The sequence below is a fragment of the Pholcus phalangioides genome, unplaced genomic scaffold, assembly GCF_987345545.1.
Source record: "Pholcus phalangioides strain wild (caught in Gottingen) unplaced genomic scaffold, Ppha-v1.0 ptg000011l_1, whole genome shotgun sequence".
NCBI lineage: Eukaryota > Metazoa > Arthropoda > Arachnida > Araneae > Pholcidae > Pholcus > Pholcus phalangioides.
Window position 1 is genome coordinate 17,321,294 of NW_028301604.1, and position 143,057 is coordinate 17,464,350.

General features: G+C 34.2%; 2 protein-coding genes across 4 annotated transcripts; one reads left to right on the top strand and one right to left on the bottom strand.

The window, feature by feature from the left end:
• Positions 1-8,574: 8,574 nt before the first annotated feature.
• put (activin A receptor type 2 punt) lies at positions 8,575-37,774 on the bottom strand. Its single transcript, XM_089239178.1, has 10 exons — positions 37,314-37,774; positions 28,768-28,953; positions 21,018-21,182; positions 19,774-20,093; positions 19,296-19,463; positions 18,969-19,208; positions 17,660-17,798; positions 16,939-17,069; positions 14,078-14,225; positions 8,575-12,044 (listed from the first exon to the last, which is right to left on the bottom strand). Exons 1-10 carry the CDS (start codon positions 37,420-37,422, stop codon positions 11,947-11,949), a joined length of 1,704 nt encoding a protein of 567 aa, XP_089095304.1. The 5' UTR covers positions 37,423-37,774; the 3' UTR covers positions 8,575-11,946.
• Positions 37,775-40,807: 3,033 nt separating this feature from the next.
• LOC149080152 (eukaryotic translation initiation factor 2-alpha kinase 3-like) lies at positions 40,808-101,717 on the top strand. Of its 3 annotated transcripts, none has more exons than XM_089239179.1 (19): positions 40,808-41,065; positions 48,777-48,903; positions 56,001-56,198; positions 60,165-60,292; positions 61,370-61,595; positions 64,974-65,103; positions 66,082-66,177; positions 66,423-66,509; positions 67,097-67,214; positions 68,492-68,621; positions 70,408-70,481; positions 74,224-74,346; positions 76,882-77,025; positions 80,576-80,885; positions 84,680-84,829; positions 86,209-86,391; positions 89,604-89,705; positions 99,232-99,294; positions 101,425-101,717. In XM_089239179.1, exons 1-19 carry the CDS (start codon positions 40,929-40,931, stop codon positions 101,581-101,583), a joined length of 2,685 nt encoding a protein of 894 aa, XP_089095305.1. In that variant the 5' UTR covers positions 40,808-40,928; the 3' UTR covers positions 101,584-101,717. The 3 variants fall into 3 exon arrangements, with proteins under 3 accessions (XP_089095305.1, XP_089095306.1, XP_089095307.1); XM_089239180.1 differs by having other exon boundaries at positions 40,815-41,065; positions 76,882-77,022; positions 101,425-101,703; XM_089239181.1 differs by having other exon boundaries at positions 40,815-41,065; positions 67,100-67,214; positions 101,425-101,703.
• Positions 101,718-143,057: the final 41,340 nt, after the last annotated feature.

A 143,057-nucleotide genomic window follows, 5' to 3' on the forward strand; every position in this document is an offset into this window, starting at 1 on the left:
TTCATAAAGGGTGGTTGATGTCGTAAGCATTATTCAAACCCCCTCCCCCTTGTCATCAAAAGTCAGCAAATCGGAAACCCCTCATCGATGATGATGTAATACTTGAACGCCCCCATAAAGAGTGAGTCACAAAGTCCCCCCCCCCCTAAAGTAATATAACCTGTGCTTGTTACATTCCAGTGATAGTAAAAATTTCTATAACAACAAAAAATACTGCCACACTAAGTTCTCACAAATTATTTAGTCATACTTGGGATGTTGAGTGTATAAGTTTCATGAAAAAATGAGATAAAGTTGTTCCATTCTCCTATGATTATGAAAAGTTTAAAAAATAAGCTACAAATATAATAATTTGTTAAGGATTTCCCCATGCGAAAGGCTAAGCCTACGATAGACACTGAATTTTCATGAAAGTTCTCTCAAGCATTGAGGAAGATGCAAGAACTTAGCAGTATTTTTTAAATTATTTTGAATAACACTTATATATATCACACAATTTATAAAAAACATTAAAATTCCCTCTATCAACGTAGTCTTCAAAATCATGAGCGATTCTAATTTATAAAGCATCAAGATTTTTTGTATGGGAAACATAATTTCTTTTATTCCATATCAGAACTTGACACATCCAGCATCAGGTTACTATAGTGACTAAAAAATTGGTATTTGCACCTATAATTTGAAGCCTGAAAACAACACAATTCTGTAAATTATGTCGGTGATCCCTTTACACTGATAGGTGTGCTATGTCCCAGAAAAGTTTAAATAATATTAGTTTGGACTTTTTTTTAAATAGTATGCTTTTGTTATTAAAAAATTTGGCGCCTCAATTTTTCAAACTTCATATTACTGCTTCTAGGAGCTAAGATAAAGTGAATTTGAGCTTTATGTGGTGAGAAAGAGTTCTATATTTATTTGTCTCGTCAGCCACTGTGCTTACGTTTTGCAAAATTTTTGAGGTCTCTGCATTTACATTGATGCTGTGCATATGTTAGATTTTTTCCTAAAAAACAATTTCTAAGAAATTGACTACAGGCATTACCTATAATATTCAAATAACAACTAATTGACTTGCAAATTAAATTATTCAGAATTGGTTGTGAGCGGGCAACAAGCATTTTCTAACAAATATTTGCTAATAGAATACAAGAAAACAGTAATTACTTGGAAGTCAGATATTATCCTGGAAAGGTGCAGTGAATATAAGCTGAGGCAGCACTTATGTTAAGCTCACAAATACACACACACACATACATATATATATTCTTTCTTATAGTGCAGTGTATATTCCAAGAAATACTGTAGTTCTATAATTTTTGAAAAATAAAATAAAGTGTAAAAATATCTCATTTTAAATACGATAGTAAGTAGAAAATAAAAGCTCTCTCACATGACATTAAAATATGCGCAGTATAAAAATTTTTAGAATTCCTAAAATGACTTTTTGAATATAATATGTATGAGAGTAAGTTTTACATATTTCTTTTTGTAGATAATTAAAATTTCAATGTTGACAACAACTGGTAAGCAGCTGAAATAAAACCTTTTAAAAGCTGGATTTAAATTAGAAAAAAATATTTACTCAATATTCAAAAACAAGTTCATAAGATAAAAATGAGTAGATTTAAATAAATTATCTTGAGATACACAGGATATTGCAAATTCATCACCATTGTTATGAATATTTTTTTTAATTTGAACCGAAAAATATAAATTTCAAAAAGTTTAAATATTTATTGCCTACAAAACAGAATATTTTCTGTTCCTGGACACATAGTTGGATTCACAAAGTTTTGATATCAAATAAGATATGTAGGTTATTTTTTTTTATCATTCAAAGTGAGATATGGAATAAAATCTCAATTCAACCAGATAATGATGGGAAGAGAGGATCATGAATAACAAAAAAACTACAGTTAAAATGCCAGGGTTGGGGGGAGATGTATCGTAAGAGTAGTCATGAAATAGTTCAAATGAAGTTGAAAAAGGAAAACATGTAAGGTAATCTTTGTGAAAACATTTGTGACTAATTGTACCAGTTGTTGCACCAGAACGGTCATTATAACAAGTGTCAACTATATAGTATTACCCTCAATCTTACATCATCTGAACAATAATTTCAAGATCGACAGACTCTTTCACCTGACAAGTTTTGACATTTTCATACCCCCCAGTTAATCCACTTTTTGGATAATCAACATTCTGCTGTAATAAAAATCTAAACTCAGAAGTTTATGTGAAACAATTAGTTAGAATCAATAAAATATTTTGCATATCTCTTATATTTTTGGCAGGAAATATGAAGTTCCACAGTTTTATCCACAAAATAAACTGGCAGTATACATAAATATTAAATTTCAACTTGCAATACAGCGATAACCACTTGTTGTACCAACTCATAGAGTAAGCATTTCAGGCATAAAATGAGTACTTTTTTATATTTATTATAATTAAAAAAAAATATCTTGCTAACCAACATAGAAAATTAATCTTTGTTTTTGAATGTACTGCAATAAAGTTTTACATTTTCTAGTGAAACTTAGTAAGCAAAACTATGTGTCTAGGAAGATGAGCTTAGAGCTGTATTTTTGACAATTCCGAAATCGCATCAGATCAGTGTTATGGTGGAAAAAACTTAGGAATATAATAATCACTCCATACACGTGCCCAACTCCATTATATGTTTTGTTTAAGATTTTACTGTCATATACAAATGATGCAGTTACAGTTTTCTTTCTCACGAGAAAATCTAGTTTTGGATAAAATCATAATTTTTGGGTCATTCATCAAAAATCCACACAACATACAGATACATTTGTTAAAGAAAATACGCAACTGGATATACTGAAGACTTCTTGTCTATTATTTTCCTCTTATTAGAGATTACTTGGCATTTTCACAGAAAAAATTCAGTGAAGAAAAGTTACAAGATCACGGGTGAAACCATATAAATAATAACTGAATGAAAACTTAAAACCAATTGATGGCTTGTGGTCTGTTTTGGTGTTGCCATGATTTATATTGAACATCTTTACACAAAATAAAATACATACATGTCACCCATACACACACCAAATAATTAACACAACTGAATTTTATTGACAAAAAGCTATTACTAAACTCTCTTGAAAAAATTTAATTTTGCTTGTGTTTTACACCATAATTTTTCATCTAGAACTAAAGGACATTCTTATGCCTCAGTGCAGGGCGTGAATGATGATGCTAACTACTTACATATACTGACTGACCTACCCATCTTCACAAGCAATTCATTACTTGTGCTCTGATTGGATATGTTTTTCTTTTCGTACCCATACTACTTATCTGAAAAGGGATTTCAAACACTCGAGATATGGAATGAATTTGAAATATCCTCCAATTATGACACTGGGCACACAAATAGATTTATACACATTTTTTCAAATAAATTTTAAATTGCAGAATCATGAGCATCATTATACAAGACACAACTATAAAATTATCAATGAATGTCCATTAATTCTTTTTAGATTTCTCTTAACTTAATAAAAAATAAAATGCTTTGGTATCAGGTAAGCTATAACTATTTTGTACTTGCCCATCATGTGACATGAAGTGTCCATTTTTTTTTTTGAGTGATGATTGGTCCTCCTATCCATAAAATTTGTGAGCATTGGACTAATATATTCCATAAACACACATAAGTACAAAAAAAACTATAACAATAATTCTAACTACATAACTGCACCATGGTGTAAGTCAATACCTAGATAATAACTTGCTGATACATCTGTACAATGATGAAAATGCTTTATATTAACATGATGAAACAATGTAATAAAATATTTATAAAACTTTCCTTATGCAAAATTAATATAGATACAAAAAGAGTTACACAATGGGCCTACTGAAACAATAAGATACATTTTTTGACGTATCTAACCTGCTACCTTCACATTTTTCATGTGTGTAAATGTATATTTTTTTTAATATACTTATGCAAGAATAACAATGATTTTGAAACTGAATTCAAAGAATGTAAAAAAAAAAAACTTGAGTAACCACTTCTGATAGTGTAAAAAAAATAAGTTATTTTGAGAAGCACAACAAAGTTTGTAATAATGATAACCCTCCTCCCCAAAAAAAGATCAGAATGAAAATAATTTCTGCTAACATTACATAAATAATATCACATCCAAAATAGAGAAATGGAAGATAGTTGAAAAAAAGAAGTTAAATTCTTTTCAAAACAATAGAGGCACTTCTGAAGTAGTATAGTGTTCGTGGCTTACGAATCCTCCAAAATCTGACAGGTACTAGTTAAGTGATGAGACCAATGCAAATGGCTTCATGGAAGTACTGAACTCATAGAAAAGAAACTATAGAAATAATCAAAAAATTAAATATGTAAATTTAGTATAATTTGATAGATGTAGAATATACATCACATACATTTTCAACTGACCAGAATGACGAAATACATGATGCGATGAGTATGCCTTTTTAAGCAAATGTGATCTGTAGCTCCATTCATCAAGTGCTGTAAAATTTGATTCATAACTTAATTCCATGTATTTAAAAACAGTACAACTGGATACTTAGCCACTACACAAATGTTCAATCATACAACATCTCTATACTAGTTTCAAATTATGGACGAGCATCATAAATTTAGGCAGTATGTTCAAATGGATGAAAGAGATGCTGCAAAATGATTGTGTGAAAATGTGGAAAACCAAACATGATAATCAGAATTAACATCTTTTGATGGGACAGAAAAAAGCAGTCAAATTCGCACATGGTCAGACAAAATTAGTGAAGAAGGAACAAGAATTAAAGCAAACTTGTTTAGTGAGATTAAGCTCAGAAACCCATACCAGTTTCAAACCTTCAAAATACATTAAAATTTCTAAAAACAGTTTTATTTTTTATAAATTCCATGCCTTTTGTGGAAAGCACATAGAAAAATCATGCAACTTCAGGTTAATTTTAAGATCTAGACTTGAGAAAAATGTTACTAACATAGAGCCAAGGGAAATACGAAAGATAGATGAAGATTCAAACAATTTCTGCTATATTCAATTATGTAAAATGCAAATTTATATAAATAAAATATCAGTAAATAATTCAATTACACAATATTCCACCAGTGTAACATTCAATTCAAAAATTTAAGTGAAATTATATTGCTATATCTTAAGTTTTTTCAGAAAGTTTTTATGATTCTCACTAATAGAATACGCGTGGCATTTTTATAAAATTTTTATTTCTTTGCAATTTTAAAAAAAAATTACTAAAATGAATTTCAATGTTTTTCATGTGATTTCTTACTTTCCTACAAATAAAATTTTTTCCAACCTTTTATTTACTGACCACTTTGAGGCAATACTTCATTTAAATGCTAGTAACACTTGAAGGTAAGAACAGTTCTTGATGGTAATCAATAGATGTAAAAAAGGAACACCTGTGAGTTGCCCAGAAATAGGATTACTCAGTTTTTCTTTGTACTATGTAATTTTATTCTCCCCACTTAACCGGTAAAAGACATTTCAACTAAGTTATTTAAAGCTTCTGGAAACATTTGTTATACTGTGTTTTTAATTTAATCATAATTCTTATTTTTCTATTTCCACATTTACTTTCACTACTAACTCCTCCGCTTGCAGACTTTAGACTCATCTAAAATATTAGTAAAAATACCTGTAAAAAAACAAATTGGATCTTCATTTGCACATAGGAATTAGGGAAAAGAGATGAGTGAATATCACTGTTCTTTTATTATTGATCAACACCCCCCCCCCCCTCAAGAGCTTAGGCCTATAATATGTGATGACGCATTCACAACCAAAATAATGAGATAAATGAAAAATCTCCTTTCTTAACCTTACTCTAGGGTTGCAAAAAAACAATTTTAAAAGCAATTATTCCAAATGGCTAAAGATGAGTTGACTCGTCCTTTCAAGGGAGAAGCCATCAACACATTATCATTTTTATATAATTTTCTTTTACAAACCAGTTTCACTTTGAAATTCAATCAATAATAATTTGAACTTATATTTGCCATAATTATTTCATGCTGAAATGCTATGACACCATTCATTGTCAAGTTCACTCAGAATTCAAAAAGTTGAACAGATTTTTCAAAGCTATTCAATTTGACAAAAAAAATTATGATCTATGAACACACGGGGGGAAAAACTTAGTTTTATGAGAACTTGGCGACCAAAGTTAGTAAACTGTCATAATTGAATTTTCACTTCCTTTTGAATGACTTTCAATTCATATACAACACACGTCTTTGATCCTATTTCAATATTGTACACAAATAACCTTGGTTTGAAAATTACACCATTTCTAACATGTGATTGTAATGTTCTGTATTATATTTAATTCTCATATAAAAACCTAGTTATTAATTGGGTAATTTTTTTAGATCTATGTGCAATATTAAAATATATTCTTATTTTTAATTAAAGAAATAAGCTGGGAGCAAAGGAATAGAGATACGCACAGTACAATGTTGGCAGAATTGATTGAAAACTAAACATTTTCAGTAAATTAACATTTTTAAGCTTCTGAAACGCCTCGAAAAAATTTATGCAACCAACCACTTGAATAAAAATGATTGATATAACACAATATCTCTATTATATGCTACATATATAAAATTTTTAGACAAAAAAAACTGGGAATTCACTTACAAAATATCAAATAGGCAAATGGCAGAGGAGAGTATATAGTACTGTTAAAACTGAAAAATGCACCAGGAATAGATAAGGAAGTGTGAATAAAACACACAGAGGCAGTATCATGCTATGTGTACGTAACATGATACTTCTGTACATACATATAATTTTTTTTATAAATATGTTGAATCTAAAATTTGAAATAAGATAAGAAAAATATTGACAAGTTGTAATAACAACTATTAATTTTGCCATCATGTGTAATAGTAAATTTTTCAACAAAAGAAATCTATATATATATAATTAAGCTTCTCTTCTCATATATATATATATATATATATAGATAATTTCATTTCAGAATTATCAGCTCCTCGATATTCTATTAGCCTTAATCTTGATGTTATGCTTACCATACTATAGCATTTAATGCCTCCCCAAATTCTTTTACTTAACAATTACACCTCAGTGTGAGAGAAATTGACAATAGATAAATGTTTTAATTTTATTCTACAAAAAAAATTTAACTGAAATTATGATCATTGATCATTTTTGTTGCACCATGGTCATTTTATGCACACGAGGGCTAATTAGATCGGGAACTACAATTTATTGCTGATTCTGAACGGCAGGCTTGTTTTTTATACTCATCGAGAGGTTGGTGCGCTAACCTGTCGATGGGGGACTCCTTGTTCTGCGGTTTTGTTGCCGTTTTTTTTGTTGTACCCCTGTGTCAGGAAAGTTTTCTGACAAAGACGAACCGGGTATCGAACTCGGGACACCTGTAAACATCCTTTGGCACTTTAGGCGAGTATCTCATCGATCTGGGCTACCGCGCGCGCCTACTGAAATTATTTTGAAAACCTTTTCAAGCATTTTTTTTATAAAAACAAAAAAGTTTGATTTCTCAGGGAAAAAATTGAATTATATTTTGGAAATTTGACTAATATTTCAAAATTATGTTCTATGTTTGAATTCTTCAAAATATTGAAATTTTTCAGTCATTTTTCTGGTGTTACTTTTTTCAAGTTCGCATTTCTTTTATTTAAATCAAAAGATGTATTGAATATGTATATTCTTTTCAAAAGCATTAATAGCTTTAAATAAAAAGGTTTCACACCATCTCTCGACAAAGGGTATAATATAATGCTATACTGATATTTTATTTAGCTATGAAATCTATCAATTGTACTATGACAATGCCATAATTATGCAATAAAAAGTAGATTGTGCCATGCAAACTGTCAACATGTTATTAATGATTCAATAAAATTCATAAAATTCTCTGTATGCTTGATTTACATTACACAGCATTATGCACTGATTTGCTTAACAACTTTTTAATTAAGTGAACCTCTTTATGACAGTTTTAAATTATTTATGATCAGTTTTTTAGCACCAAACTGCCATTTTATATGCACAAGCTTTTAACCTGTAGTTTAAAGCTGATTTCGAACAGCTATACTTTTACACTATGTCCTGGAATTTGAATCCAGACCTGTCAAACCAGATGTTGGTGAGCTAACCATTAGACCGAAAGGTGGCTTCCTTTCAAATGTTGTAATATTACTGGATATAATGCATACAATTTTTTTACAACAAACTAATGAAACTCAACTAAAAAATAATGGGAATTTCATTGAAAAGAAAATGTGATTTTCTTATATAATGCAAACCATTTTATCATATAGCCAGTTAATTTATTGAAATTCCATGTTGCATAAGCACCTTCTAACCCTTTCACTACTGATGGTACTTTACTGCATTACACAAAAGTGAAATGTAATAAAACACTATTTTTACAAAATGTTTCCTAAAAAATGCAAAAGAACAAATTATGGCTTTTTTTGTGGTAAAATAAACATGTGTTATACAACATATTTAAGAATTGGTATTTTTTATTTTTATTGTTAGTGTGCATAATGCTGAAAAAACTTTCACAAGTGCCAGGTTAATTAACTTGTTCTGTACTAAGTAGTTTTTTTAAGCTATAATTTATATAATTATGTCATTCTTTCATAATGCAGCAGTGAAGGAGTTGATAGGATTTTTGGTACCCTTGATTTACAGTTGAACCTCGATTTAATGAATCTGAAGAAACCAACAATTTCTTATTCATTAACTCTTTACCGGCCATAACCGTCATAGATGGCTCTACAAGCAAACGGCCAAAATGGAGGGTATGGGTATATAAGAGATTAGTGTGAAGGGCAGGGAGAGATGATTGACAACTCTTGCCAGGGGCGGGAACAAGGAAGACAAATGTAGATGCCCCATCAATTAGATTTCAAAAGCTCCATGATAAAGCTCACTGTTGTTTGTAACAATACAATATAGGAACTGGATGGTAAGGAAGTATGGGGATTAGGCGAGTAAAAGTTTGGACGAGTCCATTTCAGAAAGCAAAAATAGGTTATTTTCACGGATCTCCAGGTATCCGTCAAGAGTCAGTGAATGTTAAATCAGGGTCAAATTTATCAAGAGCATAAGTGCACTCCAAAGGGCAAATTTTAAAAGCAACTTATTTCTGACCACAATTGTGTGAAAAAATAAATATAGAAACTTAAAGTCAGGATGTATGGGAAAAATTGTACGACACAAGTTTAATACTTCTAACATTTTCATCAAATTTGTCATTTTTTGGCTAAACAAAAAAACGTTCCTCTTTAGATGACGGTCATTCTTTGCTTGTCATGACAAAGCACAAACTTAAAGTAACTTTATATTTTTTTACTGTAATCTAAAAAAACGTCTGGCCAATGAAACACGCTTATTTGAAATGGCTTTATTGCCTATTTTACTCAAAAAAAAGAACACATTTATACTAGCCCCCTTTTTTTTGTCTCCAAAAAAAGAGCTGAAACCATAATCCAAAAAAAAGCGTTAAATAAAAATTGTTATATACATGGGTTTGACCTTTATTTTCACCAGAATTTCAGAAGAAAAAAAATTTTAATCGAGGAATTTGTTGAATCTCTGAGTTTGTTATATCGGGGTCCAACTGTATTTAATAAAAACATTTTTTTCCTTAAAGATAGTTTATTCTATTGCAAATATTAAGTTTGAAAAAGCCAATAAAAATTATCTTGATTTTATTTTCTGCCAGCTAAATGAAATCTGCTTATGGGGGGGGGGGGGGGGAGGCAATTTTAAAAGATTGAACTCCAAATAATTTAAACGTATGCATTAATGCTGCAAAGAAAAGGTTGGGCAATAATGATCAATGTGGCTTTTTTTTACACATTTTTACACAATCATTTGACCATTTTTGTCACAATTTCAAGATAATTTTACTGAATTAAGAACAAAAATACATATATTTATTTTTCACAGCTAGAATTTTTTAGTTTTTTAAAAAATATGAATTTTTATCAACCATAAAATGGAAATTTTGTAATTAAAATTTCATGCAAGAACATATTTTACCCAAGAAAATTCAAACTTGAATATATATACACACTAATAATTCAAATTTTAATGCATGTATAATCAGTTCATTGTAAAAATGTGATTTTGTTATGGTGGTCACTACACAAAAAATATCTTTGGTTTTGCTAACAGTAAATTAATTAGTCTAAGTACATTAAACCAGATATACATGAAATTCACTTTAATAATAGATACCTTTACCAGACATAATTCTAAAACAATGTAGGAGCAAATAATAATGATTGATGTTATATTTTCTGAATTCTTTATCAATTCACCATATTGTGACAGAAAGAATAAGATAATGGAACAGCATATATTATGGCTTTCACATTTCAGAGCAATGTTTAATACATCTGACTATTGCATTCATCCATATAGAATTTCTTTAATTAAATCGCATATATGTTTCAAAACATGCCAAGAAATCTGTACATATACACAACAAAAATAAACATTTGGCAAGCAATATTTACATACTTTTTAATCCCTGTTTTTTAACATTCATTACTGTAGAAATAAGTTTGATGAAATCTATAAATTCATAAAACATTATGTGGCCACATGTTATAAAAGAAATAATATACACAAAATATAATTTGTCGCTAATGGAAATGAACATTACCCACTTGAAAAATTATTAGAAATTAACACTAGGATAAATCAAGACATCACAGTTCAGCATATACTACACTTAGGTAATGAAATTTTTAAACTCATATCAAACACATCTCAGGAAAATGATTGATTTCGTTTAAAAAATCGTGTTACTTAAATTTGTGTTTAAAGGCTTGTACAAACATACTGAAAAAAATCATTATTATTTTTAGAGAGAACACTATGTTCGAAATCAACTTTTGGCACTTAGACAGCAACAATATTTGCCTGCACATACATTATGCAATAACTAATCTTATATTGCGTTAAAATGTTCTTTTCTACTCACTTAATGCTAAAAATATTCAAATTATTGCCCAATAATTCCACATATGAAGAGTAACATCAACGGGCCACAGGGAGTCAAAATCTACATTCACATGAGTAAAAAAAAAAAATACAATATTGACATTATTTCAGGTACTGGCAGCGTTTTACCACTGAGGCCTTATTAATAATAGGAACATTGGTGAGGTTATAAAATAACGAATTATTAAAATCTTGTTTAACTAAACAGAACATAAGAGTACAACAAACATGCCCACAGACAAGGGAAAAACACCTTAGTAAAAACCCGTATTTCAAATGAGACTTAAAACTCTACTTAATTGATAAAATTCCACAGCAGCTGAGCATACCACAATAAACAAAGTAGAATAGACTATTAGATGCTTGCAGTTTTTACCCACCTTTGAAAATGAAGATAAAACACAAATCAACTGAGAAGCCTAAAAACTCTAATAGAACACAATATGGACAGGCTAGCTTTCTGGAAAGTTACAAACAGTCCAGCCTGCCTCCCACACTTCTTTTTATGGTTTCCATGTTTGAGAATCCATGCACACTTGCAATTCCATGATGCTACAGTAAAGCAAGGGCAATAAATAAAGCTCACTGCAGAGGCTATTCTTTGTCTTTTCAGCACAATCCACTACACATATATGAACAGAAGTAATGTGTTACAAAGTACAGCTATCTGCAGTTATGTTATGAACGTTGTACTAGCAAGAAAAAGGCACAAGGAATTCTTGACCGGAGCAAATCTGCCGAGATGCAAGTTATGCACTTCAAGGAATGGACATCTTGACAGTACACTTTCATACAATGCTACTGCAAATCAAGCAAATATATAATCTTTGTACTTAATTTCAAGCATGATGATTCATCTAATTAGTTATTTAGAATTTCAATCCTTCAGTCAGATGCTCGATTCCTTTGGTAGCAATGTTGTATGCAATTTGGGCTTCATTGTGATGTCTGGCATTTTTCCTGAGGTAGCAATAACGGTACTGACATCTGAAAATAGCATTTAAAATTATGCAAATATTTAGCCATATGATTTAATTCAAGGACATAAAAAAAAGCTTACCTTAAATAATATGATGAAAAAGCATATTTTCCTTCAAAGACATACCATGTTTTAATGTGTACAAGGAACCTCTTTTTGCAAAAGATTGGGTCCCAAAGACAGGACAGGTTTCTCATACATAGATAATATTAATTATATAGATATTGGCACATTACTCAATTCCTTGCAATTTACAATGAGAGTGATTCTGATGATGATAATGGACTAGTTCATGTATCTAATTGTGATGTATCAGTTGAGTGATAAGAAATTTAATGGTTTCTATAATGAATAAAAGAATTATATATATTTTTTAATACCTTAAAATACACATATTTTAATGAAAACACATCTTTGATAAAAAAAAAAAATTCCAAATTTTAAGTTCAAAAAATTTAGGGGGTCCTTATATACCTTAAAATACGATAATTTTGAGATTGTTTCAGTTGTTATTTTTGAAATAGATCTACAATATAATTGCAAGGGTGCAAGTGCCCCTCATCCATTTTGGAGCAAAAATTTTGAAAATGGCAGAACTAAAAACTAACTATATCTGCAATATAAGGAGTAATTTTTCTGCGGAATGTGAAACGTTTTGCAAAAAATGGTAGGAACGAATAATTCTAAATAAATTTCCTTCACAAATTAAAGTCTATTTAAATTTTTCTTGAAGTATCTTATCTGTCACTACTAAAACATGCATTACCGAAATTACAAAAATTATTACTCTTTTGAAATTAAACACCATGCATACAGAAAACCTAGGCAGCAAGAATCTCTGTTGCTTGAACACCAAAATCGTATTCATCCTTCTATAGCAAAAAAAAGTGCAGCATATAATAAGCGTTTTCGTGAAAAAAAGTTAGCTTCTCACAGAATTTAAAGAAATGATTAAATTTAAAAGCGAAATGCAAAAAACAAGAAAAATATAAACACCTTATTTATAAACATTTCCTCAACATAATAGCATGTTAATACATGTAGATTAAAAATGTTTTTTCTGCTGTTTTCTCAGCCTGAAGCCTATTACAATATTTTCTATATGAATCACGAATCGCTTTCAGAAGTGCAACATCTCAATGACAATTTTTTTTCGAATTTTTCATGTCCTTGCAAATAAGATTTTGTGTCTTATTCCATTAAAGCATTGGATGAACAGATTTTTAACTGTTCAAACAGACTTTTATTAACACTGAAATCTCTTTCACTGTCTGCATTACCATGTGCGAAAGATAAAAAGCCTTCACCAAAACTGGCAAAATTTCCAGCGGGAACATTCTCCCTGGAACATTCTATTGCCTCTAGGGGGGAGTTAACGCCCACGTTGGGAATCACTGCTCTATAGCATTGTTTCCTAAACTTTTTATTCTATTGCCCCCTTCATCAGAATTTTTTTCTCTAATCGCCTCCAACTCAAGTGAACCCATAGGATCCTCTGTGAAATCCATAGCTTCTACTGCCCCCGGACATTTCCATCACCCACCAGAGAGTGATATAGCCCACTTTGGGATACACTGTTCTATAGCTATGGTGCCTATATTTATCACCCCACATCTTGGAGCAGTGCCCTTATATATATGGGCTAAGATCTTTGGTGGGTTCCACTATAGTGAATTTATACCGTGAAAAAAATAAAAAATTATGAGAATTATCTAGGGTTCCAGGGGTAAAGCCTTGTCGACCCCAACCTTGTGGCAGCCGTGCCTATATTATCTTATTAAGGTTTCCTGGCAGGTACCCAGATAAATTAGAGTACAGAGGCATCTCTGGCTTATAGTTGCTTTGTCATTGTTCCTAATTTTGGTTGTGTATGTAGGTTGTAAGGACATTTATAATTTGTTTTTTTCCTCAATAACATTTCTTATGTAAATTTTCTTTCAACTAGTTTTTTAAATAATTTTTTTTGCAGCCACCTTATTGGGCAGTTTGTGTATTGTGTCCTTGGATTTTAGATTTGTAAAGGAAAAGGATTATGATTCACCTGCAATTTTATTCATTTGAATTGTAGAGAAAGGTGGCTGAGTCTTGTACAGAAAATTTATTCTTTCCTGAACACAACTTGCGGATAATCTTGCTTCTGCATCTTGATCCCAACATTCCTCAATAGTATCACAAAGTGTGTCCATACCCTGTGAATACACAATAAAAAAAATCAACTTTGTATTAAAAACAAAATTAAGTTTTTATTTCAAATTTGGGATTTTATAATAAATTGGTTAAAAAGTTATTACTTAAAATAATTTCCTTTATAAAATAAGAATGGCCTGAGACTAACATACAGAAGAAACAAGAAAGTCTTGGTTGTATTAATCCAACCAATGATAAAAACATTGTTTCCCAAACCACACAAAGTTTTGACAATCAGTTCATCACATAAATTTCAATTCATTTACATAACAATGAATATAAATCCAGCATTTTGTCATTGGAGTGAGAGATCCAGAGTATTTGCATATAAAATTTTTGTTTTAATAGAAGTACAAAAGATATGGCAATAGACCAGGGCTGGACAAATCGCCAAAAATCTAGATGTCAGAACAATTTTTTTAGGCACCAAAAACAAATTTTACCCAAAGGAAAGGGTCCAAAATAATGCTACTTCTGACTTTTTCAGGGCATAGTGATCCTCATTCATGTTGAGCATTTATAGCAGATATGCTGCTATAAATTCCAAACATTTTGGGTTGCTTTCAGTTTGCAATTTAGTAACTACACAAAGAAAATGTTATGCACAGATACCAATTTTTCAAATGCCATGGCTACCTGGCACCTAGGATTTGTCCAGCTCTACTATACACTGTACATCATAGTTTCCCAAACGTTTTGGTCCATTGCCTTCTCCCCCCAATTCAAGAGAGCCAACCCATAGGATCCTATACCAAACCTATAGCCTCTAACTACCCCTGGACAATTCCATCACCTTTTAGGGATCAATATTGTCCACTTTCAGAAACACTGCACTACATCAAGTCTTTTATAATCTATATACATCTTTTTTTTTTTTAAATTAACATGATCCTCACGTATTCCCAAGGGATCAGCACGATCCGTCCAGGGAATTTGTTAGTGTTAGTAAACATCCATGCCCGAACCGGGATTTGAACCCAGACCTACACAGTGAGAGGCTAGCTCCCTAACCACTCAACTGCAGGCGGCTTTCTCAACATCTTTTGACATCTTAAAATTCTGTTTACAGTACTGTACTACAATATGACTTGTTGGCCTATGTTCTCCATGAAATTTTTTTAATTTGGCCTGCAATATTTGAAAGGTGGGAGACCCCTGGAATAGAATGATATCACTGGGAAACTTGAAATTCTTTTAAATTGGAGTAATTCTTAGTCTCAAAACAAAAAACCTGTAAAAATCATCAGTAATTGTCTAAAGAAACAGGGTTAAGGTCACCAAAGCTGAGCAGTATAAATTTATAAATAACAGACAGGGAAGACCCAAATAATGGTGCAACAATGAGGAGGAGAGAAGCTTAGCTGGGGTCGTTATTCTTCAGGGGTACCCCCTCCCCTGTATCAGTAATGACAGAAGAGGAAGGGAAGTTTTTCCCCTTCAAGAAACATGATTCCTCCACAAGAAATGTGCTTCTCTTTCCTTCAGTCACTGCACAACACATGTGCTGAAATAGGGAGTGATACGACGATGACACCGCAAATTAACTGTCAACACCTCCCACTTCTATATAGTCATCAACAGTATAATATCAGGAACATGTGATGACACGAGAGAGAAATCCAATATAAACAAAAATATCAATTACTAACAGCAATTCTTATGAATTCTTTTAGTAATTGATATTATTCCTCTCAGGAACTTCATTTCCCTGAAGAGTCCATGGGGCAATGAGTCAAAGTGAAGAACTGTGACTCAATGTGTTATTGGTTTTTTTAAATAAAAGATTGAACAGTGAATTAATTCAATATTCAATTTTAATTAACGTGGAGGAAATCAATACAGTAGAAGCCGCTTATCAAAATCACGGATAATGCTATAATTCAGGTATCGTCATCACTTTGGCAAAGTACGGAACGAACCAATATATATATATATACACATGGTAAAAATTTTGTAAATAGTTATCAAGACTTATGTTTATGTCAGGGCTTGACAAATCAGAAAAAAATTTAGGCGCAGGCAATTTTTTCCCAACAAAATTGGTTCAAAATATGGTAAAAACCCTCTTTTACGGCTAAATAATAATCCCCCCCGGTATAATAAAAGTATGCATTTCAAATCCCAGATGAACAGTCACCCCTCTTTTATGGACAAAAAAATTTTCCTACTGGTGTTGGCAAAAGAAAGGTTCACTGCAGTGTATTTTTTATTTATCCAGGACTTACGAACTCTTTTACATGCAGGCATAATTTCCGATAATTTTGTGCTGTCGTTTGACCTCAATAAAGTTATTATACATAAAAATACTAGGCACAAATTCTAATTTTTTTAGCCGCTATGGCAACCTGGCACCTGGGATTTGTCCAGCCCTACAATAGACACGTTTTACAAAAACTTACCAGGTGAATGATATAAATAATAAATGTGTTTGAGCGTTCTCTTATAATTTTACATTAAAACATATGTAGTGGCAATAACTTTGCTCTGCGAAAAAAATCTAAAATTTTTAATGAAATCAAATAAGCTTTTACAGTCTGGCTAATTAATGCATTATATTTCCATTATACGCATATATTTGCATGAAATTTTTTTTTAATCTAATGATAGTGTTGATGACTTTTATAAGCATGTGTTAATAATCATAATACATGTGGTTATGGCTTTGGCAATCACCAATTTATGATTATTTTGGTATTGAAAAAAAAACCCTCTTACTGGATGTTTTCTCCAATGTTCTTTGAATTTTGGTCTAACTTTCTTTTGCGCCACCACTTCTTGCATATCTTCCAAAGTTGGATGTTGTCCAACACTATCTTCAAATGGTAACATATATTCTTCAATGGGACCTGAGATGAAATATCAGAAAAATTTTGAAATTTTTTCTACATAACCATTATAGAATCACCATTGGTTTGTTATTTAATTATATCAGGATTAACTTTTATCTAAAAAACGCACGATTACATTCGCCTCACCCAAAAAGACATAGAATAAACATCCCATCATCAAACGCTACAATAATTCACTAATCAACTCTACATAACGAACACTTAGGAAAAATAAAAAGCGTTTGGAGAAAGCAATGAAAAAAAAATTAAATAGGTCGCAGCTATTTTTTTTTTTTTTTTTGACAAGATATCTTTGCCTCTTTAAAAGCTCCTTATTTTAGCATTAAAAAGCCCAGATATTTTGTAACACTGATTTCTAATTAGAACACTTTTTTGTATACCCCTTAGTTTGCACCTGCTGAAAATCAGAAGAAAATCTACCCAAATTTTAAAAAGATATAACATTTTGAAGGAGGGTTTAGTGATTTCTGCTGTGCTGCTTAAGGGGTTAAACAAGCCATGGAGGGCCAAAAAATTAGCTTTCAAAACCACCAATAGATTTATCATGGAAAATTGATGTGATTAAAATATAAATTTTAAATACCTACCATCCTGAACAGAGCACCTTGTTAAAAGTTCCCACAGCACCAAACCACATGCATACATATCAATTCGTAGGAATGAATCTCTGTTGAAATTGATTGCACCTTCCAAAACTTCTGGGGCCATGTAACGCCGTGTTCCAACCTTCATGGAAGTAAAAATAAAATCTTACAAAAAATTGGTAAAACTGAAAAAATCAGTTTGCCCATATCTTACTTCACTGACAAATGACTTAAGGAGATATTCAAATCCATTATTATGGAATATTGCATTGAAATGTGTAGCCGCCAATCACAAAAAATCCCACTTTAGTTAGAGGCTGCGATGTAACATAACATTGAAGCAAGGAAGCTAAACTCAGAGTATATGATATTCGATATACAAATATAAATACAAAAACAATGCCACAACAGGCAAAATGCCCAACGAGATGGCTGATATACATATGTTCATTATTTATGTTGTATAACTGGAACAAAGGTCAAGTTTTCCATAGTCTTGGGTTGTATTTATGCCCCTGAGTGGCTTGGCCTGCACTATTGTTTTCTGATTGGTTGACTGCAGACTTTTCTGTTTGGCCCATTATGCAGCATTGCTCATGCTCTTTTATTCTTGTGGCTACTTATCTTTCTGTGGTTCCAATGTAAACTTGGCCACACGTACAACGGTATTCTGTAGGTCCCTGGTGTTGATAGATGGTTACGATGGTCTTTTGCTGATTGTAGCATGTCACTTGTTTTTCTGGTCAGTTTGAAAATAATCTTTATATAATGTTTTTTCATAATCTTGATGATTTTTGCCTTAATAACTTTGAGGATAAAGTACAGCACAGATTTTCCAATTAATTGTGGCTGCTCATTTTCCATTGGTGATTCCTTGATGGAGAGTAGGGTTTCTCTTGTGTCATCTTTTGTGTACCCATTAGAGCGGAAAACTGATTTTAACTGCTTAATTTCTTCATTTAGATCTTTTTCTTCACACAATCTCATTGCCCTGTCAATCAAGATTTTTAGTACGGCTCGCTTTTGGTGAGGATAATGATTGGAGAGCTTGTGGACATATCTGTTGGTGTGAGTGGCTTGCAATAGATGTTGTGGTCTAGACATTGTCCCTGATACCAAGCCACTCGAGCGCATAAATACAACCTGAGACTCCAAAAAACTTGACTTTTGTTCCAGTTATATCATTTCTCCTGAAGATGCTAACCACTATTGTAGGGGAAACTCTGAGGACAAACTCAAACAGATGACAGTCTTTGAATCCAAATAGTCTATTTTCATCAACATTGATATTATTTACAAAATACAATATTACCTGTCCATGTGCTTCACCCAAAGCCTTTCCTTGGTAAAATATTAGAGCCAGCCCAAAATCTGCAATACATGCTGTCATATCATTTTTTATCAAGACATTTTTGCTTTTGAAGTCTCGATGTGCAATGGCTGGTTTATAACCACCACTTTTTAGATTTGGAATTTCTTCATGGAGATGTGTTAGGCCCTTGGCAATAGAGTCTGCAATTGCCAAAACATGTGTCCAGGTAACAAGATTGGCCTACAAAAAAGTTATAGATTTGTAATTAAGTTCCATGTGAATTCATATGAAATTCTTGAAGAAAAAGAAAATTGAGAGAAAAATAACCTTCAAAAAATCTGATAAGGATCCTTTCTGGTGATAAGAGGTTATTAGCCAATATTCAGACTGCAGATTATCTCCTCTTTTCTCAACTCCAATATATCGAAGAATATTGTCATGCTTCATTTCAGGAAGCCTGTACACTTCTTGTTCAACAGCCCATGAAGTTTTGTCCTAAGAAAAACATACATGGCTATAGCTTCAAAAGAACCACTTCAATCATTAGTAAAAAAGCAAAATATAGCATAAGTTAACATTATTTTCATCTTTGGTGCATTTTAACTACTGTGAATAATCATCATTTCTATTTGAATAAACTAACATAATTTTCAGCCAAATTAGCACAACTGAATTATAGAGTCCGCTATATTTCAATTCACTCAAGTTCCTTAAATCATTTATTATATAATAGTATTATATAATAAGTGGTAAGTAGTATACTATATTGAATACAGATATGCTGATTAAAAAAAGTGAAATTTACCTGAGGTGGAAATATTTTCACTGCAACAGTTTCTTTTCGTATAACTGCCTTCCACACTGCACCAAACCGCCCTTGAGCTTTTATTTCAATTAATTGGATCGGACTTAGTCCAAGCAAAGGTGAAGGAGTAGGAAGTGGTGAGGGATCCACTGTAGGTAATTCGTTGAAATATGACATCTTATGCCTTCTATAAAGCCAATACCCAATGGCAATGATGAATGTCACAATTACAAGTGGCAGAAGAGAAAACAACAGAATATTTCTAACTTGATGGCTTCCTGATGGCATCCTGATTGGAACTGCTGTACTAGGCTTTGCAGCTACATCATAAATTTGCAAGATAGAGGAAAAATGATAATGCAGAATGCTTTTAATGAATAAACAAAGAATACATGTTAGTTTCAAAATATTAGAACATTACAGAAGATCTTGTTCATTAAATGGTCAAGTTGGAAAGCCCAAATTTATAGTATGGCTGTAATTTGCATATTCTAAGGCAAAGGTCTTCAACCTTTCTCCAGTCACGAGCACTGGCTGTACCTGCCATCAATAGAAGAGCACCCTTATGGCCAGTTTAACATACAAATTCATGAAATGGTGATGATTTCAATCCTTGAATGCAATGCCTCCAAGGTGTTTAATTGGAACGTTGATCAAGTGCTCGCGAGCACGAAATCGGGCATGAGCATTAAGTACTCTGGGTACTTCAAGGAGCACAGTGGTGTTTGCAAGCAACGATATGATGCCTGTTGTAAGGGGTTCTTCTTGAGCAAATTAGTAGTAAAAAAATTTTCAAAAGTGGACTGAATGTGAAATTATTTTTTCCTTTCTGTTTCAAAAAATTATAACATCCTGAAACTTGCTTCAAAAAATTAGAACATCTATTCAAATTAACATCAACTTGATTGAATAAGTGTTGGATGTCTTCCCTGGTTGCATATGTTGAACTAAAATAGTTCAATTTAAAATTATGGGTGCTAAAAGGGGACAGTTCTGCAAGTGCAAAATTAAGTGTGCATTTGCTTGAACAGAATGAGCAAGCATGTGATATCATAAGAATTCTTTGTACTTTGGCCCTGACCATTTGACCATGTTAAATGCAAACCCAAATCTTACGGCAGGTATCACTCCTCTGTGACACTTCAGGTTGGATTTGATATTTGAAGTTGAGGGCTTTGACCATGATGCAATCAAAGAAATGAATTGCTTTAATTATTGCTCAAATTGTTCTCCCTCTCTCTTACCTGCAGGTGTTGGAGGAAAATGAGACAAGGGAAAATGAGACATATTCCTGTTACACATATCACCCTCACAACAGCAAAATAGCAGCTGAACATTCGGCTCTCTTTTTTTAGTTTCCATGCATCTATTTTTGTCACTGCAATCATGTGGGCTACCAACCCAACAGCCTGAAATGAAAAAGTGCACATTGTACTACTGAAACTTGATACACTGAAACTTGTACAAGTTGACCATCTACAGTGCAACAACTTTCTAGTCAATTCAAAGGCACACAGTCCTGAAAATATTATAAATTATAAATTAAGTACACACATGCCAACATTGGCATGAAGCTTCCCAGTAGTGATGACTAGGATTGGGGATGTATCGATATATAATAAACCACCAATGTAAGGTCCCATATCGATATTCTGATTTAATGATTTTTGATCGTGGTGATATATCATTAATTCCGGTGTTGAACATTGCAATGCCAATTTAGCTTATGTATGTGAGTGATGCATCAGGGAAATCCGATATCCTTACATCTAGTTGAAATTGGCGATACTGATTTAGCCAATGTGTGTGCGCAATATATTAGGGAAAACTGATATCCTTACACAGAGTTGAAATCCGATTTAGCTAACATGCATGCAAGATTTTTGTTATCTGATATAGACATCAGCAGGTATGGTAGAACCAATTTTGCAAGCGAGTACGCATGTGTGAATGCTGACTTCACTTTCTGTAAGCAAACAAGGAGGAAAGAAGGCTCTACAGGATGTCCATAATAAAAGGCCCTATTTTAAAGTAGCTTAACAGGCAAAACCAGTCATCAGAAAAGTGTGAAATTTTGAGGACGACTTCATGAAATGATGGGAATTTGTGTGTGTGTTTCAGAGGAAAAAAAATAGTTGCACATGTCACCACCAGAGGGCGGTCACCACTTTGAATACATGTAGTAAACATGTAAATTTATGTGATGTTACGCAGCAGTTGTTATAAAACCTAGAAACATGGAAGAGAAAGAAAACCAGTGTCTATAGATGCAGTACAGGTTTTGCTTCAGGTGGAAGAGGACAGAGCTTCAAATTCTCGTGGCAGTATCAGCCGTGTAGCACAGGCGTTGGACAGGCCACATTCAACTGTTCATAAGAACATGCGGAAAATATCCTCCGATATTATCCATACAAACTTTCACTTGTGCAGCAGTTGCTTCCACATGATTATGACTCTCAACTCCGGTTCTCACTGCAGTTTCTAGCTTGCATTGAGGTTGATTCAGAATGGCCTTGGAATATCCTCTAGACAGACAAAGCATATTTTCACTTGGATGGTGCAGTCAATACTCACAACTGCCAAATTTGGGAACCAGAAAATCTGCACCCTATCTTAGAGGTTCTGTTGCATTCACCGAAAGTGATGGTATGGTGTGGATTTTCTGCATCATTTATTTTCGGTCCCTACTTCTACGGGGAGTAATGTTCTACAGGTCCAGTGACATGTTTGATTACCGGGAAGCAATATGCATTGCTGTTACAGAACCAAATTGTCCCAGCTCTGCAAGCACGTCACTGCCTTGTAGACAAAATCTTTATACAAGACAGAGCTTCTCCACATGTTGCAGTGTGTGTTAAGAATGTTCTTAAAACACATTTTACAGAGGATCGTGTCATCAGCCGGCACTTCCCTAATCTATGGCCTCCCTGATCCCCAGACCTTAATCCATGCGATTTTTGGCTTTGGGGACGTTTGAAACGTCTGGTAAGTCATGACAATCCAAGAACTTTACCTGACCCCTTAAAGGCAGCATTTCATGTTGTGCTGAACATTTCCCATGGCATATCACAGGGCTCCTACTTGTTCTAATTTTTGGTATAAAATATCCTACTTTCCAGATTTTGTCCTACTTTCTAGGTTTTATCTTACTTTTCCAACTTTTTTACCAAATCTTGTGAACAAAATTTGTGTAACTTTTTTAACTGAAAAGGGAAGCACATAAAAATATTGCCAAATAATGCAAAGGTAGTAAATTTCAATGAATGATTTTGCCAAAGCAAAGGTTCAGGTTGTTTGGGGGTGGGGCTGTGTTAGAGCCATATGGTTTATTAATTTTTCTTTTGCTCAGCTTGAAGGTTCAAAAATTCATTTTGTGTCAGTCATTCTTAAAAACAAATGGATCTTCATAATTTGCTGTGCATTATCAAAGAGAGTTGACAAACTGGACTGTAGAAGACTCCAAAAAAGAATATAATATATATTGTAAGGAAAGACAGAAAAGAATTATCTGTGGTTGCTAGTACTGTTTCGGCCAAAAACTGTTTTTGTTACCAAGTAATTTCTGTCATTTTGCTTTGGCTCAAGTCAATCTTATAGGATACTGAAATTGTGCTATGAAAAAAAAAATTAATTTAAAATGAAAAAAATTTTGTTTTTTTCCCCATTAGGGTATAATTATGTTGTCTTAAGGTGGTATCCCCCCCCCCCCCATCCTACTCAGGGTTGGCAGGTTTTTGACGATTTAAACTGTCACATCAAAAACCTCAAATATTCCTTTTCAATATAAAAATTCCCATTGAAAATACACACATATCGATTGCACGTAATGTTTAAAGTCACTATATTATACAAAGAATAAATACTTAATATGATTGTAAAATAATTACCTGCTCTCTACAGAATTATTTTGGACAATATGTGTGTATTTTTTCATGTAAAATATACAATTTACATATAGCATAACATAAACGCTGAAGAAGAAACTATGGAACTATTTGATGTGTTCTTCAATTGAAGATCATTCTTGACCTCCCAAAATTTTTTCAACTGCTTATACAGTATACGTGTATCAATATAAACCATCTGCTGTACTCTTTTCATAACAGATAGGTGTTTAAAAAGTTTTTTACACCATACATGTACTGTTGATTTCTCTTATTAAATTTTTCTAGATAATCACTGATACTTAAAACGATACCCTTATTGTGCATAACATTAGAATATAGCTAGCAATAAAAATACTAAATTGGACTAAAATGTCCTTTAATTTAGCAGTGCTGATTGCATATAATATAATTAGGGATACGTAAATTTCACAAAAAAAAATTTTTTAAATCAGAAATTTCGCATTTATTTGCAGAAAAAAAATTCAGATTAGAAATTTCACATTTATTCACAATAATAAATTTCAAATGAAAGATTTCACTTTCGTTCACACACACACAAAAAAAAACAACAACAACAGCTCTAATAAATGAAACGGTTTAAATCAAATTTTGCGTTTAAAAAAAAGTATCTCTATTTTCTATTAATTTAACCTTGTTTTTTAAATGCTTTTTACAGCACCATTTTCCGAAATTCAAAAAAGTTGCATATAAAATCGGTTGTACTTATAACATAACCGGTGGATAAAAATATGGTTGTGAAATCCTTAAAATTTGGCCCATTCACATCTATACATTATCTCTGTTATAACATACTCTGCTTAAAACATACGCTGTGGATATAAAAAACCAAAAAAAAAAGGGGGGGGCGGGTAAACCAAAAAAATAATCCAGATATAACACTGCAAAAAAAAAAAAAAAACCCCAGGAAAATATAGTCAAAAACAGCCTTTTATGGACAACATTCTTTGTATGCGGGTGATATCTTGAACCTAAATTTTTTCAATAAACGCGAAAACACATGGATGGAATAGTTACACTTCCTAATCAACAGATAGCACTGAATATTATAATTGACAAACTTTAATGCCACCTGTCGATAATAAATGTAACTATTTTGGCAATAAAATTTTTGACATTTAATAAAAGAAATCCTGTCTTCCTGTGCAGAACTGTATCGTCTATGCTTTTCAAATTATGGAATTTTTACTTGCTTTTCTAACTTTGTGATCTTTTTATTGGTGGTCTCAATTCAAGTTGAGATTGGTGGAGTACTGGTGGCTAATTCAAGTGTATTACTGATTGGTGAATTCATGAACATCAGTGGGATTATTTTTTCTGATTTTTTTAAGTGTACAATACTGTCAACTTCAAAGGGAAAAACCATTAGCATAAACTCAAAAAAATCATTAACATTTCAAAAAATATCTGCATGTTGTTGTATATCATCTCGTTTTTTAAATAAACTTCCAAAATTTCCAGATATCAATCAAAAACTATATTCATGCTATATTTCAATTATGTGAGGCATAAGCTTATTTTTTCCACGACAATCTCAATAATGCATATATGTCATTGCTACGTAATCTAATTTCAACACCTCCCTATAACATATACGTCGGTTATTACATACTTCTCGAATCACCTAGGGCTATGTTATAACCGAACTCGACTGTATTTACATCTAACACAATGTCAAAGGGGAAAAAAGTGATGCTTGTGGTTTCCCTTTTAAGCACGCTCACAAGTACTGAGCAAAATTATGACTTTCCACTTTAAAAAGTGTAAATTACCCAGATTTCGCGAAAAAGTAATAAAAAAATCAATTTCAGCATTTATTTGACGAAGTTGGCAAATTTCTCATTTATTTTGTAAATTTCATATTTATCACGGTTATTTCATAAATACGAAATTTACGTATCCCTACATATGATGATTAAGAAAAGCTCCTATAACTTATTCTAAGTTTAAAAGTAAGAATGATAACACTGACAAAATGTTTTTAACTGTTTTTGAGGTCAAAAACCTAATCCTGTGATCTCCTACCATACATATTTTGAATAAACAGCTCTTTCGCTTAGGAAATTGACACAGGTAATCAGTAGTTTAGATAACATTAGCAATTTCGCTGTCAAAAAACTAAAATTGCAAATTATAATTAATATTTAGTTTTAATTATTATAATGAATTAGTGTTAAAAAATAAAATGCAATATACAAAAGAGTAGTTCTTCATCATGTCATCAACCCATTGTGCTCAAAATAATATCCAAAAGCATTCATTTAGGCATATAGAAACGTCCTCTCCACTTGTCAATACAAGATTCATCAAAAGATTGGTTATTTGTGGAAATGAATGAGTAGAGTCCATGGTCTCCACCATGCAGCTCTGAAACGTGGTACACTCGGCATGGCGCATCTCCTATGCTGGTAACTGAGCATGCACTCTGGTGGCAGTGAGCATCTGAAGCATTTCGGCAGCTTGCCCTCAGAGTGTGGCGGCTAGGAGGAAGGCCTTTTGAGAACACAGTCCCATCTATTCGTAGAGGCGATCATCAAAACTGGGTCCTGTAGATTGACCACGATGTTCTTCCATCGTATGTTGAGGGCTTGATGTTTGGCCGAATGACATCAGCTATGGCTGGCAGGACCTGGTGAGTGTCTGCGGAAAACGTAGGTTCCTGAATTTTCTTCTTGAGTTCCAGTATCCTTTTTGAGAGCTCCAGCATCCTTTTGAGGGCTTTCTCGAGTTCCAGTATCCTTTTTACCATTCAAGTCCTGTTACCAATTAGTCCCCCTCTGACACCAAATTGTTCCGGATAATTTCTCACAAGTCCTTGAAATAAGCAGAGGAACCAATTTGCAGATTTTTACAGAAAACAGCCATTTACAAGAGCGAACTACAAATACGAATCTCACATTCAAGATCAAGCAACAACTCCTCTGACTGTTTTTATAGATATGACAAAAAATTCTAGAATTCTTCTATAGTTCCGGTTTTGTGGCAACACCATCTGGAGACCTAGATAAATCCAGAAGCTTCGAGCATATGTTGACATTTCTAGTTTGGCAACAGGAGATAATTGTCTTGAGGGGTTCTTCAAAAATTGCGCTACAATATTTTTTGTAACACTATGTATTGCTTGCTTCAACCCACACAAAAAAAGCAGATCGATGCAGGTAAAAGAAAAAAAAAATTAGAGGGTATGTTCCATACAAACGCTGAAACCATCATAAGATTCCAACTGTATTCCTTTTCCTTCATTTCCCTTCGATGGAATAAATGTAATACACACAATTACAGGTACCGAATTCCATAATCACATAGTTTAAATCAAAACCAGAGTCTATCTATCTTAAGACCAAGAATCTAGATGTATGGCCTGAAGCATGACAAAATGTCATTTATGCTAATGGTCAATATTTTGCTGAATAAATGAGTTGTGGTTTATATATAATAATTTTTTCTTTAAAATGGCAGAAAGTTTTACATACCATTGATATATTTCTTTCATTTTAAATGTGTTTATTTTTCACTTTTAAAAAGTACAGTAAACTGGGGTGGCTTTGTGCCAAGGTTCTGACCATGTGCCATTCATGGATCTTAGGATGCAAGCGCTTGCTGGGAGCGTATGGATGAACTACTGGGTTCAAGATTTTTTCATGCTGATTCAAGAGCTGTAGGTGACTCACCGACCACATTCATTGCATTATCTCCTGTCAGCTGTTGTCCGGAGGATTTTTTAGGTTATATTGTGATCTAAACAAAACTTTTAAAGTGTGTGTTTCATATGGGAACTAGGTAAGTTAATATTTCTATGCAGAAGTTACTTCCAATTAGAAATACCTATTTGAACTGTAAACATGTACTGCATTTTGGCAGAAATATGATGCACAAACAAAAAAATGGGGATTCAGGTGGAAACTTTGTGCTGCCTGTTTTTTTTCAGAATTTTTGCCTTTTTTTCACTGGTTTATTATTTTTATTGTTCCAGCAATGGTTCACGAGTACGTGCGGAAGCTGGGTGGTCGACCCTACTGCAATTACTCAAATGAAACATTTAAAGAAGCTATTCGTGTGATAAGAAACAAGCAGATGCTCACCAATTTTTATCATAGTGGGGAGGCATGTGTAAGGGCCATGAAGAATTTTGGCAAATTTTACTCATGGCCTCACCCAATGAAATTTGGTATCTGAGGAGCCAAATCATAATGAAAATGAAAAAACCTTGATCAATTGGCAGTGACAAATTTGTAGTGGATTTGAAGAAATGAATGTTATATTTATACAGTGTTTTTTAAGAAAAGCCTTATACTTTCAAGTTTTGAGTCTTTATTCTTGTTTATGTTTCAGCAAATTAAAATGTTCCAGAAAAATCAAAAATAAATGTTTTCTTTACTTAAAAATGACTATAAACTGGTTTTTAGGTTTCAGAGACCTTCGTTCTGAATTTTATTTAAAAATTCAAAAATGACCTTATTTTTGGCAGAAACTTTTTTCAAAAAGTTCCTAGTAAAGTTAACACCCAGAATTCAATAAAACTGGGTGTGACAATGTGCCAAGACTTGTTTCCGTGTAGTTATAGGCAAGGAAAAGTGATGGCACAGTTGTCACCCCCCCCCTCAAAGGACAAGTTTGAACCAAGCAAAAAAAAAATTCCTAGTCATCATAAATGTTTTTTTAACCCAGAAATCAAAAGCTGAGATGTGAGGCTACCTTTAGTAAAATCCCCAACAGCCTTGATGAAGTATTAAGGAAAATATCATGTAAAACCATTAAAAAGTGACACAATTCACCCCAGTTTATGGTATAGACCAGCGGTTCTCAACCTTTATTGACTTGCACCTTTTTAGTATATAATTTCTATGACAGAGCCCCGTAGGCTGAAAAATATGAAATATATTTTAATTATATCAAATAATTCATATTATTCTCCTCAAGCGGCTGTGGAGCCCCTGGGAAGTGCCCACAGAATCCCAAGGGCTCCGCAGAGTACCGGTTGAGAACCGCTGGTCTAGACATAAAATAAAAGTACTAATTCACAAAAAGAAAAATCTAATATTTTACAGATCTATCACTTTTCAACATAGAGGAAGACAGACTATATCACCTTTTAACTTGATGCTGAAATTCTTGCTATTATTTTGCCAAAGCACATAACAAAGGTTCTCATTCCCATTTTCTCCTGGCTTACACTCTTCTGTTCCATTACAGCCAATGCCATTATTAGCATTACAAGCAGTTTCATCGTAGTATTCACAATGCATTGCACCGGTGGAACTAACATACCCGAAGCCTGGAAATATAATAATTTATTGATTTTTCATTTTTCAATTAGTGAATCTTATGCTACATATGCAATTAATTATGAGAAAAAAAACAGAAGCTAAACATTAAGCAATTACAGTTCCATACTAGAGGTTCCCAAAGCAGAATATGACGAAATGTGTGACGTACGTCGCAGAACAACCAGTGCTGTTGCAGAACAATTTGGAAGAATTTTAAGAAAAATGTAGAAAAACACTATTATGCATATGCAGATTTTTAATGCAGAACATTTTCAGTCAGCTGAAGTCTCGTTGCAGAACAACGCAAAACATTCTGCTTTGAGGCTAGAGGTAATCATTAGATCATACGACAAAAGTGTCAAACAGTGAAATCCGGATTGCTAAAACTAAAGGAAAGAACAACACACAGGAATATAAAGGGATTTTTCTAAACTTGATGCTTTGTTACTTACAACTAGAAGAATCACTACAATAACCAGGGCTTGACAAATTTATACAAATAATCTATGTGCCAGCTTACAGGGATGCAAGTGACCCTCATCTATTTTGGAGCAGAAATCTTAAAAATGGAGCAGGACTAAAAATGAACTATATCTGCAATATAAGGCGTAATTTTTCTGTGAAATGCCAAAATTTTTGCTAAAAATAGTTGGAATGGATAATTCTAAATAAATTTCCTTCACAAATTAAAGTTCATTTAACATTTTTTTAAGTACTTTATGTCACTGCTATAAGGCATGCATTACTGAAATGGCAGATAAAAATTATTAGACTTTTTCAAATTATACACCATGAATACTGAAAGCAAGAATTTCTGCTGCTTGAACACCAAAATTTTATTCATCCTGCTATACCAAAAAAAAAGTGCAGAATAATGGTTTCAGTGAAAAAAAGTTAGCTTCTCACAGAATTTGAAGAAATGATTAAATTTAAAAACGAAATACAAAAAAAGAGAAAAATATAAATACCTTAGGGGCTGTTCAAGTATTACATTATCATTGATGGGGGGGGGGGGGTCCGATTTGCTGACTTTTGATGACAAGGGGGGGGGAGGGGGGTTTGGATAATGCTTACGTCATCAACCACCCTTTATGAAAACATGAGTTGAATTCAGAGGGGCAGAGCTGATGACGAAATTTTGCTGACAAGGGGGGGGGAGGGGGTCAGCATTTTCCTGACTTTTGCTGACGGGGGGGGGGGGGGGGGAGCGGGTCAAAAATGGCTAAAAATTTGCTTACGTAAAACTTGAACTGCCTCTTATTTACTTAAACAATTTCTCTACATAATAGCATGTTAATAATAGCATGTCAGGCTGTTTTCTCAGCCTGAAGCATGTTACAACCTACGCATCACGAGTCACTTTCAGCATCTCAATGACAACTTCTTTCAAATTTTTCATAGCTTACCCTTGAACATAAGATTTTGTGTGTCCTAGCCTATTCCATTAATGCATTGGATGGACAGATTTTTCACTGTTCAAGCAGACTTTTGTTGACAATGAACTCTCTTTCATGGTCTGCGTTACCATGTGCTAGGGATAAAAGAGCCTTCACCAAAACTTTCAACTTTGGGCTGCTTTCAAGATTACAAAGTTCAAAGATGTCTGCCCAATACATATCTATTTATTCTCTGAACTGATGTCACTAATTGCAATTCTTTGCATTTAGTCAGAGATGCCACTGGACTTTAATTTACTTGGGTCCCGGGACCTAGGTTATTTGAAAAATCTGGGTTCTTTTTGAGTGAAAGTGGGTCCCTCTGAAAAAAAAATTTATCTTGAAAAAAATTATGCCCCCCAATAATTCACTGGTATCTCTATGAATTTTCTTCCAACATGCCCCAGGTCTTTGATCACCTGCTTATATTTCGTCGTTTAGACTGAGCGGTGGATCATGTTCTGGGTAAGAGAAGGCATCTGTGAATCAAGTAATTCATTTCTAAAAACATGTTCTATCCAAAGGTTCATTTACTTTTATTTAACCTATGGAATTCCACACATGTAATAAATCTAAAACAAATATACAGTTGATCCCACTTATAACGTTTCTCCCTTTTAGTATGTTTTTCCACTTAGTACAACTTATTTTTGTGGTCCTAACAATAAGTAATTCTCATTGAGATTTCCTGTTTAAAGTGTTTTCCTATTTACAATGTTTTTTATGACGGTTTTTGAAAAACGTTATATGCAGGATCCACTTTAATTAACAGTTGAAGGCACACATTTATATATTTACTAATAATCAATGTATGAATTCCCTTCAGATTGATTTTACATTTCATTAAAAATATCTTGACATTTTCAATATCTTCTGATCAAATTTAAAGCAAATCGATATTCTCTCTCTCTCCTCTGTCAGACACTTATCTTCTGATTCCCTATTCATACTTTGGTTTTCCTGGTAAAATGATTTTATTTTCCTTCCCTGATGTTCCACCATTCTGAACTGTTGCCATTTAACTGCCACATATTTTCACACCTGAATATGGGAGCTACATCAGAGATTTGTGTTGGAGAAACTTAACAGTGTGCTTATGTGTGTGTATCCAGCATTTGGCATGTTTTGTATTCAGTAGGTGGTGCCATCTATCTAGCGCTGCAACTAGATACTTTCTCAAATGGGGCAAATACACATTTTGGCACACCCATGTAATGTAGAAAAGAAGCAGTTATAAAGGGTGAATTTGGTGCCCTCCCCTGTAGTCCAGAGCCCAGGACAATAGGCCCACCTGTACCTCCCTCTCCCAGTTGCAGCCCTGCATCTATCCTCCAAACTGGTAATGCGTGCATTTGAAGTTCAATGTATGCATATTTGTGTTGTAGGTCTGTGTGATCGCCGTGGCACAACCAGAAGTTTTTTTCAAAGAAATAGCCAACTCAAAATTTGAAATGTTTAGAAAATCACATTTTTAGCCGATTACCATTGCTCAATTACAAGTTCCAAACACGGATTTTCACCCTCCAAAAGCAAAATTTAGGGGAGGTTATAAGGGGCCTCTTCCTTTAACAAACTTAGTACAAACTTCTTCCTTTAGCTCAACCCATGAACTACGAAAGCCACAGATGAATAAAATCAATGGTCAAGGTCAAAGATGGCCAAAGTACAATGTATTCATGCGATATCAGTATGTTTTCTCATACTGTCCAAGCAAATGAATATTTAGTTTTGCATTTGCAGAAATGTCCCATTTTTCTACCTGTAATACAAAGATTGAACTATTCTAGCTTCACATATGCAACCAGGAAAGACATACAATGCTTATTTCACCAAGTTTTTCATGAAAATATTCAAACAAAAATTTACAAGAAAATATTTATGTAATAATCCGTTTTAATTCACAGGTATTCTAATTTTTTTAAAAATCGATCTCGCAATGTGGATTTTGGACATTCCAGCAATGATGAAGTTTACTGACAATCATGCGTGCGTACTATGACTTTTGTATGGCACATCTCTTTCTCTGATATAACTGTGTATTCGTACCAAATTTCATTAAAATCTGTCCACTAGTTTTTCAGAAATTTGACATAATGTGCTAATTCTCTTAATTTTGCACAAGAGTGTAGGAGTCACCCGAGCAGCTGCTAAGAAATACATTTTCAAATGGATTGGGACAGTTTTAAAGGACAATTAAATAATTTAATTGTCCTTAATGAAAGGATAATTTACTAAGGACAATCTGGAGTGACCATTTTTTATTCCTTGAAGATTGTCCTTGAGACCACATGGCAGGACAAAGTGGGCAAAAATTCTTCTACGAGACACACAACGTCCGACTAATCAACGTTATGTCATCAAAAGTATACAACCACTACTAAGAATGTAAATTTCTTTTTTGATTCTAGAGGAATGGCAACACTAAGATCGTGCACTCCCAACATAGTTTTTTTTTTTCCTAACTGCACATCCATTTTTGGTGGCGTTCAATTCCTTTGAGGTTTGCGATATTGCATGGACAGAAATGTTTTGCGTAAATTTTATTTAACTATGTAAAGCACTTCCTGTTTTAAAACAGGGGTTGAGGGACACCCCCAAAGGCAATCAGAAACGAAAATACTTTAGTGAAAATAAAAATCTAACGAAAATTCTTTTATGCTATATTTTTTTTTATTCCCGTCAATATAAAATGCTTTCTAAAGGTAAGTAACCAAAATTTCTGTAGAAGAAAGTCTTGTACCCTCTCTAACCCCCCCCCTCAATTTTGATCCTTTGTTCGCCCCTTTACTATTGGTTCTTTAAATATGTATCACAGCAGCAAAAAAAATAAATAAAAATTAGAGAATCTCTATAAAAAAAACCACTTTCCTTTGCATAGTGATGAGTTTTCATTTTCACCTAGTGATATTGCTGTGATTAAATTTATAAAATAATTTATTTTGTAATATACTTTTTACTAACTCTGTTACCCACGGCTTCACTCCCGTCAATTTGGTAATTCAAAAATTCTTCCTTGAGACTCCTTTTAGGGAGTGAATTTTGAGAAATCTCTCTTTAGCGAATCTTAGCATCATAAAATGAAGATACTGACCAAATTTCAAATTTATATTTTCAGCGATTTTCACTCAGCATGATTTCTCTACCCCCTTAAGGGTCGAATTTTGAAAAACCTTTTTAAAGCGAGTCTTTATGTCATGAAATACAACTACTGACCAAATTTCATAAATATAGCTTCACTGGTTTTGGTTAGGCGTGATTTCTCTATATAGCCATTGAACCCTCTCACGACCCCCCTCGGGGTCAAATTTTTTAAAACCCCTTCTGAGTTGGTCTTTACATCATAAAATAAAACTACTGACCAAATTTCATAAATATAGCTTCAGTGGTTTTGCCTCGACATTATTTCTCTGTATAACCTTTGAAACCCATTAGGGGTTGAATTTCTAAAAACCCATTCTTAGTGAGTCTTTACGTTATAAAATAAAACTACCAACAAAATTTCATAAATACTGCTCCAGCTACTGACCAAATTTCATATTCATAACACCAGTGGTTTCGGCTCAGCCATGATGAGTGAATCAGTCAGGACATATATATATATATATATATAGATTGTAATTTATTTTTTGTCTCTTTTTCTCTTGACTGCCTAAACAACTTGGAAACAAGGCTCCGTCTGCACTTTGAAAATTTTTAATTCGCTAAAATGTATGATTTTCCTGATAATGCACTGTTCAATATACAATTCAATCATATAAATTCTTTGTTTGACTGTGCATGTGTCACATGTTTTTTTTTTAATTAAACATTTACAGAAATCTCCTAATCGCAATAAGCATCCACCAACACAAATTGACCGCATCACCATTGCTGCGAAAAAAGTTCCTTCCGAATGGTACTTGTGAGGAGATGAACTAATGCTTCCAAGAATATAAAAACTAATGTTCACAATGGAGACAATGAATTTTGGTCATCTTCTAAAACTTCCATCAAACTCAATTTGAAACTGAAATCATCAGTTTTCGTTGAATCTAATTGGATCAAAATATTGATTCAAATATTTTAAAATATGGTCACTTATCAAAATTTTCTGCATAAAACATGATTTATGACATCTAATCGGTTTTTAAAAAAAGATCAAGTCAATACACAAACTTTTAATAACAATTTCAATCGAATTGATTGACTCAATTAACCCAACTAAAATTTTTAACTCTGATCAACATTTGATTGATTAATCAGACCCCACACAGCCCTAATATACTTAAATAAAAACATATTTCCTAAAGTAGTTTTTAACATCAACCTTCTCCAATACAGTAGAACCTTATCATAACAGAGCATATTATAATGGACTTCCCTTAAATCTGAAAGTTAAAAAAATTGCAATGATAATATATAAAGGATGTTTATTTTCATCTGACAAGCTTAAAACTCTTTTTAAGCATTTTTAAAAAATATTCCAAAAAATATATATTATTTATTCGTTTAAACATATCTCCAAGCAAGTGATTAAACATAATTTTTTTTTGTAATTATGAAAGTGCTGCATAACTCATTCCACTTGCCAGCCAGAAAAATTAAGATTAATGCAGTGTATACATAGGCTACACGTCTTTTTCAATTCAACCTGAATGTTGGCTGAATTAAGGTTATAAAGGTCTATCTACGCGCATTAAGTGATTTATAAGGGCGTTGAAGAACGCAATATGGGATAGTAAAAAGGAAGTTGAATCAAGGTTGGCAGATAACATTGGCTCTAACCCAAAATCATTTTTCAGGTACGTCAATAATGGATGTAAGGGGATGGTTGACCCCTTCTCGATAAGACGTCTAGGATAAAAAGCAATGTAGGTATGAGTTGTGCTTTCAATAACTTTTTTGCGTGTCTTTAACAGTGAAAAGTGATATACAAAGCACCGGTATGGCATGGGGTGTCAAAGTCCTCAACGAAATTCAAGTGGAAGATGTGGAAGTCATAAGACTTTTAAAAAAATGTATGTGCAAGCGAAACACCAGGACCAGATATCTATTCTAGGGTTCTCAGGGAATGTGCTAATAAATTGCTGGGGCCAGTCGCACAGATTTACAGGAGTAGTGTTGCTAAGCGTATCGTCTTAAGGGATTGGGAACTTGCTAATGTGGTTCCGATATTTAAAAAGGGTAGTAGAGAAGCAGTGCCCAATTATCGTCCAGAAATTTGACGAGCTCCCTCTTGAAAATTTTGGAAATTATTATCAAAAGGCAACTGAAGTGGATAAATGAGAATAATGAATTGTTGGATAACAAGCATGGGTTCAGAAAGGGGAAGTCATGTTTAACCAACCTCCTTTATTTCTATGATCACGTGACTAAGGCTTTGGGTAAGGGCGAAAATGTTGATGTTTATCTTGATTTCTAGAAGGCATTCGATCGGGTCCAACATGGTACACTCTTGAAGAGTTTACACGAGATTGGGGACAACTTGCTGGATTGGATAGAATCGTGATTAAGAGATGATCACAACATATTATGGTGAACAGGGAATTTTCTGATTCGACAGGTGTCAAAAGTGGAGTCCCTAAAGGGAGTGTCTGCGGCCCCATACTTTTTCATTTTTATCAATAAACTCGATCGGGGTATCGATGGGATTGTTAGCAAATTTACAGATGACATGTAGTTAATGGGGATACTCCGGAATCAAAGTGATAAGGAATTTCTCCAGACCAACCTAAACAAGATTGTAACGTGGGCAAATGAATGAAGCATGTCTTTTATCATAGACAAGTGTATGGTCGATCATTTTGGTTTGAACAACCCATGTTTCAGTTACAAGTTGAATAGTATCACTATCCCGGATATAACTAGGGTAACTGCTTTGGGAATTCTCATTGATAAACAGCTGGGTTAGGTTTTCCGAATATTGTTCAGTGGTGGTCAAAAAATCGAATAGAATGGTCAGTTCATATGTCAATCAACTGCTTCGACAAGGGGACACCAGTATCGATTGGTAAGGGATAATTCTAGGTTGTTGTCACAGTGAGTTTTTCTGTAATAGGGTTGTAAATAAATGGAACAGCTCACCTTTGGGGGTCGTGTAGTCTAACACAATTGACACATTTAAAAAGAAATATGATAAAAATATTGGGATAACTCGAGAAGCTATCCATACTTACATGAGACAACTGCAATTTTTTAAGGGAGGTATATTTGTATTTTATCATAGTTTTGTTTTTTATTGCTCTTATTGGGTTGCTGTATTTTTGATATAGTTTGGATGTATATTCAACATCTATATTTTTATGGGGTTTTTTCAGCTACCTAGTTGGGCAATTTGTCTGTTGTGGACATTGTATTTAATAGCTCACTAAATTTTAAGTTGGCAAGTTCTCAAAAACATGTCCACACGTCGTGTGGGCACGTTAAGTTTGATTAAGTTCATTTGATTTGAATGTTCATTGGTTAATTTTTATACGAGGCCCACTGGTGCAAGCAAATGGGTCTTACTTAACTGAAAAAATAAGAATCCAGTTTATTTACTTCTCAACTATATCTTTTGACAACTTAACGATACGTAAATAGCCTTTAACATCTACATACACTTTAAAGTGCTTGACAACTTGAAATTTAGTTAACTATTAAATCACTCGATGCCTGTAAACGGGCATTAAGGCAGTTTTATGTCTGATATATAATAAACACTTTTTATATGTAACTACTGTACTTCGTATGAACACCCTCTGGCATCACACTCCTATAAGAATTATTTGTTATAAACTGGACTTTCGAGAACGGGCGACCTTTAGTTCCTATTAGTCCGTTATAATGAGGTTCTACTGTACTTTGTTTATCCACAACATTATGGATCTCCTGAAGAACATCTTTGTGTATCATCAAATTATACGGTGTCGGAAATGGATGCATATTTCATTTCTTTTCAAACTATTACTTACCCCAAAATAATAACACGAATAAAAATACATAAGTGGATCGTTGGAGTTTCGAACACAAGGAAACAGAGCAAATAATGTCGCCACCATAACTGTTCTTGATACATATCATTTTGCTGTCACATCATGCAACACACACTTCTACATGTGATAACTGTAATCATTAGAATGTTTGTTGTTCTGCACTAATCAAAATCTTAACACAGTAATCAAGTCATTTTAGAGAGCACATAGTCAGATCAATTTCAGGACAACAACAAGTCCTGTAAACACATTCTGGCAAATGTTTATAAGATTGACACCAATCATCAAAGAAAAACCATCAATCATTTTATTTCGACGTTCGAGGAACTCGATATTCGACACTTCAACACTATTTAATAACATTTAGCGACAACGCGCGAAAAGCAGCTATGGCGATGTTTTGCTTTGGTCTACGCATTCACAAGATCCCGGATGCGAGTCGAGTTCAGCGTTCGTAGGCTTTGTAATAACTAGTCCTTCATAGACTATAAGCTTTTTGGAAATACGTCATAATCGCCACAGCCATCAACGTTGAGGGTCAAACACATGGCGATCATCATGAAACTCAATGATAAAATTGCTGATTGAACTACGGAAATTCCATCTGGTTTTCAACCAGTTAAATCATATTAAAAATTTTAATCATTCAATTTTATAAATCTGAAGTTTTCTCGAGGAAAATACCAGCTACCTTCGTACTCTGATTCTCAGCAGGAGAGACAAGATGACTTTTCTTTCCAGGTTCGACTCGATGCAATATCTATATATATATATATATATATACAAAAAAAAAGGTTCTTTCTTTTCTAGGGTTTCCCAATCTTGATTGTCCTACCACTCCTCAGAGAAAACTTTTCTCAGCGGCCAGCCATCCACTTTAAACGAATCTGGAAATCAATTATACCAATACAGTCTGACTCCTTGGTCTCTCTAGTTTAATCCTCCAAGCTTATCTGATGTACCAGATGATGTACCAGACAAGACCAAGCTTATCTGTCTCCCTTTCTATCCCTTCCTCCGGAACATCAACGTGGAGATGTTTCCAGTTTCTCGTGTCTCTCTCTCTCTAAGCTCTCTAAGCCACCCACAAAAGATCCCTCGTATCAGGTGGAGATCCAGAGAGGGCGATGGCTCCATCCATCCAAGAGCCGAATAATAATATGGGAAAAGCTTGCTTGTTTAGTAAAACCAACACCACACTAAGGCCGGTATTACACTGTAAAAGTTTGATAAAATCCCTTTTATAAAACTTGAAAAATCTAACCAATAAAATTATTGGTTACATTCTAAAAAATGCAATCGGTGACTTTATTGGCTGCATTTTTCAAGTTTTATAAAAGGACTTTTACCAAACTTTTATAGTGTAATACCAGCCTAAAGATATTTCTAGTGTGGTATTAGTATAACGCGAGACAATTGAACGAACCTACACAATAAGCGACTCCTTTCGACACATCACGCTGGATCCCATGTTGTATTTGTAGCTGCTATCATAACACCCCCCCCCCCAACCCAAGTAGCACAAAGATATAGATCTATATCGTAAAATTTCAGTTTCCAATATAGATCTATATTGGGCCACGATATCGTTCTGGCTAAAAAAGGCATAGTCAGAGATAAATAGATCTATATCGTGAATGTGATATATTCAAATGCTTTAAATTTTGGACGATAGATGACGCCCTTTCAGAAGAAATAAAAGTGTAATTTGCTGTATGTGGGTGGGCTTGATCTCATGTACCCTTCCCATTTCTAACTCCGTATCTTACCAACCCACCCCTATAGCACTGGCTACTGGTTGTTATTATGACATTAATTCACTCAAGTAATGGTTTTGTACTTGTATTTTCAATCATTCTTTTTAATGTATGCACAAAAATTACAAAATAGAAATTGTGAGACATATTTATCATTTTGAAGCAGATAATTGAAAAAATTATATTATAATTAAGGAAATTATATATAATACAAAAAACACAAGAAACAAATTAATGTATTGTGTAGTATATTAATTATTTATTTAAAATTATCAATTTATGCTAATAAAACAAAAAATATACGAAATTTTCTTGATCTGCATTATAACTGCATTATTATTACATAATATCTCTGAGCGTATGTTTATTTACTGTAATGAAAGGGGGGAGGGGAAAAGCATAGTCTCTCTCTCTCTCTCTCTCTCTCCTTGTATTATCTAGCTTTTAATAAAAGCTGACTCCGCCCACTGGCAGTTCATCGATTGGAGAGGAGGGGATGGAAGACATGTTTGACTGTAAAAACAACTTCAACGCTTATTTGGGCTCGTCGATGCTGAAATAAAAGCGTTTTAAGAACACGGGATATTTCGGGGTGACTGAAATAAAGCAGACCAAGTTTAACGAGATATCTCAGGATTGCCACTATAAGAGTTAAATTTATACAATTTTTTTCAATGTTTACTTGCATGTAATTATGTTAAGGTAATGGGGTAAGGTAATTAACCACTTTACGATCAAGGACGTAATATTGCGTCCAAACGCCTTTGGAATAAACTCAAACAAACTCTCTCTGTTTTCTTTCCTCTCTTATCACTGTCAGGCTTTGTTGTAACCCTACAAAGTTGTGTTCAATTTGTTTTTTACCTTCCTTTTATATCTATACAATTATTAGTGACTGTTTCCCCACATATGATGTATCCATCTACTAAATACGTATAAGAGCAAAAGAGAACTGGTTGGATGAGGGTAAAAAGAGAAATCTACTTCGTATAACTACACTCTCTTATCTGCACTTATGTATTTTATACTATTTTTTTTTTCGTTTCGTTTTTTTTCCTTTCAACTTCTTTATCTCTCTCTAACGTGCGGTGAAGTTAGGACAAGGTTACAATATTTTTCTTCCATTGGTCAAATACAAATCATCTGAATTTCTCGCCGAAACCTTGTAAGCGAACCGGTTAAGGTAGATGGATGCTTTCGGAATAGCATACAAAAGTTAAAATCTAGAAGTGTTGACTGAAGAGATCAGCTAAAATTAAGCTGTTCATGCAGACTATCGAGCCATCGACAGTGAATTCAATTTCAATTAATTTGGCAAACACCAATCTAATTTATCGTGACACTAATCAGAACTGATTGAATTAATATTTAGTCATGCCAGAGCTCTGGTTATAAAATTTTTCTAAAATCATATGGGGGGGGGGTGGGAGACATAAATTAAAATGAATTATAGAGAGATAGATGGCTTTTGCTCAGCCTAAAGATCTAGCAGTCTTTACGCGAATGACTATATTTGAAAAAACAAAACAGGACATTCCATTGATGCACAACTCGTGTTAAATAATGAATCCACTATTGAAAAATTTCAAAGTAAAGTTTATTAACTTAGTTGATAAAATGAACATTTTATAAAAATGAGTTGAAATACTATGAAAAAAAGAATTTCATTTCGAAAAATACGGCACGTCTAAATCAACATCACTGTCCAGTGAAGTCAAGTTTTGATGTTTACGCCGTGTATATCAGATAACTTGTTTACATTCCACATATGTTTTTTGAAATTTTACATGTCTAGAAGTGCGTACATTTTTTTTCGAAGTTTTGTGACACTGCCTGTATGGCTATGCAAATACTTCAGTATGTTCGGCATTTCGTGATTTTTTTTCTCGTGTTTGGGTATCAGAAATTACCCGTTCTCGTAGAGTGTACGATCTCTGATAGAGCTGATAATTTGAATGAATCATTGGAGAATCGGTAAATTAAGTTTAATTTATTATCGTGTCATAGTAATCAGTTCAATTGATATTAAAAATTTTCACTTACGTGTATGAGTGCTTTGAAACGGTGCAGTCTTTTCCATTGCTTCTGTGCCCTTAAATTTGGTAGTGGAATTCTCTTATAAGAATGATTAGATCGGGGCTTGTCAAATCGAAAAAAATTATAGTTGCTAGTTGAATTTCAAAAAATTCAAGCATGGATCTCGCTAAAAAAAAAGGAACTGCGCTATATAGTGTAATTCCTTTTTGGTGATGTGTTAGCAATTTTTTTCTTTGGCGAGAAAAACGTCCGAAAGCATGACGAGAAGTTGTTAAGAGTGAAGCAAAGTCATGCTTTCAGACATTCTTCTTGCCAAAAAATTAAAAAATCGTCAGCACATTGGTAAAAAGGGTATTATACTATGGCTGTTAAAATGAAAAATGACAATAAAAAACTAACCACGAAAATAATAACAAGCAAAACAACATTTTTAGACTAAACGAGGGATCCAGATCAAAAATAAAAAATCTAGACTAAATAAGTAATCAAGATTGAAAATATGATATCCTAGACTAGATTGGGGATCAAAATTGAAAATGAAACAACATATTATAAAATGAATAACACGGTTCATGAATAAAAATATGATTCCCCAGTACAAACTCAGTTATAAATAAAAACTAGGACTCTCTTATAAATAATACAATGGCCAGTGCAAAAAAGAATATAAATAGAATGTACAACCTGATAAGGAAGGGAATATTCCAACGAATGAAACTAAGTTCACAACATGCTACCAACAAATGGAAATAATGAATGGACAAAGAAGAAAAAGTTTAAAGGTCCGTTTACACACGTTAAGTGAGATTAACTAGTGAGCTAAATTTTAAGTTGTCAAATGCACACTTCAAAATGTATGCAGACGATAAGAGCCGTTTACTCAGGTTTTTAGTTGACAAGTAGTAAGTGCTTAAGTAATTTAGTGAAATAAAGGCAATTCTATTTTTTCCATTAAGTAGACCTATATGCATGCGCCAGTGGGCAGGGCCTTTCACTTGGAGGGGTCATTTTGCTCTCTCACATGGATGTTTATTTTGATCTCAAGTAACTGTAACACGCATGTGCCAGTTGCACTTGCCTCAATAAAAATTATCCAATGAGCATTACTTAATCACTTATCGTGTGGACACGGTTTTGAACAATTGGTAACATAAAATTTAGTTAACTACTTAATCACTTAATGCGTGTAAATGGGCTTTTAGCTGATTCAAATGCTATGTTATTAACACTATTGACACTTATCCACCTTAAGAGGAAAACAAAAGAAAGATTAAGAGTATAATGAAAAGGAAATCGCAATGTGCAATTGCGAAGAGATAGTTGACCGAAAAAATGCCAATAAAAGAAAATAGCCAATCAGAAATAGAAGCACCACAGACTAGAAAGTAAAATTATCAAAAAAAAAAAATTGCCAAAGAAAAAAAGGAATATACTAGGGGTTACCAGATTTGAAAACAGAAAGGAGAGGACTCCTGTGCGCGCACATTCAATAATGGTATTTTCTCCAGTTTTCACAACTGTACTGACAAAAAAACCATTTTAGTAATTTTCCCAACTGAAACAGAACCGCTAAAAAAAAGAAAAATGGAAATTTGTCTCTTTTTGCTTAAAAGGAATTGTTTTCATGGCCCACCCACATCCTGAATCAGGGCCCCCAGGCTGGGATCTTTTGCAACCCCCCCAGACTAGACTTTCACAGGCCCCTTTATGATGATTTCATAGCATAAATAAACAAAAAATGATGAAAATCGTCCCGGGTTTAGGACTGGATCCCTGTTAGCCCCACTGTTATGGGGGCCATGCTTGTTCCTGCCATCTGATCAGTTTTATTGCAGTACCCTCAGACAGTTTTTTTTCCTTTCTTGTGCGTGCTCCGAAAAAAAAAATTGTTGACAAAAAAGCAACATTGGCCAAAAAAAAAAAGTCTGGTAGAGGCGATTTATGAATCACCACAGAAATCACCATTGAGTGGTTTTTTCCGCATCTTTTTTTTTATTTCGGAATGGAACAGGTTACACCTCCTCCCTCCCCACTTCAGTTTACAGCAATAGATGGTGACAAACAAGGTATTCTCAAAATGCATGTTGCAGTTTTCTTCTTCCAGAGCTGTCTTTCGGACTGTCTTTTTCATGTTATACAATAGCAAGTTGGTCCATTACAATAGCATATTCTGCCCTGCACGGCAGACTCAACTCAACATCGAGTTAAACAGTATCATCAACAACAACATCAACACAACTGACATTGAGTCGGCTATGGTGGAGGCAACTTAGGTTTTTGTATTTATTTTCTTTTATATTTTAAATAATACAATCGTGGCAAAATATGATTTCAGCAAATGATACGTTTCAGCAAAAAAGTAATAAAAATAAAAAGTACAACCTGACAAGGAAGTGTTCCAAAAGAAAACAATGAAGGTTATTGACATGGAATTCCTTTAACAAAACATACTGCAGACAGTCAACAAATGGAAAAAATGGTACTGTGAGGGAAAAAAAAGCTTTAGCTAATTCAAACATGGGATTACTACAAGTGACTATCCGTGACTTTACCTTAAGATGACAAAAGAAAGACCAACAACTAAGGAATATCAAATGACAAACCTACAAGCCGAAAGAGATAGCAGACTGAAAAAAAACCAACAAAAGAAAATAATGACAGGAAAAAGGGCCAAAACAGGCTAGAAAAGAAATCTCCAAAGAAAATAAAAAGAGGATTATACTATTTCTGTTTCGGTCAGAAAACTTCACTAAAAATTATCAGAAGCTTAGCCTTTTTTATATTATTTGAAGACTAGCAGACTGTAGCTGCTACTGTAGTTATTATAGTTGTTCCAGTCAAAAAACTTTACTAAGAATTATGATATGCTTAACTTTTTTGTACAGTGTGACCTGCTTATATCAAAGTCGGAAAAAAAACAGTGAAACTGTTATACCTGAGCTTTGTTATACCCATATCGCCTTGAAAAATGACGCGTTCTCAAGCAAAATAAAACATTTTGCATGCCTAATACGCATTTTTCATTAATCTGTTCTTGAAATGAATAGATTGAAATAATGTATATTTTAATGAAGATTAAGAATTTTGAATTAAAATCTAACATAATTGAATACATCAATAAAAATATGTGTCAATTATTGCTTTTATTTTCCTTGATATTTTTGTGGACTTTGAACATTTAACATTTGAATCAGTTTTGCCAAATGAGCATGCAAAATGTAATGCCTTTTCTTTTAGTGGTAAGAACACAAACACTAGAAAATGTTTTCGTTTCATTTTTTCAAACCATTTAAACAAAAAATAATGAACTTTGAGCAATTCAGAATTTTTTTGATACCTCGCTTTCTTTTTGCATTTTTGGCTTTCAACCTACTGTATAACTACAATTTTTGAAACAATGAGTACCATTTCGCACTTGGACATTCCCAAAATTTATTTGCATGTGATGAAACAACCCCAACTAAGGCAGAATCTAGCTTGAGAATGGCAAATTTGCACTAAAGGTAGTTTTGGAGGTTATAGATTCTTAGGAATAAATAACCTCAATCCTTTCTTTCTAATGAGGTTGTCTGGGAACAAAATAAGATTAACAGAGAAATGTAGAAAAAAAGGAGCAAAATAGGATATTACTACTACCAAATATTATACTATTATTATACCAATTATACTACCCAAAACATCCTACTAGAATGTTAGAATATCTTTCAGGGGAAAAAAGGAGACATCAGTTGCAAAAAGGTAAATTTACAGATAAGAAGATTTGGATACTACAAAGAATTTGTGAAAATTCCTTGTTTGAAAATCAGTCAAAAATTTATTATAAGCATACTTTGCTGAAATTGATGCCCATGATAAGCAATTGGAATAGCATCGATAAGCAATATAAAATTTACAGGACAGGGGAAAACTTCATTGTCTGTAAAAATTTGTAATATCCATGTCTGTTATAAGCGAGTCTGTATTATTTGAAGCAAAATCAATATTATCTGCTTCTAAAACAAATGGATATTGAGGGTTGAATATGTCTGCTCTTTTTCTTAAAAAAATTTAATTTACATTAACCCTAAAATTCAGTTACATATATCACCCATTTAGAAGTGTTGCATTGTACTGCACAGTGGCGGATCATGATTTTGGGAGGCCCCAGGCGCAACCTGATCTGGAGGCCCCCTATCAGGGGCGGATTAAAGGTAGGGGCTGTCACCCCCCCCCCTCCCCGAGAGCAGAAAAATTAAATGGAAAAATGTTCTCTACGTTTTTGACAGAATAACAAACCAAGAAAATAAATTTGCTTAAAAAAGGGGGAAAATTCAGAATTTTTTCCAAAAAAAATCAGAACCGTCTTGAAAAATTGAACACATGGTCACAACCACCGCCCCCACCCACAAATTTGCGTTTATCCACCACTGCACCCTTTTGGCCCTAATAAGAACGAGATGGTTCACTAAAATGAACAATATTATGAAAATCATAACTTTTTTTTATTTTTGCATCACCATAAACCATAAACACAATAATAAGATAAGGAAATATAATGATATTCTCTGGTACTAGATGAAAAATAATCACACTCCCATTAAAAAAAAAAATCACAGTAAAATTCTGCATCATATTTTTAGTAATCTAAGATGTCCGTCCTGGTGCCTTCAGCCACACGGCAAAAATGGAGATCCGTCATAGTTTTAGTAATTTAATATTACTGATTAATAAAGATTTGATAATATCTCAAATATAATATATTTGATTTGATATAAAGATACTGATAATATTTAATAGAAAAACATTTCTTCAATAGAGGGAATGGAGGGAAGAAATTATATCAGAGTAAATATAAGAATTATATTTTTAATGGAAGAAATTAGTTCAGAATGAATTAAATTTAATGAAAGAAATTATTTCAGAATGAGTTTATTCTATTTTATTTTTACTATTATTATATTAATTATTATTATTTTCTCTTTCAGCCACCTCGTTGGGCACTCTGCCTGTTGTGGCCTTTGCCTTTGTATTATTTGTATTCAGAGTGAATAAAAATCTTCTATATTATGCTCCAAGGGCGTAGCCAGGGGGGGGGGGACTTGGGGGTCTGGTCCCCCCCCCCCCGAAATGTGAGAAAATGACCGAAAAAAGGGAAAAAGATGGCCAAATCCTTTGTTCTGTCACTTTGGTCCCCCCCCCCCGAAATGAAAGTGGTCCCCCCCCGAACGAAATTTCTGGCTACGCCCCTGTTATGCTCCCCCCCCCCCCCGTTTCGTTTAATAACGAAAAATGCCACAGTATAACATTGTGGCCCGCGTACTTTATAAAATGTTTCAATATGGCCTGTTATGCCTCAAAGGTTGAAGACCCCTGCAGTAGACTCTCGCTAATCCGGTACGTATTAGACCACGGTGTGCCAGATTTTACCGAAATTGCTGGATTAACTTTGAAGAAACCCATTGAAATAATATATGAAATTTCGTGCAAAGACATAGTCAGGACTTGATCAGCAGTTAAGAAATATTAGAACGTGTTAAGGAGTTAGGGCATCAGGAGAAAAGTGACACCACACCACCTAAATATCCTGGACTACTGGACGTGCTGGATTAGAGCACGACCGAATTCTCGAGAGACTACTGTAGTTGAATTGAAATGCTCAAATAAAAATTTATCAGATAATTTATATATTTTTAGTTTTGCTTACCGTTATTTTTGGAGATTCTGCAATCTAAATCCTAAAGGAAATCTTGAGGATCGGCATGAAAAATTTTTTCATTACAATAACACACATTACAATTACATTAACAATAAACACTTTTCGGTCTGACACAAAGATGTTGTCTACCCAAGCCTCCTTGACCAATCCAAAAATGTAGCTCTTTTTTTAGAAAGAAGGAAAAGAAACCCCCTTGATTTTTTTCAGCTGGGGAGGGAGTGTTTAAAAGAGAAACAGAAAAATCACGTGATTCAGAATGCATGTCATTCAGCATTCATTTCAAACCCCAAATTTTTTTTTATTCATATGGTCGTATGGTTCCAGTCATAGATTGCAAATGTATATGTTGTTTGAACCAGCTTATAGTATTTCATTCAAACAAGTGGGAGGCAAAATCACAATAAGAGCTCTACTACATTCATTTTAATTAGTACGAGTGTCTCTTCCTGTCGATGTCGCCGCTTGCCGATAGCCATCTTGCCATCCATTATACTGTATACAAAAGCTTACACCAAAGCTGTCGTATTATCGGCGCCCATAAAAGCATTTAATATCACATTAGCACATCTGTTTATGCCTTCACTCCAATTTTCATTTCGGACAGACATTAGGACCTGCTGTTCTCACCCCTCCTCCTGCTTGTGCCCTTAGGGAAATACTGTTTGAAAATGACCCTCCCTGAATGATCGCTTTACAATGTCTCTTCATTCTTTGTCGGGGAAGAACTGGCCCTTGAGAGCTGCGTCTTGTAAATTGTTCTTTTCTTTCAGTTCCCATTTTTCTTCCCTTTATACGTACAGTATACATAAAAAAAAAAAAAATTGCGGTTAAAAAAAAAATAGGGAGAGCAGATACTGTACTTAGTTCAAGAGATTTGTTGATGCGCATGTAAATTCATATGTAGGATGAAGCACACAACTATTTGGAGGCCCCCCCCGCTCTGCCGAGGCCTCATGCGCCTGTGCGGTAATCCGCCACTGGTACTGCATTGAATTTTTTTTGTAATGTAATAAAACTGCTGTTAAAAAATGTTCCCTAAAAAATGTATAAAACAAATTATGGCATTCTTTGTGGTAAAATAAAAATATTATTATGTATTATTCAACATACAGTGAAATCTTGGTATAACAATAATCTAAGAACCATGGAAAAATATCATTGTAGAGAGATTATCGTTATATTGAGGCAGCAGTTTACTCTTAGACTGTAGGCATTTCCAAACAATACTTGAAAAAATATTGATGTATGGAGTATCATTGTAGCAAGGTTTCAGTGTATTTGGGAATTGGTTTTTTTAATCTTCATTGTAAGCATATAGTGCTGATAAAGTTTTCAAGTATTTTCCAGGTTAATTAAATCGTTGTATACTAAATAATATTTTGAAGAATTTTTTTTTCGTTTTTAGGCCTTAATTAGAACTAAAATGACCTATCAGAAATTTTTCATGATAATTATTGCATTTTTCATAATGTGGTACTTGAAGGGTTAATCAATTGGACTGCTTTTATATAAAAGGAACTGAGTGCTATTAAATCAAAACCAAGAAAAAACTATTTCAAAATATCTTCGATTTAGTTATCTCTTCAGTTTGGTTGTCGGTTTAAGTGCACAGAGATAGCATCGCAGCCTATATGTCACTTGGTTCTATTTAGATAAAAAAATCTCACCTCTTTCAGTAGTTCAGATGTCGGTATATTTCAAAAATGTTAAAAATGGCACTTGGTTCCTTTTATATAAAAGCCGTTCAATTTTTATACATTTCCATTCTATACTATATTTTTGAAGGAAAAATAATCCAACTTTTGTGTAATAAATTTTTCTATGAAATGGTTCAAAAAAATTATTCAAATTTTATGCTCTGAATTAGAGCAACTTAAAGGATTATGATAAAGATTTGAAATCACTTGAACTAATTTTGAAACAATTTAACAATTTATTTTTTTTCATTCTCAGAAGTTTCATAATTGTGAGCACTGCAGATGGGGGTTTATCAGCATTTAATCCTGATAATGGTGAAATTGTATGGAGTGTGCGAACTGATCCAGGAGAGTTGATATCATCTAGCTTGAAAAAGTTGGAGGTATAAGCTAATTTTTTTTTCTGATTTCAGTTACATGTTCAAACTTAACTTATACTAATGATGAAAATTGAATGTTTTCATAAAAATCACCTTACCATTCACACATTTGCGAACTGCTACAATTTATCCATAATGTAGTTTCTTCAGATGGCTGCACTCAAGTACGTATCTATGGGCAAAACTCTCTCAATACTACTGAAATAATTTTTTTCTTCTCACATGCAAGGTGTGGATAAAAAGTCTGACATTTTAAAAATTAATAAAAAATCAACCAATTGACATAAAAACAATGTGCAAACCACCCCTTTTTGTTTCGATTGCTACATTTTTTTTTCTAATGTGTCATGGACTTTTCTCACTCTCTGTGTATATTAACCCGTCGCATGTCACAAATCTTCTCAATTTGTTAAACAAAATGCATTTCAGGTTTCTCTGAGCAGAAAGTAGCCAAAAAAGGAAAATTTGATTACATTAATTTACAGTAATAGGGGGGGGGGGGAAAGACGTCTCTCTGTAGTTCGATTTTTTTATCATGTGTGGATTCCAAACTGGTTTTCATGATGTATTTGTGTGTAAAGATAAATATATAACAGTAGAAGGTTTAAGATAACACAAAAATAGACAATGTATAGCTACAGTACACGGAAACTAGGGGACATCTATGAGTAAATATTTGGTGAGTTTATAGTTTTCTGCCAAACTTGAAAGTGGCATGAAACATCTGTTTTTTGGAATAGAGCTGTAATGCATAGTATTTCAGTCCGTAATGAAATAAAAGTTCTCAGTGCCAAGGTGGGAGGCACAGGCCAGTCATTTGGGGGGAGGGAGCTGCTCCTGGCTTTAAAAAATACACTATAAATGGTATAAATATACAAATATATCTATATGCATACATTGAGTACATGTTCTTTGTCCCCCCTCCTGGAAAAATTTGAAATGACGGCCCTGAGATGAGAGATTTCATTGTATAATGTAGACCTCCATTGATTTGGATAATCATTGTCATAGATCAGGAGTCTTCAACCTGTCTCGAGTGGGGAGCACTGCCTATACCCATCATCGAATGAAGAGCATACCTTATGACAACTTTGACATTCATATATCTGAAATCTGCATTAACTGTAATCATTGAATGAAATTTTTACTAGGTATTCAATCGAAGCATTGATCAAGTGTTCACGAGCATGAAATCGGACATGTGCATTGATCACTCTTAATGCTTCAAGAAGCACTATGGTGCTCACGAGGAACAGGTTGGAGATGGCTGTCATAGATTAAGAGCAGCACCAAATTGTTAGAAAAATAAGTTAAAAAACTTTTTTTTTCCGCAAGTGCAGAGCCCGTCAATGCTAGAGGCCATGTGCTGCTGCAGCTTTAACCCATCTCGGGGGGTGGGAGGGGGGTGAAACTGAATGCTGGATGAAATATTAAATAATACAGCTAACTCAAACATTTATGTGATTTGATTTTTTTTTTACAGTCCCCCTGAACTTTTAATCAACTGAGTTCATCTGAATGAAAGTAGGTAAGTCAAGGAACCGTAACATCACGCCAAAAATAAACAACAGTTATATTATTTAAGAAAATAAAGAATTATATAAGCACTTCATATGATTTCTGAGAACAGAAAATGTCCGTAAGAAAAGTGCATTGTCATATGTTCGCTTCTTTTTCTATGAATTTATTTTAAAGTACATCCCCTCAGACAAAGACGAGCATGAAAAAAAAATTATTGTGAGTGGGAAAAAGAACATGTTTTTAATCTCTCCCACGCGAAGTTTTAGGGTTGCTTTGTTAGGTACACATACACAGCATAACAATAGCAGTGAAGGAATGGTGTTTCTATTTATTCCATTTAACTCTTGACATAATATTACATCAGAAACACTGAACAGGTTAATGAAAGATCCTTCAGCTGCCTGGCAGTTGTGTGGTTTCAAGCATGTATGTCTACTAATACTAACAGATTCCCTGGATGGATCATGCAGATCCCTTGGGAGCATGTGAGGATCACATTATTAAAATAAATTTTCTCCCAGTATTTTGAAATCATGTATGTCAATCTTCACCAACTAGCTATGGCAACAAGGAAATTTCATATATGTTTGTGATAGGCAGAACAAGAGCATTTGAGTGATGTTTCATCAAACTGCTAAACGATCTGGTTAAATTGATATACAGGGTGATTCAGAAAAGATGGAAAAACTTTAAGAGGTGATAGTACTGTTTACCGTTGGTAAAAATTGTGACACAATATTTGTGTGGTGTTGAAAAGAATATGGTGATAAGCTCACAACTCAGGCAAACAACAGAGCATCAGGATAGAGCAAATAACAAGACGCTAGTGATCGGGACAGAGAAAAATCTGAAAGATAATAACAAATTTGTGAAATTTGTCCTGCAAATTCTGTTGTTTCCATGATGTCAGGAATGACTGGTTTCAGGACCTATCAACAGAGAATTTGGATGAATGGGGTTTAATATAGTCACCACGTAACCTTTATTCTTACTATGTTTCCCCTCAGATACATCTCCTTGGATCCATGCCTATGAAAGTTCAGTAGTCACTTTAGTTACCGCTGTGGTGATCGAGTTGTCATAGTGACGAACTCACATCGCAAGGTCCCAGGTTCAAACTCCACCATCTCTACAGTGGTGGTTGGCTGAAGTTGATTTTCTGTGGTTCCCAACTTCCAAGTGCAGATGCGAGCCGATCTCCCAGTGAAAAAGTCTCGCCACTTGGAGCAACAAGCCTACGAACAGTACAAATATTCAATCATTGAACTTCACTTCTGAAATATAGATGGCAGCGCTGAAAAATCGGACACAACACTAGATACACACTCAGACTGTTAGGTACACACACTTCCAACACAACTCACTAGGTAGTAAATTGCCTATGGCAATAGACCTGAGTTGTGCTGAGTTTGAAAGAAAGAAAATGAGTCACTTTAGTTTAGTGGTGCTATCAGGTTAAGAGTACCTGCTTTGTCTCTCCTCAAAGATCATTAAACATACTTCCATATGGATTATGACACATATTGTCTTTGTTTTCACTGAAATGTCAACTGATGAAAATGAGATGCTATTGTAGAAAAAGTTGTGTTGAGAAATCACTGATGTAACATCTATATTTAAGTCACAAATATTTGAAAATATTTTGCTTACAACAACACATGCATTCAGCACTAATTTCAAAAACTTAATAATCTCATCTCAACTTGTGTGTGTAGAGCTACATGAATAATAATCACCACTATGAAGAAAAATTTTTTATGGGAAATTTCATGTTTCCGTCAGTACAATGAAAATGAAAAAAAAAAGAAGGTATTAACCTGGGCAGTCAATGTAGAAAAAGGTTTACTGATTATTTAAACTGTCTGATAATTAAACAAATATGTGTGAGAATCTCACTCGATAGGTATAATTTCAGTTTTTTTTGTTTCTATCGCGTGAGATTCTCACACATATTTTTTTAATTATCAGACAGTTTAAATAATCAGTAAACCTTTTTTTTTTTCCAGTACCCATTCCATTGGTATAAAAAAAACTGGGGGCACAGGAAGAGCATATACATTATTACTTGGCAAGGTTAACCAACTTCCTTTCTCAAGCTTTTTAATAATCTCATTTTGTTTTTTTTTTTGAACGAGTTTAATGTTTCAATTGCAATGATATTGCACTCACAAGAAAAACTACGGACATGCAAATAAGACACTATAACATGAAGACTGAGAATCAAATCCAAGCAAAGACTGCCGCAATGGGTGAAATACATTACAGACATGAAGATGTTTTGATGTAGATCTGATCAACGGTCAAACCATGACTCCACATCATGATGGGCTAATCTCCCTAGACTAAAAATGTGGACTGGCACATCAGAGGAGTGAGAAGATTGTGGTAAAAATCTAATATTTTGTCAAAAATTTTGGAACTTAAGTCAAATTGTTAAAGTTTGAAAAAAATATGTGTGAAATTTTGTGCAATAGAAATGAAACTTCTAGGTTGTTAAGTCTGATTTGACATGATCAGATTCACCTCGCCTCACATCTATCTGTTACAAGATATATTAAAGCCTATAAGTTTATCGCATAAGTCTAACTACTAAACTAGTTGGTTTGTGCTAGCTGAAATTGGACACAAAAAAACTTTTGACTCAAATATATTGACCCAATGTGGATCTAACAGGCATTTGACACTCTTGGAAATCTCAAAAACTCGAAGTTGGGAAATGATGCAAGTCTAAGTGTGAATTTTCGGTCACTGATCGGGACTAAATTTATTGAGATCAAGAGGTTTCGGAAGTGTTATGCACTTGTGAAACACTCAGCTTGAGCTTAATGTGAGGGATTTTGATTTCTGAGTAAATTTTGGGGTTTGCTGAGAACCGTGTTGCAAAATATCATGGGTGCTTGAGCACATACTGCACCCCTGTCTTTGATGCCACTGTTGATCACTGTGTGTCTGGCTCAGAGCCATGAATCAAACTGGGTGGGGAAGGAGGGGAGAAAAAAATTAATTTTTTTTCATAAAATATTGAATTTTTAATAAATTCCAAATTATCACTTTCAATCGGTCAACATGATCATTAATTAGTTCTGGAGTTATTTCTTTTATTAATTTCCAATTTTTCATTAATTTTTGTTCATTTTTCAATGAAATGCTGTGTTTAGATATATAGCATTCCTATGAACAAAACAAACACGCTATCTTGTGACATGTAATTTCATTATATTGCCACTAGCTACAGCCACTATAAACCTCAACCTAACTTGTCTGCCATGTTTGTACAAAGAGTGACGTGAATATGATTGCTACAGCCAATGGTTGTTCCCTATGCAGTCTTTTTTTGTCATGATTATACATCACTTTGAACATGAAATGACAATTTAAGATGGTAAGTGGTGTGTCTGCTTGGTACATTCAAGGCACTTTACAACTGGCTAATCTCCCTCCCCTATTAAACGCTACTAAACAGGGAATGCTGGTGCCCTCATGGCATAAACATAAAAAAAATTGCAACATGCATACTTGCCAACTACTAGGGAATTTCAATAGTTTGTACTGATTCCTACCATAAAATACAAAACTATGGCAAATCGTGGAAAACTATGGTAGTCTGATTTTTTTTGGAGAATTCTTTGAATTCCATTATCCTATCGAGTACAAAGTGACGTCATGCAAAGGCTGCATCCCTAAAGAATAAATATCAAATTAATAAGAATTCAACAATTAATAAAAAAAGGTGCAGTTTGCACTAAGATAGCTTATTGCAGCCTATAATTCTTTTTGATAAATAAAAAATAAAGTTAAAATGTCACTCAGAGGGTGCTGTAAAATGAAAAACTTGACATCTATATATATATATATATATAATTGATTTTCTGTGTGTGTATGTTCTCTATACAAATCTACAAATTCAAACCAATCTTTGCCGAATTTTGTATTTGTACCGAACAGGCCCCCAACTTGAACGATAAGTTACTTTAAAAGCAGGGTTGGCAGGTTTTTGATGGTTTAAACCGTCATTTCAAAAACCCTCCATCAAAAACCTTTGTCAAAAACTGTCACCTGGCTGGTGATCCCTGGCCAAAGTCTGATAACAAAAGACATGATTCGAGATCATCCTCAAGTTGGCATATTTTTTTGTGATAATTATGTCCATGTTAGTTATGGCAACCCATCAAACCACAGTCATGATGCGGTAGTCATTTTTTTTCCTTCAAAATTGTGGCAGAGAAAAACTATAAGTTGAATATAATTATTTTTATAGTTTTTTCTCTCAAATTTCACTTTTTTTCTGGTCACATAGAGCTAATCCAATACAGCTGCTATATAGACATGTATCATGCATTGGCGATTAAAAAAATGTATTTGGCACCTTCCGGGCCATCTTACATCAGCACATCAAGCTTTGGCCAGGGATATCCGGCCACTTTGCGAAATGGTTGGTCAAAGTCTGAATCATTTCTGCACTTCAGACATTGGCCAAAACTTTTGGCCAATTCACAAATTAGCTGCACTTTTTGCTTTGCTAGTAACATATATAGATGATGTACGTGAAAATGAACTGTATAATATTAGTTTATTTGTGCTAGCTGAAATGATATATATATATATATATATAAACATTCTAAATACTGCTGAAAGGGGTTGAACATGCGTTTGAAGAGAATGGGAATCTCACAAACTTGTTTGCCACAGTATATCACTTTGATTCCCTGCCCCCCCCCCCCCCAGAGACTGGAAACCAGATGGCTCCCGAATTCTGTCTATTTCATGTTTTTGGGTTGTGGAATGATTCAAGTCAAAACGTGATTTTGATGTCACCAGTCAGATAAAATGTGGGGCCCTGGGTCAAATATGGGGTTTTTGAAGTTATTAAAAGTTTTCAACATTCCAAACTTATGTCTCGTATAATTTCTCATTTTCATTAATTCTAAAGCTTCCCATTAACTTTCAATTCTATTAATTATATATAATTATATATTTTTAACAAACTATGTTAATTTATTCATTAATTTTGGACTTCAGAGTATGCAGTAATTCAAATCTGATGAAAGAATTGATAAATCAGATATTATTACTTTCAATCAGTCAAAAGTTGAATTAGTTCTGAAGTTATTTGTTAAATTTCAAATTTTCATTTCGTTCATTCAATTTCTTTTATATACAGTATTCTGCATATATGCATATATATAGTGCTCGAAATGATAAATAGAACCTTCAACACCAACTAAAATTTCTTTTCCCTTCAAACTGTACATGACTTGAACACCATACACATGTTCATCCTCCTCACCACCACCAATCTAACGTAACTTCATCTATGGAACTGGTTTTTTCACTTCAAAAAACAAACAAAAAGTGTTATTGTATCATTTAGTAACTTGAGTGAAACAACCAAAATCTAATTGATAAACACTGAAAATTTTCATGCGCATATAAACCTATGACTTCAGTGAGGCAGATACAGTCATTGATGCTAAAAAATATGAATGGCTGTATGTGTTATAATATTTTTATTTAGATTTTTGCTTGATGTCTGAACTTGTTATTGAACTTATTAATGCTTTATTGAAATTTAATTCCAGATAAATGAACGCGGCAAGAAAATTAGATTGGTGCCTTCACTAGATGGTAATCTCTTTAAATTTGATGGCAAAAAACTAGAACCACTTCCAGTATCAGCAGAAGCTTTGTTAAGAAATTCATACAAGGTCGGTGATAACTTGTTGATTATTGGGGGTAAGGAAATCACTGGATATGGAATAAATATGAAAACTGGTGAGGTATATGATATTTTTTATTTCTTTAGCTTTCTTACCATTAAAATGAATTATTTTATGTATACAGGGTGATTCAATAAGCAACCTTTTTGGCAAGAATAGGTGAAGCCCCATATTTATATATATGATTCAAATTTACCTTATTTTTCTTAAAATAATATTGTCCTATTGAAACAACAATACAGTCGAATCTCGCTTTAGTGAACCTGGGATATAGTGAACTGTCGGTTATAGTGAACTTTTCAGTGGTCCCAAAGCAACACCAATTTAACTAATGTTATTTTAAATGTTTATAGTAAACTGCTGAGAAAATGAAAGTCTGCTTACAGTGAACTGAAATGTCCCTTCCGCAGATTTTTTTTCCAGTTTTTCAAAGGAAAGATTGCATATATCAGAATCCTGAAAGACAACATTCCTTGAATTCTGTGTCAAATCCTACTCTTCACCCTCTCTATCGTTTCTAGGTTCACTGGCCCACTACAAGACCCCGCTTTTTTCGAATCATCCCTTAAAAAATTGGAACAATAATGGAACAGACCTAGAGGACAAGGTTTCTAGAATAGGCAGTGTTTCCGAAAGTGGGCGATGGAATGGTCCAAGGGGCAAAAGAACCTACTGATTCGACATAGGATCCTATGGGTTTACTTGAGTTGGGGGGCGATGAGAGGAAAAAATTTCTGATGAAGGGGGCGATGGAACAAAATGTTTGGGAGACTATGGCCTTTTTTTTTCTTTTTTTTTTGAAGCCGAGCACAACTCAGGTCTATCGCCATGGGCAATTTACTACCTAGTGAGTTGTGCCGGAAGTGTAAGTATGTGTACCTAACAGTCTGAGTGCGTATCTAGTGTGTTGTGTATGATTTTTTTTAGTGCTGCCATCTATATCTCAGAAGTGGAGTGAAGTGTAATGACTGAATATTTGTACTGTTTGTAGGACTGTTGCTCTCTTTGGCGAGACTTTTTAACGGGGAGATCAGCTTGCATTTGTGCCTTGAAGTTGGGAACCACAGGAGACTATGGCCTAGAGCAGCGGTTCTCAACCTTTTTTGACTCGCTGAGCCTTTTTCAGTATTCAGTATATAATTTCTATGGCGGAACCCTGTTCAACTCGAGGAGCCCTTTTTCGTACATAATTTTTATGGCAAAACCTTGTAGGCCTCTCTTATTTACTTATCTATTAAATTTACTGATTCATTTTATTTTCCTCGAGTCGCCGCGGAGCCCCTGGGAGTTGCACATGGAGCCCTTGGAGCTCCGCGGAGCACCTGTTGAGAACCGCTGGCCTAGAGGCATCTGATGTCCCCCTCCTTTCTATCTCCTGCCACTGTCTTCATATCTGTATGACCGCTTCAGACTAAATAGACATTTTGCCATTTCAACAGTATTTTTAAAAACAAATGAATGATTTTTGGTTAATTGATGATAAAATAAAAATAATCAAATGCATTGAAGATGGAGCCAATCTGGGTCATAGCATATCTTCTCACGGCCCTGGGGCAGACATTTTCTTGGGGACCTTTTAAAAAGAAAAATAATGCAAAATAAGTGTGCATTTTTTGTGAGAGTCCCCATTTTGTTCAGTGCCCCGGTTACCCAGCTAGTTACAGCCTAGGAGCCAGCAATCGGCAATATGTAAGGAATTTTCCTTATTGAAATCTACAGTTTCCAACATTTAGAAAAGTATTTAAGTGATTAATAATTTATTTGTTAATTGTGTGTTATCGCAGTGAATTTTTCCAACAAAACTACCATCAGATGCTAAGAAATAGCAATGTTTCAACAATTTGGATATAATGAACCTTTTATTGGGTCCACAGATGGCTCACTATAATGGAGTTTGACTGTATTATGATAATTTGATATTAACAATATTATATTCAGCAAGTATTTGATAGCATCATTAACCTTGATTTAATGACACCTCTGTTATAATGACAAAATTTTATGGAGTCTTGAATGCAGGGGTGGGAACTCTGCGCCAATTGCGCCGCACTGTGCCAAAACTAATATCTTGCGCCATCCTGCTCCAATAGCGTATTTTCGCATTTTTCTGCGCCAAATAGCGAATTTTGCTTCAGTATGCCCGGAATTTCGGAAAGGACGGCAAAAAAATTTTGTTCCTGCTAGCCACAAAACGTTTCTTTACGAGAGAGAAGAGCGTGTTTTATTCCACTATACTTAAACTATCGGCCCCTGATCGGGCTTTCCATCGTGAAACCCTGATATTGTCCGTGATCGTGGAACTGAAGATGGCTTGCAATGCCTTTCAGCTTTAAAGTGCAAATTCGAGTGTTTCCGTTTAAAAAAAAAAAGTCGTCACTGGAAGCAGCAGAAATTACTGTAGTCGATTGTCATTGTGTTAATCCCGATGTTTCGTGAAAAAAATTTTCATTCCGGGAGTAAAAAGAGCATGTCCGCCGAATTACGAATGTTAGTTTAGAAACTTTGCCGAATAACGAGCGTTAAATCGCTAATTTTGCCGAATAACGAGCGTTAAATCGCTAATTTTGCCGAATAACGAGCGTTAAATCGCTAATGTTGCCGAATAACGAGCGTTAAATCGTCAATATCGCCAAATAACGAGCGTTAAATCGTCAATCTCGCCAAATAGCGAGTGTCAGATCGCCAATCTCGCCAGATAATGAGTGCTGAATCGCCAAACATCGAGTTGATTCTTCCGAAATTCTCTCCCATTTTGCAACAATTTCTTTCCAAGTATAAAAAAATTAAAAACTTATAAAATTTTTTTAGCTCATTTGAAGTGCTGCTGTTCAAGGCAGCAAATAGTGCCCACAGTAACCAAAAATCATCTTAAATAGACGGGTGCAAAAAATTTTATGATAGCCGCTCTTTCAAACAAGGTGTCAAAAGCCTAAAACACAAAAATCAAGTTGACGAAAAGATATTTGATAACAAAAGACAGTGCAGTTTTATTTTGAAAAGGGTTGAGGGTTAACGAAAATATTCTTGTTAATTTCACTGTTCCAATTTATAAATATCTGCTCCGAATCTCATATTTTGCTGCTCCAAATCTCGAATTTGCTGCTCCAAATCCTGAATTTGCTGCTCCAAAACTGCTCCAAATCCTGAATTTTGCTGCTCCAAAGCTGCTCCGAAATGGACTTAGTCACTTCCCACCCCTGTGAATGTCATTATAACAGAGTTTCACTGTATTGAGTTGTTATAGACCAGCGGTTCTCAACCTTTTTGGACTCGCGGAGCCCTTTTCAGTATATAATTCCTATGGCGGAGCCCCGTTTCACTCAACGAGCCCTTTTTGCATATCATTTTTTATGGTGGAACCGTGTAGGTCTCTTATTTTTTATTTATCTATCAAAGTTACTGATTTGTTTTATTTTCCTAGAGTTGCCGCGGAACCCCTGGGAAGTGTACACGGAGCACCGGTTGAGAACCGCTGTTATAGACCATTGTTGATCAGCCTTACCCTATTATTGTTGGTTAATTTGCGCCTTTAAATTGGGATAATGTTTAGGTAATAGAAAAAGTCTAGATCTCTCTCTAGAGTCATTGCTTATATTTAGGAAATTAGAGAAACAAAGGATGAGTAGTGTTTTAGTGTTGTTTTGTTCCATCCTCATGCATCCACCACTCTTCTTTTATCATTTTTATGTTCTTAACTTGTCGAACCACTTTCTCTTATTCCCTTTGCCTTGAAAGCAATGGCAGGTAATTTCTGAGATCAAGGTGAATGAAGGGAATTTTTTTTTTCTCTAACCTCTTCACCCCATGGGAACTAAGGAAAACATTTTGATAAATGTTTTCCTACTAGATTAATACAAGCTTACTCATTCACACACACAAAAACAAACAGGCAAACGAAGCAATAAATGAAGCAAATGTTAAAGCTGTGTGATATATTGCATTTGTGTGCATAAGGCATTTAATCTAAAAATACTTTGTGATCTTTTGAAATTTTTTATTTATTATAATTCTCATAATATTTTGCAGATTCATTATGTGTGTAAAACTGAAGGATGCAAGCAAATGTCTTACATTTCACCCGAAGAAACTATTCTAATTATTGAGAGACACACGCAGACAGTTAGAGCTGTGAACGCAAGAAATGGGGATGATCAGTCAGTACTAGCTTCTTCCATGTGCTTTTTTTAAAAATACAGTGGGAACCTGTTTACAGGTCTCTCATTTATATGACTTTCACGTTTACACAATGTTTGTATTCAGTTGTATTCATACCTATTTGTGTTAATGTTAAAATACACTATATAGTCATGCGACACTTTGGGAGTTCAGAGATATTTTCAATTTTCTAGAAAAATACTTGATGAATTGTTCTGAAATTTTGGTCATATAAACCCTGTGTGACCCTATGTGTGTATTCACAATTTTCAGTGAAAATTTAGTCAGGGGTCCATTTACGGGACTGGCAAGAAGTTAAATAAGAAAAAAATAGTTTTGATCAATCCTGTATCAGATTAAGTTACAAATAATTTGCAATTTTCACTTATTATTTTACTTGATATTTTCAATGTTTATATGTATTTTCATGAAAACCGCACATACTTTCACAAAGATATGAATGTTTCTTCTAAATATTCTAATTTTCATTGCACATTTTTGCTTATAACAAGTGGAGTTTGCAATCAAATTTCATGAGAGTTAGAGAACTATACAACACAAAAATGACATAATACAGTCTACGCTTGTTATAGCGACTGTTCCATTACATCGACTGGTAGGATAAGTCCCAAATGCTTTCATATAAGAAATATCCTATATGTTTTCTTTTCGATGTAACGACCATCCAATATAATATCAGTTTTCAACAGAGCAATGGCATGGTTAAGTTGGCCATTATAACGAGCATTGACAGTATACTGAAATTTAAAATAGAACCATTTGATATTTTCTGAAATATGAGCATTTAAAGAAAATACTTTTTAAGTACACATGCGTGAAAGAGATATCAATTTAATTTTTTTTTAATTTCATCACCAATGCTGTAGAGCAACTTTTGTGAAAATTACAGTTGAATATCAAAGAATGCAGATATGCGTTAAATTATCATTATTATTTTGTTTCTGTGCAGTCAGGTATTTATGTTAAAAAAAACTTAACCTTAAACTTTTATTTTAAATAATACTTGAATTTCTGTTTTTTTGTTGCAACATAAATATTTGCAACTATCATTTTAGATGGAATTTTCGAGTAAGTGAACACAGAATCTCAGTATCTCAAGGTCTTGTTGGTCACTCATTATCAACAGATTATGATAATGCAGCTTTTAAAAGTAAAGCTCTATTGTTACCACCTGATGAAAAAAAAGTGATCTCATTTCAAACTACTGCAAAAGTGGATATGCTTAAAGGTGTTATTGGAATGAAGGATCAAGAGACAAATACGTTTAAGTGGTCTCAAAAGGTAAACTCAAATTAACAAATTATTTTATATTTTCTTCAAGTTATTAGGGATAAAATTGGATATTTTATTTATAAATCTTGGGTTTGAATGACAACAATAAAAATTTAACTTTAAAATAAAAAATTATGATAAAAGCCAGACAGGCCATTTCAACAGATTTTAAACTTTCCAAACTTAGAAGTTTTTGTGTCACTTGAAAAGAAAAAAATATTGCACAGAACTACACTGATGTAAGAAATTAAGAGAATTTGCAGACTTGGTCGATTATCTCTAGAACTACTGCACTGATTTTAATGAAATTTGATGTGTACATACATCGATACAATACAAAACAAATAACCATTCAATAATTGTAATATACACACGCATGATCGTGCGTAACACTCGTTAGAGTCGGAAGGTATGAAGCAGCGGTTGCAGAATAAACAAAAAAATGGGTTAATATGGGGTATGGTCCCCTCTTACAGATATACAGGTCTCGCAGCGTGATTTCATACTTGAAATAAGGCCGTTTATCATTTCCTGTGACAATTGGTCCCACTCGTTCAGCAATGCTGTTTTCATTCCCTGGATGATTCCCGGAGGGGGGTTCCGAGTTGCAATCACCCTCCCCAGAGCGTCCAAAACATGCTCTATAGGGTTAAGGTCTGGAGATCTGGCTGGCCAATCCATCCGGCGAATATCCTCACTCTCTAGAAAATCGTCAAACAGAAGAGCTCTATTTGGCCTCACGTTATCGTCCATTAAAATGAACTCAGGGCCAACTGCACCCCTGAAAAGGCTAACATAGGGCTCCAAGACCTCATCTTTATACTTCACACCAGTCACAGTGCCTCTTTCAAAGACATGGAGAGGTGTGCGGCCATCCAACATGATGCCTGACCAGACCATTAAACCTCCTCCGCCATAATGGTCGATTTTGCGGACATTGGAGGGTAGGTAGCGGGTCCCTGGTTCTCTCCATATGAACGTACGGCGAGAATCGGTGCTTAGGCTGAACCGGGACTCGTCAGTGAAGAGAACAGTCGCCCATTGATCCATACTCCAATCTCTATGCTCTCTGCACCATGATAAACGAATTCTCCTGTCCGTAGAAGTGAGTGGGACGCAAACAGTAGGTCTTCTTGCAAACAACCCTCTCTCATGAAGTCTTTTGGAAACAGTCACCCTTGATACACGGGTTCCAGTGGCTGCATACAGGTCACAAGAGAGCTGAGAAGCTGTAGCACTCCTGTTACGCCTCGCTATAATCGACAAATGGCGATCTTCTCTGGCCATCGTGGCTCTTGGACAACCTTGCCCAGACTTTCTCTCGATGGATCCGGTATCCTGGAACTGTTTCCATAAGTTACACATGACGCTGGACATTAAATTGAACTCTCTACAAATCTGGACTTGAGATTGGCCTGCTTCTAGCCTCCCCACAATTCGCCACCTCATTCCATCATCTAAACGTTGGTGGTTACTCATTTTTACTGTTACAATTTGAAATTAACCGATTGCTGCAAAATAACACCAAGAAATTCGCAGAGGTGTGCTAGCAAACGAAATGCGTCTTAACTTACGCACGCTTATAAAGTCTGTTTCTCTACTGGCTCCGCCTACACACACGTGTACGCTTACGTATTTGATGTACAAGATTTGCATTTTTGTCTAGAAGCAGTGGTTTTACATTCAGTTCAGTTCTTTTCATGAAATTCGATAAAATATGCAAATTCTCTTAATTTATTTCACCAGTGTATATAGTGTTTGACATACTTTGAAACATAAATAATGTGTTAGGACATTCTTTGGGGTTTAATTTCACAGCAATAAAGTTACAAAATATATTCATATATTATGAAACAACACATTTTCTTGTCATTGTCAAATGCTTTATATGTTACATTCATCCTTAGCATATTGTAAAGTGGGGTGACTTCCACCCTTCAGGTTGGGTACTCTATTGCCTATAATTCACTTTTTGAAGTGTATGCTTTCATCTGATCCCACTACTACTACTACTTCACCAAACACCAACTCTGGCGATATCGCTATATTGCAATTTACTGCCATTAGTGAGATGGGTTGGAAGTGAAGACGCTGTCTATCGGTAGTCGCCTCGAATTCATTAGGGAAAATATCTATATCCTCCCTTGGGTTCGAACCCGGGACCCTGACAGCAACCTTCACGATGGTAGATGAGCATCTTACCACCATGCCACTCGGGCACATCATCTGATCCCACTAGAAATAATTAAGAACAAATAAAAAAAAGTATAAATATATAAATTTTGTTTTTATTACAGATATAAATACTAGAAATTTTATGTCTACAATGCAAATCTGCCTAGTCAAAGATGTGCTTGTTTTAGTGTTAATCTTTTAAATTAATTAAAAAGTTAGTATGATCTTCTGTGTAATTCCTATAGGGCCTGAGCCTAACATTTTCTTAATGTTCATGGCTGTATAACTGTGTGCCTGTAACGAATATAAAATACTATCCTCCAGTAACCCTACAATTCTTAAACATCTCACTAATCATACAACCATTAATTCACAAATTGATTTAATTAGATAATTTATCATCCACAGTTGAAACAATAAGTATTACCAAAACACAAACTTTTATCAAGACTAAATGTAATCACAAAGCTCTGTAAACAAAGTTTTGCAATGGTTTCATGAAACCTTAAAACATGGGATATGATAAAAGTAGGCTTAAAAAAATAGATGTGATAGTTATGAGAGATTTGAACACAATTTTGAATCATGGAAGCTCACTCTAGCGGCTCGACCTGGAATCACCTCTGCTTCATTCACAGCGGTTACAACATCATCTAAAATAAAAAATTACAGCATGTACCCAAGTCACCCCACTTCATGGTATGTTAGAAAAGAATTTAAATTTTTTTTTTAATTTGACAACCATATTTTTATGGGAATTTTTTGTTTTTTTCAACCACCTCCATGGGCAATTTGTATGCTGTGGCATTTGTATTTGTATGAACTAAAAATTTAATAACTGTGTTAGAAGCAGACATGCCTGGCCAGAGTGAAATAAATATTTGTTTGGTTGGATTTCATCTGTTTAAGTGTGTATACTTGTAAATACACACTCATTGTCAAAGGAAATCATGCACCAAGAAAATTGGCACAATTGTAATTATGAAGAATTGAGTAATTGAGGAGCTTGATAGGACAATCAAGCTTTTCTTATTCTAATAATTTGGCCCCTTTCAAGCTCTGTTTTTAAGACATAAATGCATGCGGCATTTTACAGCAAAGCAACAACACTTCCTTGATGTGTAAATTTTTTTTTGAAAAATTACGTAAATGTACATGTATTTGTATGCTTATATATGTATTTTATTTCTCTCATTTTCATTATTTCATTAGCTTTCTCATCCAATAGTAGATGTTTGGCAAGTCAAAGATGGAACTGTTGAGTCTTATGATTTACTAAGAGAAAGTGCAGAAAAAATATCAGAAGATGATAGCATTTCTTCACATTCTTTACTTCTTGTTGGTTAGTGTGTATTCTATACTTATAATTGTACTATTTTCATATATGTGTGAGGTGTGTGCGTTAAATTTTTGGCCTAGAAACATACATGAAACCTGCTTGTTTCAACAGAATTATTGAATTTGTTTTTCAAAATAAAAAGTGGAATTATAGGAGGAAAAACTGTTTTTGAGTTAATAAATTAATACAAATAGAATACTGAATAAAACTTTATAGAATATCAAGTATAATTTCTACACTACTACTACTAAACTGTGCATGCACTTCACAAGAAATGAGCTTTTAATGAATTGGTGTCTGCTGTAAAGTGTTATGTGTGGCTTTAACACATTTATGATGTCATGTGTGTATTTCATGTTCAAGAAGTGCTGCCATCTGTCTTCCACATAAGAAGTTGAAATGGTTGATGTCTGAATTTTTATGTTTATGTAAGTATCGGGTCTGTCTGTGGAGAGGCTTTGTTTAAATAGGAGATGGCTGGCATTCGTGTCTCAAAGTTTCAAAAGTACAGAGAACTAACTTCAGCTGATCACTACTATTACTAAACCACTCATAGGAAAAGGGTGAAATATAATTCAAAATATAATGAATAGTTTACAAGCATATTTTGTTCAGTGTGTTGGAGACACATGTATTTTTCAGAATGATACAAGAGCTTTCAGTAAAAATTGATAAAAAAGTTGGCTTTAGTAGCGTGAACTACATTTAAATCACTTTTTTAAATACTAGAGATCAGCCTTAACATGCAATGCAAACACTATTGCATTGTTACAGGAACTGATTTATGCTAAAAGATCATTCATTACATATTTTCGTTTATTATTTGGCATGATAATATGTCATTTTTGAGTAATTATAAATGTAAAGTAATATATATAAACAGCTAAGTCCTGTATATGAAAGCAGAGAATGTTTCATTATTTGGTTATGTAAATGTTTAATTTTTTTACCATTTGACTCAAGCATGTGTCTAATATTTAGGTTCTTATGAAGAAAATCTATATGTCAAAAAATCAGACAGTAAGAAATACAATTCACCAACAGTTGCAAGAGCTCATTTTTATCCAGTGGTATCAGGTGTGTTTTCCATCAATTTTTTTAATAACTTTGACCAAAATAACTTAATTGTTTTGTTTGTTAATATACAGTGGAATTCAACATTCCTTCTAATTTTTACGTACATGGACTGTGGAGTATGAAAATATGGGGAGACCATATATGGCAGTGATATATGTATAAAAGTTTCATGTGCAATACAGTGTTGTGTGTACAATATTGTAATTATGATGAATTTTCCAAAAATTATTTATTGTCCCTTACAGATGCTACAAGGACAGAACTTGAAAAATCTGGCTTAGCAGAATCAAGCTCTCTTGCCATAATGATGAGTGATTCCAATTTTCCATATGGTATGCATATTTTTTCTTTTGGGGCTGTTCAAGTATTACGTAAGCAAATTTTTAGCCATTTTTGACCCCCCTCTCCTCCTTTGTCAGCAAAAGTCAGCAAAAAGCTGACCTCCTCCCCCCCCCTCTTGTCAGCAAAATTTCGTCATCAGCTCTGCCCCTCTGAATCCAACTCATATTTTCATAAAGGGTGGTTGATGACGTGAGCATTATCCAAAGCCCCCTCCCCCCTAGTCATCAAAAGTCAGCAAATCGGAACCCCCCCCCCCCCCCCATCGATGATGACGTAATACTTGAACGGCCCCTTTTAAAAGACTTGTGAATGGAAAACTTCTCAACTTAAGAGTGCCGAATGCATATTTGTGGGTCAAATTGACCCAAATTAAATCTGTGGTTTGGTGTTGAAAAAGTATAAATGGAAGCTTTTGGGTACATCATGCATTTGTTGTGGGCATTTGCGTATGTTGGCTAATTAGATAATTTCAGTATAGAGTAATTCATTTTTTAGTCTTTAACTTTAAATTGATCCACACACAATAAACTTAATGTATATTTATAAAAAATATCTTTTGTCCCCTTTCATTCAATAGTAGCATTCTCATATTCTGAAGATACACACACTGCTGCAAATAACACCCGTTGCTTTTTGAATCAAAGACACAGATTTGAGAGTGTGAAGGATGAAATTTTTTCAATTCTGTATCATTGGTAAGTATTTCTGTTCAAAAAATAAAGAGTTATTTTTTGCTGCTAATCTTGTATGTTACGGAAAAACAGTTTTAACTCTATAATTATTGACTGAGTTCAGTAACTGATGATATGTTTATAGTTAGTAATTACTTAAGGACCCTTGGTTACACACTGAGGGAATCAAGAGCCCTGCACTAAATAACTGTACTATTGTGTTACAAGAAGGTGGTTTCTTCATAGCCCCTTGTGGATAAAACTTTTGAAAAATATGTGTTAACACTAGAACGGGGGGAATTTTAAACCACCTTGATAGTGGAAATTTTGAGTTCACTGAGAAAAAAATCAACATAAATTATTTTTCTTTATTGAAACTTCTTAAACAGTATCTCTTCAGTCTGTTTGACTTATTTTTGCAATAAACCTGTGTTCATGTACCAATTTTTTGGAATTTTGGACAAAAAGGGTTTGTTATGACAAAGACTAATCCCGTGTTTTGTTACTTTAAAATGATATTTGACTATGATTATTTGAGCTCTTGTAATTCATGGCTTCATTTTCACTGGACACTCTACTGACAAGGTTTGTTTAATCAATTATTTAGAGCTGAGCATTTTGTGTGCAACATTGTCAAGTGTATGGCAAAAGGGGATGGAACGGATGAGTGAGAAACCCACAAAGGACAGTTAGCCTTGAATAATTCAGCCACCTCGTTGGGCATTTTGCCTGTTGTGGTGTTGTATTTGTATTTGTATATTTGCTATCAGAGACAACTCAGCCAGATCGTATGTTGTCATTGAGGTCAGATATTAATTCAAATTACCACCCAGCTGAATGAGAAATACAGAGGAACAGTCAGTACATTTGACTGTGCAACATATACTTCAACATATATTCGTGTCCCCTGCCGCAGCATAAAAGCAAAACAGATAAAACACAAACCAAGGCTATGGGTTTTTTTTAAAAAAAGAATTCACTGGCTTTCTACTACACTTTTGGTATGTTAAATCTTATGAAGAAAATTTACTCACAAAAAGTGTAAAAATTTCTGGTGTTCGCCAAAATTATTTCTTTGAGTGCTTCTAAAAAACTTAATTTTTAATGTCTCTAGACAGGAATTAAATACAAAAACGGAAGAAGGTTTTAGAAGTGTTCATATAAATCATTCATGTATGGAGTTCAACTATATATACAGATAAACTCACTTAAGAAAACTTAAGATAAAAGAAAACAATCATATATACATAAATAATTGTTTTCTTATCCTCTTTCTGGCAATTTATCTTTTTCCCCCTTAGGAAAGAAGTTATCATCTTCAGTTGCATCTTGACTGCGCTTGTTAACACACTTGTGTATATGGTTTGTCAGAAATTGAAGAGAAGAGACAATAAGTTATTTGATACCTCAGCATTATCCTCTACGTCAGTGGTAAATATGCAACACAAAGCAGTTTTATCTTTTTATATGAAAGACTGAAATATATTGCCGGCTCCGCTTAAACAAGTATCGACAGTTCCCAGCTCATAATATTCAATTAAGCTGGGTTATTTGATTATGAGGGGGAACTTGAACATGAAGCACTGTTAATACATTAATGATTAATGGAAACTAATTGTAATTGAAATTTGGAAAAATGGGAATTTATTGTAATTGGGTCTAGCGCCCCGAGCACTGGATCAGGATGGACACTGAGTTTACTGTTTTTCCTTTTCAAAGTTATGGGAGAGCGGAGGAAGAGCACCAAAATAGACTGGTCCCGGGTGACAGAGTAAATTTTTGTTTCTAGCTGCGGCTCTGACAGCAGGTTCTACAACTACTAGCCTATTTAAACTCACTTAATTATCATTGGTTATCTCAATACTATTTATTGATTTGAAACATTTAAAATGATTATTACATCAGTTTGAAGACCACATTTGAACAGTTTTTACCACATCTGGATCTCTGAAACCACTTTTAGCCAGCTTCCTGGTGAAAATGTCAACCTTCCCTCTGTTATAAATAATAAATTTTATTCTGAAAAGGAACAGCTAACTAGGAACTCTTGACTGTCCAAAACCTCAAAGTGGAAACCAATTAAATTTTTTCTTTTGATGTTATACTAACATATTATTAAAGAACCACGGTGAACTGTACAAATCTGAAATCTGCCTGTATAAAAGTGCCATTTGATTTTTGTGCTTAATGTTTAGTTGGCTATTTTGTCAAGCTGGTGGTTAAAGCAGAAAATCTGCAATAAATTTCTATATTAATCATTATAACTTTACATTAACTTTTTTCTTTTTTAAATTTAACAATGTTTTTTATCTGCTCATAAATATTCTAACTTCATGTTGTATTTTCATGTATGGTAATAAGGTCAAGGTTTTTGACAGCTTAGGATATAAGGGTTTGGACAACATGGTAAAAACGTGTGTATATACTCTGGTTTCTACTATAATGATCAAAACCTTACCAACCCTGATTTGTATTGATAATTCTTTAATTTTTTGTTTTTTTTATGGCTTAAATTTCTTTTATTAAAGTTCACAGTAAATCTTTACTCAAATATAATTAATATACACATTTAAATATTTCATACTTCATTTTTCAGTCATTAATTTGAATTATTAAGGTAGTATCATGTGATTATTTTTTAAGAATTAATGGGAAAAAATTTGAAGTTTGAGTTTTTTTTTCACCACTTGAAGTGATTGAAACTAATAACGGCCAGGCCGGTTAAAACCAATACAACCCTGCTCATAGCAGAACTTTACTGCTTCATATGAATCATGTAATCTGTTCATTAGACAGAAAATCATCAATGGCAGCTCCAACCCACTATGCTAGGAGAAGCAAGAATAGTGATTGTCTTTCAGTGATTCACGATTTCCATTCCACCCATCAGTAAAAAAATTTATTCAAATGCACATTAGAGATAAAACAAATTACTACATACAAATCCAGACTTGTGGGAAACATGGAACTGTAGAGAGTGAACTTGACTTTGTTTTGTCAGTTTGTTTTTTTTCCTTTACAAAGAAACTGACTCATTATGAAAAACAAAAGTTTTCTGTTTCTATAACTTTTTTTTAGATAAGTTCTTCCTTATAATATTAAGGTATTTGAAATTATTTTTAATTGTTGAAATTATTTTCAGCAACAAACTGTTACGTATTATAACTATAAAATTCATTTACTACTTTTGTTTATTTGTAACCTGTATATTTTTTAGAAATCTGAAGTTCAATGTAACAGCTATTCAGAACTAAAAGAATGTGGTCCAGATGACAATGAATATGTGTCGAGGTATCTTAAATCTTAAAAATTTTGGTATTTCTATATTTCATGCTGCCAGCTAACAGCATGCATGCCACTTAATAACACACCTTTTGTTGCTAAAAATGCATGTGAAAGTTTGCCACAAAATATTTGTAGAGAAGTTTCTGCATCATTCTTTTATAAGAAACATTTAAAATAAATAAATGGGCATAAAGTTTGTGAATAAAAATAATTAGATTGCATTTTATACTTAAGTGCCAATGAAATTAACAACAGCACTACATCTAGTTTAGAGTTGAACTATTTTTCACAAATTATTGTGGCATGTTCTAAGCACAGAAATTGTTCGCAAAGTTTCTGGAAGTATTTATGTGCTCTTTGCTTTACAATTTTAAAGTTACTTGGAGAAATAAAAATATCTTGAACACCTGTAATGTATTTGTGAGGTAAACTTGCCTGATGTGAAGAAACCAGTTTATGTTACAAAGTCACGAACACAACTAATATAACTTACAATGAAGGGAAAAGCTACTCTATCACTCTTGAGTCTCTGCTTTCCAAGTTAAAGCTTTAGTATTTGAAAATTTGTTTGAAGCCTGTGAAATTCATTGCTCCTGATATGGAGAGTTGCAGTGTATATACACAAAGCGTATATTCATTGATGCTCAAAAAAGTTTCCTGTTAGTACATCAATGTTCATTTTTTTACACAATTGAGTTGGATTCCTGCTTGGACATAAAAGCATGTGGATAGCCATTCTCCATCAGCATTATTTATCAGGGTTTGTACAGTCTTTTAAATTCCTTGAAAGAAAAAGTTCATTTTTAAGTCTTTAAAAATCATTACAGTCCTTGAAAGAAATGATATTCATCTCCAAGTGCTTGTAAGTTTTTTTGTGTGTGAATTTCTTCCATAAATTTTTGTTCCCCCAAACCATTTTCCACTGGGACGAAAATGAGTGGAGCAACAATGATGAGTTATGAGTTGCAAGATAGTGTTCAAAACAGGACATATGATCACGCATACCTGAGTTATTTCTGGGCTTAAAAAGATGTTGTGTAAAATGTGGCTGTAAAACACTGTGCTTAAGATGTTGCTTCAAAATATTTTAAACTGTTGAATTAATATATTAATGAATGTCAGTTGCATAAATGTAGGCTGACTATATTTCCTCGATAAAAGTATGGCCAAAATCTCCAATTGTCACAAAAAATTATGCTAAAGGTAAGCAAAGTTGCCAGTTATTGCTAAAATTGCCAAAAATCACCAAAGGCAGAAAATGGTGCACCATTGCGTTGAAGCAGTATAGATTTAAATGAATTCTATGGGGAGGAAAAATGTTAACATGGCAAATATGTGAAATGAAAATACAAATATAGTCATAATTATCATAATATAATTTGTAGAGTTTGAAAAATAATTTCAGTAAAGAATAAAAATTTAAATTTTGCTTTAATTGTACTTTGTACTTCAATTGAACTTTGTTTAAAATTTGGGAAATAACGGTACATTTTAATGAAAAAGCCAGGATGGCCAAAATTCACATGAAAATACAGGAATGTCCTGGGAAATATGGGTCATACGGTCACCCCCTACATATATGACTACATGTGCTTTCTGATATTTTTATCAAAAGCACATTCAGTAGTGTTTCAAACATAAAATGATTTCTGCTGAATGTCTTTTGATAAAACTACAAAATGTAGTGTTTTTTTTTAAAGCAAGACCTTTAGAACTTGATATTGTCTACAACAGGCATCTTCAACCCATTGCTTGCAAGCACCACAGTGCTCCCTGAAGCACCTAGAGTGCTTGGTTCTCATGTTCGATTTCGTGCTCGCGAGCACTTGATCAACGTTCTTATTAAACACCTTGTACAACTTACATTCAAGGACTGAAATCATCCTGATTTCATGAATTTGAATGTCAAACTTGCCGTAAGAGGGCTCTTTTTTTATGATGAGGTACAGGTAGTGCTCGCAACTAGAAAAAGGTTGAAGACCTCTGGTTTACAAGCTGAAATTAGAACTAAGATTATTTAAAAAATTGTTTATCCTTTATAAATTAGCATTTCAAACTCAAAATTAAAATGAGTAAATGTGGAATATATAAATAAAACTATCCAATTGTTTTATTGACTCCTTTGTTATCAAACCTACATTTTTCCAGTCCTCTCCTATGCCTCTGAAATTTGGAACCTCTACGTTGCTAGCAATATCAAGAAGCTGGAATCAATACAAAATAAATCCGCCCACTTTATCTACGACACTATTTCTATGCCACCGGTATTATCTCCAAGCCAACATATATCTCTAGCAGACTTGATCATCCACTTAAGATAAACCCTATCTCTGCTTCCGCCGCAGGGTTTAAGCTGGATAAAAAATTCATTTCGCAAAAAAGTGAAAATGGGGGGAAAAAGCTTTAGCAAAATGCCGCAATGCTAATGTAATGATTGATGGTTGGATGTCTACTCGTTGCGTACCTTCTGTACGTATTTTTGCAAAAGTGGCTGCTACTTTTTTCGCATTCTATGATTTCTTTCGCATTTTGCGAAAAATGCGACCGCAGCTTAAACCCTGTTCCACCGACTGCTTTAAATTTAGCTTCTTTCCGCATACAATTTCTAACTGGAACTACCTCTGCTGTCGTTGATTCACCCACAGCATTTATATTTTCGAAAAATGTAAAACTTTTCTGTCACTATCAACCACATTCTCATGTTTGAGCCTCGGCCAACATTATTGTATAAATAAATAAATAATTTCATTTTTTAAAAAATCATGATTTTTATCAACTACGATATCAATGTTCTTGAATTTTTAAATTTCGCCTGGAAGAGTGCTTTAATAGTCCTTGAATTTTTTTCCCTTTCATAGAGTATGAACCATGTTTAGTCTTATTATTTATACTCTTATGCATAAATGACCATAATATGAAAAAATTACCAAACGAAATAACTCAAAAAGCTTATCAAGTCATCTGTGTAGTTAAATTAATCTTATTTGTATTTTTTATGTATCTATGAGTATTCCTTTTGATATACTTTGTGAATGTTAAAATTTTTGGCTGCATATGACTGTGGGTGTATCAGTATCAATGTCTTACAAAGGAAAGGGCCCCCAAGGTGATCTCTTCAGAAAGTTTTAAAAAAATTGTTTAAAAATTGCCATTCTGGTCATTTAAATATGCACAAAAATATTTTAAAAATCTGGCGGAATCATCATAGGTCACTCAGAAAAATTTTAATTATTGAAATTTTGAACATCATTATAGATCAAGAATGAATTTAAAAATCTGGCAACCCTGGAGTCTTAGAGTGATGTCATTCAAACAACTCATATATATTCAAGTATATATGCAAGAAGCTCTAGATCAGGTACAGCACAGACATTGCTGTTTTATTTTTTTTTTTCCTCTTCCATTCTTTTTTTATTCTTCTCGCTTAGTATTCAATAGAAAAAAAAAGAAAAAGAGGAGCTAGTGTGTGTTGCAGAGTGAGAAGAATTTTTTTATAGATATCGCAATTTAGCACCAGAGGTGATGAGTAGTTAACTGTTGTAATTTTTAATAATTTTCTGCAGCTTTACACTCTGTGATTAATTTTTTTATTATTATAATTTTTTGAGGACGACACCTTGAGACCCTTTCCTTGTTAGTATTGTCAGTTTTTTTTGCCATTGATATTTTTAAAAAGATCCAAGTTATCGTATGGTAAGCTGTCTATAAATGTATTAAATTCATATTAATATATGATACATGTTTTTAGGTATTTGACAGATTTTGAGCCGATTGCATGCTTGGGGCGTGGAGGATATGGAGTTGTATTCGAAGCAAAGAATAAAATTGACGATTGCTGCTATGCTGTTAAAAGAATAAGGTTGACAACTAGGTAAGAATTATTTTCCTGATGCAAATTAGGAGCTGTGTTTTCATATTTTTTTAATTACCATGTTTCTATGTTTCACATTTACCATGTTACCAGGCCTATCTGTTGCAGCACTTATGCTTTTAACTCGTAAGCTGCTCCTATAAATAGATAGTGAGTGTAATAGCCTGTGCAATCATTTTCTAATCATTTGTTATATGGGGGGGGGAAAGGGAGTTTTTTACTTGTGTATACAGAAAGGTATTATTTTTTATCTATTTTATTTTTCTATCTTTTCTATTTTTTTTTACGATGCTTGCTTATTTTTCAAAGAAATTTTATTTTGTTAGTACAAAATGTTTCACTTGCTCTGAGCCTCAGATTTTTTTCACATAAAAAATGAATCATTGGTCATAAAGTAATGGAATTTGCAACATACATACCGTAGTCTATGAGAATCGTGGTGGTGTCATTAACAACAACACTGAAATCGGGTCTGCTTTTTGTGCATCTAGACAATTTTGTCCTTAAATAACAATTGCACAGATGCAAGCTTTCGATCTGAGTTGTTGTCCCTCTTGTTGTGATGCACCTAATATTGGTTCGTGTTTGTTTGGATTTAGTTGCAGGTCATGCTTAAAATCACAGTTGCTCATAATTGCTGATAGTATGAGTTGGCACTACATGGAAAAAGCATGTGTTTATCATCCATACATATAAGAAAATGTAGTCCATAAAGGTATGCCAGGGAAAATTTATTGCAGTTTGGTGCAGTAAACCGCCTGTAAAGTCTTCTTTTAAATGTTTGATTAAAAAAAACTATAATGGAACAAGTTTTATACAAATACAAAGGTCACAACCGGCAAAATTCCCAGTAAGTTGGCTGAAAAAAGATGCCCATAAAAAATATGGATGTCAAATATATCTAAAATATAGCAACCAGAGATAAGTTTTTTCATGATAAGAGCAATTATCATGAAAAAACTAATAATTATGATAAAATATAATACACTGCCTGTAAAAAAAATTATAGTTGTCCTTTCTAAGTATGGATAGCTTCTAGATTCATCCCATTATAAGCATCGTATTTAAAAAAGTAATTTGGGGTAAAAGGTCTTTGTGTACTATGCTTTTCAATACATGTGAATAATAACCATACACTTTCCACTGAGTGCAAACTCATAATGTCAGTAATTATGAATGACCAATTTTAATCATGAGCCTGAAACCATACCTGAACAAACAAAAATCCATTATCAAGTAAATCAAAACAGCTAGGACAGGAATGCCGACTTAAAGCCTGCATCCTTACAATTGAAATTTGATACCAGAATCATCCAGAGGCACATCATGTCTATGCAAGGATTGGAGAGAATGCGTTACCACTTTCAATGATGTTATCGCACTTGTCATGTGATAATAGTCCCTAAAGTAGAATGTTTTGCATTGTTTTGTGCAATGAGCCCCTGGCTGAGTGGAAATGTTGTACAGTAAAAATCCCCATAATTGTGTTTTCTACACTTTTTTTAAAATTCTTCCAGATTAAGACAATTGAACAACTAGTATTATTTGAACCCAAAATTGCAAAAGAACCACAGCTATACGCATTTCGGAACTATAGGAAGTTCCTTCATCAGTAGCAGAAACAAAACATAAGAAAAATAAAATAAAAATATCGAAAAGGTACTCCTTATAGCGGGAGTTACTCGCTGTTGTAGACGAAAGAGTCTAATTCAAATTGAACCGGCAACAAGAGCAGAGGAGGAGGACAGAAAAAAGAAAAATGGCAGAGCCAATCGCAAACGAGAATGTAATAGTGATGCTGATGGAGAATAAGTATTGTAGAAACTGTTGCCAGATTTTTGAGAAGAGTGGTGCCTTAGTTAGGTTGTTGAGCAACTACTTTGTGTTTTTGTTGATGTGGAATGATTCAAAGTCCAAGTCAGATGGTAAGGGGTATTTTTGAATAATTTTGGCAGAAGAGAAGCAAAATTTATGGTCTAAGGACCAGTAGTGTTGGGCTATGGATGAGCGGTTAAAGTCTTGGTTGGTTACATATCTTCTATGCTCATTTAAACAGTATTTAAGGACACGTTTAGTTTGGCCAATATATGATAATACGCATTGGCATGAAATGCTGTAGATGCCCCAGTTGTTGAGCGGGTCAATGGATCTTTTAGTTTAGAGAAGCAGTTCCTATAGTTCCGAAACGCGTATAGCCGTGGTTCTTTTGCAATTTTGGGTTCAAATAACGTTGGTTGTTCAATTGTCTTATCTAACCCAAAAGGTAATTCATTTTCTTCCAGATTGTTCTGCGACGTACATCACAGATTTTGGCATATTCTGCTTTTTGGATAATAGTATTGGAAAAGATATCTTTCCATAGCAAAGCTAATTAAATTATGATGAATAGTTTGATTTTTATGAGTGAAAATTTGAGGTTCAGGGTGAGTAAACCAAACTGTAGATAATTTCTATATGGATTATAAATTGATATTTCTATGTGAATTTTGACACATTATTACCTTACTTTACAATTATTATTTTTATTTTTTGCAGGGATGCAGCAAATGATAGAATAATGCGAGAAGTTAAAGCTTTAGCTAAGCTTGATCATGCTGGTATAGTGCGATACTTCAATTCATGGGTAGAAAATCCACCACAAAATTGGCAAGATGCAAAAGACAAAGAACTAGAAAAGTTGTATGCATTTTTATTCATATAATATTTTTTGCATTAACTCCATGCCAGAAAATATGAATTAAAAACTCCAGATAATTCCTAAATATCTGGACTCAAAGAATTTAATGGTTTGAACCTTTCATATTTGTCATTTCTCTCTGTTCTTTCAGTTTTACTTTACTGCATTTAGATTGTTTGAGCTTTATATTTGCTTTTTTTTATATCATAATCATTATTTATTAAAAATAGTGGCTACCAATTAGAAGATTTTGAACAATTATTAGATACACATAAATTTTGCAAAAAAACTTTTTTTAATCAGAAATTTCACAATTATTCGCAATGACGAATTCCAGATGAGAAATTTCACATTTGTTTACAAACCAAAGAAAACTCTTGAATAAATAAAACATAGTTTAAATCAAGAATTTCTCATTAAAAAGAAACCGGCGTAATACTGGAAAGTATTAAAGTACTTACCGTATATACTCGTGTATAAGCCAAGTTTTTTTGTGGAAAACTTCGTTCCTGAAGTGGGGGGGGGGGGGGTCGGCTTATACTCGAGTCAGTTTTTGGTGAAAAAATATCGACCCCCCGCAATCAGTAGTCATTTTTGTTGCAGTGTTCGAGAAACCGGCATTATTGTTATGGGATATGTTCAAACCCCCGAAAATGTCAAAGACGAGGCAAATAAATCAAAAACATCATTGGCTTTGATACCAGGTGGGCTAACGTCGATTGTACAGCTTTTAGATGTGAGCATCAACAAGCCTTGAGAGGCTACCTGAGGAATTTGTGGATCGAATGGATGAGTTCCAATCAGGGCCGCAACTAGATGTTTGGTCAGTCGGGGCAAGCACGCATTTTGGCGCCCCCTCATAATGTTGAAGGGAAGATTAAAGAGTGAAATTTGCTCCCCCTCTAGTCCTGCGCCCGAGGCACCAGACCCGCCTGCACCCCCCTCCCAGTTGCGGCCCTGGTTCCGATGTTAAAGCAACTACAAAAAGTGGTGCCTTGAAGAAACCTGACGTTGGCCTAGTATGTCAATGGGTACATGAGGCGTGGAATTCTGTTTCCACCAAAATTATCATTCGATCCTTCAAAAAGTGTTGCATCAGCAATGCTATGGACGGAACTGAAGATGATATCCTCTTTGAAAGTGACAATAGCAGTGACAGCCCAGATGAGGATAAAAACGAAGATGCCGTACCCCCTATGATGGATTACAATTGGAGACTCAGAAGAAATGGATTAAAAAGTTTGAATTATTTTCTATTGTAAATTTCCGTAAACTATTAATTTTGCATGAAAATATAAGAATTTGTTTTCTCTGAAATACATGGATCTTTTGGGGTTGGCTTATACACGGGTTTTCAATTTATTGCGGTTTTGGTGGTCCTGAAGTGGGGGGGGGGTCAGCTTATACACGAGTATATACGGTAGTTGAAAGCTAACATTGCAGTAATCTCTGTATTTCTAATTTAACCTTATTTTTTCATAGCATCTTTTTCATAAATTCCAAAAAGTTTTATATACAGTCGAGTACATTTATAAGATAACCTTTAATAAGATATAACATACAGTTGTGAAATCCTTAAAATTTGGTCCATTCACATCTATACATTTTTACCTCTGTTATAACATACCCTGCTTAAGACATACAATGTGGATATAACAAACCAAAAAAAAAAAGGGCTTAACCAAGAAAATTATCCGAATATAACATACTGCAAAAAAAAAAAAATTCTAGAAAAATATAGTCAAAAACAGCCTTTTTTATGTGCAACAATCATTGTATGTGGGTGATATCTTGGCGTTTTTCCCCAAAAAAACCTAAATTTTTGAAATAAAAGAGGAATTACATGGGCTGAAATAGTTAACTTTCTCATCAACAGATGACACCGATATTGTAATTCAGAAACTTTAGCGCTATCTGTTGGTGATGAATGTAACTATTTTGACAATAAAATTTTAAACATTTAATAAAATTCTGTCTTCTGTGTAAAACTGTATCGTTTATGCTTTTGGAATTATTGAATTTTTACTTGTTTTTATTACTTTGTGATCTTATTCGTGGCGGTGATGAAAGAACAAGTGTTGCAAATCAACTCAGTCTCTGTTGAAAAGCTATGTTAATTCAAGTGTATAATTGTGATAGGTGGCGTGTGTATGAAATTGATTTATATCAGTGAGGTTATTTTTTCTGAATTTTTAATTTGTACACTGCTGTCAACTTCGAAGTGAAAAACCATTATCATAAATAAACTCACAAAAATCATTAAAATCATTTCAAAAATGTCTGCACGTTGTTGTATATCATGTTTTCTAATAAATTTCCAAAACTTTTCAGATATCAATCAAAAACTATATTCACACTATATTATATTTCAATTATGTGCTGCATAAGCTTATTAAGTCCATGAATATCTTAATAATGCATATATTTTATTGCTGCATAAGCTAATTTCAAGACCTACCTCCCTTATAACATCCACTTCGGTTACTGCTTTCTCGAATCATCTAGGAGCTATGTTATAACCAAACTCAACCGTATTTACATCGAACACAATGGTTTCCCTTTCAAACACACTCACAAGTACTGAGCAAAATTATGGTTTTTCCACTTCAAAAAGTGTTAATTACCTAGATTTCACTAAAAAGTAGTAAAAAATCAAATTTTAGCTTTTATTCATCAAAAGTGGCAAATTTCGTATTACATTTATTTCGTAAATTTTTCATTTGTGGCGGTTATTTCGTAAATACAAAATTTACGTATCCCTAACAATTATACAAGTTAAATAGAAATATAAATAGAACCAGAAGTTGTGTTTCACATTTGTCAATCATGTATGTAATATTTGAATAAGCAGCAAAAAAGATTATTGCACAGAAGAACATGTTGAAACGCAAAAATGACAGCATGCTCCACCAATTTCTAAAAATACAAAATATGTTAAAATAAAAAACTTTTTTAACTTTTTTCAATCATCATTTGATCATTTTTGTCGCACCACAGTCATTTTCTGCACACGAGGGCTAATTAGACCGAGACCTACAATTTATTGCCGATTCCGAACAGCAGGCTTGTTTTTTATACTCGTGGAGAGGTTGGTGCATTAACCCCTCGATGGGGACTCCCTGCGGTAGAAATTTTTTCTGCGGTCATGTTGGCCACGAAGCTGGGCTGGAATGTGATTCTCCCCAGAGAAAAACCGTTTTATTTGCCACTGTACAATTTCATTTGTTCTATTCAATTTCTGTTATATACATGCTTAACTACATGAACTGGGTACTTTTATGTTGTGATTAGAAAAGGAACATTACTTTCATTCAATGATATGCATCAGTTTAACCTTTTTTTGTTGAATTTTGTAAACCCTTTGTAAGTGAGTTTACAAACTATACTTGATTTAATAATTTAAATTAAATTGAATATTTGAAATATGAATTCTCTAAAAAATTTTAATTTAAAAACAAATAGTTATATATTTTTTTCAAATTGTTGAGCTGTTTTATAACAAAGCTTGTGAGTTAGATTATTAAATTACAAAAGGTCTTTTTTCCCCCCCAGCATATTGGGTCATTTGTCTGAAGTCTCAGATATAAGTTCAAGAAGTAAAACCATTCTAGAAAATACTTCATCCCATCGTATTGGTTTTGTCAACCCACTTAAACCATTTGACCATGAAATATTAGACTATTCCAGACAAAGATGTTCTTGGAAGTCTGCAGATGAGTCAGCTGTAGAAAAAGATTCTGATGTTTCTCATAACACATACACAACTTCATATTCCAAGAAAAAATCAGAAGATAATTTGAGTCATGAGAAAACTTTTGATCCTAAAAAGCCTAAGAAGTGTGATATGTTTTTATATATACAGGTATGTACTTAAATTTTCACCAATATTTGCGTTCTTAACACTAGGTTTACCAAGGGGGCATTTTGACCCCTCTGAGAAAACTTTTCATTAAAAAATGGCAATTTGTAAAAAATGCTTTAAGTTGAAATATCAAAAAAAAAATTATAACTGATGTAATTTTATTGAGGTGCGTTTTTTCTACTTTAACTTCATAATAGATAGGCCAATTTATATTTTTTCTAATTAAATACGACCCCTTTTGGTAGAAATAGGCATATGTCAACTCATGGTAAACCTAGTGTTCTTAAGTTCATTTACATTAACATGTCCATGTTAAATCTAAGAAAGGGTGGCACTATTATGCATTAGTTTATTTTTAGTTGCTGGCTATAGGATTACCAGGCATCCTCATTTTCAGTGCCATTTTGAGGGTCTTCACACATTTTATAAGATTCCACTCTTTTCCATTTATTTTATAAGATTCCATTACATTTTCAAATGCAAATTTGGATTTTTCACCTTCAAAACAAGAGCTGATGCTGCCTCCAAGCAGAGCACATGCTATCATAACCTTGTCCCTACCTGCTCTAAGCTAGTATGAGAAACACACAGTCTGAGAAATAGCTCTAAAGAAGACAACCACAGTACCCTTCTTGAGAATATCATGTTTGCTCAACTGTATATTGCTTTTAGATAGCATGAAATAGTGGAATTTTCTGAAAATTTAAATGTTTTTTTTTCATTATTTCATGACTAATAATCTATAAATTTGCTTAAGCTCAAGATTTGTGAGGTTGGTTTATAATTGCCAGGCATAAAAGATGAATATGTCAGTAATGTGCAAGTAGAATGTGATGGATCTGAGGGGAGGAAAAACATACAATGGAGTTCTGTTGTGGTTGGATATCATTGCTAATTTTTTCCAGTATAGTGGTGCCACTACCATATAGGGGAAGGAGTGGGGCGCTGAGGCCAAGGTTATAGTATATTTTTTAGTAAAAATAATTAACCCCCTCCCTCTTTTAAGAAAGAAAATTGATGAGAAAGAGTTATATGTTATGATTAACCTTTTAGCTGATCTCGCCACAGAGAGCAACAGGCCTACAAACGGTACAAATATTTTATCATTGCACTTCACTTCTGAACTACAGATGGCAGCACTGAAAAATCAGTCACAACACTAGATACACACTCAGACTGTTAGGTACACACAGTTACACTTCTGACACAACTGGGTAGTAAATTGTGTGCCCACACGTTTATAGACCTGAGTTGTGCTCAGTTTGAAAGAAAGAAAGGTAGATTAACCTTTTGAAAGCAGCAGTTTTCAATATAAGGGGGGTTATATACTCACTCCTAGTGTAACCCTATAGGTACAGAGGCAAAAGAAATTCTTCTCTAACTTGACCTTCTCTCCCTTTTTTTTGCCTGTTGTTAATTCCTATAATAAAAAAAAAAAAAGAAAAAAGAGAGAGAGAGAGAGAGAGAGATGTAAAACTGATTTATACTGATGAACTGGTGTTGAACATTTCTCTCAGTCCTTCTCCTGCTTAACGTACAATAGGTAGCCATCATCCATACTGATTTTAAAAAAATTAAAAAATTAATAACATCGATGGAAGTGGAGGTTCCAGTTTTGGTGAATTGTTGCTGTCATCTAATTTCAATTCTATCTCAATGTTGGTGGAATATTCCAAGTTGTGCACCAGTTAGATATAAAGTTTCCGTTATACTGAAGAGATATTAATTGTTGATAACATAGTTAATAATGCAATCATCAGTGAAAAGTGTATCATTGCAACTGAGTAATTCCAGAAGACCATTGATATTAATTAAGAAAAGTAACAGAGAGGACCTCTCCTTGGGCACCAGAGTTAACATTAAAATATGTCTGTGTCATATACAAATTGTTTTCAGTTTAAGAGAGAGGCTTTTAACAATTTCATTAACTAAATATTGGGCTGAAGGTTAAAAAATAATTTATTATGTTCAAAAGCTTTAGCAAAATTAAGAAATAAAACACTAGAGTTTGCAAATGTACATCAATACAAGGCAAGTCCAGAATAAAGAGAGCCAATCATGAGGATGTGTAATGCATGTTGGGGGAAAAAATTGTTTGAGTTGAGATGGGTTCAAATTTCCTGAGTTGCTCGATGATCTACAAATGTGAAATTGGCCTGAAATTAAGAGGGTCTAAAAGCAAAATGGATTTGTGATGGGAATATTTTTATTGATTTTCCAACCAAGGGGAAGATGAGAATAGTTCAGGGATATGTGCATAAGGCTACATTTTTTTTTTTTTGTGAGAGGTCTTGATGCTGTGTTATGTGGGCCCAATATCAATAGAGGAATACTCTATTCAATGATTACAGCAGAAAACATAGAATCATGGGCTGAGTTGACGTGGTCTTCACTATTTGAAAATGGTGTCCACATTGTATCACATAATTAGTCTTCTTACATGATCTGTGATTTTATGGAGATGAGGCAAGTTGTTGCACCCACTCTGACTATTAGTTGAGCATTGATTATGAGAGAGGAGGACCTTGGACAGGGCTTCATATCTTTTGAGCTGAGTAAACATTTGATTATAGGGTGTTTTGTGGTTATGTAGCTTCTGTTGAAAGTGTTGAGGTTTGCAAATTTGTGTAACTTGGTGGATGAGAGTCTTCAGAAAGGCACGTTTTTAGCTAGATGGTGATTTGAATTTTTATTTAGCTATATGTCTGTATGTGTAGGTTTCGTAAAAACTTAATCTCGGAAAGTCCTGTCATCCTTTTCTGTTTTTAAGACACCTAAGAATGCTACTTGTTTGTTTCTTTATTCATCTAAAATTCAGATCAAGGATGTGTTGTGATAGCTTTTTCCTAAAAGGAGTTTTGTTGTAATTATTTTAAATGAATTAATACAATTTTGGTGTGAGGTAAAAAAAAATCTGAAGTGGATTTACCATGGTTCCAAATGATGAGAGTGTCATCCATATAGCGAAACCAGCAAGATGATTTTAGCGGGACTGATTTGAATGTAATGTCCTCAAAGTGATCTATTTAGAAGTTAGAAATCACAAAGCTGAGGAGACTTCCCATCCATTAAAAAAAATTTTTTTTTTCCCTAGAAATTTACCCTAAAATAGCATTGCAGAAATCACTATAAACTCCCCTCAAAATGCTCTATTGTTTTTTTAATAAAGTAGATTTTGTTTCAATTTTCAGCGAGTGTAAACCAAAGATTATAGGAAAAAGTGTTCCATTGAGAAATCAACTTTACAAAATATCTGGGTTTGTTAGTGCTAAATAAGAAGCTAAAATAGGAGGTGAGATATGTCATGAATGGTATTGCTTAGAGTTAAATGGTGGTCAGTGCATAATGGAAAATCACTGAAATATTCAAGAATGATTGAATGTAATACAATGTCCATAAAAAATACTTATGGTTGTCTTACCTAAGAATGGATATCTTCTCGATTTATACCCCAACATGTTTATCGTATTTCTTTTTAAGCGTGTCAAACACGCATGTTTTCATGTTATTATGTATATAATATAGTCTTTAGTTTTTATGATTGCATTTTTAATTGGGTTGCTGTAATTTCGAAATATATGACATCCATATTTGTTATGGGCATCTTTTTATCAGCCACCTCGTTGGGCATTTTGCCTGTTGTGGCGTTGTATTTGTATTTGTATTTGTATTTGAGACTTGGGCTGTATACAGAAATGAAATATTCATGTGAAATTGAATTTGTCTCCAGCTAAGTTATATTAACTACAATTTGGAATTTGTTTTTCAATTCACATGTTTGAAATGCTTTTTAGATGCAGCTGTGTCAGCGGAAAAGCTTGAAGGATTGGTTACTTCTGAATGATGATAAAAGAGATAGAGAAGAAGTTTTGCATATTTTCTATCAAATTGTGAGTGCTGTTGAATATGTGCATCAATGTGGTTTGATGCATAGGGATCTGAAGGTATGATAAGATGTCTGTATATATACTATAGCTAAGTAGTGTGTCGAAATTCGAATACTACTTACACAATAAGAAATTTTTGCATATTTTTCATCTTTTAATTAGTGGAAGTCAGTTTTTCTCCCACTTAATTTTGTTACCATTCTAGTCTGCACACATTGCAAAATTATTTTTGTATATTTGCTCAACATTTCAGTTTTTTTAATATTTAATTCAATAAACTTGAAAATGTGCTTTGTCTGCCCACAAACTTCTGATGGTGAATGCTTATTCACACTCATTTAGACTAAAAAATGTAATGCAAAATCAAGTCACTGAGGTGGATCTTTTGATTTCAGCTTTTTGCACCAGTTGAATCCTGCAATGATACAACTTAGAAATTAATTGTAAAATTTTATTAAGCAAAAATATTCGCTGCATTTATTGACAAAAGTCATTTTCCCAAACCTCTTACACGATGATATGTGTTGACTGCACAGACTGAAGAATGGTTTACTCGTATTTAAAGCTGTTTTTCCCAACATTCCTTCATTTTTCCAATTTGAATATCTCAGTAAATATTGCACTTAGAAGCAGGGATTTTTTTTTTGGCATCGGGAGAGACAAAGCAACAACTTTGTAACTGGGTTCTTGAACACTGGGTGTCCGTATAAAATGTTACAATTTTTATTTTAATAACTATACAACCCCTTGCAATATGAATGACATATCTTAGTACTATACATTATTTGGATACTTTTTCCTAATTGGAATTATGTCTCTAGGATCAGCGGTTTGCCAGTAAAATACCATACATCCTGTTACCTATTCTTCGTGTATATATAGAACACATCACACACACATGGGAATCTATCTGCTGAAGAAAAAAAACCAATAAAAATGTGTGTGAAGATAAATCCTATCTTCAACAGGGTTGCAATATAATATTGTGCCACCGTTGCACCTAGAAGAATGACGACACACTTTTATCATTACATCTGAAATTACCTACATAAGAAAAATATTAATGAATTTTCCTTCTCCATAAATCTCTTTCCCATGATCTGCATAACATGTTTACAAAGTTTCATTTGAATCAATTCATTGGAACAGTCACCTTGACTGTCTGTACTATCAGCATGGGCGGAAATAAAGGGGGCATTGCCCCCCCCCCAGCATCAAAGGTGCAAGTGACTAATCTAATATATATATATATATATGAATTGACATCATCGTGCCCCCTTCAACAATAATGACCATGCCCCCCAGACTTCAAGTCTATCTCTGCCCATGATCATCAGTTCACCTATAATCAACTGTGTAACAAAATGAATGATAGATAAAACATTTGCTAAATGAGTAGCTTTTCATGTTCTCTTTTATACTGCTTTTTGTTTCAGCCATCAAACATTTTTTTTTCTTTGGATGGTGACGTGAAGATTGGAGATTTTGGATTAGTTGCACCCATGCTGTGCAATGATTCAAATTTTGATCAACCCATTCTAAGGCAGAATCAAAAAAAGAAACCTCTACTTAAACATTCTGATTTAGTTGGTACACAGCTGTACATGAGTCCAGAACAGGTAAATTGAATTTTTTACATAGTATAACCTGATGCAAAAGTTGAAACATTAATGATAACCACGCTTCGAATTGGGATGACAAGAAATAGAATTGTGAAACTTCAAAGCAGTATACACATTTTAAAATATCTTTCAGTCATTATAAAAAAATATATTTTTTCTTTTTCAAATGTTCACATAACATGGAGTAAATAAAAATTTGAGCACAAATCTAAATGCACCTATAAGTATTTATGCATGGAATTATGCAAATTTTACATAAATTAAGTCATACATTGTGTGTTTCAGTTCACATTAATATTGATAATTTTGAAGATGTGATCTCAAGAAATTTGATTGGAAAAACTAAATATTTTATTTGTAATCAGTAAGGAAGGTTGCATTTTGGAAACTACAGTTAGTGAAACATTCAGAGATGCCTATTTATGCAATTTTATATAAATTTGATACTTACAAAGCAAAACCTTTATCTGGAAAGCCAAGTATCTCCAGAAAATGAGATAAAAGAAAAAAGCTTAGACCTTCATAACAAATAAACCATGCCTCCATATTAAATTGATTTACTTCAGTCATGAAGAAAAATTGCACACCTTTTGATTCACCTCAATGCCTTTGAATTTGGTATATCATGTAAGATGTTTTTCTCATTTATTGACTAGCTTTGTATCCCTTAAAGGTTTTTTTTTTAAAAACTAAATGCCTATACTTCCATTTTTATGATTCCCGACAATATATATACTCCCATAAGCTGACCATCCCAGATGACAGGAAATTTATGGAGATAGAATATGATTGTAGCATGGGCTAACTACTGGAGCATGACTTTCAGCATTTACAAGTGCATGATCACTCATTTTGGTTCGAACAACACGCTTTTCATTTACAAGTTGAATGGCGGTGTCATTCTGGATGCAACCAGGATCACAGATTTGGGAAGTCTCATTGACAAGCAGCTTTAGTTTTCTGAACATTGTTCATCAGTGGTCAAAAAAGCATACAGAATGTTCAGTTTCATTCTCAAAAAGGTTTACGTTCTTGTAAAGTGATCCTTCTACTTTTCAAGGGCTTAGTTCATCCTTGATTAGAGCATGTCATAAGGTATTGGATACCATACCTACAGAGGGACATAGATTTGGTCGAGAGGGTGCAGAGAAGCGCTCTTGATGGCACACGGGATTTAAGCTATGAAGGGTGTTGGCGGGTGGATATGATTGAAATGTTTAAAACTTTCAATGGGATGGATAAAATGAAACATGAGTTATCAATACATCGTCAATTGACTGCTTAGACAAGGGGACACCAGTAAAGGGCAATTCCAGGATGTGGCGTTGCTCTTTGGGAGTTTTTCTATAATAGGGTTGTGAATAGCTTACCCTCGGGGGTCGTGAGTTCTAACTCAATTGACACATTTAAAAAGAAATATGATAAACATAGTGGGATAAATCGAGAAGCTATCTATACTTAGATTAAAACAACCATAATTTTTTTTATTGGCAATATATTATATTTTATTATAATCACTTGCTTTTTATTGCTCTTATTGAGTTGCTGTATTTTTGGTATAGTATAGATATCTTGAAGTCCATATTTTTTATGGGCATCTTTTTTTAGCCACCTTGTTGGGTATTTTGCCTGTTGTGGCCTTAGTATTTTTATGTTTTATTAGGTATAAAAAATTATGGAAGTGTAGATGACTTTGCCTAATAATAATAAAAAAATCACCAATGATTAAGGCATATACCAGGAAATATTAAAAACATGCTATGGGCATCATCTTCAGAGGATAAGAATATCACACTGACTGAGTAATCCACTTGGATTGGTTACCAAATCTTCAATCTTGGTTGCTCAGCGGAGCAAAAAAACTGCATGTCTGTCCAAGTCAAACGTTGTGGCAAGAATGAAGCGAAGCACTTGCATGTAAGTCATTTGCAACAACCTGATTGTCTGTTTGTGAAATGGAGCTATCCAACTGGTCTATTTAAATTTTCTTTAAATTCTCGCTCATAAGGAATTTTAAGCCATGGCGCTATGCGATCAGTGGTGTTGATTTATTGTCGTTTACTAATTAATTTTTGAAGGCCCGAATGTATTTGCCTTTGTAGAAATATAAATCAGCCATGGACTTTCTTTGTGAAAAACTCTAGCTTCCTGAAATTTAAGTCTATGCCCCTCTTGCCAGCAGTGAGCGGAGATGGGCGATTTTTTACATTCTTGATTTTTAACACAGCAAGCATGTTCATTTAATGTAGTTTTTATAAGTCTCCTTGTTTGCCCTATGTAGCCAAGTGGGCAATCACCACCACCAAATAAATACCCCATTGTTTATTGTGTGGTATACCATCTTTGGGGGTTTTGAAACCAAAGTTTTTAGTACGCAAATCTATGGCTGTTAGGTTAAACTTTGGTTGCTAAAGACAGGGTTCAACACCAAGATCATTGATGAAATAAGTAGAAAATTAATGAACCCAACAAGAGAAACCGCTTTGGAAAATATTACTGAGAGGCCACTCCATGAAAGTGTAGTTATATCATACGATCCAATAGTCTCACTTAAGATCAAGCCGATTCTCAAAAAGTTTAACCTAACAGCCATAGATGTGCCTACTAAAAACTTTTGTTTCAAACCCCGTAAAAGAGAATAAACAATGGGGCATTTATTATATTCCATGTGGTGATTGCCCACTTGACTACATAGGACAAAGAAGGAGAACCATAAAAACAAGATTAAATTAACATGCTCGCTGTGTTAAAAATCAAGAATGTGAAAAATCGACCATTGCTGCTCACTGCTGGCAAGAAGGCCATAGATTTAAATTTCAGGAATAGATTTAATTCAGGCGCTTCGCTTGATTCTTGCCACAACGTTTGACTTGGACAGACGTATAGTTTTTCGCTCTGCTGAGCAAACGAGATTAAAGATATAGTAATCAATCCAAGTGGGATACTCGGTCAGTGTGATATTCTTATCTTCTGAAGATGGCACCCATAGCATGTTGAAATGCATAAGGAATTTTTTAGTATTTCTTGGTATATGCCTAATCATTGGTGATTTTTTGAGTATAAAATATTATTCTAATAATTAACAATTGAATTTTTTTTTGTATTGTGCAGGATTGAGAGTTTAAGTTATAATGATCAATTTTCATAATTAACCTCAGCTATTCAATTTGTTTCATTCTGCTGTTCTCTTATGATTTATTTACATATAGGTTCAGCGATCATTATATAACCATAAAGTGGATATTTTCTCCCTTGGAATGATATTTTATGAGCTTTTGGTGCCTTTTAAGACACAGAGTGAGCGTATAAAGGTAACACATGTTGAATACAGCAAATCAAAGTTTTTAGTAATAAGAAATGGTGGAAAAAAATGCATCTACTGGGTGTTCATAACCTGTTTAGAAAAATTAAAGTAATGATTAGAGCCCAGAAGTTTAGGCACAAAAAATTGTAAAAATAGGCAGGCAAAAAGGCTTTAAAAATGTTGAAAATAGGCACTAAAAAAAGGCATTTATAAATAGTGGAAAAAATAAAAAAAAAGAACTTACTAAAATGAAGAGTTATAGGCTTTGTCCACACACACAATAGAAGCTATTACCGTGTAAAATAATAACAAAATGCTTCATATACAGTGAAACCTCGATATAACGGTACTTTGCTGATCGAGAAAAAATATAGTTGTAGAGGGGTTATTGTGTGTTATATAGAGCAGCAGCACTTTAACATTAGAATGCTGGTATTTCTAAACAAGACTTAGAAAAATATCGTTGTAGAGGGATTTATCGTTATATCGGGTATCGTTGTAGTGGGTTTTCATTATATAATATATAATATCAGGAATGTGCAATAAAATGTGACTATTTGTGCTATAAATGACTTGTGCCACTCTTAGTGTGATAATTCGTGAGTCCATCGTGATCGTTGATACCCAGGTTCGAATAGGGCTAAAAAGGAAAGCTGCAACAAAGAAAAATTAAGGGACTCAAACACAATGAGTGACCGATAGACAGGCAGATTAAATTTTAAAAATTGAATGTTTAATCCATTATCAATTATATTTGCTGAAATTAAATATAAAAAATAATCGAAATAGAAAATAATATGGTACTGAATAGTACCACACACACGTCATGGAGCACCCAGTATGTACAGAATTCTCACATGCACGTTCATGAAAATTTTGAACGTTGAAAGACGGTGTCACCATCATCATGATCAAGCTGACGCTGCGAAACCGGACACATGATAATGTACAGCAGATACTGGGGTAGAGAGCGTGTGATTCGCTACTTTCAGCCAATCACAGGTCCCGAGCCACGTGCTAGCAAGACAGAATACTGGAAGATACTGAGTTTTGGTGGCAGTGAGAGATGTGATTTAAATCTAATCAGACCTACAAAATTTTCGGTGGTTGCTCGGGGAGGGTCCGGAGAAGTTCATGGCGGCCCAACATGCGGTGAAATCGATGATTCTCCTACGTACGCCTTAAGCAAGGCAATCATCATCAGCCGAATTCTTCTCACATAAAAGGCAAGATTGAACTTTCGACTACATGGGTACTTTCCGTTGTGTTGTACGTGTGCTAGTACCACTTCACCTTGTTTTCATCATCTCCCTCCAAGTTTGTGGTAACCTTCTGACTTCCTCTCAACAGCAAGATAAATAGACTAACTCCTCACCTCCTCTCCTCTGCAAAAATGGACTAAAAGTGCATTTCTCATGGCGAGTATGAACACCTAGGCCACTTCAGAGTCAACGCCAGCCTAATGAATTCAGCGGCAGCTAGATAAGTTCAAAAACTTTTGATTGGTTTTTTTTGGTTGGGGGCCCCAACAGTAAACAAAAAAAAAAAAAAAGTAAAATTTTAAATGATCATACGTTCTAAAAATTATCTAAAGGTGCACCTAGTGTTTCATGTTTATATTTTAATGTGTGAATAACAGACTATATCTAATTCTAATTGTTAAAAAATATGCTACTCCTGTAAAAGAAAAACAATGTCTAGAAATGACTATTTACTTGTCAACAGCAAATTAAATTAATAATGGATTAAACATTCAATTTTTAAAATTTAATCTTCCTGTCTATCGGCCACTCATTGTGTTTGAGTCCCTTAATTTTTCTTTGTTGCAGCTTTCCTTTTTAGCCCTATTCGAACCTGGGTATCAACGATCACGATGGACTCACGAATTATCACACTAAGAGTGGCACAAGTCATTTATAGCACAAATAGTCACATTTTATTCCACAGGAATATTGCCATATGAAATAAATATTACTTACATTTGTGTGGTGATGTGGTTGTTACTGAAAATCGATTTAGTTCTAAAATAAATTTTTGTTGCACATAATAATGGTGTGTTTCTTCAAATTTTCAAATGTCAAGTTCTGTCTGCGGTCGGTTAATATTGTTTTGTGCTGTGAAATAGATCTCTCTACTTTGATGGAGGTTATGGGTGCGAAATGGAAGCAACTTTTAATGGTTGGAGAAATATGCAAATCTCCACCGTGTTATCCCCATTAAGAACTTTCCCCGTGTCCTTTATGGTGTCAAAGTCCCGATTAGAGGAAATCACTTTTTGACATTTCTCTTTGATGGCTTCACGGGTTTTACCAGGAACAGACATGAGTTCTTTTAGGATGCTGCGCACAATTTCCACTGCATTTATTAGAAGGATATTTCTCTTTTCAAAAGATTCAATTACTTTGGGGAGTTTTCCAAAATACATTGATACGAACGCTAAATCACTTCTGACTTTGGAATTAAGGAGTAATTCCTTGCTTCTCTTTATTGCTACAGCATCTTTATTGGGAAAACTGTTCACCACTTCAGATAGTTTGTCAAAATTAGAGCAATAATATGTGGCTGCCGATATCCACATGTCCCAACTTATAGGAATTGATTTGGAGATAACTGAATGTCGGAAGTGATTTCCTTGAAGGCTTGAATTTGAGAGAGAGAGCTTTGCGAAAAAAATTTTAATGTCAGAAATAAGCATATCTATTTCTGGATGAAGTCCTCTTACTTCTTCTGCAATCCTGTACAATGCATATACAAGACATGTCACATGCAGCATGTTGGGAACCAAAACTTCCAATGCATTCCCAGCTTTTTTCATGTATGGCACTGCGTTCGTCAAAAACAAAAGCACTTCTTCATGTCTGATGCAATCTGGCCAAAGTAGATTTAATGATTGGTAGAACAACTGAGTTATCATAGTGCTGTTTGTTTTTTTGCAATTCTTCCAATGTCAGCAGAAATGTTTTTGTTTTTGAGTATCCATCGTACCGACAATCACATTCCCAATGTACCTTCTGGTTGCATCGGTTGTTTCATCAATCAATAGCCATATATTTTTTGTTCCAATGTCATTTTGAATGAGATGAAGAACTTTTTTGTAACACTCGTCTAAATATGTCTTTCTTAAAGTGGATTCATCGGGAACACTTTGCTTGGTATACTTTGCCAAAATCTTCCCCACACTTTCATGTTCTAGTTTCTGAATTGGAATGCTGGCATTTATTAATGCTTTGCATAAATCTAAAGAAAACTACAATTTTCGGGAGGACTCCTGGAAACATGTTGATACCATGGATGATACTTTTCCATCTTTTTGAACTTTTGCTAATTTATGTTTAGATGTTTTCAAGTGTTGAACAACAAAATATTTTTTTCTAAGTTGATCAATTGCTCACATAGCTTGTGGAACAAACCACTTCCATCAGTAGAGAAAACATCACAGCCAAACTCCTTCACAAAATTTTCTAATTTTTTATTTGCACAAACTTTTACTTAAGGCATGATTAATATTTACTACGCTTTACATGTGAGCTATCTCACACATATATACTTTTACAACAATTAATTCTGAGGCATGGGCATTTCAGAGCTATGGGAAAAAATGACTCACTGGAAGTAAGCTCCTCAGAATTTTCCTCACTTTCTCTTTATTTCGAGCAGATTTTTCCCACACAAATCTGTTGGTGGAGATAGTACAGAAATACTTAAATATTTTCCTACGATTGGTCACTTGATGGACATTGGGGAGGGGGGTGCCAATGGTTTCTACCAGTATCTACAACTCACGATCCCATTGAGAGTGACCTAAAGGAAAACTTAAGAGACCATTTTGAAAGTTCATGGGGGATGGAGAGTAAGATGAGATTTTTGATTTTCTGTCATGCTCCCCCCATATTATCCTGTTTCTATTTATTTATATATACAATACTGTAGGCCAAAGCCTATACAAGAGAATTGTTGTACTATAGCCAGTATTGGCGCCATCTCAATGTCTTCTGAGGAAGACGGAGGAAAGATTCCTGGAAATTGGTATAGGAAAATTCTCCAATTGTCGGCAAATTGGCAAAAGACAAACATGCCCGATTTTACAAGGGTCTGATATTCTCTTATTTTATGAGAACGGCGTACAAATGGTTATTTTTATGAATTCAAAGCCCCCTCCCACTTGGAGACCACAAAATGTGATTCCTATTGTCTTCTTATCTCATTTCTTTTCTAGACAATCATTAAAAGAAGGGATGGACGAGGGAGAAGGAATCCTTTTTGTAGTGTTTCAGGTCTTTTTCCTCTCTCTACTGGCTACTTAGAGCTACTGTACAATGTGCAGAACAGCTACGAACAAAAATCATTCTTTTTTTTCTAAACTTTTGGCTGGTTCCTATCAGGGTTGGATTTTTGACATGATAAGCATCAAAAACTGGTTTAAACTGTCAAAAACTGGTTTAAACCATCAAAACCTAAATGAATGCTTTTTGATAATGTTGTGAACGCAATAGGTATATAACATGATGAAAAACTTATTTTTGCATGCTACAATGTGAAAATGATGAAAACAAAATATTAATTATAACTTGCAATTTTGAATTTTTCAACATAAGAGTCTAGAACATATAAAATATAATTTTTTGGTTCATTTTATCTAAACTGCTGATTACCTGTGTTCAATTTGCTAAACGGAATAGAGCTGCTTATTCAAAATATATATGATAGAACTTCAGAGTTAGGTTTTAGACTTCAGAAACTAAATCAGTATCAAAACAGTCAGAAACTTATTCTCAATGTTGTCAAATAGTTTTTAACCTGACAGATATGTTAAATAACAAAACACTTACTTTTATGTAGATTAAAGGGTTTTATATTCGGAATTATAATTATTTTATTCCACATAAAAATTCTCACACAGCATCTATTAATACACTAATTAAACTCATTTATTTTCAGCTAAAAATTTCTGAGCTCAGGGTGTATAAATTCAGAGAGTTTTAAAGAGTATTTTCAACCAAAGCAGAGCTGACATGGACTTGATACCCAAAGCGTTTGTTTTGCACATTTATATACATCTTCGATTGGAAAACCATTGCATTATAAATGCTAGTAAATATACCATATCATTGTGCAAAAGTAAGAATGACTAAGTTTGACTAAGGATAAGTTACAGGAGCTTCTTTAGCATCATATACAAGCTAGCATTGCCAAATTAAATGACATTTTAGTCCTACCATTTAGTATTTTGATCTTTAGATATATTTCAATGTTATGCACAATAAGAGTATCATTTTAAGTATCAGTGATTATCTAGATAATTTAATAATAGAGTAACAACATTACATTAATTGCAATATTTAGAGACTAAACTGCATTTCAATGAGGAAATTGACAGATTGGAAATTATTCAATGTGTCATATGTTTTGTATGATATATATGTGTATGTGGCCTCCTTTATTCATTACGGATGCTGGGAAATAATGTAGGTAGAAATGTAATTTCTGAAAGTTTTAATCAAAATTAAATATGCCCCTATTCATGTGAAAAATATGCGTTTGTAAAAAAAGTCCTTAAATTTTTAAGTTATACCTTGAAAAGTGCTTGAATAGTCCTTGAATTTTATTTTGTTGGAAGAGTACAAACCATGTTAAATTAACGTGTAAATTAACTGCAATTAACGTGTGTATTTCCAATGGGAATTTTTATACTGAAAAGCAATATTTGAGGTTTTTGACAATCGATGGAGGGTTTTTGACGTGACATTTTAAACCACGGTTTAAACCGTCAAAAACTGTCATGTGTCAAAAACCTGCCAAACCTGGTTCCTATGTTCATCTGTTCACCCCTGAAGGTGTTGTTGGCATGAGTCATTTTCACTGAGGGAAAGGAGATGTCAAGCTACAATTATTGCCATCACGTTGCTGATTCAATCTCATGCCAGATTCATATTGGTTTTTGGTGAACGTAGACTAAAATTTGTGGATAAAAGCAAAATAATAATGAAATAGGCTTTATGGCAGGAAAAGTTAAAAAAAGGTATTTTTGTTTTAAATATTTGAAAATAGGCATTCATGACATTTTGCGTGAACTTCCGGGCTCTAGTAACGATAGTACCCATCACAATGAACAATATTTACAATGAAACCCATGGTGGCAATCCACTCAGAGTGTGAGAAAAGCGTAAATTAAATTGCCCATGTTGAAGTTTCAGCAGTGTAAAAAAGAGAATGGAATCATATGTTGCACAAACTCATACAGATCAGCAGAGTATATGTTCAAAGTGATGTCCAGTGGTGTGGTTGCACAGTTCACATTGGTGAATGAAGGACTGGCTCACCCTCTTGCAGACTCCTGGTGGTGTATTGATCTTGTCTGCTGCAGCAAGGATTCTTGTGACAAGATCTTCTGCAGCGTCTACAGGTGTCTCGTACACCAATACTTTCATGCGCCCCCACAAGAAATCTAGGGGATTTAGGTCTGGTGAGTGTGGAGGCCATGTCATAGGTTCACCACATGTTTATGATTTCCTGACACCCCGAGTAGATTTGGACCATAGGTTCCATCGGAAACACTATCTTGATATGTACTATCATCCCATTAATTTTTTCTAAACAGTTTGCAAGCATGTACCATAAGGCTGTACCATAAATGTGGATGAATTTTAAAAGATCATAAAAATTCTCAACAAATTGACGTAATGGGTTGTGAGAGAGAGAGATTTGCACCCTAATACTTGTCAGAAGTTTGGATTTCCCTGATGTAAAAAAAATTAAAATTTTCACTGACAGGTAGCACCTCTCTCTTGTTAACAAAATACATGAAATGCATTACATTATGCAGCAAGCATTCATTTTCACTTGAGAATGTAAAAACAATACAAATGTGTGCAATGTATCCACCATCATATGTGATACAATCCTACAAAACATTGTGTGAGATAACCATTTACACTTGCATACTGCATATCATAGTCGATAGCAGAGATCTTGTGGTGTATGGCATCTTTTAGCTCAGACAAGGCAGATGGTTGTCTGAGCTGAAAGATGTTATATACTGCAAGATCTCTGTTATCAACTATGACATGCTGTATGCAAGGCTGATGATTTTCTTGCATATGGTGGTGGACACATTGAACATTTGTGTTGTTTTTACATTTTTGAGTAAAAACACATGCTTGCTGCATAATCTAGATGCATTTCATTTATTTTATCAACGTGACACTACCCATCAGTGAGAATTTTTATTTTCATTTTTCTTGTGTCGAAAAATCAGACTATTTGACAAGTAAGTCTAAGGGTGTAAACCGCACTCCATTACATCTGTTGATTTTTTTAATATCCAACCAAAATTATGGGACAGCCTGTATACATGTGATTGATAGCATTCCCAAGTCTTTCAGTTTTGAACAAAATTTTCAGCCCTGTATCAAAATTTTATAATTGTATTTGTGCTTTTGTATATTATTGCTATTACTACCAAAAACTGATTTAACGATGCACATTTTAATCTTTTTTTTTTGGAAAAAATTCATCCAGTCAAGCCAATTTATAAGATGTTTAACTAGTGGGCTCTGGAGTGTTTGTGAATTTAACTAAACATCGTGTTGAAGGAAGTTTGTGTATCCAAATGGATAAAATACAAAATGCAGTTGACCCTTGGTATTCACAGTTCCCCCCACACTTTTATCAACAAAATGATGTCTCTCATGTAAAAAATGGATGGTTTTTTAAACTAGTATAACAAATTTATTGCCATTGATTTAAAGATGACATATGAAAGAAAATGTACACTTCTGATGTCAGAGACTGAATGAATGGCAAAACTCTGCCACCAGACTTATCCAGTTTCAAATATCTCTTCCATCCTTATGTTATGACAGAGCCTGGAAAATAAAATCAGCTGGTGAATTGTTGTATTTTGCAGTCTCCTGCTACCAGAATACACTTTTACTTCCGAAGAAGTGTAATCGTGCTTTTGAGGAGCCCAACTGCACATGTGGGTATGCGTTTTGCATATTACATATTCATCCTGAACGTTGGTTAATATTAAATTCTAATTGCTCCAGGGTTAAAAAATCTGCATCTGTGAAACTTTCTCCTTGCTGGAAATTTCATAAATGTATTTCTGCAGCTGTTTTTACCCATCAGAATACTGTGTGCTTTGAAACTACACCCACAACTACAAATCAATCTGTTTCTGGATACAAACAGAAAAACATATCACTTTTCGAAACTCGTGATGGTTCATGCCAATCAAGATTATATGTTAAAGGGTTAGTTCAGAATTTTAGAAAGCAATGTGGCCTACACTCTTATGCAATGCAAAAATGGATAGTGAGCAATCACATTTGGATTTTCCAAGATATCAAAATAATATATTTGAAAGAAGAGTTATGTACTTCAGTAAGTACTCCACATTGATGAAACTGCACTGTTTTGGAAGTCTAAAATAACATTCACTAGCATGAAGAAAAGCAAACCTCTGGCTTTGAGCCATGAAATAATAGATTGATCATGCAGTTCTGGATGTCTATAATGTCTTTGTATATATGATCTCTGTAATTTATTTTTTTTATATTACTGAAAGCAGTTTTGATATATTGATAAGACAACCCTAACTGAGCTGACTGTTAATGAACTAAAGCAATACCAGATTAAGTAGAAGACATGCTACTTTGAACAATGTGCCACAGGGGCCATGTGAGCTCTGCAATGAGTTATTTTTATGATACAGAACCTCTCAGTGATGCAATGGAACCTCAGATCTGTAGGAGGTATTGCTGCTGTATTGGTTTTAAACTGTATATCTTCGTATAATTAGCCTTTGTGTGTAAAAATTATCATGGTGCTACAAAAATGATCAAATATTCATTGCCAAAAAAGAAGAGAAAAAATTTCTGCTTTTAGAGAAATCGAGTAAGGAATCATAATAGTGTTTACAGTCATTATAAAAAAAATGCCTCCCCCATAGAAATTTTTTTTTTCCCTATTACTCTCTGAAAAAATAAATATATAGATGGGGAAAATTAATTGGGTCACACAGTTCCCACATTGTATTATACTATGTTGTTTGCATTCAACATCTTGTCTCTGCACATGCTGGATTTCAAAACAGTAAGATAAAAAAGAACTAGAAGCTGAAAAGTATAAATCATGTTTTATGTTGACCAAATTTTAATTATCTTCTAGAAAAGGCATGTAATGCTAAACATATGCTTATTTAGTGTAAATTTGTGGGTACTTTTTTAGCATCCTCGATTTAAGAATAATTTTTTCTAGTCCTGTGACTATTATTAAATTGAGGTTTCTTTGTACATAAATCAAAAAACTGCTGTAAACGAATTCAATGCTGTTTATCAAATGCATCAAAATATGACTATCTGAAAGGAGGATTTTCCTTTTCCTTTCTTTTCTTTGATTCATTGAATTTAAATTTATCTTAAATTCAACACTAACACTTTTTATTTCATGTATTAATGACTAAGTTTATACTGTGCATTCTTAATTTAATCAAAATATAAGGTTGATCTTCCTTTTCTTTTGCTCCATAGGTTTTGACACAAGTAAAAGAACAAAAGTTTCCTAAGAATTTTCGTAAAAAATATGAATGCGAGGTAATTGGTTTGTGCATTTTCATTTAACTCATCAATTAAAAACCATAGATCAAATGCAAAATTTAACCACCTTAATTTCCTGTGTATATAACATTAAAAAACATCCAAATTTCTTAGTGTAGATTATAGACCACTGCATATTTGCTATGACTGTTTTTTGTGAGAGGTTAGAATAAAAATAAATATAAAAAAAATGGGAAGCAGAGAAACAATGTTTCAATGTTTTGAAACATCCCAGTCATATTTCTTTAGATATAGTATTACCATACTCATAAACCTTAAAGCAGCAGCTTCTACAGTTAAAAATCTTTTTTTTTGCATCACATTTTTTATTTAAGAGACCAAAAATGAAGTTATGAGCAAGAATCAGGTGGATGAGAGAGAGCATAGGCGTACGCAGAATTTTCTCTAGGGGGGGGGGGGTTTCAGATTTTTTTCCTTCTAGGGGGTTTTAGTTTTTTCCTGCAAAATAACACTATAATCTTGGCTGGGGGGGGGGTTCTAACACCCCCCTTTGCATACGCCAATGAGAGAGAGAGATTTGACGCTTATTTCTCTTTCATAAAATCAACAGTAGCAGCCTAACACCACCTATAGAAGAAGGCCTCTGCATGAAGCTCGTGACATCACTGAAGAAAGCCATATCACCTATTGCCATTTATTGAATATAGCAGACCGACACATTGATTATTTTGATTATTTTTTTGCAGTATATCCAATGGCTATAGGTGAGATGACCACCTTCTGTGATGTCATGAGTTTTGTGTGGAGTTTTTCTTCTATAGTTGGTGTTGGGCAACCACAGTTGGATGCACTGTCATGATGCACTAATAAATCACAAGTGTCAGACTTTCAACAGTTCCGTCAAATTTTTGAAGACTAGTAGGGCAAAGACAACAAGGTCAAGTAGGGCATACTAATTTGTAAAGATTGTCTGCTGATTTTCAGTTTGGGTAGTTGCAATGAGATTTAACTTGTGAAAGAATACATTCATTTTCTTTTCAGCACTCCACCTTCTTCTGAATTTGGGGGTGGAATTTTTTTTTAGGAAGCACCATATTTATGAACTGATGTTTAATTTTGATTCAAAATAATAAATCTCAGTTTTTTTGCTATCTCTCATGTGAGAAAAGCTCTTGCTAAGTTGAAGTTCATGATGATACTATTGAGGCTCCCCCAAACTGATCTTGAATATCTCAGCTATCAGCCACTGTGTGGTCTTGTGGGTATTATGATGGCTTTGCATTGTGAAGGCCTGAGATGGATTTCTGCAGGCAGCTAGTGGTGGTCAGCTGAATTTGTTTTCCTGTGATTTTCTGAGTTTTGAAGGTGAACGGGAGCTAGTCTCTCCTTTTCTGAAAAAAGTCTTTTCACAGGGAGCATTCAGGACTGCAAAATTTAGATGCTTACATAAGAATCACGTAAGAATATTCATTCATTGTCAATTTCCAATTTGGGGATGGATGGCAGCACCCAAGCACATAAGATGAATAACACATAGAGTATTTCCACTCTGTTAGTTTTAGAGGAAACTTCCAACCCAGAAAATGTCTCAAACAAATGTGTCACCCATCATTCTCTGTTTAAGTGAATAAAATTATTTCTAAAACAGATATATGAAACCTAATTTTTTTATATGGCCCCTGGGGTTTCTGTATGTCAGCAACCGGTTGATTGCAATGGACCAGTAAGTTACGATTAATTTCAAACATAAGTGAAGGATTTTTTTTTTGTTATGCATGCCAGAAGTTTTTACTAAATATTACTTATAAGATCAAGAGACTATGAAAAAACAAAATTCTCCATAACAGTCAAATTATTGGAAATCTTTTAAATTTAAAATTGCCCTGATTGAGAGTGATCACAAAGGGTCATTTTTTCACCTATAAATTGAGAACCATTTAAAATCAGTGAAAGGTAGACATACTGTGATGGCGCTTAATATGGGCTCAAACTGGCTTGGGATGTTGGGTTTTTAAGATTTCTTCTAATATTTTAGCCACATCCAGGAAGTTTTTGAATGTCATTCCATGTAATGAAATGGAACTTTTTTGTATGCTTTTGCTGTTCATTAGTTTAAATCAATTTGTTTGGGTAAATTTATGGTAAATTTTGTTTCTATTTTCATAGTGTGCATTTGCATCCAAGCTTTTATCGCATAACCCAGATGATCGTCCTACTGCATCTGAGATAAAGGAGCATCCCATGCTGGAAAAATTCCATCAAATTAGTTTTACTGTTTCAAAACAAAGCCCTTTACACAATGTGTTATTTTCTTCTGCAAAATAAATAATATTACTTATGTAATGAGATAAAGTTTTTAGTACAAGAGACTTATGAACCATAAGTTATTGTATGAAAAGGGAAAAGACATAGTTGCAGTTTTCTTGTTTGGAGATGGAAAATTACATCCGAAATTAGAGAATCAAACAAATTATTTGGATATTCATTATTTGTTCATTTTTAATATTTTGTCGCACATGTATATTTTTCACAAGTTTTATTTACACAATGATATATGTTTAAAATACTCTACATCACAGGAAAAAAACTTCACCATTGGTGGAACTTTCTGCGCCATAGATTACTCATGATATAGTGCAGGGGTGGCCGAAAGTTGGCCCATGAGGTGATTTTGTGTGGCCTGTGACTAGGTGAAATTACTGTGTATTAAATTGATTTTCTTATTATTTAAACCATCATTTTCCACAGCAGATCTGATTAACAGATTATTTGCCTTTATTATTTCCAGTGACGATAGTAATTAGCTATGTTCTCATCATAAAACTTTTTCATACACAAGTATTGCTCTTAAAGTTTGTTATTTTTTCTCCCACTCCTTTCCTCCACCTTGTTGGATAAGTTGCCTTTTTGTGACCTCTGTATTTGTATCTGAATGCATATTTGGTGTTCTGCTTACAGTGATGAAACTTTTTTGAAGTGGATGCTAACTCACAATGACACCTAGAAATTACAACCGACTATATAGGCTACGCAGACCCCAATAATTCCAAAGAGCAAAAATGTGTCATATGGGATGATTGGGTTCATATTGTGCCATTGAAGAAGAGAATTCCACCTCTAGACACAATATTTTTTGTTGAAAACAGAAGCAGTCACTCTAAATTTCTACATAGCAGGTTGGTGGCATTCCACGTTGAAGCAAAATAACACTTTCTCAAACCAATATACTGATATTCAGTTTCAAGGAGGTAACTCAAGTTATAAGAATACATTTACACAAATCGGGTTCTGCGTAATCTTGTGGGTATATAGGAGTACCGGGTAACGGTGTGTGTGTGTGCATTCTTTTACATCTACAGGTAGTCTGCCTGGTCCATGTGAAGCTAGTTCATTTTATCTTGGTACTATTATGGGCTTACCCATGATAGTCAACGCTATACATATGACTGGCTTTTGGCACACATTCCATCCCAATAATGAAACTCCTTTCGAAGTATGCCTTGCGTGATTCAATTACTTGAGCATCTGTTCGACCCATACAGTCTCCACCAGTTGCCAAATCAAAAGTAAGGGAGCAGAAAAATGCAAAAAACAGTTTTTTTCTGTAAAATTCAAACTGTGGGTGTAATTGAATGGACTAATTTGCAAAAGTAACAGTAATTTTCAATGCATTGCATCTACTAGGTGGGAACCAGAAAAAACAATAGGTATATATCAGTTTATGAAGAAGTGGAGCCCAGGATAAAATTTTAATGACTGAATTGCCTGTATTTTATCATATTATTTATGGTAGACACAAATCTGAGAGTTTTCTGGGTAATTTTATGGGTGCAGCTTATACATCGGAGTTGCTCACGACGCTGCAGCTGACCATTATTTTGCCCTTGAATAGTTAGAAGTGTTTGCCACCCCTGATATAGCAGAAAAATCATTGCATATATTGTCAAAGCTGTTATGACATATATTTGTTATAGAATTGTTCAAAACAAAGTTATCTTGAGTAATGATAACCACCTCTATACAACATAGCGTAAAGTGGGATGCTTCCACTTACACCCATTTCCTGTTTTTTGATGGGCTGATTGATAGGTCAGTCACTTGCTTATCGTTTTCCAGATCTTTTTGATGGACAATACAGTATCTAGTCAACGAGCAGGCCATATAAGAAGTGCGTGCTGTTATTGAAATTTGTTTTGTTATAATGCAGTGGTGATGAAATTTTGAATGAGGATGCAACTGGCTAAAAATATTCCTTAATTCCTGATTAAACACTGTCTATTTAGGGTTATCTTCATTGACATGAATCAGTAGGGATAATAATTTAATATGATCAAATCTCCAGTATAAAATTTTAAGATATTTACTACGGCAAATTTCATTTCCCACTATAGAACACAAACAGGGTCATCAGAGTATAGTAAGTTTAGTCATGGCTCATCTTAATGCTGACTATTTTTCTGTGGATTTTCCGAGTTGATGTTTCTTCTCTCTTGATTATTGATGTTAAGGTTGAAATATTCAACTCTGTATCATTTTATCCTTTATGAGCATCAGAGTGTCATTTTACTAACACTTTCTAATTCTGGCATAGCTCCCATTTTTTGATAAGGAATAGTGGTACTCAAAACAATATTTATAATGAAGTTAATTTTTCTATTATTTCTATATGAAGTTAATTTTTCTATTATTTCTATATGAAGTTAATTTTTCTATTATTTCTATATGAAGTTAATTTTTCTATTATTTCTATATGAAGTTAATTTTTCTATTATTTCTATATGAAGTTAATTTTTCTATTATTTCTATATGAAGTTAATTTTTCTATTATTTCTATATGAAGTTAATTTTTCTATTATTTCTATATGAAGTTAATTTTTTTTATTATTTCTGTTTTTCATCATAACCTCTCAATATTCCCTGATGTGTTCAAAGTAGAAAACATATTCATTTTTTTCTTTGGTTTGAGGGCAAAGTGATATTTTTTCCAGTTCACTCTCAATGTACACTTCTGTTTCAAAGTTAAGCAACAAAAATAAACATTTGCATGTGAAGACAAAAGATTTTTTTTCTTCAGTTTTTTTCATTGAAATTTACATAAGTTCCATCATGAATCAAAAAGTACTGGCTTGTGAAATTACCAAGAGAATCAAAAACTTATTATTAAGTAACTGAGAAGTGGTTGTGCTATTGTATTGAGCTATGAAAAGTACAATTGGGGAATTCACTTCACATTAATAAACTGTGATTGCCTCTGTTGAAATCACAGCCCCTGCAACATTCATCCATGCCTATAATAAGATCAATAAGGGAGGTTTGCAGTTCTTTGCAGCTGGTTGAGGTTCTGGGAAGGGTGATAGAGAGTAGTTAAATGTCATACCACTTGAGCATGTCCTTTATATGATGTTACTACTAAAGTGCACATGTACATCTCACAAGCATTCCTTTGAAGAATTTTTAATGAATTTGTTGGTCCATGCTGGAAAGTGATGTACATATGCATTCCCCAACATATTGATGGAGGTTTGATGTGTGAATATGCGCTATGTGTTCAAAGTGCTGCTTGTCTGTCTTCCAATTTAAGTATAAAAAAATGACATGTATGTGAATTTTTTATCTTACATGCTGTGTGAGGTTTAAGTCAGAAGATTTTGATTGCCATTTCAAATGAATCACTGTTCCAGATTGCATGCATGTTAACAACAGCTTTAAGCTATTGATGAAGCTCAAATGCTATCATTTGTTTATAAACCTAGCACTGGGACAAATGGCTTCTAGAAATATGTAAAAATAAGGTTGAGGGTCTTGGTCATACACAAAAAACTTTTGAATTGCTGGAAAAATATCTTGATAACAGTCTGTGCCTGGACCCTCAAAATACCACAATTGCAGCTGTCATTATGAATATAGCAATGAGATTTTTCATGTGCAGTTTTATCTCTGTTGCTTAATTTTTGTGAGCAACATACATTCTTGAAATTGGGCCAATGTTTTTTTTTTAAATATTAGTCTTGATGTGTTATATTTTGAACTATACAAATAGCAATTTCTGCCAGGATTTTATATATTAAGGTTGTTTCTCTGTTGAAGGTGCATTGATGACAACCACATCATTCCACTGTATATATGTATTTTTTTATTTATTTATAGTTTTCAGTGTTAGGTTGTTGCCTTAATGTGATGGCAGTGTTTGTATAGAAATTGACAGTTTTTGTATTCATATTTCAAACATTTGTTAACTTGTCTAAATTTTCTGTCTATGCCATATGAAAACGGACTGAAATAAATTAAAACTGAGAACTTTATGGAATTTGATATAATTTTTGTATTAGAGTTTACCAAATCATATTAAACTTGATCATTAATTAAATCAATTGTTTCCATTTTCTCAAAAAAGTATCTTTAGTAAGGGACAATTCCAGGTTGTGGTGTTGCAGGGAGTTGTTCCCTAATAGGGTTGTTAATAAGTGAAGGGTCCAGGGTAAAAAAACGATTTTACAACAAAAATTAGATTTTGAGAAGAATGAGTGGAGCAGGGGCAGCTCAAGCTTACCTGTGCAAAGCCTCATGTGCCGCCCCTAAAGAAGACCGTGGCGGGTATCTGACATTGCGTTAGCCTATGGGACCCTGCGATAAACCTAATTTTCTGAAATATCAAAACACATTATTTACTGAATAAATGCCGAGTGACCATGTGTCCCGCTTTTAAACAAACTGTCCCATATTTTCTAGATTGTTTTATCGTTCTTAATTACGCCAGATAACTTGATTGATATTAAGGGCATATTGATGCGCAATTATTATCTTGTCCCCCCCCCCCCACAACGTGCAGCAAAGCTGTTGTGCTGGGACATTTCGCGGTCTCCTCTAGTGAATTTATAGTGTAAAAAACAAAAAATTATGAGAATCGTCCTAAGCGCGATCTCTGTCAGCTCCGCCCTCGTGGCGCAAATTATCATTACTTGCATTGTATCCAGTAAAGAGGACGCATAACGAAACAATTTTTATTGAGAAATTTATTACAAATTCGCATTTCTGGTGCTCTAAAGCAGTGTTTCTCAACCGTTTAATTTTTCCTTATTCATTTTCCGTTGGTCGTGTATTTGACCAGGCCTTCGACTCACAAAAATGAAACTGGGCCGCGGGCTCGAAAAGGTCGAGAACCACTGATCTAGACAGCAGGCAAGTGAGAAGCCGAATTTTTCTTTTGCTTTTATTTGGCAATTCCAGAAAAATTATTGCGAGGGGAACAAAAAGCAACTCCCTTGTCAGGGCCGTCATTTCAACTTTTTCCGGCGGGGGGGGGCAAAGAACATGTACTCAATGTAAATGTATTTACCATTTTTAGTGTGTATTTTCAAAAGCCTGGGGGGGGGGGGGGTACAACGGCCCCTCCCTGACCCCCCCCCCTTCAAATGATGGGCCTGTCCCTTGTGACACAGTACATTCTTGGTATTACGGCCCTATAGGCCCTGTCTACCCCTTCAAGTTTTTCCAACATCTTCGTCGTCAAAGTATGGCTCAAAAGCATTTTGCCATGTGAGTTGGAATTTTTACTGCTGGAAATTTTTAACAATTTTGGTGTCCAACTAAAACCTAAGCTACCACCCGGGTGCACCGCACCCCTTGCACCCTGACCCAAACCGTCCCTCGTTCGGAGTATAACGGTTTTTTTCCCAGTATACCGAAATCTTATCGCTATTTCTTTATGGCTTTAAAGTCGTTCTATCCCAAAAATATGAATGCACGTGGGGAGAGTATGCTTTGAAAGCTACAAGATGACACTGCAATCTCATTTTCGAAAAAACTGCTGTAAAGACGTTTTTTCCCCTTCACCCTTCGAATGGAATAGCTTACCTCCTGGGGTCGTGAATTCTAACACAATTGTGACATTTTTAAAAAGAAGTGCATAGTGCTATAAATCAAGAACCCATTCATACTTAGATTTAGGACAACCATAATTTTTTTCATGAGCAGTGTGTATTATATAGTATCAATTTTTTTTCCTTTTGTGAAATATGCTTCTATATTGGGTTGCTGTATTTTGGTTATATTTGACATCCGTATTTTTTATGGGCATCTTTTTCAGCCACTTGGTTGGACAGTATTTGTATAAATATTGCACTTTTTTCTTGAACCAGAGTGGGCGCGAAAACAAACGTGCTTTCTACAAACAAAGGACATGACGTCATGCAAAACAGAGGATAGTTTTGCCCTAAATTCTTCGCATTAACACATCACACTAACTGATTCAAACCGATCTTTGAAAACTCCTGTTAACCTTTTTCTCAAATGATTAAAGTTAGTGTTCTTCGAAAATAAGAAACCATTCTTCTGTTATTAGCTTTACCCGAAGAAAAGTTACAGAGAAAACCAACGACATGATGATCACTAGAAGAAAACTCGTCCCCCACTGAAACATGTTCAACAAGATCCTCGGAACTATAGTTCGTTTCAGGTTAACTTTGCAGTGGAGAGAAAGGTAGAGAGTGTACTTCCTCGCCGCAAAATAAAGTTCCCATAAATCGGAGTTTTATGATGATCATTTATACAGAATATTTCAATTTTTTTTAATGATTTTGTGAAAAGGGAAATTCTTCGTTTGAAATTTTTAAATTAGAAAAAAATATTGGTTACCATTATCCAAAAATCTATAGCAACCACAACGACACTTTCGCGGTGTCCAAAAAATCGTCCATACCTTACCGAGGACGCGCATCGATACATTGGTTAAGAAGCTTTTGTTGCCATAGCAACGAGTGATGAGGTTCCCTCGTAGCTTCCTCTTCACTGCAAAGTTAACCTGAAACGGACTATAGTGAGAATTAAATCCGAAATAGAAGTACCCCTACTGGCTTCTGATACAAAAAATTATCTAGCGCCACCTTCTCATATATATGTGTGTGTGAGAGAAAGGCTTTCTCTATATTCCTCTACAGCCGATAGGTTCTCCCAATTGATATCCGGTAATTGAAATCCCCTAATATGACAACCCTCCCATGTTTACACACGCAGGAAATTTCCTCATGAAGTTTGGAGATGTAATTCGTAACCTTATTGTGGATTATAACAAACTCCTACTATTAGTGCCGTCTTAATGCATGGACCCATCCGGGCCTCGAGAAAAGGGGCCTCACAAAAATGAAATGTGGTTGAAATTTTCCGTGAATTCACCACGTAGGGTCTCAGAAAAATCATTTAGCCCAGAGACCTACGATGCTCTTAAGACGGCCCTGCCTACTATAAGCTTATGACGCTTTCTGTTCTTTAAGATCAACCCATGTAGTTTTAATATCACTACTCTATGTTACACTTTCGAGCCTGCAAACATGATTTCACGTAAATCAAGACTCCACCCCCCTTTCCTGCCAGATCTATTTCTGAAAAAGTGTCGTATGCTGAGGTATGTAAGTATTATTCATCCTCATCATTTGCCCAAGATTTTGTAATGGCTACAAAGTCTAGGCCCTCCACAGCTATCATAGTTTTTGAAAAATCTTCCTCATTACCGAAGCTCCTGATGTTTACTAGCACACATTTTAATTTGTCCTGTGATTTAGTAACAATCGAGAAGATATCCAAGGGCCACAGTTTCCATGGACCCCTACTAACACCATCTATAGCAGAAGACCTCGGCTAGAAGCTCGTGACGTCACTGAAGAAAATCATCTCACCTGTAGCCATTGGATATAGCAGGCTGACGCATGCGCCATCTTTATCCTTTTTTGTAGAAAAGGATCCTTATCCTTTTTAGGTCATCTCACCTATAGCCATTGTGAGATGACCTTCTTCACTGACGTCACGAGTTTTGCGAGGAAGCCTTCTGCTATGGTGTTGCCCCTACTCCATAGTAAATTTGTTGCATTTTGAAAAATTACATCCCAAGCCTTCTAGCTTGAAATGTTATTCTTCACGAAAACTGCTTGTATTTTTTTCAGTTTACTTATAACAGTTTTCATAAGATAGGACCGTCTTCAGCCATGAGCTCACCTGGGCTGCATCCATATTTCTTAAGTAGGTTAATATAGTTAAGATCTAGTATATGAAACTACACTGCTCAAAACAAGTAGGGGAGCAAGCAAAAAAGTGAAGAAAACCGTGCGAGACAGCCACGTATTGGCATACAATGGATAGTACACGCGTATCAATGCGCAATACAGAAAAAAGACGTAAAAAAATTTGGAATTAAGCTTTAATTCTTTGAAAATATGGAAAAAACATGAAAAGATGATTTAGGGCAACAATTTGGTTACATGCAAACGATAAAAAAGGGTACTGTTTAGACATGATGCATGAGTTTTAATAGGACTCCTCGAACAGCTAAGACTGCTGCACACCTGTTTGCCATGGATGCGATGAGGTTATCGATCAGACTTTGGGGAATACTGTTCCACTCCTCAAGAAGTGCAATCTGCAAGTCTCGGACAGTATAACAGGCGGCCTTGGTCGCGCAGCAATGCATCGTCCGAGCATGTCCCAAACATGCTCGATTGGATTCAGGTCAGGAGAGCACGCTGGCCATTCCATACGCTGTATTGTTTCAGCTTCAAGCATGTTCTCCACCAGACGAGCTCTATGCGGTCGGGCATTATCATCCTGGAAAACAAAGGAATCTCCAATGGCTCCAGCGTAAGGGATGACATGAGGTCGCAGTATCTCGTCTGCATACCTTCGGGCCGTCAAAGTGCCATTCCAAACGATATGCAGGTCCGTACGTCCGCCTATGCTGATTCCACTCCATACCATCCAACCAGCTCGTCTGTATTGTGACCTTTCACGAACGAATGTGGGGTTATTTCGAGTGCCCCTGTCCCTCAATACCAGAACACGTCGGGTGTCACACTCCAGACTGAATCTGAACTCTTCTGTAAACAGCACTTGGCTCCAATCATGTTGCTCCCAATCTCGATGTTCAGCAGCCCATCTTCTTCGGGCCGCACGGTGGCGTGGGGTCAACGGAATGCACACCATTGGCCTACGTGCATAGAGCCCTCCCTCATGAAGCCGATTACGTACTGTTTGGCTGGACACCCTTCGTCCTGTTGCCAAGAGCAACCGTCTTTGCAGCTGCGTAGCATTCTCTGTTCTGTTTCGACGGGCTGTTAACCGTATATACCGGTCATCAGTTGCTGTAGTGGCGCGTGGCCGACCTTGCCCTAGTCGACGTCTAACATTTCCTGTTTCTTGGAATCGATTCCACAGCCTTGCAACAACACTTCTGGCGACTCCAACAGCGTCCGCGACGCTGCGTTGTGTTTGCCCGGATTCCAGTCTGCCTGTAACACGCCATGCCATGGATTCCGGTAAATCACGTTGTTGAGACATCCTCAAGTCACCTTGTCTCAAAAAAAAAAATACTGCGCAATCGAATTTCACAGTTAATGCAGTAAAACAGACGTTTCTGCAACATCCCGATTTCTGCCCTTATCTCCTTTTTCTGTTTTTTGACGTCATGAACTTTGATTTGCATATGAAGTTTTCTTCTTCCGTTTCCTGCTAGGCTTTAAATTATGGATGATTCATTTTATGTTACTTATCGGTATACATCTTTGCGGGGGGGGGGGGGGGCGTTTAAGGGAAAAGAGAGCCATTTGGTCTGTGGTAGCAGCCATGTCCTATGATATGTATAGGCGTTGCCGACGAAAATGTTGCGTGTTTCTTCAACCGATATCACCATTTCTGTTGTTGATGTGTGTAGGAAATGGTCATTTGTACCATTTTTTTAAGCAACACAGTTTACTTTCACACATTAAATTTATTCCGATTAATAAATAATATTTATATATACACAAACTAGGGGTGGAGGAGAGCATAACTATGCGTGTGTTTCTCAAGCTTTCTCAAAAGACTCCCTCTTTCTGCTCGTCTGGTATTGGCTACCGCCGCCACATTTGTTTTTTCTCACTGTAGACAGTCTTTCCCAATCTCAGAGGATATATTCATCAAGCTGTGGGTGGTATTTTGTAACATGAGAACCCAGCACAACCAGAATCGATTCAAAAATCAAAATCTTTCACTTAAAACTCAAGCCGAACATCCCATGGGCGGAGATACGGGGGCATTCCCCCCCCCCCCAGCATTAAAGGTGAAGTCGACAGATCTAATGTATATATGTATAGATGAATCGACATCATCATCATCTTGCCCCCCCCCCCAGCAATAATGACCGTGCCCCCCCGACTTCCAAGTCTATCTCCGCCTATGAGCATCCAATGATTTTATAGACACTCTCAACGCCCCTGTTCATCAATGTATCAGCCACCAGATGGCAGCAACAGCAATGAAGAAATGATTTTGTAAGCGCGTAGGGGCTATAATTATTTTCATTTAGTAGGCTTAGTTGATTTCGAAAACATGGTCCCCCAGACAAATCCGCGATCTAAAGTTTTGATTTTAATTTCTATTCTATGATTTTCCTTTTTATATAAATAAATTGTAATTTTCTTTTTTTAATATTTTCCATCAAATCAATGATAGCATATCCGTGGAGCGACCGATTATCACGAATTTGAATAAATAGTTCGGTTCACTTCGAGCGTTCATCTCTTCACTAGACGAAGAGAATTTGCCTGATTGTGTACATAACTGATGTAATCAGACAAAGTATAATTTATATAGAGTGTCCTTTAAGTTCTAATTCGGCCTTTATCTCATCAACCATTCGTCGTAGAGGTAGGGTTTCAATTTAAAAATGCTCACAAAATGTGTTCAGAAATCCCACTGTATCAGTTCAGAGAGTAAAAATACGGCATGTCACAAAATAGAAAATCTAAATTTTTACACGGTCCCTCTGTTCTCTAATTTTCAATTAGAAAGTGGATGCCCTATCACTTCTGAGCTCTGCTCCCAAAAAATCACACGTTTTTAGTGCAATATTTCTTGAGATATTTGAATTCCAAAATCGCAGGTAAGTTGGGAAACATAAATAAGGGAAGGGAACATTGCCCACACACACACATTAGTTTATGCTGGTCTTTTGCCCAACTTCTCTCAGATTTTTTAATTCAAATATCTCAGCGAATATTGTGCTCAGAAACGTGGAATTTTTTGTTGGGCTCAGAAGAGACAGGGTAACAACTTTCCAGCTGGAAATTAGAGAACAGAGGGACGGTAAAAAAATTTAGATATTTTTTATTTTTTGACACGTGAATTTGGTACAGGGTTTAGTACAGAACTGGTACAGGATGATTTCTGAACACAGTTTGAGTTTTTTCAAATTAAAACCATACCTTTAAGACGAACGGTTGATGAGATAAAGGCCGAATTAGGACTTACAGGACACCCTGTAGAATTTAGTCAAATATTCTATTCCCGGTTCGAATTTAATGATAGTTTTTTGATCCAGATCTTCAAACGATATTTAAATATTGAATTTTTTATTCTTGGAAAGCTACACGGAAAACATTTTGAAAATTTAAGGGAAATTTTTTTTTTTGATCTTTATACGAAAAAAAAAAAACTATTATATTTTGTTAATAAAAAAAATAATTATTCGTCGCGTTCATTTTAATGGTAAAAAATAAAAAATGCCATTTCATCAAATCCATTTAAATACTTTTATTAGATAGATAAAAAATATAGGTGGATCTGTTTCTCATATGGCATTTGTATATGAACAATATTTTCATTTTATTCCACGTCGATCGGTTGAAAATGTCATTTCACAGGATCTCTGGTTTTTTTTTAATAGGCATTAATATATTTCATGATTAAGTAAGAAAAAAGGGTAGGAAACTCTTTTGAGCCTGAAAACTCATTTGGCATAGGCAGAACACTGCAATTGGATGCTTTTAAATCTTGGAAAGTGGGGAGAGATAACCCATTCGAATTTCTCTTTTTTTTCCTTCTCCGCATAAAGGGTTTCCTGATTTGGAAATATCTCCGATCACGTGTTCTATTCTTCTTTTGTGGTTTCTAGTTATTGCTCAGATCTCTTCCAGATTCAAAGGCAGGTGCTATTTAATTATCACGAAAACTCCCTACCAACCCCTTTATCATCTTTATTCGAATATTTGAGCTCTTATCCGATAAATGAAAATGTGATTGCTTATAAAGTAATATTGTAAATCATTGAAGCTGAAACACCTTACCAACTATTCCACATGACAAAAATTGTATGTCAAATAAAAAATGAATTTCCAACACCCCTTTTTATATGAGAAAAAAAAAGTACGTTTTCGTGTGATAATTCAATTAATCCTAGCCTTTTTGAATATACGAACCAAATAGAATATTAAGTTCGTTGTTTTCAACGTATGACAGAGAGCCATAAAAATTATTTTTTTCATTTAGAGCAGTGATTCCCAACGTGAGCGTTAACGCCCCCTGGGGGCGATTGAATGTTCCAGGGGGCGGTAGAAGCTACGGGTATATATAGGATCGTATGGGTTAGATTGCGTTGGGGGGCAATGGGAGGAATAATTTCTGAAAAGGGGGCGATGGGACAGAAAAGGTTGGAAAACTATGATTTAGAGCGTCACTGAAGTCGTCAAATTCACCTATAGCCATTGGATATACTGCAAAAGAAAGGTAAAGATTTCGCATACGTCGGACTGCTATATCCAATGGCTACAGGTGAAATGGACGACTTCAATGACGTCAAAGCTTTGAGCCGAGGCTTTCTGCTATAGAAAGTGTTGGATTAGCCCGCGTGCGCAGAAAATGACCATGATCATCAAACTCATATGCAGTCTTTCTAGTTCTTCGATTTTTCTTTTTCAATTTTAAGTAATTAATTTTCACTATTTTCTAATAACTTATCCATTCCTGTCTAAGCTAGGATCAAATTTTATTTATTTTTTCCCCTTCTTTTGTGTAGTTTACGGTTATGTAGCCTTTGCCAATTCCTAAATCGTTGTTTGGATTCGATGGTGATGCCATGACATCTATTTTGTTTTTCCGCTGTTTTTTCTCATCATTTCTAAATTACTTCTAATCCGTAAAATATATTCCTTATCAATAGGTTCTAATTTATTTTTCATGAGATGATAATTTTTTTCATAATATTGATATAAGAAAGGCAATGTAACACATATCCTCTGCCTGGACAAAAAAAAAAAATGTCACACACTAAAATTTTGTTGGTCCACCTTCGGAACGAATTATAGCGCGCATTCTTGGCAGCTTTAATTTCAAGAGATCATTCAATATCACAACACTTATTTTTAGCCATATTTCCAAGATCTTTTTGGCCCCATAGAAGTCGAATGACTCCTTAGGAACCGGGGGAAGGATATAGAGCAAGTTGTTTCCCTAACGAGCTTTAAGCGACCACCGGTAGATGGCATCTTCATTTCCAACCCAGCTCGTTAATGGCAGTAAATTACGGTGTGGCCGGAGTTGGTGTGTGCAGCAGCTTAACATCTCTTTAATATTTTTTTTGTTCTTGCTCCTTCTTTCAATAAAATGTATTTCCTCCTCCCTAATGCAAGTCCACCAAAAGTGGAAATCTGGGGTTTTAGTGAAAAGAGAGAAAAAAATTATTCTAATATATTATTTTTTTACATGCTCGCACAAACAGGTTTTGGCGATTCGATGACAAAGACGATGTGGTATGTGAAGATTGGGGGCCGTCTATGATTGAATATTAGTCATTAAAGTAGGTAGCGATTTTCGGCAGAGAAATAATTAGTTGATATCTCATTTGTTTCTCGTATTAACCACTTTACGATGAAGGACGTAATACTGCGTCCAAACGGCAGTCGAATAAATTCAATAAAGTTCTCTCTGTTTTCTTTCCACTCACCTCATCACCGCGAAGCTTTGTTGCAACCCTAAGAAAAAAAAGTAGTGGTTTTTATCTCCTCGATGTATCCTACATCTAAGAGCGAAAGAGAACAGGTAGGCGAGGGTGAAAAGAGAAATCTCTTGCTTCTTACCTACTCTATTATCTGAGGGGAGATTATTATTATTATAAGAGAGGGGGGAGAGAGAGAGATAAGAGTGTATATATACATATATATATATACACACACACACTCTTATATTTATATATATATATATATATATATATATATATATATATATATATATATATATATATATATATATATATATATATATATATATATATATATATATATATATATATATATATATATATATATATATATATATATATATATATATATATATATATCTCATACATATATACAGTGAAACCTGTCCAAGACGGACATTGTATGAGACGGAAACCTGTCTTAAAAGGAACAAATATATAGTCTTGTGAATAATTAATGGTTTTTCAGTAATAGGAAACCTCTTTGAGACGGAAACTGTCCAACGTGGAAACAGAAGGCATATTCAGTCTATTTGTAGATGCAAAACTTGCTAAAACGGAAAGTTTTTGGCCAAGTGCATGTTTTCATCCTAGGGATGGGAGGAAAGAGTCAAGTCGTTCTGATCCCCTCCCTTTTGTTAGGCGAACTCTTTCACTTCTTGGAAAAACGATGAATGCTTATTATCTATCTGAATTGGTTCTGGGGGTGTGATCAAATATCTTGTTTTTCTCTTTGCTGATTTCGAAATCCTGAATTTTTGTCTTCTCTTCCAGTTTATTAGCAAAAGCAGAGAGCCCTGACTCATTTAAAATGGTTCCTTCATGACTTTAATTGATGATACTGATTTAAAATTATCCAGGCAAATATTAAATCGAAATGTATGTGACCCCATCTAATTATCTCGGTCATCAATCGATTTTTAAATTTCCTCGACATTCGATTATGAGGTCATATTCTATTTATATTTTTAATACAATGACATCTCGCTACAACGATACCCGATATAACGATAATCCCTGTACAAGAATATTTTTCTTGGTCCGCAGAGTAGGCCTTATAGTTATATCGAGGTTTAGCTGTATATTACAATATACAGCAGTATGAAAAAAATGGGAAAAAAAGGCGTGTAAAAGGCTGATTTAAACATTTCTAGACTATTTTGGGAGAGCAGTGGTAAGACAATATTCTCTATTGCCCATATTACAAATCCGTTGCCGATAATCTTTTGAAAAACTATACGCCATCGGAAAAAAATACTATCATCAGCATCATCATCTGTGGCTGGTTCCGCACCTGCAATTCACGACACTCTATACACTAGGATATATGATGCTCTCGATAATCCCGTACTTCTATTCTACTAATCTTTCCTTTTTTTAAATCCCATCATTCACGGATCATGGGAAGTGAGGACAGTGTTGTGATGTTTCCTAGTTTTCTACCAACTAAAAAAATAAAGGCTACGTGAACTTACGCACTATCTAATTTATACATGACAGTTAAATTCGAAAATATAAACTTTCTTTGAGAGATTGAAGAGAGACACATTTTTTTTTTTTTGTTTGTTATTCAATCATCATCAAGGTTCGAATGTTGTTTCCCTTAAAAATCTTAAACAATGATTTTATAAATGGTCTAAAAACTGGAAATAAGCCCCCCCCCCCAAAAAAAAGACCAAAAATGCTATAAAAAACCAAAAAAACCAAACGAAGTTCTTAAAATACCGATTATGTTCGAAAGTCAAAAGAAAATTAATTGATAGCATCAAAATCCTATGTGCGAAAGTCGTTTGATAAGTAAGGTGAAAAAAAAGTGTTTAAAATTTTTTTTGAACGAATTCTATTGTATTTTTCAACATTGTCTCTTTCAAGCTCTACACACTTTCTCCAATGATTTTCGAATTTCTTTATGGCATCAGAAAAATACGTTTCCTCTCATCTAATCCCTCAAAGTAGTCATTTGTAGCTGCTGCGATGGCTTCTTAATTTGATGATAAAAATTTTCCACCAAGTCAGTAGAATTCAGTGGATGAGTGATTGGTGCAAAATCTAATTCATATAATTTCGCCATTGCAACTTTGGATCTGTGATATTCTTAATGAAACGGGGATTTATTTGTGCGCATATCTTGGCTATTTCATCTGCAGCTCTTCTTTCAAATTTCCCAAAACCATGACATACTCTTCTTTTATTAATGTCTGACCCTTCCGGAAGTAGTCCTTGCACGCATTGCCCTGAAAAATCCTTAAAATTATGGCCACCACTGTTTCAGCAGACAAAACAACCTTTGCTTTGTTTGGTGCCATTTCATCACGCTCCATCCACTGTTTTCACTATTTTTTTTAACTGGAGCTGGTCTGATTAATCGATCAATCGATCAATTGTTAATCGCAATTAAAAATTTTAGTTGAGTTAATCGACTCGAGCAATCCAATTAAAATTTTTATTGGAAGTTCGTACTTTATTTTGATTTGTTTGACGAAATCGAGTGGACGTCTTAAAATTATATTCTTAAATATAACATTTCAGATAAGTGACTATATTTAAAAATATTTGAATAAACAGGGTGTTTCAAAAGAATCCTCCGATTTAAAAAATCATAACTATTCAGCCTTTAATTCGTTTTGATCGAATGATGTATAGGTAGAAAGAGAGAAATCTCGATTTTCACGCAGTTGCCGACAGGTAACGCTAACGTTCTTCCTTCGGCTGCCACTTCAGTGTTTGTCAAGATGGTGACTGCACAACAGAAACCGTTTTGTGTTCTTCTAAGCTTCGCGAAGTGTGAGTCCGTAACAACTGTTCATCGTGGATTTTCGTCGACAATACCCTGGTGTTGAATTTCCTACCGTTCAGAGCATTAGGCGATGGTATAAACAATTCGGAGACACGGGCTGTCTGTGTAAAGGGAAATCTCCTGGCCGTCCCCGCATGTCAGACGAAAATGTGGAGCGCATCCAACAGAGCATGGGTGGAGATACGGGAGGGGGCCGTGGGGCATTGCCCCCCCCCCCCCAGTGTCAAAGGGGGAAGTCTACTGATCTAATGTATAAATGTATATATGAATTGACATCATCATCATCGTGCCCCCCAGCAATAATGACCGTGCCCCCCTCCCCTGACTTCCACGTCTATCTCCGCCTATGCGACAGAGTTTCGCACGTATTCCACAGAAATCTACTCGGAGTGGATGCAAACATGCTCGCGAAAGTTTGGGACGAATTTGACTACCGTATAGATATATGCCGTGCATCCCAAGGTGGACATATTGAGCACCTTTAATTTGGTTTGTAAAAAGTTTATGATTAGCCATGTGATATAAAATTAATCTTAAGTGTATATATGTTCAATATTTTTCGTAATATAGGCATTTCAAATCGGGTGATTCTTTTTGAAACACCCTGTATTTTGATCAAGTTTTTCGACATGGGAGAAGTATAAGTCAACTAAACGGAAACTGGTGATGATTTCAGTTTTAAATTGGGTTTGATGGAAGTTTTAGAAGACAAGACCAAAATTTGTTGTCTCCACCGTCAACAGCAGTTTTCGAAAAAAACATCAGCCCCACTCCTACCAGTACCATTTGGGAGCAATTTATAGGTCATAAAGTAACATTATAACGATCGAAAGTGGTTTCGAAATTAGTGACTAATCTCGAATGACGGATTTTCTAGAAAAACGACAAGATCCTGGTGAAGAAATTAGAGGATATGAAAAAAAATTTCAAATTGCTTCAAGGGTGCAGCCTTGATTTCTTATGCTATTCCAATAATTGTTTACATATAACGAATAGGTGAGTGAAATGAATATAATATATTTTTACAGCATCATTCAATAAAAAAGAAGTTACCTAATAAGTTTGTTATAAAATAATAGCGTTTGAAAAAATTCGATTAAAGTTCAATTAATCGATTAAATTTTATGATTAACCAGTTAAAAATTTTAATCGATTCCCAGCCGTAGTTTTGACTTTAGTGTATAGTGGTGAATCCATGTTTCACCTACAGCCAAAAATCGCTGAAAGTGGTATGAGCCAATACTGACAAATTTTCTTTTGAAGTGTCTTTTGCGTTTGCTTTTGATCAATCGTAATCAATCCCGGGGCACCCACCTTAGACAAAACTTTTTTTCATTTTCGATATCTCATGGATAATATTGTGAACCCGTTCTATTGAAATGTCCACAACATCAGCTATCTCAAGTAACTTCATTCTGTGATCTTCCATGTCGGTAACGTGGACTTTTTCAATGATTTCCAGGATGGTGGCCTAAACCGGATGTCCAGGACGCTCTTCTTCATCGGTGGACGTGCGTCACGTTTAAATTCGTGATTCAAAAATGAATGGTCAAAGATGGTGCAGAGTCGCCATGAAGTTATTTCAATACAACTTTGATCTGAGCAGCTTGCAACTATTTTAGATAAAAATGGGTTTTTTCCATTGAACGATACTTATCTCATTATATATTTTTAAAATAACTACTACTTCACCAAACACCAACTCTGGCCATATCGATATATTGCAATTTACTGCCATTAATGAGATGCGTTGGAAATGAAGGCGCTGTCTATCGGTGGTCGCCTCGTTAGGGAAGATATCCTATCTATATCCTCGCTCGGATTCGAATCCGGGACCGTGACAGCAACCTTCACGGTGATAGATGAGCAGTTTGCCACCCGGCCGCTCGCCAAAGTAGCTGGAGCCATTCTAACCTGGACTTGGAATGACGCCAAAAAATGCACCACAACTCTGTTCTCTAACTTCTTGTAACAGGTTTTGAAGAGTGATACTATACTTACAGTTATAATACTGTAATTTGCATGTGATTGGGCTGCTATTTCATATATATAGAGATTTACCTTATTTATCTCAAACGACCTACGTAAATCTTCTCTCAAAACGTTTAGATTTCATCAAAAATTACCAATGGAGTTTTTCTTAATAAACGAGTTATAAAATGCAAATTGAAATTGCAATAATAAATTTATAGATTACAAAAGAAAAAAAAAACGGAATTTTAACCTTTTCATTGAGTTTTACGGTATTAACTTATTATGGTTGAATACACGAGTACACTGACGATTTATGCAATTTTGTTTTAAATTAGACTGATCAGAGTAATGTCAGAATACTTAATTTTTTCTCCAGCACATTAATTTTACAACACATTTGATTTCAGTGCTTTAAATTCTTCAACAATAGTTCATGGTACAAACATAAGGTAATCTGAAATAAATTGGGTCGGATTTTGACTTGAAGACGCAATTGGCAGCTGTAGTTATAAAGCCTCCTTGTTTTGGGGAAAAAATCTGTTTTGTCACACACACACACAAATTGGGGGGAGGCTTGGCAAATACCCTACTTGCTCATGAGAAAATCAGGCCCAGTTTGAACGGTCCTTAACGCTTTAAGAACTTTTGTTGTTTTAGTTGGCAAATAAACTTCCTCGGTATCACTTTCATTTTGATACACAAGGCTTTTATGGTCGCTTTTGAACATGTATGTGACAATGCAGTTACCAAGCTCTTTCTTCAAAAGGAGCCATAGAAATCACCTGTTACTCTCTCTCAAACTTTTCCATAGTTAACCGAAATTAGTGACGAGTAAACGAGGGTTTAATAACGTCATCTAGGAGCTGGACGGGATCGAAGAAAAACGATGACTTAAACGATATGACGACTTATTAGGGTGACGATGACTTAATGAGGTTTACTGTAATTGTATATTGTCATAATGTATTTTCTACACGGAAAAGTTATTTTCTTGAAAAAAAAAATAATTTCCCGATAGTTCTGGCGGCAACGCTGATCGTTCGGCAATATACGTCGCAGTTTTCGCATATTCTACTTTGGGAATTTGCTCAACGTATTAGTGTGTATTCATATTATTTTTTCAATCTTTTCGTTGTAAAAAATTCAAAAAGTTAAAAAATATTCTGATATGAGTTATGATCCTGAGTTTTGAATAGTTTAAATCATAGTGTCCCAACCTTTTTTGTCCCATCGCCCCCTTCTTCAGAAATATTTTTCTCCCATCTCCCCCCAACGCAATCTAACCCATAGGATCCTATGTTATACCCGTATCTTCTACCGCCCCCCTGGAACCTTCCATCGCCCCCAAGGGGGCGTTAACGCCCACGTTGGGAATCACTGGTCTAAATATTCAAAACTCAAAAAAATGCCCTATGAATGGAAAAAAAAACCAGAAAATTAAAAGATGAAAGAAAAAATCCAAATGCCATCAACATTCGGGCCTTGATCATCATTTATCCATTCTTATTGCATTAAAAAAGTATGGAAAAAATACGTGTTTTAAAATTAAATATAACTGAACACAACATGTAACGAAGAGTGAACATAAAATTACAGAACCAAGGCTACAACTAGAAAAAAAATTACTTTGTCGCACGGGGCCAATATCCATTTTGGTGCCCCTCTAACCGTTATTTTGAACGAAAAAAGAGTAAACTCAGTGCCCTTCATGGTCCGGCACCCGGGGTGCCAGACTCCCTTGCCCTCTGCTGCTTGCAGCCCTGTATAAAACTAAACTACGCATACAAAACAAAAAGACGTCTCGTTATATTGTTTGTCTTCACCGTGCAAGCTTCAAAAGGAAAGCATTTTCTGAAGTTGACTAGACTCAGCAATATTGTGCAAACCCGAGTATCTCATCGCACTTAATGGCCATCTTCATCCATTAATGGATGTTTTCTTCTCTGAAGGCGTTGGTAGGTTCCAAGATGGCACTGCTTAGATACATTGATCTCAAATACTTCAAAGTTTCTCGAAAACGCCCGAGGTATATTTTGATATCAAGACCCGAACCAAATTCCAGGGAGTATGGAACTTGTTAGCGAGGAATCTAAGGAGTCATTCGGCTCCTGTTGGTCCAAAAAGGATCTTAGCAAAACATTGATACAAATATGGCTATAAAAAAAGATTTTGAGGTAACATCTTAAAATTAAAGCCACCATGAATGCGCTCTGTAATTTGTGCCAAAGGTCATCCAACAAAGTTTTATAGCGTGTAAACAGGCAGTGTAATTGGTAATTGACTAACCAATTTGCATTAATTTCGACAATTTTAACGAAATTCAAATACGAATTACAAAAAACGTTAAAAAAAACCAAGTTCAAAATATTTTAAAAAGGTATATTATTCCTTCTGAAGCACTTCTTCAATTCTTCAGCAATTTCTTTATCTTCAGTATTTGCACTTCATTCATTCTTCACCTTTTTTTGAGCATTTTCACTTTTTTGTTCTTCCCCCTGCCCACATCTCTCTGTAACCTCTAATCTTCTGACACGTCTCCCTTGTTTTTTGCACTTTTTAACTGTGGTCCTAAAATATCTTGGAACCTCAGGTCAAGAACCATTGCTTTATTTCAAGAAATTTGCTGCAAAAATAAAAGAATATCGGGTCAGTCTACAGTTCTCATACCGGGACAGTCTACAGTTCTCATACCGGGAATCCAACGATACGTGCCGATGAGAATACATTTTGAGGTTTTGGTTCCAGACTGTCCGTATCTTACGGTAACGAGATGCAAACGACGTATTCCCGCCCAAACTTACGGCCGTGACGATAGCACAGCCCACCTAAATTTTTTTCTGTTCATAAAGGAGTTTTGAAATCTTAGTTTTTTAATAGATAATTTCCATTCATTGGAGTAACTTTTAACGTTTCATAATAAGGAGCAATTTAAGTAAAGAAAAATTAAGAATAAATATATATATAGTAAGAGAGAGAGAGAGAGAGAGTTTTCGTATAAATTGAAAATTCCTGTTAGATACTTACTTGCAAAACTAATTTTATTTTTTGTTAATTTAGTGCATGCACGCGTAGAGAGAGAGGGTGGAAGATGCTGATTGAGGTTCGATTCGGTTCTTGCCTTTTCAAAAGAACATGTCAACATCATCAGCATCAACTAAAAAGAAGCCTTTCAAACAACAAGTAGCACTGACTGTTGAAGCCATACGTCTGCCGAGATGAAAACGCTGCGCTTGCCTCATTGGCAGCATAGGCTAAGTCTCTCTCCTCTCTTTCACATACACGCACACACGCGCACACGGTTCAATTTGTTGAGGTGTCGCACTGACCGAAGGGTATTCCCCTCTTTTGGTGATTGTTTAGCTAACGGAACACGCCCTGCTTTCTGTCATTCACTTACATACTCCCGAAATGCGCCAGTCATCCTCACTTAAGGAACAGCAACTAGTCCAAAACAAACGACTACTTATTTACTTTCTTTGATCCACTCTTCCTGTTACATAAGACTTGAAAGAAGAAAAGCCGCATCTCTCTCTCTCTCTCTCTCTCAACTCATTGTTCATTAAACGTGGTTATACATTTTTTGTTGATACGAGCGGTCTCTCAAAAAGACCTGGTGATCCTTTTTGAGGAGAGAAATCGCAATTCCCCCCTGCTCAGGTTATAGGCCAGCCATCTTCAATCTGTTGCTTGCGAGCACCATGGTGCTCCCAGGAGCACTAAGAGTGCTCAATGCTCATCCCCGATTTCATGCTCGCGAGAACTTGATTGACGCCTCAATTAAACACCATGTAAAAATTGCATCCAAGAATTACGATTTTGCAGATTTCAGACATACGTATGACCAGGGCCGTCTTAAGAGCACCATGGGCCCCCGGGCCAAGTGGTTTTTCTGAGGACCTACCAGGTAAATTACAGAAAATTTCAACCAAATCTCATTTTTGTGAGGCTCATCTTCTCTCGAGGCCCCCGGGCCGTGCCCGGTTAGGCCCATGCGTTAAGACGGCACTGCGTATGCCAGCGTTGCCGTAAAGGTGCTCTTCATTTGATGATAAGCATAGGCAGGGTTCACTATTGGAGAAATGTAAAACAACCCCCGTTATAGGCTATGTTGGCATTTCGGTCTTCAATGGGGCTTCGGAAATTCTTCCTCTTTCTTCATTAGGACATTCCTGAAGCTTCATCATTTTCTGATTACTAGTTGAGGCTTCAGACAGCTTAGAATGCAGCAACTTCAATTATAGACATCGCGTACATTAATTTGCAGAACAGCAAAAACCGGGCGAAAATAAATCCTCATGCATTGAATTAGCAACCCTTACACGACCAAAAGACCTGTGTGTGGTGTGTCGTCCTAGTCAAACATGTCGTCTATCTAATATTCTTCTAGTCCACAGTCAACATGGACTTTTCTTGAGGAATTTCATTCAAATTTTAATGGAACCAGGAGCGGCTGTGAGTTATGTTTCTTCTAATATGATGGAGCGAATATTCAGGAGCGTAAGAAATGTTTTAGACCTGTGGGTACTCGGCTTTAGCTTCATACAGGAGATTCTGATTTCTGAATTTTTTCTGTAAATGCTCGGCTTCGTGCTACCGAATATTGTAGGTCAGAAGCGGATTTGTGGCTTTGTCGCCTTTCTCACGTTTTAATTAGGTATTTTTGACCACCAATTACTATAATTTGCCGCCCCTTTGAACTCTTGTTGCCTTGGCTATAACTTCACTCAGCCTCTCCCCCCTGTAAATGTGCCTCGGCTGTGGGTGCTCGCATCCCTTGTTCTGACGCCATCAGTAGTCACGTACTTCTGACATTTCACTTATTGTGTTCATGAGATATTTACAGTGGGGCACACAGTCAGCAAATGCTTTTGTCCCCCCCCCCCTAAAGTCACCGGACCTGTCGTCATAAGATTATTGCGAATACTTGTGGTAGTTCTTGAAAGGAAAGATATGCGTGAGGAATCCGTACATTATTAAAAAACTAGAGGATGACATCAGGGATACCATCAATGCTATCGCGACAAGAAACTTGATATGTGTCTACACCAAGGGTTCCAACGTAAAACTTCTCGTGGAACAATTGATAGTTATAAGCAAGGCCCCGATGTTGTTGCCTTAAAAATATCCTTGAAAAATGACAAAAAAATGCCCTAAAAATTAGAAAAAAATGACGTCAAAATAAAAAAACGAAGTTCTCTTAAAAAATCGGTTATGTTTGAAAGTCCAAAGAGAGAAAGTTTTGACAACAAAATCATATATAATTTTTTTTAAACGCTTAGATTTCATCAACAATAACATTTCTAATAAACAAGTTATAATTGATAAATCGGTTAAGAACTCATCGGTTAGGCTCCCCACAAGGGTGGGGCTGACGGGAGACCTGAGACGATTTTCATCATTTTTTTTTGTTTTTCTCTCAAGAAATTAACTATTGAAAGGCCCGTGAAAAATCTGAATGGGGGCCCTGTTGCTAGATGTGAGCGAGCCATGACTGGCGTACTGAGGAGGGGGGGGGGAAGGGGGTGGTAGTTTTTTTGCGGTAAAAGCAAAAAATTAACCCCTCCCCCCCTCAGAAAATCCTGTGTATGCCCACGGTTAGGTAACCAAAAAAAGCCCCTTGCCCCTTTTATTTTATTTTTCAAGAAATTCAAACATATTTTCAATTCAATCATAAGTTTTCGAATCCTTTTCATTAGGCCCGTAGCCACGAATTTCGTTCGGAGAGGAACCACTTTCATTTCGGGAGAGCGGACCAAAGTGATAGAACAATAGATTTTTGGCCATCTTTTCCCTTTTTTAGTCATTTTCTCACATTTCGAGGGAGCGACCGGACCTCCAAATCACTCTCTGTCCTTACGGCCTTGCTTTCCATTGTCAAAAATTTAAAAAGTGAAAAAATGTCCTGAAAATGCTAAAAAATGCCCTAACAAAGTGAAAAAAGCAGAAAATGCAAAAGATGAAAAAAAAAATGCAAATGTCATCAACACACACACATCCAGGCCCTGGTTATAAGGATGTTTCGTGAAACCCTAGATGATAATGAGGTTGTTCTACGGCAGTGGTTCTCAACCTTGGCAAGCCCGCGGCCCGGTTTCATTCATTTTTGTGAGTGGAAGGTCCGGTCAAACACAAGACCAACGGAAAATGAATGAGAAGAAAGTGAAACGGCTGATCACTCGTTGCCCGGTATGAATGATGTCAGGAACCGGCGGTTGAGAAACACTGTTCTACGGAACTCAGATTTAAAATATTTATCCAGAACAAAAGTGTGACCCTACTGTCATGTCTCAACAGCGTCATAGCCCCAGGGTAAAATAAAAAAAAAAGGGCTTAGTTACTAAATCTCAATTTACATACTGTATTAAGTGTCATAAATTATCATCGAAATTCCTATGCAAATGAGGTCTCCGTGCCGTACCCGGGGAGGGGGCTCATTCGATAAGATGGCCCTAGGTGTCCCGTAAAGTACACATTACACGTAAAGTCTGTCATTCAAGAATCTTCAGTTGTAGTGGATAAATTTTCAAATAAACATCATTTTTGCAACTCATAATTGCCTGATGAAACGAAATACGACATTCATGAACTTCTGGAGTGTTTGGTTCAAAAATTCGATGGGAGAAAAAGTAATATTACTGTTTATAAGTTGTTTTAGTCATACAAAGTGGACGGATTTTTTTAAAAAGACACTATTTCGTAAAAATTCCAGATAAAGAACAGAGTTATGCAAGTATCAAAAACAAGAAAGTACAGTGGAATCTCATTTATCCAAACATAAATTTTCCGAACAACTCGGTCAACCGAACACCTTTTCAATCTTCAGTTTTCTATAGTCAATGATACTCAACAGTTGGTATTTTCATGGAACTTGAATCCTCTTATCTCCCAACTCGATAGCTTCGTTCTATTGTACAATAATCCACTTCCAGACAATTGTACATGCCGTGCCTGTGAGCTATAGATGCAAGTAGGGGGTATCCGGGTACAGTTTATGTAGTTATAAACGATTGACAAGCAAACAAACGCGTGAATAGGAGCAGAAATAGCTGTCATCTTCTTTTTTCGCTTGATGAATTCATCTGGATCCCATGAGTGCGCCTTATAGAATTAGTTTCGAAATCGATTTCCCAAACTTTTCACTTTTCCGAACACCCTTCGGTCCCGGTGCGTTCGGATAATCGAGGTTCTACTGTATTCTTCTTTGAAAGCTCTCTGGTTTCCGTGACTTTTAAGATAGCCTTGGTGTTTGATCATGTGAGATCCCAAAAAAGCTTCGCGGAACACCAGTTGGAAACCCATGGTCTACACCAGTGTTTCCCAAAGTGTGTAATATCGCCCCCTGGTGGGTGATAGAAGCTAAGGGTATAGCATAGGATCCTATGGGTTCGCTTGAGTTGATGGACGATGAGAGAAAAAAATTTCTGAAGAAGGGACAATGGAACAAAAAGTTTGGGAAACTATTGTTTACTACTACCCCCCACTCGAGCCAACCCATAGGATCCTATATTACACCCACAGCTTCTACCACCTTCTGGACCATTCCACCGCCCCCAGGGGGCGATATTGCCCACTTTGGGAAACACTGGTCTACACTAACACGCCTACACGCACGAGCTCGGAAGTGTTTGAATGTTGGTAGATGACATATCCAATTGGCTATCGTTCTACTTGTTGTTTCCTGAGTAAATTTATAGGGTACAAAAATTTTAAAAATAAGGTGGATCTACAAACCTCTGTACTACTCTCCTTCTTGTGGGGGTTCTACAGTTAATTCTACTGGATTTTATATGTAGTCACACTTTTCCCGGGCATATTTCACTTTAATTCAAAAATATAAATGGTCAAAGTTGACCAATTTCTTATTTGATGCCTCTGTAATCCACGCATAGCTTGGAAAGTATAAAACGTAAAAACTAATGTGAAAGATACAGTATTGTTTGAAAGAGCAAAGTCCATGTGTCGTCAAGTTCCACTGTTGAGCAAATAAAACGAGTTTCGTTACACTCAGAAGCCCAACCATCTGCCACCGTTGAATCGAATTGTTGTACGTTTATTTCATTCCTTACTATCAATTTTTCACCTTAACCTTTGTGGGTATGGAAATTTGAAATATTCTTCGTTAACCCTTGTGATTGACCTCCATAAAAACGAATTGAATTTTTTTTACCGATGTAAATGGGTACTATCAGCAGGGCAGGTCCTAGAAATTCTACAGCCTAAGGCGAATATTTTGCCCCTTTTAAGGTATGACTCTGATAAGAATTTTCTTTCTTCAACTCTATTACCTTGATACAGTGGTTTTCAAAGTATCACGACCCCCTTGGGGAAGGAGGGTTGAGGTTGATGATTTAAGATTTCGCCAGAGAATTTCCTAAATGAAAACGGCAGTGCAAATATATCAAATCAATGTAATAATTCTTCGTTGGAGGAAGGGGGGGGGGGGTCCCATGATGGGCTGTTTAAATTTTTTCCTACGGGTTTTGGAAAAATGTCTGCCCTTTAAAGGTTAATTGAGCTATTTAGCACATATATAATCATATAACGTATTAAAATTCTATATAAAATTTACTGAAAATAATTTGAAGAAAAATCTTATCCAATCAAGTATCACAAGTGTGCTTTTGTGCACTTTTATGAGAAAACATGGAAATTAATAAATTAATATTTTTTCTGTATCCAAAAAGGAAAAATTGAAAATCCACGAATCGTTCTCCTCATTTCCTAGTTTTTAAAATCGTGATACTCCGCATTATGCTGCCTACACACGCGTAGCATATATATATATATAAAGATAAGTTTTCCCTACCTTTTTTTTATTTATACGTTGCTACGAAATTTACTAGCGAAGTAACATCTCTTAGTTCATACTTTTGTGACCAGAGGCGTTCGCAAGAGAGAACATAGGGGGCCCGTGCCCTCCCCAAGACGATCAAAAAATAAAAATATTTTCAAATATGTTAGTAAGAAATTAAAATATCGAAAGAAAATACCTGGAAACTATGTTATCCTAATCATTTCTATTAATTTAAAATGCTGTTTGAAGGTTAGTAGCTCAAAATTTCACTGGGAGAGATTCCTTGTGCTTCACGAATCCAATGTCCCCCCACCCCCAAAGGTCAACCTTGCGTACGCCAATGTTCGCGACCAGGGTGCAGGGTATTGTAATGTGCCTTCACAACAGAGGAGCGTGACATCATCCTTGGATATTGTAATGTCGTTTGCCTTCGCACTCAGAGAGTCTCGTCACAGAGAGCAACAGGTCTTCAACGGACAAATATTCAATCATTACACTCCAATACACTATAACAAGCATTAGACAAACAGACTTCACGTTAGGTTCACAACACATGCATGAACATTCCAATATGTATCAAATTCTTAGAAGTTCCGCAGAGGAACATGAACGAAGTGCTAGGCCTTCTCGTGGTGAGACTTGGGTAACGCAAATTCTACCACAAGTCATTGCATAGCTTGATTATTGGCGCAACATAACCATGATGGTCCTTGCTCCAAAAAAAAAAAAAAAAAAAAGAAGCAAATTCCAATCCAATCCGAAGGTGCATATCCACCCTCGAATGTTTGAGCACATATCCCAGTAAATCCGTCGAAAAATATGATATTTGTTTTTGGTGAAGTGCGGTTGTACACTTTCTAAAAACACCCTCTACCACCTTTGCCATTGTGATTCGACCGCACATTCTATGACCAAAGATGCTTGTTTAGGTGTCATATCATCTCTTATCGTTTGTCCCATGAATTCAGAATCACACTTTATTACATGTGAGAAACGTCAATGAAATAGTACCCCTTTCGCCACCTATCAAATAAAACTGTTATAATTCTTCGGGTGAAATTAGCGACTGGTTTTTGGTTAATGTGCCACATGAAAAAATCAATATGATATGATATTAATTAATATCTTATAAGTAATAATATTGATATCCTGGATTTCTCACATGTAATAAAGGGTGATTCTAAATTGATGGGACAAATGATAAGAGGTGATATGACGCCTAAACAAAAATTTTTGGTCAAAGAATGTGCGGTCGATTCGCAATGGCAAAGGTAGTAGAGGGTGTTTTTAGGGCCCTCGGTAAGACAGACCACGAGAAAAAAATATGGTCCAAAGGGGGCCATGACCTATAAAGGTTTGGAGCCACGGCATACACACGGTGTATTATATTACATATGGAGAAACATCTTCGAACTGAAACTTCTGCTGTTACCTATAAAAAAAAAACTGTTATAATGCTTCGATTGAAATTGCTGACTCGTTTTTGATTAATGTGTTGCATAAAAAAAGCAATATGATATGACATCAGTTAATATTTTATAAGCAATAATATTAATAAAATTATCAAGTTAGCCTCGAAATTTTAACAGTTATTATTTGTGTGCAATAAAACATCGTTAGTAGAACTCGCAAAGTGTAGCCGTCTTTGACTTTTTGTGATTGTAATAAAAAAAGAACGCAAGTAGGGGAGAGAGAGAGAAACGTTTTAATTTTCTGGTTTATACTCTTTTCGACTAGAATCACAGAAAGCCATGGACGGCTACAGTTTCAAGATTTGCAAACGTTGTTTCACCGTGTACAAATCTCAACTGTTAAAAAAATGAGGCGAACTTGATAGAGTTTAAATAATATTATTGCTTTTAAAAAATTGACTAATATTATATCATATTGTTCTTCATGCGGCAAGTCAATCGAAAACCGGTTGCTATTTCCAATCGAAGAATTATAACAGTTTTATTTGATAGGAGGCAGAAGTGTTCATCGAAGTGTTTCCACATATAACATAATACTGTAGGCTCTTCTATATATATATATATATATATATATATATATATATATATATATATATATATATATATATATATATATATATATATATATATATATATATATATATATATATATATATATATATATATATATATATATATATATATATATATATATATATATATATATATATATATATATATATATATATATATATATATATATATATATATATATATATATATATATATATATATATATATATATATATATATATATATATATATAGTGTTTATTTTACAATTTATTGTCAATTTATATATATATATATATAAATTGACAATAAATTGTAAAATAAGTCGGAGTATATATATAATCTCCTTTTCTAATGCACTCAAAGTATGTAAACTTCTATAGAAAATTATCATTCTAAAATTTTTGATTTTTTTACACATAATTATAATTTTTTGATGTAACAAAACGACTCGTTCGTCTACCTGGATATAAAAAAATTTCATATGCGTATATATTGTATTATTCATACGATAGCTTGTTAAAAATGAATCAAACTAAGTTATTGAAACATCTGACGTTCTCCGGAGTCAGTAAAGGTATCTATTTCGGGAAGGGAAAAAAAAGCAAATCACGCGAAATGCGTGTGACAGGAAAAGTATACCACAGATCAGGTTGTATACGCTCGCCATGCAGCTGTTACAAAACAAATTCACCTCCATAAAGACGGAGTCTGTTCCTATCCTATTTTTGTAATAATACAGTAATACTCCGAACTTACGCGATAGGTGGGACTGGCGACAACCGCGTAAATCGAATTCCCGTAAGTCGGAGTAGATTTTGTATAAAAATACATGTAAATATTAGTTAATTCAAACCGAAACTCATCAACCGAAACCGCAGTAATCGGTAGTATAGGAGTATACACTAGTCATACACTTTTATATCTAAAGCCCAATGTTATTGCCAGTCTTTAAAAAAAAATTCGTTCAATGTGATGAGGATGCTCATTATTTACAATGTATCAGGTCTGCAACTCTGTTAATTTCAGTATACGATTGAAAGTTTTCTTGTCGCAAATACACAGGCAGTTCATTTCTTTCAATGGACACCAAGATGTTATCAAAACATTCAAAGCGTTTAACACGTTACTTCCATTCGTACTGACTTTAGGTAATACAGCATTTTTTGAAAACCGAATTGTAGTCGCAGGGTAAGTTAAATTTTATGAAGTCATAGGGTACCACTACCCCACTATGGTACTTTCCTATGAATTCATAAAATTTAACTTGCCCTGTGACTGCAGTTTGGTTTTTAAAAAATGCTGTATTACCTAGTCTGAATTATCCTGTGATTAACTTCAGAAACTTGCATTTTCACAAATCGTTTAACTCTAATATCGTGCGACTCGGGGTAGTACAAGTCAGGGTATAACTGTAATATAAAAAAAAATTTACGTTCCCCTCTGTAAAGTTTTTTTAATGTAGTTTACAGTATTTACAGTATGTGGGACTGATAAAGATTTTTTTTATATTTAAATATAGCTGGACATGATTTTTACAATATAACTTCACGTGAGATTTAATCAAAACGTCTCATATCGACTCGAATAATGTTATTTAAAAAATATATTCATGTATTATATAAATTATTGTAAAAAAGATTTTGAAAAAAAAAAGACGTGGAACAAAAATGAAACACTGCATGTTTAATTATGTTTTATACGAATTTCATTATTTTGTATGAAGTTTTTTGTATATGATGAGTATCAAGAATAAAATATATAATTGATTCTACGGTAGAAACCTTGTGCTCTCTTTCTCTCTTTGCTTGAAAATAAGATGTTTGAGTGAACTGTAATATGATTTTTTGTTTATAAGATTTTACATTGAGTGTGTGGCGATTCTCATGTTGCAAAATTGTTGCTTTTTAGCACTTTTTATACTACCATTTTATTTTTTTTGTTCGAAATGTTGAACTCAATTATTGATTTGCTTTCATTTTTTTAAACACATTAAAATTACAGGAAAACTATTACATTTTGAAGTAAAAGTAATAATTTTTTTTTTACATTTTGTGCCAAAATTTAGGTATTACTTTCGCCATTACAAATTGAAGTGTGAAATGTTCTTGAAAGTGATCGAATTTTTAGGGATATTATGCAAGATGATGTAAAAACAGCGTTATATACTTTCCTATAAACTATTATTCCAAAGCCGCCGTGAAGCTTAACTATCTCAGAACAAGCTTGTATTAATTTTAGTGTCTATCTTCTTTCAAGTTCGTACGTTTTCTTGATAACATAGGTTAATAACGACTTGGTGAATAATGGCACAGCATATCCAAGAATAGAAGAGTTAGAGTCCTATATAACCGTTTACTACTCATAAATACAGGAAGATCATGGAACAAACTCTTTTTTTTTTCATTATTTTTGTAGAAATAACGGTAGTGAATTTCATTGGTGCTATCTACTTACATACCAGATGTTGAAGCCAGTCCCAATCCGCCGAAGGTCATATGAGATAATCCGATACATAAATGCATTATTCTAATATGAACGCCACTAATTTCGGCTGATGCAGAAAAATTCCCATTTACTTTTAAAACTTTTCACTCTTTGCAAGTAACTTCATCAATTGCAAAAATTTACTCAATTTTTTTTATTCAAATGTAAATAACTTACTTGTAGTTGATCAAAGAACGTAGGCTTTAATTTTAATTATTTGAAAATCCTGGAAGAAATATTTTCCTACTAGGCTATTTCACAGACAGATTTACTTATTTTTCCACAGCAAAACAATTTTTGCATTGCAATGAGAAAGAAATTCGCAGTTTAGATCCAATGTGATAATGTGTTGACTATATTGTTTACGATATGAAAATGAAATAAAAAATTAAGACATATTTTTCTCACAAATAAACCAAAGAAATGTATTAAAAGTGGGACTGGTCCGATTAATCGGGTCGGTTAATCGATTAATTGTTAATCACAGTTACAAATTTTAATTGAGTTAATCGACTAGATCAATCCGATTGAAATTCAATTAAAATTTTTTATTAAAAATTTGTGAATTAACTTGATTTGTTTTACAAAACCGATTGGATATCTTTTTCTCTCTCTCTCTAATTATGTTCTTTTACATAACATTTTGAATCGGTGACCATATTTGAAAATAGTTGAATCAATATTTTGATGAAATTTTTCGGCATGGGGGGAAATAAGTCGATTACGAGAACTGACGATTTTAGTTTCAAGAGGAGTTTAAGATTAGATGATGATAAGAGGAACTTAGAAGACAAAACAAGCATTTATTGTCGGCAGTTTTTTTTAAAACAGCAGTTTTCGTATTCGGTGTCAACTCCTTTCCTCCAAGTACCATTGGGGAGGCGTTTCTTGGAAAACAAGCAACAGTATGACAGAAAGAAGTTTCAAAATTACCTAAAATATCAGATTTTCTACAAGAAAACACGACAATATTTAAGTGAAGAAATTCTAGGGTTTGACAAATAATGTGTTCAGCATTTATTGAATTGCTTCAAGCAGGCAGCTTTATTTTCTTAATCTCTATTCATTTCTATATTTGTTTACAGCTAGCGAATAGGTGCATGAAATGAACAAAATATATTTTTGTAGCATCAATTAACATTATATAGTTACGAAAAATATTTGATTAAAATTCGATCAATCAGTTGCTTAATCGATTAAAAAATGTTGATTTAACCAGTTAAAAAATGTTGATTTAACCAGTTAAAAAATGTTATCAATTACCAGCCCTACTTATTTTTCTTCACTAGTTCAAGTTGTTCATCTGCGTCACATGCAAGCAAATATACATATTCAAATGTGTAAAAGAAAAGGGCATATAAAAAACATTATTGCAGTAAAGGAAAATAGCAAATCTAAAATGGCGTAGATAGGGCTGGGGAGAAAAGGCCATAAGAACGACCTGACGAGCTCCTTTGGCCTAGGAAAGAAACAGTGGCAACATCATCAGAGCTTGGAACAAAATACATATACGTATATGAATACATATGCACTTATACAGTATATACAGTTGAACCCCCGTTGTAACGTCCCCATCCGTCCCAAAGAATTTTGGCGCTACAACGAGATTGGCGTTGTATCGAATCATAGTCGGAATAGAATTTCAGAAAGGCTGTGTATTACATTAATTCCCACGTTTATTACGAACTATTGCATTCCAGTGTTTTTTATGTACGTTACTTCAGAAATAAAATAACCTATTATATACGCAATCAATTTTAAGTTGAGAAAATTGGCAAAATTGTAAACACTTTACAATATGAGTATTTCTCAATATAAAACTTTATAGGAACATACACTTACCTCTGAAATTATTTCAATTCTGCATAAATTTAGTGACGGATTTTATAATAAAAAAAAACAAAATAAACAAAAGGGACAAAAGGTGGCATTGCTTTTAGTCCGTATTGGTTGTTCTCGAGAAATCTTGCTATAAGTAATTTTCTTTATTATTATAATAATAAATTACCGTTTTTTAGATACCTATTGAAAGAACAACACCTTTCGACATGATTGAATTGAGCAAATGAAGGGAGATGATTTCTCAATGACTACCCGTACCGCTCAAAATTTGACCAGTGTGAGTAAAAATATGTACTGTTGAAAAACTTGTCTTGGCAACCATGATAAAACTGGTGCAGCACGCTCATATGGTACACTTTCCCTTATCAACAAATCCATTTCGTTCAATAGGTTGGTTCTTTAGAAATGTGCTTTCTTAAACGCTATGAAAAACTTTTCACCACACTAGTCTTTATTGTTTAAATCATTTTCTGAAACTGCTGCATAAAAAAAAAAAAAAATGTGAGAATTCTCAGACTCTCTTTCAGACTCACTCTCAGATTTCTTAGACTTTGCATACAACTAAAACAACAGTTGGCGTTATAACGAGGTGGTGCTAAAACGGGGTTTTGACATTATAATCCCTATATGGAAGATTTTTTACTGAAAATTTGTAGCGCTTTAACGGGGTTAGACTGTATGTTAATGCCAAAGCCCAAAATTCGCCAAGTACTATTGAGGAGGAGTTTCTGGGAAAACAAGCAACGGTATGATCGAAAGTAGTTTTGGAATCAGTGATACCTATATAGATAAAATAGCCGATTTTCTAAAAAAACTACAGGACCGACAAAAACGACGTAATATGTTCAGTAGCCTATATCAAATTGCTTCAAGCACGCTGTTTTAATTTTTTAATCTACAATATTTTAGTAATTACAATTGACAACAAATTTTATAGAATTTTCTGTGCCCTAAATAAAAGCAGTCAATTCCTATATAATTGGGTGTGCTAAACACGAATCTGACCATAAAAACAGCTGGATTGGCTCCGGTTTTCTTTGTAATTGCACAATGTATAATGCATATTTGATACAGGGTGATCAGCGAATAAGCCCTTATTTCAAAATTAAATATCTCTACAACAAAGATCAATAGAATTATGCGGTAAACGGTACGTTTATTAGCAAAACTGTAAGAATGTTATACAGAAATTTCGAAAATTTAGTTTTTTTTTAAAAATTTTTTTAAATTTAAAAAAAAGAAAACAAAACTGGAGATTTTGGGGTTCCGAAAATCCTCATTTGTGTGAAGAGAAACCACTGCATTCGCTTAAAGTTACTGCATGGGCTGCGGTATGCGCCATGTGTGCTGACAAATTGTTCCAAAATTGTAACGTAACGTTCAGTAGTAATCATTTCTCGCACGAAGAAAGGGCCAATAATGCCTCTGGCGCATACCGCAGCCCATGCAGTAACTTTAGGCGAATGCAGTGGTTTCTCTTCACACAAATGAGGATTTTCGGAACCCCAAAATCTCCAGTTTTTTTTTTTTTTTTTAAATTTTAAAAAATTAAAAAAAAAATTAAATTTTCGAAATTTCTGTACAACATTTTTACAGTTTTTCTAATAAACGTACCGTTTACCGCATAATTCCATTGATCTTTGTTGTAGAGATATTTAATTTTGAAATAAGGGCTTATTCGCTGATCACCCTGCACATATATAGTAGTACGATACAAATACATTGAAACACAATGGAAAAATAATAAATATTCAAAAAAAAAAAACAACATAAATATATAGAAACCTCGCAAATATATATAGAAGACAAAATATTAATGTGCATATAATGAAGCAACAAAAATGCATAGAAAAACAAATATATTACTGCGCTATAGTTCATACATTTTTAACAGGCAATATCTTCGATAAAAAGAGCAATAAAACTTTTTCATGATAATATTCGTGTTCAGCAGTTCAAAATCATTCGGAATTGTATATTTTAATGTTGGACGCAATTTCGTTGTTGTCTAGTGTTATTACTTAATCTATTTCTATATTTGTTTACAGCTAGCGAATAGGTGCATGAAATGAACAAGATATATTTTTGTAGCATCAATTAACGTAGCTACGAAAAATATTCGATCAAAATTCGATATAACGCTTTCGATTTATCAATTATATTTTGATTAACCTGTTAAAAAATTTAATAGATTCCCAGCTTTTTTTAATTGACAGGTAATGAAAGAAGGATTTGTGAAAGGTGTTAGGAAAAAAGAAAAATAAATCGAAAAGATAGAATCCGTCGACAAAGAAAAAAATACACGGCAAGATGCCAAAAGGCTTGAAAGAAGGCAACGGCATTATTAATAACCAGCGTGTTTTTTTCTGGGAGAAAAAGGTGTCTTAATAACCATGAAGATGCAAAAACAGCAACTTCCGCACTTTTAAAACAAAACTGCGTACTGCCGGAGGAAAAAAGCTGCTGTTAGTAACTAATTTTTCTCCCCCAAGAATTCTGTCAACGGAAGCGTCACGTACACAGGTTTCAATAAGTATTTTCAGAATCTTTAAGAGAAATACGTAATAATAATAGTAGGAAAAGGGTCATTTTTTAATAAAATTTTAACAACGTCAACAAAACGAAGCAAATAGTTATATAAGCAAATAAATACACATTTAAATTTCACATTTTATAAGTAGTGTTTCATCGCATAAGTTAATGACTGCACTATTTATTACTCGATATTTTCTTTGGGATACTTTAGCATTAAGTGCGTGTGAGCAGGGCCGCCACTAGGAGCAGGTGGGTCTGGTGCCCCGGGTGCTGGACCTTAAGGGGCACCGAATTCCCCCCCCCCCCCCTAACTGCTTCTTCTACATGGCAAGAGGCACCAAAATGCCGGTTTACTCTGGGTGACAAAGTATCGACTTGCATCCCTGAGTATAAGGCCGGGATTACACTATAAAATAAAATGCCAATTAACCTCATAGGTTACATTCAAGCAAATGAAACTGATAATCCTACTAGTTGAATTATTTTTCAAATTTTATAGAAGAACTTTTAGAAAACTTTTATAGTATAATCCCGGCTTAAGCAACGGCATCTTTAGCTAGGTGTTAGTATAAGTCGCTGCTGTGTTTTCGGTATGCAATAAATAGATCAAATATACAGTCAAATCTAGCTATCAGCGAACCCGGCTCATAAAGAACCCCCGAAATAGGTGCATGACATTTTTGATCCCATCCCCCATCCCAAGGATCTTCTCTCATTAGATCGGATACAGCAAAATTAAGGATGTAGAAAAGTAAATTTTCGGACCCTTAAAGTTCGTTATAACGAGATTTTATGTATGTTTGATGTTTATAAATACAATAATTACAAATTCACAAAAAATATTTTTAAATTTGAATGAATTCAATTTTAACCCTCTATGAATCACCACCATAACAACAAATTGGATTTTTTTTCTTACAAATACGGTTGTAAATGGATGCTGTTTTATCATATTTTTAATTGAAACAATACGTCAACACAGCAATTTAATTAAGTAGAATGGATTTATCTCTCATTTATTCATCATGGACAATCGAGGGTAAAATATATAATTTTTCTGTTATCTACTGATAAAATCTTGCTTACCAAAGTTGAATAGTTACCTTAAATTTATTTCCAATTCCTTTAATTTGGTGAGAGTTTATAAATCCCTGAGCACGTAAAATTTCAGCAGCTTTCAAAAAATGACAGAGATGAGTAATCAACTCTTTCTGGATAAAAAAGTATTGTATTTATGTGTAGCTGTATTTTTTGTGATGAAGTGACTAAAAGATGTACTTTCTAAAATACCAAAAAATTGGGAAAATAAATTACATAGTGATGAGTTTTTGACCATGTACCGTATTTTAACATGTATAAGGAATCCCGTTTTGCCAAAAATTGGGTCCCAAAAGTAGGGGGGGGGGGGTCTTTTACATGGATACTATAGATATTGTATTAACAAATTACTCATAATTCCTTACAATTTACGATGAGAGTGACTGATGATGATAATGAACCAGTTTATGTAGCTGATTGTAATGTATCAGATGAGAGTGATGAGAAATTTAATGGTTTCTATGGAGATGAATAGAAAATATCTTTTTTTTTATGTTGAAAATATCTTTGATGAAAACTTTTTTTCGAGATTCGAAGCCAAAAAAAATCAGGGGCTTCATTATACACGAAGGTTCCTTGCACACGTTAAAATATGGTACATTCAAATATACACCGGACCTTTGAAGGTTAAAAATTTAGTGAAAATTAAGGAGATTACTTATCTTAAAAGGTAAAAAAAAACCGTTTATTAAAAAACAGAGGGTGAAGGTCGATAAACCTCATTGTAAATGGAAAAGAGGATATCTGCAAACTTTTCATCGCTGTTCAACTTTTTTTCATCGAGGCACTAATGAAAAATTACTGTATTCGGTCACTTAAATTAATTTCCACTCAACTAAAAACCTATTTTGATTTTAAAAGCTTTCGAGGTTATTAAGTACAAATAACCTCTTTATGAAATTATCTCTTCGTTTTTTTAAATAAAAAATCTCTTCATATTCGTCTCAACAGGCTAATAACAGAAAAATGGAGACTAATACAGTAATAATAATAATACACAATTATACAAATTAAATATCTCATAAATAAACTAACACTATACAATCATTCTAAAAATAACCTTCAAAAATTCAAATTTTCGCATTTTGTTCAACGATGAGCGCTTCTGGGTAGTGCCAAATAATTAGTCGATATCCGTTTTAAAGTGGAAAACTGTATTCATAATTTGAATCATTTAGTTACTTAGTCTAAATGATGCCTGGGAAAGGATTTTATTAAGGCTGGTATATCTTAGTGACCCGCCCATTTCATGTCTTTCAGAACTTCTGCTAGAATTTCATTGGATAGTTTGGTTCCGCCCACGTTGTCAGTAGCCAATCATAGAGATACATCTTTAAAAAAGCCGGGAGTCTTCCTGATGCTGGAATGTTGGATATTGTAACATTGTACTTCCCATTCACGGTTTGCATGTGGCTTCCTCCCTTCGGGAGGACGAAAATTTTCGTATTAGTGATGCTTTGTGTAATGAGAGAAAAATTTAATTCGAAAAAGAGTAAAATCCTGCGCGAAAATCAGCAAAGCTGATACTTACTAAGCGAAGTATTTAGCATCGAATTCTTTTTATTTGTTTCTTTTATGAATTTTCGGATGTCACTCTGATTACTTAGAATCAATAGTTTAATTGATGATTTATTCAGATTGTCAGAAATAACCTAATTTTAATTATGAAAAAAAATTTCAAAACGTGAAACATTCGAACATGAAAACCTATCCATGTAAACAAATAAAGAGTTCGACTAGCAGTTTTATATTACTCAGGTAAGTTTAAAACATATATTTTTTAAAGTTATAATAAATACTCTTTACTAGTACTTCGCTCAGATATAATTAGTTTTTTGAAATATATCTATTATAGATTCAATTATTGTTTTTGTTTTTTTTTTGTCCGGTATCATCTTATACAGCTGATATTTCTTAAATACGCATAACATAGAGTTTTGCCTTTAATGTAAGTTACAGCAGAAAACGAAATGTTTTTCATTTTAATGCTTTTTTTTGGCTACTTTAAGATGACTACTTTAAGCAACTGTAAAAAGAGGAAAAAGACTTGAAACTTCATTAATATTTTGTTTTATACTTACGGCGATTAATAATTACACGATTAATAATTTTTAATTAGCTTATCAGTTTGTTATATTCTTCGGTCATTTTAATGCTGTCATAGGAATATTGGCTTGAGTTGAAGATGATTAAAGAACTTCTAATCGAAATGTAAATTCTTCAATCAGGTTTAAATTAGAATTACAATGATCAACGAACAAGTTTGATTTAAGTGCATATGAATGTGAATCCATAAAAAAAAAGTAATACAGTAATTTTTTTCATTGTTCTTTTTTGTTACAGCTAGGTTTTGAGTTTTATACCCCGCAAAATTCAAAACGAACACCAAGCAACACGGTTATATATTTTTTCTGCTGCTACGAGTTTCGATGATGAAGCAGATTAATATAAATGAGATGACTTTCATGACGTGAAAAAGCACAATGGATTCCAATCTTCACTCTGACGTAAGTAATGTACAAATACTTCAACTTGAGTACGGAGGTATACTGATTTTCTATTTAACCATATAATTTCCAATTTATACTACTATCTAATATTCATATCCTGAATGGTATAATTATTTTTATAGTTATATATTTAATGAATGGACCTAACCGAGAAATCGATGCGATCTGTCCAGGGATAGATTAGTCTAGTTAGTTAGAAAAACATCCATACCTAATTTGGAATAAGAATTACTACTCCTATATAGAAATGTGACCAAAGTTAATATTAACAAAAGAAATATTTAAAAATTTGAATATGGCTATATAGTTTTGTTAGCGAAGTCTGTAATCAACGCAACTTCTGACTTGCCTGTGTATATCACTGCTGCAGTAATAAATAATCACGTAAAAAAGTTTATGACTTATTTTCGTGAACGGAGGTAGGTCTGGGATAAAAAAAGTATATGATGAATTTTTTATGGATTAGAGTAGAGAAAAGGAAAAACTATAAAGAAAAAATATTTGAAAATGAGTTTTCAAAAATTTTGGTTATCGAAAATGCTCTTAAAATGAAAAGATTTATCATTATTTAAAGCAATTAAATGCAGGGGTTGAAAATTTTGAAGCACTTTCTATTATTCGTGAAAAACTTTCATGTACGCTTTTCTCACAGACGTATCACTGGAGATTGAAATTGAGTTAAATTAGCTGAATATGATATACATGTATCGTGGCTGCAACGCTGGTTTCTATAATTTCGCCTCCTTGAAATAACCTTAATTGAATAATGACTACAACTCTTGACCTTTCCTTGTTTTTATAATAATGCATCACATATACAGTTGGTCCTGCTTATAACGTCCCCGCTTGATACGACTTATTTTCGTGGTCTTGACATTAACTGATTCTCATTATGCTTTCCCGTTTAAAGCGTTTTCCCGCTCACAACGTTTTTTCATGATGGCTTTTCGAAAACGTTATAAGCAGGATCGAGTATACAATATTTACATATTTTATTAAGAAATTGGAATTTCTTGAAATTATCATGTATAACCGAATACAGGCGAGATCGCGAAAGGGTAATATCCATATAAGCGGTTTATCCTCTCATCCTCCAGGCATGCCAAATTTTGCTCCATTGATTTTTTTACCATATACTCAATCACATAATTATGTTAACATCACTTTCAACTACAAACATGCTTTTATACATGTTGTGCAAACAAGCGGATAAAATGATGGGGGGTGAAAAAGCTCACTTGAGAAGTGCAATTTAAATTGTGTTAGAAGATTTTGAACTGAGGATGTGAGCATTCATTTAAATATTTTTGTCCATTGCAGTACCTATACTTTTTCAATTTATTTCTTTTATATTAATATATAGAAAATAAAACGGGACTTGAAAAAAAAATTATCCGCTTAAATAGTTTGTCATCTTTACCGGAATCCACTTACAGATGTTTGACTGAAAATTTCATATTTTAAAATTAATAATCAAGTATATTATCCATCTGTTCGTTACACATATCTTAAATAGTGCAGTATTTATGGGTTCATGTTACCAGTAGTTGGTTTCTTTGCAATAATCTACATTGAGTAGAGAAAACATACTACAGGATATATGTATTCGCTTTCATTGATAGTAGAAAAAAACCAAAAAAAAAACAAAACCATAAGACGTCAAGCACAGCACTTAACTCTTCAAAATATCAAGGAACTAATAAGAAACAAACAAAAAACTGATAATTAATTTTCCATTTCATTGACATTCGACTACAATTTGAGTTATTTTCTTGTGTTCTAGAGCAGTGTTTCTCAACACCACGCCGCAGCTCTTTACCGGGCCATGACATCAGTCAAACCGGGTCGTCAATGGTTTTACCGTTTCATTGTTACTCATTTATTTCGCATTAGCAATATATATGACTGGGTCTCTCACTCAAAAAAAAATAAGTAAAGCGGGCCACAGGCTTTCAAAGGTTGAG

Coding starts and splice junctions, on each gene's coding strand:
- put (XM_089239178.1), bottom strand. CDS start 37,422: ATGATATGTATCAAGAACAGTTATGGTGGCGACATTATTTGCTCTGTT. Junction 19,209..19,295: donor CCTTATCAGATTTTTTGAAG/GTTATTTTTCTC, acceptor ACTTTTTTGTAG/GCCAATCTTGTTACCTGGAC. Junction 17,799..18,968: donor TGGGTGAAGCACATGGACAG/GTAATATTGTAT, acceptor ACTTCCATGAAG/GTTGGAACACGGCGTTACAT.
- LOC149080152 (XM_089239179.1), top strand. CDS start 40,929: ATGGCTATGCAAATACTTCAGTATGTTCGGCATTTCGTGATTTTTTTT. Junction 74,347..76,881: donor AGAATAAGGTTGACAACTAG/GTAAGAATTATT, acceptor TATTTTTTGCAG/GGATGCAGCAAATGATAGAA. Junction 84,830..86,208: donor TGATGCATAGGGATCTGAAG/GTATGATAAGAT, acceptor TTTTTGTTTCAG/CCATCAAACATTTTTTTTTC.